Raw genomic sequence first — 144,179 nt, forward strand, 5'->3', positions numbered from 1 at the left:
TATGCTGCATACTTATTTAAGTGAAGCATTTGAACTAATCCAGACAAACATTATGGTGAATTTAGTGGTCTTTGACAACCTTAGAAAGATCTCTAAGTGGTAACTGTGGAGAGCAGCCTTCAGGTTACCACAGAGGAGTGTTCAGCAGCTTGTTTTCACAGTTCCAATCATGTAGTGTAGGTCAAACTAAAAAGAACCACAGTGTGTTTATATAAAAATATATTTATTACACAGTACTTATCTAACACATCGGTATATCTCCTGTCTGGAGATATTACCCAAATACCCAAAAAAAGCACAACATTCAGAAGTCTCAAGGGAGAGGCCAAACCATATATTAAAGAAGTGGAATGCAAACTTCAACTGAAGTTGGGACTGAGATGAGGAGACTCTGACGAGTTGGGGACACGTGGAACCACCCAAGGTAAGAACCCAGGGCCCCACAGATGCTGTGTGCAGAGTGGAAACACAGCTGCATGCTCAATACCACTCAATGGGTAAGTCACAGTTGCAGTTTTAGGAGAAGAGGACCCTTTGCAATGGACCCTGAGGCAACCCTATGGAAGACAGAAGGTTTGAGAGTCACCCCACCATGGATACCCAGAAACCAGGGTACCTACACCTGGGAGGCTAGGTGCATATGTGACTAGTGACGTTGGAACCCACCATAGAGGACTTCAGGAAAGATGCCACTGGAGAAGACTTGGATAGTGTCCAGTGGAATCCAAGGGTGGATTTGGGACGAGGAGAACCTGTAAGCAGAGGGGACAGAGTATATGCCACCCAAAGGTGACCAGGGGGCACGGAAGAGCTATGCTGACCGAGGTCGGATGTTTCAGCATTGGTGACGGTGCTGTTGCCGCTGCAGCTGTGCAGACCAGATGACGCCGAAGAAGCCCAGGAGCCGTCCATGAGCTGTCCCACAAAGGAAGTCGAGAACCAGGGGTTCGGTGACCGGCGGGAGCACCAAGAAGCCTATGCAGCGACAACTGGAGTGGAAGCGATGCAGGAGCAATGTTGGGACCAGCAAGGTCCAAGGGACTCACCACAAGCAGGAGAGTCAGAGCAGGCCCCAAACAAGCAGAGGATGCCACTGGAGCAGAAGAAGACCCTCAAGAGGACCCACAGGCTGGAGGCAAAGAAGTCACAAGAGGACCTCGAGCATCTCATCAAGAAGGAAGGCCCACGGTGCAGAGGATACTGCGAGGATGCTGTACTTGGCAGGAAGAGATCCTGGAGGCTGGAGCTTTGTGTAGCCTGAAGATCTCTGGAGTGCAGAGCCCACAAGCCTTGGCAACAGCAAGTTAATGCAGTGCACAGTGGTTCTGACAAGGCATACTGACTTAAAATTGCAGAGAGGACAGGTCAAGCCTCTCGGGAGTTGCAGAAGCACCACCTGTGTTGCTGACCCTTTCGAAATCTGTGGGATGTCAGGAGCAGCAGACTGGTCAGCTTTGTTACAGTGCCTGCAGTTGCAGTGGAGGGACTCCTTCACTCCAAGGGACATTACTTTGGGTGTCTGTGATACCCACAGAGAGACAAGGAGCAGCAGGAATCTTCCTTGGTTCAGTCTCGGTTCCAGGCAAAGTCCAGCGCAGTCCAGGTGCCCAGACGGTGGAAGATGATGTGGTTCTGGGCGTGAATCTTATCCCATGCTGAATCTGAGGAACCACCCAAAGGTAAGCCCTTAAGTACCCTTGGGAGAGAGTTGGAACGATCCAGGGGTCCATCCCAGAGGAGAGGCTGGACAGAGGAGAAGATACTCCCATGTCCTTTGTCCAGTTTCGCGCCAGAGCCGGAGCCAAGGTCTCCTTGACCTGGCTCAAACTGGGGTATGCAAGGAGGGCACCAAATGTGCCCTTCATAGCAGTCTGGCACTAGCAAGTGCCCCCACCTCAGCCCAATACACTAATGCCTGTCTGGGAGGTGGTCACACCTCCCTCTGTCAGGAAACCTGTTGTCCTACCTTTGCCTGCTCGAGCTTGGCTCAGCAGCAGGAGGGCGGAATCGTGTCTGGGGTCGACAGCAGCACTAGCTTGCTGTCAGACCCTGAAAGGCTGTTAAGGGTTTTACAGTGGGGTAACCCAAGGGAGCCCCCCCAGGACATGGAATCCTGCTTCCAACACTGGGATCGGTGTTGGGGTAGTATTTCAACATGCTTGATATCAAACATGACCAGGTTTGGTTCTGCCACTATAGAATTAGACGTCTTGAAGTCCACTATATGTATCAAAATGGCTGACCACACTTACAAAGCCTGGAGAATTGACGCCGGAGTTCGTAAATGTGTCCTGCTTATGCAGGGGCACCCTCACACTTATAACCTAGCATCTTGCCTTCAGGATTGAAAGGCCTGCCTTAGGGGTGACTTATAGGTTTTAAGTGCAGTGATCTTAGATATAAGGAAACATATATCTGTCATGAGAGGTGCAAGCACCAACTCACACAGGCTGCAATGGCAGGCCTGTAGTAACCGTTTTTAGTGGTCTCGCAGGGGTGGCACACTACATGCTGCAGGCCATGGGAGACCCCTGGTGTACCTATGCCCTGGGTAACTTAGTACCATATACTAGGGACTAACAAGGGTACTTCAGTAGCCAATCGTTGATCTACCAAAGTACTAACCAATGTTCATTTAGGGAGAAAGCACAGTGACTGGGGTCCTGATTAGCAGGATCCCAGTCAGACTAGGTCAAATACAGACTGACACCAAGCAAAAAGTGGGAGTAACCATAAAAGCAGATCCTACTTTCCTACTTACACCGACTGAAAAATCACTTCCAAATTCTCCCATTTTCCTTTCCCTCAGATTCTGTATCAGAATTTGCTGTCTCAGTCTCTGATCCTGCCTCAACAGAGTCCTCCATAAACTGAGTTAGGGTTTGGGCAGCAGTCATCCACCGATACACCGTCTCTGCTGACTGGTTAAAACCTTCCCCAAAACACTGTCTTACGTAGAAGTCAGAAGTATTATTGTAAATCAGGCTGTGAATGTGCACGTCTGTGAGATGTGTGATGCAGTAAATAACCAAAAAAGATTTATCTTTTCAGTGAATCTCTAGGTTCTCCAAATACACTAAAAAAGATGAAAAAAGGCACTGTATTACTTCACCTTGCCACATACCCAATACCACAGCATACGTTTGTCATGGCAACTTTATTGTTGGGGGACGTGCTGGGCCATTGCCAGTAAAAAAGTAATTTCCATGAAGCTACACATTTTGGGGGGATCTCAAGAAGCAGACATTCACATAGTAGCCGCTGCAGCTTTATGCGCAGGCGTGCTCCTTGTGAAAACTCAGTGCCATCACCAGGTTCAATAGAATTACATGGCAGAAGAGCACCAAATTCAATCAGCTCTCCCTATCTGAACAGGTTAAAAACATTACTTCCTCCTGCTTTTTTACTTTAAAAGTCCCTAAAAAGATTTTACCTTTTATCCCCATGGCCCTCACAAAGACAGTTATTACTACATTGATACTGTCTAAAATTGATTATTGTAATGCTCTATTTAGGAGCAAAGAAGAACGTGATACGCAAATTACAGATGCTACAAAATGCGGCGGCATATTTACTTCTTAAAATTCCAAAGTTTAGCCCTGTAAGCCACGCCTTTCGTGACCTGCACTGGCTACCAGTCCAGGAAAGGATTCATTTAAAATCTATGTGCATTCTGCATAAGACTCTGCACGGAGCTCGCTCAGCCTACCTTAACTCACATATCAGGCGCTACACACCACAACGAGAGCTTAGATTTGTAACCGCCTCTCGGCTGGTTCCAAGGATAAAAACATTAAAGTGGGGTGGCAGAAGTTTTCTACATCTGGCCCCAAAACTATGAAACACGATGCCCATTAATCTCAGGAAACAAACCAATTTGTTAATGTTCAGAAAGGCATGCTTTGAAGACATGGCTGTTCGCTCACAAATCTTAGCCGACTAGCCCAGCTTCTTGCACAGAATCTGGACAGCTAGGACTAAGACGCCACAGCAAACACGCTCTTTATAAACGCTATAGTTAGTAATTAGTATTTTAAAAAACCATAGAAATTCATGGAAAAAAACATAGGTTTCAGGGACGTTATAGTTAGTTGGACATTTCACTCGTACAAAACCAGAGAATTTCGGCCGTTATAGTTAGTTGAGCTAACTATAACTCGCGCCCCTATAATGCACTTCTGATGACATCACATATTGCATCACTTGTGACATGGTCAGTGACATCCCTGATGACATCTCAAATAACATCACTGATGACATCATCTGCTTAATATCTGATGCACCACTTCACACACAAATATAACCTTTTCCTACACCCACTCTAAAATACAGACTACCATTCTCAAACCATACACACCAATACCAGTTAACACATACTCACTGATTCATAGGTCTACACACGTAGTCACTCACCAATACAGCCACTGATATATGCAGTCATATACCTATACAGATACTCACACACCACCTCTCATCCATAGAGTTACTCACACAACAAGTCAGCCATCTAAAGACTCAATCACACTGCCATTTGTTCACAAATAAGATTATACACGCACCACCTCACTTATTTATACAGATACTAACACATACTTACTCTTATGCAATCAATGGAACAAGCATACACTCATCCATACAGCCACTCTCCCAATCACTCACTCTAACATATAGTCAGTTATACACTCACATATACTGTCTTTCACATATGTAGGTATTCTCATATACCACCGAGAGATCCATTCACTCACCAGCACAGCCATACACACACTCACTCATACAGCCCCTCACAGACGTACTCATGAACCCATACAGCCACTGAATCACCCACTCACACATCCATGCAAGGAGTCACACACCACCCACCCTCCCACACAGACACTTAGGACCCATACAGGTACTCAGACAACCAATCATTACCCATATAGATACTCCTGTAGCTATTCACCAACCCATGCCGCCACTTACACACCAACTGACTGACTGATACAGACATTTACACAGATTAGCATTCACTAAGACACGTTTAATCACTCACTTATGCCGTCAGTCATGCACCCACTAAATCATCCATTCAGACACTCATTCACCCGTTCATTCTTCAATACACCTTGGCATATGTGTGTATATATATATATATATATTTATATAAAAAATGTGTAACATTTTTAGAAACACTTAGTCACTGGATGATGACATTAGTGATGTCATTTGAGATGTCATGCGTGATGTCACTGACCATGTCATTAGTGATGTAATATGTGACATCAGCAGTGCATTCCGGGGACACAAGTTATAACTAGCTCAACTAACTATAACGGCCAAATTTCTCTGGTTTTGTACGAGTGAAATGTCCATCTAACTATAGCGTCCCTGAAAATGATGTTTTTTTCAGTGAATTTCCAAGGTTTTTTAAATGCTAATTTCTAACTATAACATCCCTGAAACCTATGGTTTTTTCAGTGAATTGCAAAGGTTTTTTAAATACTAATTACTAACTATAATGTAGTAGTAGTGTTTGCAGAGTGTGCAGAAAGGGGGCTGGGCCTCCGAACAGCGCTCCTAAATTCCGCTGCGTAGGACTTACAGGAGGTACTAGGAGGGCTTCTTTGCCCCCCAAAGTTCCTCAGGAATAAAGTGGACTTCATCTCCCAACTCGTAGTGTGCCAGGAGGCTCATTTGCAGAGTGGTGGAAAAAGGGTGGAGTGGCCTCCGAAGACCTCTTAGCAATCCCATTGTGTGGGACTTACTGGAGGTAACAGGGAGTAGATGGCCCCCCAAGGACAACCTTGGGTGCCAACTACCCCTCATATTACCCTCTGTAAGTCCCACACAGCAGGATTGCTAAGTTCTCATAGCATGCCCCCTTTGCCCACCACTCTGCAAACGTACTCCCTGGCACACTCTTGGATGGGGATTGAAGTCCCCTTAGCTGCTGGGGGTCCTTAGGGGACAACTAGCCTACCTGACACCTCCTGTAAGCCCCAGATAGTGGGATTGCCAAGAGGTGGACACAGGCCAAGCCCCCTTTCTACACCACTATGCAAACATGCCTCCTGGCGCACTGCTGCTCGAGGGCTGAAGTCCACAGGACCTCATCGCCCCACCAGCAGTGCGCCAAGAGACTCATTTGCAGAGTGGTGTAAAAAGGGGCGTGTCTTCGGACCACCTCTCAGCAATCCCACTATGTGGGGCTTACTGGAGGTTCCTGGTGGGCTAGTTGGCCCCTAAGGACCCTTAGTATTAAAGGGGGCTTAATCCCCCAATCCAGAGCGTGCGAGGGGGCGTGTTTGCACAGTGTTGCAGGGAGGGGGCGGGGCCTCCGGCTAGATGCAGCTTATGGTATTTTTAGATTATTGTTAGAAGGGCGGCTGTGTGCCCCTCTCTTAATATGTTAAGGTCCTGGGGACCCCATCCCCCATGGCTAGACTCAAAAAACAAAAAAAAAGGGAAGAAAAGGGAAGGGGGCTGTGGGGTCCCCCTCCCAATGCCGATTTTGGCCCCAGGGACCCCACCCCCTGGGACATGGCCTAGTTTATATATCTTTTTTATTTATACAAGAGGGGGGCGTGTGGCTCCCCTTTCCTGTGCACCCCGGGGCCTGGCCAGCCTTTATTTTTAATTTTAGAGGGGGTCACGTGGCCCCCCTCCTGAGGCCAATTATGGCCCTGGGGACCCCATCACCCGGGGGCGGCCTTCCGTAAAAAAAAAATGTAATTAAAAGGAAGGGGGCCAAGTTTCCCCCCTCCCGGGCCACTTCGGGCCCCGGGGAAGCAAACTGCAATGTCCAGGGGGTGGGCACCCCAGGACATTGCTGGAGCCAGCCCTGGGGGGTGGCGGTTCCCAGGGCCAAAGAGGGATCTGGGAGGGGGGCCTCATGGTCCCCCTCCCTTCATGTGCAAAGCCCCAGGGAGGTGGTGGTCTCCGAGGCCCACAACGGACCCCCAAACTTTATGTATTCCCCGGGGAGGTGGTGGTCCCCAGGGCCATTTGGGGGGGCTCGAGCCCCTCCCCACATTTTTTTAAAAATCAGAGCCCCGGGGAGATGGCGGTCCTCAGGGCTGCGTGCTCCCCGCATGTTATCAGCATGGCCCTGGGGATGTGGCGGTCCCAGGGGCTGCGTGGGCCCTGCATTATATTTTTTGATTGCCCCCGGGACCTGGCCCGCCCGGGGGCTGATTAAAACCAAGTGCTGGAGCCTGCGCTTGGTTTTAATCCCCTGACCTAGGGGGTCAGGGTGTTTGTACCCTGTCCCCTTTTCTTTTTTTTCACCTTTTTTCTTGTGACTAGGTTCTACAGAGTCACAAGATGGCTGACAATACTTCTTGGTTTGAAGTGTTGGCAGCCAATAAGAATGAAGCCCGTGATCGGGAGGGTTCGCAGATCCACCGGTCACCAGGTATCGATATTGTTTATTTCTACATTTCTCAGGAACTACTGAACAGATTTACACCATTTAAAGCAAAGAGTGCACTCTGGACCAAGAGCTACCTCTCTGCCAAATTTCGTTCAGCAGTTCAGGCTGTAGCCACGAAAAAAGTTCCTATGGACATTAACATGGAGAATGTGTTTTGAGACACCCTTTTTTCTCGGCCCCTGCTTGACAAATCACCCGAAACTTAGAAGACAGGAGCTATTCGGAGTGGGCCATTAGTTTTGAAAATTTCACGAAGATTCGTCAAACAGCGCCAAAGATGTTGGCAAATCAAAAAACGCTTTTCCTACGGAAACTAGGTCGTAACTATAATTACCTACTGGCAACCACACACATACATACATAAACACAGCTATAATTTGGGTAACAGTTCATGCCCGGCGCTAGTATCTCAGTTACGGGTCCCCACCAGTATTTTTTAAAATCATATCAAACAAACAATATACTGAGATATCAACAGTCACATCCAGTGGCAGCTGGTCCATAGGGGCGCCGGGGCAGTGCCTCACAAAAGAAACTGATCACTGCAGTTCGGGTAACAGGAATGTAAGCAGACGAATTGACAGACTTCACAATTCGTCTGTTTACATTTCCGGGCCGGCCTGTGCTTCACGGGTGAAAGTTCGCATGTCAAGGCACAGCGCACGCAGGCGCGAGCACGAGTCCAGAAGATGGTCTGACTGCACATGTGAGAGAGGAGCGTTGCTCCTCACTCACATTCACAAACCATTAGGTATGCTGCGCATACCTAGTGTAGTGCAGGCGTCTGAAGATAGGCTCCTGCTCGGGAGGTGACGTGTTTTTCGCAAAGTCGCCCCATGCCCTATCAAATGCCAGGATACAGAGTAAATATGGGTCAGCCGCCCGGCCACCTGTCACATCCAGTTTCCTGATTTGGCAGTTAGTATTTCCTGTTGAGCAGCAAAAGAAAAGAGCGTGGAGAGGTTAGTTCCACCACATTGCAGAGGAGGCATGATGTGACGTGGGACCGGCGGGGATGCCTGGTAAGGTTTACTCATTATATTAACCCCTACCCCGAAGCCTTAATTTGAGCTGGTGGTTGTGAGTGTTTGTGTGCTTGAGGTTGTTTGCCATTTGAGAAAGAGTAGCGGACAGTGAAGGTGGGTGACAGACGGGGAATAGGGAGAGTCATTACGGGCCTTTGTAATGTTTGGCATTCAGTGAAATAATGATGATGAGGTTAGAGGAATGGTGCACCTGCGGCGGCTAGTGTCAGGAGTTGTGATTGGCCCACGCTGCACATTGCTAGCTCCTTTAGAAGTGGAGCTGCGGCATTTGCTCCCTCGTGAAATGGATCCAAATATCCGAGTCAGGCCCAAAGCGAGAGATATATGCTTGCTGTGTAACATGCTTACAGTGGCCAGCCCTCTGATGTATGGCATTAAAACTGTCCCTGTGCCCAAGTTAACACGGATGCCAAAACATGGATTGACTTGCAACAATGAATGTTAAAAACGTTGAGAGAATAACTTTCAGCGATTTATTCCCCTTATTTTACATGTTTACTTGATCTTGCATTCCCCACGAGTTAGCTATTTTATAATGTTGTTGTTTATCTGTATTTTATTCTGTGCATGCTTTGAAGCTTGAGCCATGCCAGGTGTTTGAGGGGCTTTGATTGAGCACGCAGGCACGAATGCTAAAGCCAAACAAGGTGCCTGTCAGTGGGTTGGCCTCTCTGCAGAGCACACAGAACAATATTTGTGTATTCCTTTTGCAACTGAAATTCTGTGGAAATGTGTGTGAAGGGGGTACCCGGATGTTAAAATATTTGCAAGACAAAAGTAAGAGAAATTAAAGTGCTTATATTTGAGGGAGTGCAGTGCATGTTGAGGGTAATGAAGTGACAGATGTCAGGAAGGGCATTCGAGGAAGAGTAAAAAGAGGATGCTGAAGAGGAAAGAGAGGGGGTTGAAGATGTGCAGATGGACAAGATACGCAGAGAAAAAGAGGATACATATCTAACATAAAGCACACAAATAATTGAAGGCCAAAACTCCTTCCACAGGCCTCAATGCCATTTAATTCACAGGCCACTATTTCAAAATTTCAGAATTTAAATATTTTCAATGTTAATTATTTATAATTAATCATTGTTGTTACTCATTTATCTTAAACAGCTAACACCCAGTGACAAAGCCAATCATGCTGACAGGCTTTAGGCGTATGTCAGTTGCTGCGCCATTTATCTGGATAAAATGACATCTTAGCGAGAAACCAAAATACCGGTCTGTTGGCACACTATGGGAATCACAGAAATGTGTTTGGCATGTTCCTTTATAGGGAGCACCCACTTTTTTCATCTCACTTAAAGACCTGTCTGCACATATTTCTATATGACTGATTACAGCCAGCAGCTGTCGGTGCTTCCTGAAGTCTGGTTAGAGCATATTTTTCCAAAGTTAATGCTGCATGCAGTGCAAGATACGGGGCAGTTTTTAATATGTTTAATATTTCCAGACTATACGTTGCCACTGCTTAATAAGCCGTGCTTTATCGCTGCATTCATTTGCTTTAAAATGCACCATTTGCCAAATCTTTTTTTAATTTCTTTCTCAGGAGAGGGACTCTGCCTAGACCCCAGGTTTGTCCATTGAACTTGTTCACATCGCTAACTAGTGTTTTCTATTGAAAAGGGTAGAGCCAAAGCAGTCTTGCTGAGTACCCTAGCCCCCTTCAGAAGTCAGGCTTGTTTGGCAACCCAGAAATTCTCTGAAATAATGTATGAGTTTTCTTTTATGAATGCCTAGAAGAACTGAATTTCTAGTCCATTTATCACAGAAACAGTGCTGAAAATCGCACCAAAAAGAGGCCAATTTAAAAAAAGAAATTTGAAGGGGGAGAATCTCCACCCCCCACCCCGGCATCCCCCCCGATTGCCGCCGGGCTCGCTCGCGTTGATTCGTTCTGCATATGCCTCACCACTTTCATATGCCGCCACTGTCACAACCCTCAAATCAACTAAACAGTCAGGAGTTTTGGGGGTGAGGAAATATTTCCCCAGGCCTTCTGGATATTGAAATCTGTTGAATCTCACTCATGTTTTTCTTATTTCCTGAGAGTTTGAAATCTAAGTCTTAAGTTTTGTTTCTTGACACTTTTACTCTCTGCCCAATGTACTCCACAGTACCAAGGGAAATGCCAGTTCAGTGCACTTAAACAGCCAATCAAACCCACATGTAATCTTAAGCAGGCTATGGGTTTCTACCTCACATTCATTATTTTTTTACAGGATGAACCATGGACAGGAAGTGCGGGAGATGTGATGCAGAATGTACTGCAGAAGAGGCTCTTTGTCCAAAATGTCGGTATTCCAATCCTCTGAACACAAATGATGATACTTCAACCCAAACAGGAGATCCAGAGTTTGCAACAAGCTGTAAGTTGTTTGGCAAACATTTGAGGTTCCTACACATTACCTCCTCGTTCATCTTCCTCGTTCCCATCCTTGCTTGTTGAAAAGCTCGAGCTTCAAGACCTGCATCTTTAGCTTTTAATTCCCTTCAATTAAAAATGAGTGTTTCTGTGTACACACAGTCTAAGGATATAGTCTGTCTCTTTTGTTATATCAGCAATTCCATAATGCCCTGCTCCACCATCCCTGTTCCTTTTTAGTTTGTTTCCTGTCCGAGAAAAATATAGTGAATATAAAACAAAATGGTGAGTTACCTTTTAATAATGCTTTTTTTCCTGTAAATGTGCTGCAAACTCTCCTCAAGCCTCATTTGTCAGCTTAACTATATATAGTAAAGCGGCGATCCACTACAGCAGGGCTCCAGGCTCCCCGAAGCTCCAGGGAGTATATCATACTGACATTAAAATATTCACCCAGACGTTTGCAGATCTTTTTAATGAAGAGCATGATTCACTATCAATTTCATGTACTGGTCTTTGGATTGTCAGCATCTCCAAGAGTGTTTGCCCTGAATAAGCCAGTTGCTCCTTTTTTGCGTGAAGAAGTTCTTGACCTGTCAGCCTTAGGATGGTCTTCCCCCAGACATTTTGCCTACTTTTAAAAAAAATTGTTTTTATTAGCATTTGATACAAAGAACAACCTAGAGGCGGAGGCCTCAAAATGATCAACAGAGAATGGGGAGGGAGAAAAAAGAAGGGTGTGGGGGGAGCGGGGGGGAGGGGGAAGTAAAGGAGGGAAGAGGCAGGTCAGCTCATTAGAGGCATCATAGTATCCCAGGATTACAAATAATGAAAGATAGATCTGACAGTCTGTAAGTTAGAGACAGAGCTTAGGGGAGTGTGGGCACCTCCAAAATGTGGAGTTGTGAGTCACTCCACCAATAAGGCTACACATCAGGGGGAGGATCAACCAACCCTCCATAGTGCAGATGTATCTGTAGGGGTACTGCTGCTGCAAGATCCAGGGAGCGGGCTTGGAAAGGCAAGTTCCCTTCTGCCATGGATCGGGAGGGGAGAGGAGTCTCGTAGTCATAAATACGATAGCAGTGGTTCCACAATATCTTTAGGACGAGAGGTCGGCTGCATTAGTTGGCCAGTTGCTTCTGACAGTAGGCTGCATCCTACAGCCAGGACTCGACTTTGGGTGCAGCTCTCCTCCCCCAATGCATAGCAACTCGACTCTTAGCCATAAGCAAGAGCATAGCTGTAAGGCGTTGAATCTCAGAAGGTATGTCTCTGACAAAGCCCAGAAGGCATATCAGCGGGGTTGCATTATGGAGTGGTCAGTAACCTGTTGTCATGTATTGTTCGGCATGTGGCATGGATCTGGTGATAGAGCAAGAAGTCTACTGCTGTGGGACGCGGGGTTCATTCAGAGAAAACAGGGCGGAATTGACTCCTAGGGTAAAGGTTAGCAAATGAACCAATCCAAAGAAGGGGGCCCCCCGGCAGAGGTGAGGTAGAGGAAAACAGGGGGAATGAACCAAAACAATTTCAATAGAAGATTCTCTATCTAATTTCAATATTGTAAATAGTCAATGATATAATAACGCAACAAGGCAGTGCACAAATATAACAGTGAACCACAAAAAAGGATAGAAATATATCCAAAAATTATTTTTATTGGATACATTTGATAGCTAAGGAATCATATCATAATGAATCAAAACATCAGTAGCACATCCCACCCAACACTCAGTCAAATCTCAAGCACACAATCTCAAATATTCCCATTCTCACACAATCCAAATGGATCATTCATACAAGACAAACATAAGAGGGTTCAAACTACTGAAAATAATAATATGCTGAAATCTCATATAAAGTTAGGGTATACAATGATTAAAAAAAGGCACATATGTCAGACAGATACAATCCAAAATGTAGATCACAAATAATTCATAGAATAACATCAATAATTAATCCAACGTGACTGTTAGAGACATGGAATGGATTACATTTTCTAAAGACTCCTGACATTCCAACTATTGGAATCCTGCGCCAACGCGCGTTTCGGTGTTTGCTAGACATTGGGCATCACCTTCCTCAGGGTATCAGAGTCAGAAGCACAGAAGAACAGTGGGATGTGCCTGCAATAGAAATAAATATTAACATAAGGATAATGATACAATTGCTGGATATCAATGTTAGGCAAGATAAAGGGGGTTCACACAGCACTGAAAGTCTTGTTGAAAAACAATGTAGAAATAAATGAAAAAATAAATGAAATGACTGCGGGGAACCTAGCCACAAGGACACTCAATATAATGACAGAAATCTAATATATACAACAATGCAACAACACATGAAGTTAACCTAGTCAGATGAGAAAACATCATCTCACAGATGAAAATAACATACATGTGTTGAAGAGTTAACATCAAGGGGCTGATCTACAGACAACAAATTACAGACTGTGCATGACGATCGGAAACGGGTCCGATATGATCCCATTTAAGTGTAGTCTGGCAGTTGGGGGAAGTATATAGTAACTTGATATGGTGTAAAAAATGCAGACTGTGGCCCAAAGGAGTAAGAATAGAAAAGGCCATTCCAATGAATTGAACGTCTTTATGGCGTCTCGTAGAGCAGCGATCACAGCGAGATGGGACTCCATGCTGTGAATAACAGCAAACAGGGTGCGAAGATTGTGTACTGTGGACCACCCTGGCACAAACCTCTATTGGTCTGGGCGAACTATGTCTGGTAAGATTGAAGAGGCAGTTGGCAATGAGTTTTGTGGATATTTTTGTTGTCTATGTTTCTCATTGACAGTGGCCTATAGGAATCGCACCGATTCGCTGGCTCTTCGGGTTTGACTACCGTACCGATGACTGCCTCACGAAGCTGTGGTGGCAGTTCAGAGAATTTCTGAGAAGCATAGCGAGCAGGCGAGGGATCAGTAGGATGGCATATTCCTTGTAAAAGGAAGTTGCAAGCCCATCTAGGACAGGCGCCATCTCGCCGGGGAGGCTCTGTGACATGTAGCATTTCATCCTCCGTGAAGGGGGAATCCAAGTATAGGCGATGGGCGCAGTCAAGCCAGAGTAATTATATAGTATCCAAATAAGTCTCAAGCTCCTCCGTGCTCGGTAAGGTCGTGGCATTAAAGACTCGAGAGTAGAAGGAGGTCATTGTGTGTAGCAACGTGGTGGGGAATGATTGTCATTCTATTTGATGATCAAGTAGTTCTACTACATAGTCTAAGGCCGCAGAGCATGTTAGACAGTGTTCTACCACGGTGATCTCCCTCGCCATAACGACGTGTCGTCAATTCACGGGTCAAGTAATGGAACTCTCGCCCTGCCTCTTCGTTATAGTTAGTACGTTTTTTGCGAAAAGTTGGTATGGTGGCAGGATCCATAGAGGCATGGCATTCTAGTTCGAGCACTCAGAGGTCACTCTCCAGCATGGCGAGGCAAGTTATGATCGCCTTGAGAACACCGCCTTGCACACTCCTCAGATCACAGCCTTGAAGGCCTCCCATAAAGCCGATGGGGAGGAACTGAACCCTCATTGGTGGAAAAGTGTCAATAATGGTGAGTTTGAAAGACAGTCTCAGCGTGCTGTAGAGAGCAGTCTCCATGTGAATGCCCATGGAGTGCCCGTTGGCGGGGAAAGTTCCAGGATTGCGGAAATGTGGTCCGAGAGTGTACAGGATATGTGTGACACATCATGGGTAGTCAACAAATGATCTAAATCCTACCACATGCCATTTGCCTATGTAACACAGGTGCCCTCCTTACTACACCCGTGCGTGTCCAAATAATTGCAAGGCAATTATCGTTAATTAAGGTGTGCAGCTGTTCAGCCGCGATGGGCTGGGGTTGACAGGGAGCGCCAGAGCGATCCATATTTGGGTCCAGTAACACAATAAAGTCACCCCCCTACATATCACAGCGCCTGGCCGCAAACTAGCAATTTATCGCCATACGTCTGCAAAGAACACCTGGTAGTCAGTATTCGGGCTATAGATGGAGGCCAGTATAACCGGGTGCCGGTGTAGCGAACCAGCTAGGAAGATGCAACGCCCTTCAGTGTCGTATATGGCTTGAGTCAGGTGGCAGGATAGGCCCTTACGTAAAGGTATGGCAGTCCATTGCGCGTAGTAGGAGTTGGGGGATACATGCGGTTCTGCGCACTAGCCCGCCCTGAGGCGGGATGATGTTGAATGAGTGAGTTGGAGTTCTTGAAGAAAACCAATGTCGATATGCTGTCTGGTAAAATAGATGCATACTAATTTGGCCTTCCAGTAGTCTTTCAGACCGCGGACATTCAGAGGCAGGCACTTAGTGGCTGTCATCATAGTGTCTAGGGGGGTAGTGTGGAGCGTGGAGGCTGACCCTGATAGGCCTGGATGCAAATCATGAGGAGGCGAGAACGGGATTCATGCCAGGGAGAATGGTGGAGAGTAGGGAATGTTGGAATACAGTGAGTCACCGGCTGGGGAAGCCTGCTTAGTGCAGAGAGCTGTAGGGAGGACCTCCGAGCCACTGTCATGGGTAGGGGATTGGAGGTTTGTCCTGCCAGGGATGTTAACGAGGAGGATCTGAGAGTGGAGTACAGCGAATCAGTGGCTGAAGTGGAACAGATTGTCAGGTTGCAGGAGGCAAACTATGCCAGGGTGAGATGGGGCCCAAATGGAGAACTGACTGACCGGATCAATATAAATAGAGGTGTTAGACAAGGATGCGTGTTGGCACCGACATTGTTCTCCTTGTATGTAAATGATATACCAGATACCCTCTTGGGCTGCGACCAGGATTCTCCCAAGATGGGTGGTGACTACGTGCCCGCATTGTTATTTGCAGATGATACTATTTTAATATGGCAGACACCAAAAGGATTACAAAATTTACTAGATACCTTTTGGTCTTACTGTGAGACTAAAGGATTGGAGATTAACTTGTCTAAAACTAAGTATATGGCGGTTAATCGTCATAGAACTTTAAAAAAAAACACTGACTGTTAATACAGAAAGGATCGAATATGTGCAAAATTTTAACTATTTAGGCATTGCTTTAGACACTAAACTAGACTGGAAAACTCAAATGGATAAAAGTAAAACAATCCTCACCCAGAATCTAGTTCCGATAGCAAGGCGACACAGGAGTAGCTGCTCCAAAGCTGTGTCTCCAGCATTGGAATTGTATAAATACAAAGCCCAATCGGCCTCTCTTTATGGGGCCGAACTATGAGGTTATGCAGCTAAACACGCCTTTATGATACAAGAGAACATTTTCTTTAGGAAATTACTAGCCATCCCACGGCGTACACCTTTACTCCCAATCATAATGGACTTGGATATCCATCGTACTGATGACCATGCGGCTTTACGATCCCTGCTGTATTGGGTCCGCGTGTGGTCAACAGACAAATTAGTTGATTACAGAGAAGCCTTAAAAGAAATTTTGAAAATAAAAAACACTACGAAGCTGGTATGGCTGAACCATATTGAGGATTGGTTTGTTAAGCTGGGGCTGAGCCACTACTGGGAAGATCCCGAAGGCCTAAATCTGAGTTGTAAAAAGGTGTTAAAAGTAAGATACTGGGCGTTTGCTTTAAACTTAAGACTACATAACCCTGAAATGGGGACCCTAACTTTGAGATATCTTGCTATGAAGACAGAGAGCAGATTTGAATCCTTCATGGATGAGATCTTACCAGGCCTAGCTAAATCGGTGTATTTAAAGTTCCGTTATGGCATATTACAAATCAAAGCAAATACTGCGAGATGGGTATGCAATAAAGGTAACGCAGGGAAGGATGACCTAGTTAGATGTGAACTGTGTAGTAATGGCGCCATAGAGGATGAAGCGCACGTACTATTCTTCTGTTCTGCGTATACACACCCCAGAAGAAAATGGATAAAGCCTATTTGCCGTCTTTTGGGCTTCAGTCGTTTCAGTGAGGCGGAAAGAATTTTTAGAACTGAAACAACACAATCCATTGTTTTTAGTGTAAGCAGATATCTTTTTTCTGTGGAGATAGTACGAAGGAAATGGGGTTTTAAGCGGGAGTGTCCCCTGCTAGACCCTTAGTTGAGTCACCATAAGTATTAGAGGTGGGATGAGGGTCTACGAGTTTGTGTCTGTACTGCCTATAATTTTTATAAATCTAGCTTCTTTCTTTAATAGAAAAAAAAGGAGGAATATCACTCATACAAAGCACGTTTTAATGAACTGCTTTGATTTAGCAGCAGCAGCAGCTTGTACCTGTTGCACCGCCGAACGACGGCGGTGCAACAGGTACAAGGCAGGCTCTGACTAGAAAGGCTGGTCATCCCCTTACCGCTTCTCTCCAGGAAGCACCAGCTGCTAAATCAAAGTGTATGCATGAGAAGGGAATGACCCTTCCACACATAGATAAACACCTTAGGGAGTGTAACACATAGGGCCCGATACACAGAATGAACTTAAGACTCAATCCTAAACTTACTACTTTTGGCATTCACAGAATGCACTTACTACTTTTGGTATTTACAGAATTAACTTACTACTTTTGGTATTCACAGAAGTTAGGATTTTGTCTTAAGTTTGTCTTAAGTCTGTCTTAAGACAAACTTAAGACAAAATCCTAACTTCTGTGAATACCAAAAGTAGTAAATTCATTCTGTAAATACCAAAAGTAGTAAGTGCATTCTGTGAATACCAAAATAGTAGTAAGTTTAGGATTAAGTCTTAAGTTCATTCTGTGAATCGGGCCCAGTGTCTGCATTACACCCCCCACTTTATTTATTTACCACCACAGTCATTTTTAAGGTCCTGAGGAAAGCCAGAATAATTTAAGGCACTGGCTGAAACATGTCGACCAACTGAAGGATGTAAGTGGTAGTAACTCGCCACCGTATAACGTCCTGTAGCCTTAATTTTAACCGCTGACAGTCATTAAAGTCTAATTTACCCTCTGGTACTGGGACCCTCGCCAAGCCGTTTTAACCGACACTTCACCAAACACCCCACACTGCATTTTCGATAACATACCAGCTCTGCTGTAATCAGGCATCGTAGCACACCCGGGACATACTAGGTGTCACTGGGTGGGCCCGATGATGAAGCATGCCACCAACTAGGTTGGTGGGTGAGGGCTTCATGATCACACCTACAAGGTGCCCGTTACATAATAAGCAAGAGTCCTTTAATTAATGGTAATTTTAAGCTAGTCTTCTTTGATTATTACATATAACCCCCGGGGACACGGACTAGCTACCTAGTCCTCTCTCTCCCTCTTGATACGCGCGCGCAACTAGACTTATAACAGTACACAAGAAAATACGATCACTCCTCATCTGAAAGTGCTCAACTGGCTACCATACGAAGCAAGAATAGAGCAAAAGATGCTTGTATCACTCACAAGGCAACACACCACAGAACTACATTACCTAGCTCATAAAATTAAACTATCCTGCGGCACTAGACCTTCGATAGGATCGGAGGATTTTCTAATGAAACCAGCATTATTCCGTGAGAAAAGAACTTACGATAGAGCATTCACAGGAGCAGCACCAAGGATTTGGAATCACTCCCACCGTGTATCAGATGAATCACCTATGCTCCTCGATTCAAGACTAAGTCCTTTCTAATGGGTACATTTCTCCCATAACGTCCAACAGGGACGCCTAAGTCGTTATGGAAAAGGGCAGTCAATACGGCGATCCTAACTCAGATGTTCAATTTAACTATTCGGAGCAGGAATACTACTACCCTGCTAGACACAGAACAAAGAAACTGCTTACCTCTCGATTCAAGATACTGTCATTAACGGAGTTTGAATGGCTAGCCTCTGCTCCTAAAATGAAGTACGACAAGACAATCGTGAATGTAATCTAATGATTTCTATTATTCCTCATTATATTTTTGTGTATGGATAAATATTTGCCAATGTTAACGGAACACATATACATGTTCTTCACATGAATGAATTAGATATCTGCTGATATCCAAGTGGTTGAAATGTAAAGCGCTCTGACACCAAATTCAGGGTCTGCATCACGCTATAGAAAACACTGAATAAAGAAATAAAATAAATAATGGTAAAGTCCTTTTTATCATTACAATTTTGAAAATGCCACTTTTAGAAAGTTGTCATTTTTCTGCCCTTAGCCCCTTGTGCCTGCAGCCTGTTTTGGGTCACATAACTGGCTGTAGCTGACAGACTTTGTGAATTCCTCCCAAACAGTCACACACTAGTGAGATTAGCTGAGCCTCAATGGGCCATTAACTGGCTTGATGGGGAGGATGTGTGTATTAAGCACAGCTCCAGTTTTACCTGGATATGCTGTGCCCTGTCTCCTCACACTAGGCCTAACTACCCTGTATTGTCACTGCAGCCAACTTGTAGGGCAGGGGAGGCAGGAAATGCAGAGAACTTTAACCCCTTCAGTGCTGCGCGAATTTCGCTGCAGTGCTGAAGGGTTTAAAACGCTATTGGCTCATGACGGAAATGTTCCGTCATCAGCACCGGAGCACCGACGCTGATGACGGAACCGTTCCGTCATGAGCATGCAAGGGGTTAAAGAACCTTTAAAGAGACTTCTCCCACCTTATCAGAGAAGGGCACCAGGGTTTAAAATTAGGGCTGTCAGACCCATCTCTGCAGTTCAGTACTGGACCTGTGGAAGGGCTCTCGGGCTGCCTGGTGTGCACTCTACTATACTGCTATGGTACCTGGAAGGACTGCTGTTCTGCCTGGAGCTGGCCTTGAACCCTAAAAAGCCAGCTTTGCTATTGAGCCCTGCATCTTCACCTGCATACAGGACTTCCAGAAGTGACTGTGAGCTGTGTGGCTGGCATCCTGTTAAGAGGGACAGGGACAAAACAGATGCCCACCATCTTGAACTCGCACCTGGACCCAGCCTGAGTGAGTGCTGAACCCCCAAGAGGTCTCCATTCACTCCTGTGATGACAAAGGTGCCCAGATTGCTAATTTCCAAAATGTAGGATTCAGACAAAATTTGGCCAAAAAGTGCTTTGAGAACCAGGAAGAGACCGGTAACAACCTGCACACCTAACTGCCAAAGGTGCATCGCCGATCAGATTGATTGCGCAGCTTCCCCGGCTACGCTCTTCTCCGTAGCAGAAAATCAGTTTCAACGGTCCTTCACTCGGTTGGCGCTTTTTGCTTTTAAACATAATTTTGACCCTTAAACTGTAGAAATTAATAACTCTGGTTTTTCTGATTTGATTTCTGTCGTTTTGGTGTCAATTTATTATAATTTTCTCAATTTTTCAAAATTAGTTTTGAATTTTTATTGTGTTGTGTTTTCACTTTATTACTGTTTGTGTACTGCATACATATTTTCACATTACCTTCAAATTAAGCCTGACTGCTTTTTGTGGCAAGCTACCAAGGACTAATCACAGGTTAATTTAGTGACGTTTTGTGGTTCACCCTTCAAGGGAATGTGGCTGTTACTTGACCAGGGCTCACACTCAAGTCAGCCAACAACCCAATTTCTTACACACATTAATATTGAGTGATCTAATGGTCTGTACTGGAGTAGGTGCTTGGGTAGCAGCTGGAACCAAAACACCAGCCCCTGTTGTCTATAGAGTGTACTGTTATACTAATCTATATATAGAGCTAATTGATTTACTTCCTCTCTTAATTCCTTCGTGCTGAGATTTCCTGCATCTGAATTCGGAGTAGGCCAGTCAGCAAGGGCCAGGTAACTCCTGGATTCCTTAAATGCCCTAATATAACATTCCGCATATATGTAGTAAATACCCACCAAACCATGTTTCATGTTCCTGATATCCTTTCAGGATTTCTATCTTATGCTAAGGTTCATATTCAGCAAGAAGAAAATAAAAATGCCCAATATATGGATGTAGTACCACTAGTACTAGTACCACTCTCAGTACGAAAAATGGTGGCGGTAGCACTTATAACATCTCGCCTGGACTACTGCAATAGCCTATATGCAGGGACCAACAAGACGGTTGTCCACAAGCTACAGATGGTCCAGCATGCAGCAGCCAGATTGGTGTTGAGATGGCATAGGAGGACATCAGCCACAGCAGCTATGGACACCCTCCACTGGCTACCGATCCACAAGAGGGTGCTGTTTAAAGTCCTACTGATCACGTTCAGGGCCTATCACTCACGAGGCCCCTGTTACCTTCAGAGGATGTTTAAACGTTATCCACCCTCGTGTAATCTGAGATCCTCAAACACCAATCTGCTTTCCATCCCCACTTTCAGTCTAAAAACTAGGGGAGGAAAGGCACTGGCGTTCCCGGGCTCAAAGGCTTCGAACAAACTACCCCTGCACCTCCGCCAAACCACCTCCGAATCAGTATTTAGGTATTTAGGAAGTCACTAAAAACTTGGGCCTTCAGACTACCTGATGCACTATGCAAAAGTCTCGTCTGAAAAGTTAGGTCGTCCCAGATGAGTAGCTGCTGCTACTGCTGGCTCTCGCAGCGCCAAGATGCTCCGTGGAGTGATAGACGCGCTTTACAAGAACCACATTACATTTACAGGATCAAACTCCAACAGGCAGTAAAATATTTTAAAGGGGTATGCCATGTGCTTTTATGAAAACAAAATACTTGAAATGACCAATTTGAGCTTATCAGACGGTAGTGTTAAGCACTTGTTATACACACTGAGTCAATAAATGAGACACTCAAGAAGAAAATCAACACCAATTTTAGAAAAATAGCAGGTATTTTTATATTCATGTTAACACCAAGAACTTCGTAACTGGATAAGTACATTTCAATTCATACATTTTTACAGGTAAGTAAAAATGTCACACTAATGCGTTTTAATGCCTAATGCTTTCCTATGGAGAAATAAACAAACTGCATACAGGTATTTGTAAACTAATCTTGGGAGCCCCCTTTTAGACTTAAGGTTCTAGGGGGACAAGGTCCAAAGTACCACCAGCAGTTCGAGTTTAACTGCCCTGAAGTGTCCGAGTGCAGAGGTGCTAGAGGGGATGAAAGCCTGGCGCGCTACACCGTAGGAAAAGAGGGACCAACTCGAGAGCTCCCAACTGGGTTTCAGTTCATGAGGGTCCTAGGAGCAGGGGAGAATCGTCAGTTGTCTTGGACCTGGGCCGGGAATTTCAGGTGTAGAGGGTTTTGGTTGCCTAGTGCACATGCGTGAAAGGAGGCACGTCTGGTTCTCAGTTAGACCTGTAAATGGGGACAGAACAGGACAGCCAGGCCATTCTCTGTTTGCATCTGCGATGCTGAAATCCGTAGTTGGCTGGTCTGTCTGAGGCATTGGGCTCAAACAAGCTTTCGTTGCTGCAAGGTGTCTGGTACTTAGGGTATTGGTGCAGGGTGGCTCTGGTTGGTCCTGGCATCTTCTCACTTGGTGGTGAGACAAAATTGGAGCGCATGGAGCTCGGTGATTTCCTTCTGCGCAGCTGCTGCATCGGTGGACCTGGTGATCAGCAGAACAGTGATCTGGACATTGCAGTCAGTGTCTGCAGGTTTCAGGGAAGTGGCTTCTCCTTCAAGGGTGATGCTGATGGCTTGGTGAAGTGCTAGAGGCCCTCTGAGGCTTTTGGAGGATGTCCAGCTTTAGTAAGAGTCATATTGTCGGGGGAGGACAGGCAGGCAGGGTTTGGCTCCAAAAGTCCAGCAGCAGTCCTCAGTTTTTGCTTCTTCGGCTCCTTTTGGTCCTTCTTATTGTGTCATGGAAATCTAAATTAGCCACCTAAATACTCAATTTAGGGGCGTTAAGGGAGTGAAGGGTTTTATCCAATAGCTAATTAGACTTGGCGTTGCTACACCCTCTATGTGACCACTTCCTGTGGGGAGTAGGCACAACCCTGTCCCAGAACTACTCTTTCCACGAAAAACCTAAATGGTGGAATCCTTCTTTCGTGGAGCACATCAGGCAGCCCACCATAGAAGCGCGACTGCCTGATAGCGCGCCACTCCTCCTTGCATACCTAATTTCCCACCTGTCCTGGCGCAAAATAGGCCTCATAACACAACACCAACAGCTCCTCAAACAAGAGGTACACGCTCTTCTAACAAAAGGAGCTATAGAAACCGTTCAATTGCAACATCAAGGATCAGGAGTTTACTCACTTTACTTCCTAATCCCCAAAAAGGACAGGTCTTTAAGACCAATCCTAGATCTCAGAACGTTAACCTATACATACTGTCAGAAAACTCCCATATGGTTGCCCTTCAACAAGTGCTTCCACTTCTGCAAAAAGGCAACTTTTTGTCCAAACTAGACTTAAAGAACGCACACTTCCATATTCCTGTACATCCAGCACATCACAAATATCTCAGATTTGTGATAGCAGGAAATCACTATCACATCAAAGTATTCCCATTCGGAGTGACTACTGCACCCAGAGTAGGTACAAAGGGGCAGATTTATAAGCCCCTTATGCCACTTTTGCGTCACTTTTCCCATGTTAAAAATGACGCAAAAGTGGTGCAAGGGGCTTGTAAATCTGCCCCAAAATGTCCAGCAGTAGTAGCAGCTCATTGAAGAAGACAACAAATGCATGTCTTACCATATTTGGACGATTGGCTCATCAAAGCAAACACACAGCAAAGGTGTTTACAACACACTCAAGTCACCATAAACCTTCTCCCTCAATTGGGATTTACAGTCAATGCACAAAAATCCCACCTTCATCCCTCACAACTGCAACCATATCTGAGAGCAATGCTAAACACTCACACAGCTCTAGTCTCTTCCAGTGCAGCCTGAATTTCAAAGGGCGGCCCTTCATCGACCCAGTTCCACAAGTCGTACTAACAGCAGATATATCTCTCACAGTTTGGGGTACCCATTTTTCAGCACTTAACGATTCAGGGTTTATGGAATACCAATCACAAAAGTCTCCACATTAATTACTTTGAGCTTCTAGCTGTTTACCTAGCACTAAAGCTTTTCAGCCTCACCTAGTAGGGAAAGTTGTCTTAATCCGGATGGACAAGATGACAGCTATGTACTCTGTACGAAAACAAGGGTGTACACACTCTACAGTTGTCAGGCCTCTCAGACCATTTGGCGTTGGGCAATACATCACAGTTCATCTTCTGGCAGAGCACCTTCCAGGCATGAACAATCAATTTGCCGAACTCAGCAGGATGGGGCAACAAGTTCACGTATTTGAACTTCATCCCCAGGTTCTCCTTCCATACTTCCAAAAAAGGGGGGTTCCACAGATAGATAAATCTCATCACCACAGCAGAGAACTCAAAATGCCCAAACTTCGCCTTCCAGATTCCCACACCATCTATCCAAAGGCAGTGCCCTATTGATGAACTGGTCAAGGATATTTGCTTACGCTTTTCAGCCCCTCCCTCTCCTTCCATTTCTGGTTCGGAAACTCAGGGACATATCTCTCACACTGATTCTAGTCGCTCCCACGTGGGATTATCAACAATGGTTCACCACACTACAAGAACTGTCAGTGGTTCCACACCAAAAGCTGCACATCACTTCCAACTTTCTCACACAGAGCCATGGAGCAATCAGACAACCAAACCCCAAGGAGCTCAATCTAGCGATCTGGCTCATAATGTCATAGAATTTGGATAACTAAACCTACCACCAGATTGTATGACTATTCTTAAAGAAGGAAGAAAACCTATCACTAGAGCACGTTATGCAGCAAAGTGGAAAAGGTTTGTTATATGTTGTAATAGTAACACAATTGATCTGTTAGATGCATCTGTACAAAATATTATTTATTACTTTTTGCCTCTACAGTGAGTTGGCTTAGCCTACACATCTATTCACCTACAGCTTGTGGCAGTAGCTGCATACTTGCAAAACAGAAAACATTTATCCTTATTTATATTTCCAGTAATTAAAGCCTTTATGGAAGGCCTTAAAAGAATAATACTACCTGGGATACCACCTGCACCTGTCTGTAACCTTAACATTGTTCTCACAAGGCTTATGGGTCCACCTTTTGAGCCATTACACAATTGTGAATTACAATTTCTTTCTTGGAAGGTTGCCTTTCCAATTCCTATCACTTCATTAAGGCGTGTTGATGAGCTACAGGCATTAACCTTAGAAGAACCCTTCTTTCAACTTCATAAAGATTGAGTGGTTCTTTGTACAAATTCAAAATTCCTTCCAAAAGTAGTTTCTGCTTTCAAATTAACCAATCAGTTGAGTTTTCTGTGTTCTTCCCTCAACCTGATTCAGTAACAGAAAGAGCTCTACATACACTTGATGTCAACAGAGCACTATTATACTAAGTCGATAGAACAAAAGATTTTCGCAAAACAACTTTTTGTTGCATTTGCTCCACCTCATAAAGAAAATCCTATCTCTAAATCCGGATTTTCTAGACGGATTGTTAAATGTATTCAAACTTGTTTTTAAAGCTAAAAGAACTTTAACTCTCAAATTGGAGCATCTACGGCCTTTTTAGGTAACCTTCCCATAGCGGATATATGCAAAGCAGCTACATGGTGTACACCACACACATTTACCAAACATTATTGTGTGGATGCATTGGCACGTCAACAATCCAATGTAGGACAAGCAGTGCTAAAAACACTTTTTCAAACACTGGTTAGTCACCAAATTGGGAGAATACTGCTATAGTCTACTAGCAACCCGCCCCGACGTTGCCCGGGAATGAATTGCTGCCGGCCAGTAGTATATTGTTTTGTAGGATTTAGTTTTGATAGCATCTCTCATCTGTGACAGGCCTGTGAAACGCTCCAATTCACAGTGCACTGCTGATGCACTTAAGAGTGCGCGTTCAGTAGTCTGTGAACTCGAGTTTCCCTACTTTATTTTTCCTTGCAATATTATATAGCGCAAACTCGACAACATGGCATGAGCACAATTTACATTACAGAAGAACACATTCATTTGTGGTAGGCACGGGGAGACAAAGCGATTTGCCTGGAATCACAGGATGTTGAGCTGATGCCGAGATTCAAACGTAGCTCCCCAGCTCTAAAGTTCGCAATTCTAGAACTTGTGGCGGGAGGTGTGTCTAAAAGTGTGTCGGTGCTGGCCATCAATGAGAGAGACCTGTGCATTTTTCAAATGGGTGGTGAAAAAATATGAGTATGTTGCTGGAGATGTGGGCCGCCGTGCCACCAATGTACTTACCGGGGGAGGTAAACACCCATTATTCCGCAACTTTCTTTCCGCATACCATCACTCCGCATACTTTCATTACGAAAGTACCATGACTCCACAATGCCATTATAAAGCATGGCATTACATTTTATATGCTTTTACCACGCATACATTTACAACGAAATTCGTTGTAAATGCATGAATGGTAAAAGCATGTTTTTTTTAATGTTTGGATGAGGTAAGTATGGGTATAGGGGTATATGCTTTGGGGTACTGAGGTATATGTTTTGGGGTGTTTGGGTATTTTAAGGGTTCAGATATAGTTTTGGGTTATGGGGTACATGGGTTGTTTTAGGGTTTAGGGATAGGTTTGGGTTTTGGTGTACATGGTTATTTTTAGGGTTCAGGGCTAGGTTTGGGTTTTGGGGTACAGGGGTATTGTTAGGGTTCAGGGGTAGGTTTGGGTTTTGGGGTACAGGGGTATTTTAAGGGTTCAGGGCTAGGTTTGGGTTTTGGGGTACATGGGTATTTTAGGGTTCAGGGGTGGTTTTGGGGTACAGTGGTATTTTTAGGGTTGAGGGCTAGGTTTGGGTTTTGGGGTACAGGGGTATTTTTAGGGTTCAGGGCTATGTTTGGGTTTTGGGGTACAGGGGTATTTTAGGGTTCGGGGGTGGTTTTGGGGTACAGTGGACCTTTAGGGTTCAGGGCTAGGTTTGGGTTTTGAGGTACAGGGGTATCTTTAGGGTTTAGGGATAGGTTTGGGTTTTGGGGTACAGGGGTATTTTTAGGGTTCAGGGCTATGTTTGGGTTTTGGGGTACAGGGGTATTTATAAGGTTCAGGGCTAGGTTTGGGTTTTGGGTACAGGGGTATTTTTAGGGTTTAGGGCTAGGTTTGGGTTTTGGGGTACAGGGGTATTTTTAGGGTTCAGGGCTATGTTTGGGTTTTGGGGTACAGGGGTATTTTAGGGTTCAGGGGTGGTTTTGGGGTACAGTGGACCTTTAGGGTTCAGGGCTAGGTTTGGGTTTTGAGGTACAGGGGTATCTTTAGGGTTTAGGGATAGGTTTGGGTTTTGGGGTACAGGGGTATTTTTAGGGTTCAGGGCTATGTTTGGGTTTTGGGGTACAGGGGTATTTTTAGGGTTCAGGGCTATGTTTGGGTTTTGGGGTACAGGGGTATTTATAAGGTTCAGGGCTAGGTTTGGGTTTTGGGTACAGGGGTATTTTTAGGGTTTAGGGATAGGTTTGGGTTTTGGGGTACAGGGTATATTTATAGGGTTAACATGGGTTAGTGTTTAAGGGTGTTGGGGTATTTTAAGGAGTAAGGGTGGGTTATGATTATGGGGTGCAGAGGTATTTAAAGGGAGCAGGGTGGGATTAGCACACGATATGAGACATGGCATGAAGGGTGGAACGTACCACACGCCCCCAGCGTTTGTCACGCCCACAGCACAATGCAGACACGCCCACAAGGAACTACTTTGCTGGCACGGTTCTTTTACCTTTTAAATGTATATGGTGGGCGTCTGCATAGCCTATGTCCTTCTGCTGCAACTGCCCTTTCCAACGCTGTATTGGGTGTTGTGATTGGTGCTGTGGTTCCTGAGATTACCCGCCTCAAAGGTTTGGGCTCTCTCTTTATTATATCAGTATAGATGCAAAGCATGTGCATCTACAGCACACATGCCTCGAACAAATTATGTTACTTACCCTTTGGCATGTAGAGCTTTAGATTTGCATGCGCCCTCCAACCTCCCGGACACCAATGGTTGTTGCATCTATTATTTACATTACATATGCCTGGACATCTCTGTACTACATTTACCTACTCCATTCTCACCCTCCTGCGGGAAAACAATCTAACAATGGTGTCGCTACCCTTCCGCACTATCACCGAAAGGAGGAGTCACCATACCTCGTGGCTTGTAAACTTGCAAACATCCGGGCCCAACATTAGATAGCAGGAGTATGGAAAGCATGGGAATCTACAGCTCTATATACTAAGAACAGATGCTCCCAGGGTAAATAACATGGGGCATATTACCAAGGGATTTATCACCGCTTTTTTGGCTTTAAAAGCCAGAGAAGCGGAGATAAAAATATCGCCCTATCAACAACAGGGTGCTAAGATGCAAAATCGCATGTTAGCAACCTTTTTCACTACGCTTCCCTTTGCATCTCTAATGAGATGCAAAGTGGGCGTTCCAGAGCAAAATAATAGGAGAAATGCCGCTAAGCGACATTTCTCCTATTATCAAGCTTCACGCTAACCCTGTTAGAGACAAAAAAAGCAGCGCTAACCACAGGTAACGCTGATTTTGTACGTCTGCTAATTTTCAGACTTAGCCATGTAACCCAATGGGAGGTGGATTACATGGCTAAATGCACCATGGGCTATCAACAAGGATATCCCTATCCTTGTAGTTTTAGCGCTACATTACCAGTGATAACCTCCCAAAATGCCACTATCGCTGGATTTTTTATCGCCTAGGCGGTTAGCGTTGTTAATAACACGATAACCAGGCGATATTATCCAGTGATAGCGGGCGTTAAAAAAAATAACGCTAAGGGCCCTTAGCGTTAATTTTCCCTGTTCCTTGTTAATATGCCCCATAATCCTTACTATGAATGCCAGTAACATTGGATTATGCCAGTAACATTGGATTGGGGACTGTGTTTTCCCAGAGGGTGAATGGACAGGAGAGGGTAATTGGATTTGCATCCAGAAGATTGCAGGGAGCGAAATGGTCTTATTCCACCATTGAGAAGGAGTCATTGCCATGTTGTTGAGGGATAACCCACTAGAAGAATTACTTGTTGGGATTTGTTGTCCGTATGGATCACAAACCTTTGCTGCACATATTTAAGTGTGGGAAATGATGGGAAGGTGGTGTCTTCAGTAGAACTGTTCAAGACCAGTAGTGCCTGAAAAGCCTGTGTGCACTGCAGAGCGTATTTAGCATACAATGTCAACAACTGAAACATTAATTTTACAATATTTTACCAAATTGACCAGGTCACTCTACTTTAACGTTGTCGCTAAAGTGGAGTGACCTGGTCGATTTGGAGAATCCAGTTAAGCATTACGGGGTGTGGCATGGTTACAACGAATTTTTTACAACGCACTACCATTACATCGCAACTTTTACCACGCAAACCATTACAACGCATTGCGCTGGGGGGCGCTCTAGGATAGGGAATGTATTTAATATACTATCCAACACCTTCCCTGCTATCCACGGGGACTGGAGTTGGAATAGTAAATTAAATAATTCACTATCCAGCGCCTAAAAGCATTATGCGTTGTAATGGACTGCGTGGTAAAAACCGCGTTGTAAAGGCATGCGTGGTAAAAGCATGCGTTGTAGTGACACCAATCCGCATTACGGAATAGGAGTGGAAGGTGGAATACCCATATGAACAGTTGATGGCAAACTGATTTAGGAGAGCTATTCAGGTCTGATCACTTTGAAGAAAAGTCTGTCCATACTGTTCTGGCCCCTGAGGAAGGGACTTTGAGTCGCGAAATGCATACGGCAACGCAAATTCTCAATGTGGAATGTACAGATGAAGATTTTGCATTTAACATAATCAACGAAATGATACTACAATTATAACGTCAAAAATATGATACAGATATTGTATACTCTCATTGATGTTGAAAAACAATTTGTTGTGGAATTATTTTTTTTATAAGGGTATACACAGCATTGCAAAATATTGTAAAATGAATGTTTCAGTTGTTGACATTGTTTGCTAAATACACTCGGCAGTGGACACAGGCTTTTCAGGGACTACTTGTCTTGAACATTTCTACCGCTATCATATAGGGACAAAGGCAGTTCCCCAAACTTGCTTTGCAAGCTCAATTTTATTTCACTTTTAAACTGATTAAGAAGTACAGAAGGTGTGCGCCACTCATATACAATTGTTATAAGGTGGTGTCTTGCCCAGAATAATAAGATGGTTACTGTCCATAATGGATTTCAATTTTGTGATGGGCTATGTGAAGGGAAAGTAAAATGTTGTGATGGATTGCTTGTCTCGAATGCCATTGGATGACAGTTTATAAGTTGGTGAAGGGAAAGGACAGGAGGTTGTTGGTATTTGTGATGTGGGTGAGTTTGCCTGAAGAGGACTAGTGACAAACTGTGGTGGAGGATCAAGTTTATGGTGAATTGCAATGTTTCATAAGTTCTGGTTGGAATTGAGATCCATTCGTACCAAAAAACAGCGTTCACAAGGAACTCATTTTAAATATCAATAACAATTTGTAGCAAATGAAGTAATTGCAGTACTTAATAAAATAGTTTATTAAGTACTGCAATTACTTCATTTGCTACAAATTGTTATTGATATTTAAAATGAGTTCCTTGTGAACGCTGTTTTTTGGTACGAATGTACTTACCCTGTTTGCAAGGACATATGGGTTGCTCTTGTTAGAAATAATAAGGTTGGAATTGAGAAGCTGAAGAAAATGAAAGGATTAAATCATATATTGTGGTCAAGGAGGAGCTGAATATTTGTGGCTTCAAGTGAAGGCCATTTTGGAAGAAGTTTAACCAAAACAGGTTGAGACAGTTTTTCTGGTGGCCATGAATGGTTAGAGAAGTGGAGGAGAAGGTGAAAGGCTGTAGTGCAAGCAGCAATAGTGATACAATCAAGGTATGTAGGGAACCACCTTTGAGTTGTTGGGAATTGCCTAAGAAACCATAGGAACATTTGGCAATGGAATTTATTGGTCTGGTGGAAATAATTGGAAGCTGGAATAGATTTTTGGCTCTCATTGTTGATTAGTATAGTAAGTGGTTTATTGTAAAAAGCAAGGAACATGTAAGCATGGAGTGTGTGATAGGGTTAATTGAAGAGGGAATTCCTAGATTTACTTTACCCAATTTACTTCATTGGCCATGAAGAATTTCTTGTGCAAGATGGGTATTAAACATGAGAAAGTGGCATTGTTTAGACCACAAGCTATTGGGTAGTTAAGAGAGTGAACTATGTTATAATGACAAACATACAGTTGCTGATTTCTAATGGCTTGACTTTGAGGGATGAATTGGGACACAATGATGTGGGCTCATAGTTACTCCTCACTCTGACAGGTGTGCCACCATTTATTGCTCTCAAAGGGAGAAAACCTGCTACCCAGGAGTCACCAATGTATTTGCAGAATAAGAAACAAGTGTGGGTTGATCAGAAGGCCATAAAAACAAGAATGGGAGAAAAGCAAAGGATGAGTGAACAAGATTATGGTCACAGGAAAAGTGTGAAGCATAAGGAAACTTGCGAGGTTGAGATTGGGTGGTAAAAGCAAGAGCAGGAATTTTGAGGAAGGGGGAGGGTGACTATTCTCAACCCCAGAGAGTGATTGATGTGAGGAACAATGTCATTGTGTTAGAAGATGTAAAGGAATGGAGTTTTGGGAGTCTGAGCAAAGTAGTTAGGCGTAATGTAGAAGGGCAAGAGAAGTAATTTCACCGTTCGGCGTGAAGTTTATATAAGAAATATTCTTATTTTTAGTCCGCAAATTCATCCTTAAGACTGTTATGATCTTTTATGTAGAAGTGAGCGTTTGCTACTTTCATGATGGTAATTTGTATGTGTGCCTGTTTTATTTGCATATTTTGAGAGGGGAAATTTGTAGGAATGTTGCCCACCTATCTAAGATGTAATGTAGAATGGGGAGAGGGAGGATTCCAAGGGCTGGCATTTAGATAAACTGTGAACTGCTGAAAGTAAGGGGACTTTATTGAATAAAAGAAGATTGTAGTAATTTACTCAAAGTCCAGTGTAAATTCAGTGTTGTATGGGCTTTAAAATTACATTTATAGATATTTTGACCTTTAAGTTTGCAGAACATGACACAAATGATTGTTTGACACGATTGATTACCAATGCCTAAAATTGTTTGCTCTTACTTCAGTTACTCAAAGCAGGGGGTCACAAACCATGAGCAAAGGATCATAATTCATTGCAAATATAAACGTGAGGGCTGTGTGGTGGCATGGGAGAGCCAATCGGTAGAGTGTAAAATACATATTTTCCACCTGTTACAATGACTGCATTTTGCTGCAGGAGCCTGCACGCCAATGTACCCGATTATCTAACCTAAATGAAGTTTGTCCTGTTCTCTATTTATGGTCTGGGCAACAAATTGACTCTTTTCTGTGCCCTCTCCACGTGCCTTGGAACATTCTTCATATATATCAGGCAGCCAGTGACCAATCCTCCTAACCCAAGAATATTTGTTCTTTGTCCCTATTCTGCATGTGTTTCTGTTAGAGTTCTGCAATTCTGCATTTTCACTTTAATTCAACAACCGAAAATGCCATCTATTTCCCCCCTTTGAAGTTTCCAATAAATCACCACCTCTACGTTAGTAGAAATGAAAGATTGATTTATGCATTATCTAAGTTTATGTTCCTCTTCTTCAGATGTCATGATATCTATAAATGATGTACAGACTGGAGGAGAGACTTTGGGTCGAGACACACAGATGCCTTCTGCTGAAGGTTCACAAAATGCGACTGAAGCCCCAACAGGTACTTTTAATTCTAGCACCATTGGATAGTCTACAAAACTGTTCTTAAGGTCCTGGTTCACATTTCGAAATATCACTTTGGATGCATTTGCATGTAAGAAAAAGAAAACACAATTGCCCTATGCGTTCATTTTTTTGAGGAATTCTTATTTCAATCTCAGTCTAATATTGTCTTTCTTGTTACACATGGTAAGAGTGAGTGTGTTGGCTCATCTTGCCCCAAACCTAACCCTCTTTCCCCCCAACCATAAACTTTACTTTTTACATAAAACTAATTCTAAAGCCAACTGTCCTTAAAACTAACGCTAAACAGAACGGTAACTCTTACACTAAACTTAGAAGTTAGCAGAAATCAGTAGCAGATTCAGGATGTCCACCTTAGATACATTTACCTGAATTTGAATGGAGCTCATAAACATAACTGGGGTTATTCTGAATATCTGGCACCAATCATGCCCTCCAGGACATTTATTGGACACCGCTACTTTATTTTAATGCTAGCCATACCATTTCTCTAACCCTAATGGTACACGCAATGCTAGTCCTTAATCGCATTGGAAGGATTAACAATACCTATCTAAAGCCTTGAAAAAGTCACATCCGTGACGAAACCAGTGTTGGCTGTTATCTTTTCTCCACCGAACACCGCTGTTACAATTGGACTGAGAATACTATTTCTTTAACTAGCATTTTAAAGAGAAGTGTACTAAATTGGAAAATGTGATTCCTCTTTCTCAAGAATAATGGGGGGAGACGAGGAGAGGGTTGGAGAGTCGCGTCCGCCATCTTGGCTGGCTAGCCTAGTCAATATGTAGATTGATAAGGCACAGGAACAGGTAATTCATAGAACAAACCTGAAACAATATGTGCATTTCACAAAGCTTCAAGAGCAGACCTTTGTAAGTTTTCCACCGTTTTTGATCAGACAATTAGCATGTTAAGAGATCTCTGTTAGGTGCAACTCAAACACAGACATGAAGCGTATGCGGACAAATGAGGATTTCAAAATATCTATTCTGCTTGTTACCCTTTTCTTGAAATGCAGTCTCTACTAAGTCTATCCTTTTATGTATACATTGTTGTTATGACTGTGGAAAAATGAAGGAATATGCCACTCTTTGAAACGTACATGGTTTCTTTGTTTCTGTTCAGTAATAATGTGGTACGGAACAATTAGGGACCCCCCTCTGAAAAATATGTAAAAGGTCAGGGAGAAGAGGGGAAATACAACACAACAAGAAAAGAGTCTCCCTGTTGACCTATATTTCTTTTAGATGATTCAGAACAAATTCAGAAACTGGGCTAACTATCAATTTACAACAACATGATACAACAGTTTTCATCTATTTAGATTTATTTTAATTTTATTTTCTTTATCAAAATTATAATTTTTTTCATAAATACTATACATAAAAAACAATACACATTATTGTTATCAAAGAATTATATGATCATACATCAATATTGAATCAAAAAAAAAAAATAATAACCCCAGGTAGAGAGACAGCAAACACCCTATCAACAACCTATCATTCATACACATCTTACACTCCCTTCACACCACACTCATCATTTCATGCATCTGGTAAGTAAATTTAAATGTTGTAGTACATGTATAGAGACCGAATCACCCCACATGGGGTCTCTCCGGCGCTTGTACGAATACCGCTGTGGAACCCTTCCTGGCTTTTCCCTGTGAGGCGCCCACTCCTGGGCACCCCCAAGGTGCATCCAGGCATCCTAGCGCTGTTGGGGCCGTACAAGACAATAGATGGTATAATAGTCTTAGTGACCAAATACACCTACTGCATATAGCAGGATCTGAAAAGCATTGGTTGACACGTTTCGATGGCTTGTAGTGGAATGTGACACCACCTTCCTCAGGACCTGCCAGATATCAGATCAAAGCCGCTTAACCCGGGGAAGGGGGTGGGGCTGAAAGGGTATAGGTACATTAAAAATGCAGCCCACAAAAGGTATTTATATTCTCCCAAAGTTATGTTGATTGGACCAAAATACTGTATATACAGAAAACTGTATTTTAATTTATTTCACTTTGACCACATGTTGAGAAACCATAATCTGTGTCAGTCATGCAGTGCCGATCACCATCACCACAAAACAGTGTACTCATCCAGCCCCCACTTACTAAGGGCTAGTGATGAGTCAACAAAGTACCCCAATGAACCTATCACCTCCACCAATTTGTCATTTTAAAAAATAAGGACAAGGTGCTAACAGCCTTAAATACTGCACCAACAAATAACAGTTATAACCAACTATCCAAAAATCAAGTGCCGTACGTTAGGACAAAGATTTCTGTTTGGAAACATACTACTGATTCTTCTCTACTGACAATTTATTGATATGCTTCGCTGTGTCAAGTGTTTTTTTTTAATTCCTGCATTCTGTCAAAAATAAACAGGAGATAATTCAGAAGATAGTCCCTCAAAATTTCCTGTTTCACTACTTGGTTTCCTCTAGCGAGAACGTACTTCTTACCTCACCACATTCAGTGGGATGTGTGGAAGCTTATAGTGATAAGGAATAAGTTCCAATCATAAAAACTTCAGTCCTATATGGGAAAAAAAGGTATTGCTCTCATTAAGAAGCAAAGTCCATTTACCTCCATGTCGGAGCACGATGGTGCTCTAAGTATGCTGATTAATATGTTTACAGCAATAATACTTTTTATAGCGACATTTATGTGCTTGCTTCTCATAATTGTACATGTCTCGCATTAGTCTTAGGCAGCGTATGTTTTACCGCTGGCCTCTGTATATTTTTCTCAAAGCTGTGAAATACATAATTTATGTCCATTACACATATCCCAGTGATTGGGGTGTAATAAAAACTTTCCAACTATCCTCCAAGACCCACACTATGTCAAATCTACTTCCAATATGTAGCACCTAATGCTTCACACAACACACATAGGAGGTAAATCTAACCATGTTACTATATCGTTGGTATTTTAATACCCCTCACTCCTTGATATAAAGGTGCCTGTATGATATTTATTCGTCCTACCATAAGTGTGCACCAATACTTCAGATCAAGACAGTGCATGCTATTACCTAACACTGTCCTTTCGATTCGCGTATGTTTTATCCAACTGGCCCTTCGACGTTAGATTTAGCTGTAAACTCAACCCCCCGTCCTTACCTTCATTGTGATGACTACCTCTCCAGATCGGTTCCCTCAGTAGGAGCCGAACGCCATGGTTCCGATGGAATAGCCCGCTACAGTGAAAGCGGTGGTATTTAAATACGTCACAGGGGACGCCAAGAAAACAGCGCGCAGCCTAATCACCTCCACATGAGTGGGGAATAGATACTGTTGAGGGACTCGCGTTACCCGTATCATGCCGCCATATTTAAAAGGTAAAGTGTTTTAGTAGAGGAGGTTCTAAAATCGACATAATAAAGGGACTCACATCACCATTAAGGAGCCGCCATCTTAGAGAGGTAAAATATTTTCGAAAGTCAGTGTAACAGCCCATTCACCACAACGGTTCATGTGAACAGCCCCCCACAGCCCACTCCTGTTAAAAAGACACCACTACGGGACTCTGAAGCTGGGCTTACTTTTTCAATGTCAGTACACCCGTCTGCGAATTTCGGCGTTTGCGAATGCACTTTTGCTTGATACAAATGGCCCCAAGACTATTATACCATCTATTGTCTTGTACTTTCCAGACGTATGAAATGATGAGTGTGGTGGGAAGGGAGTGTAAGAGATGTTTATAAAAGATAGGTTGTTGATAGGGTGTTTGCTGTCTCTCTACCTGGGGTTATTTGTTTTTTTTTCTGATTCAATATTGATGTATGATCATATAATTCTTTGATAACAATAATGTGTATAGTTTTTTATGTATAGTATTTATGAAAAAAATGATGAAAACAATTTTGATAAAAGAAATAAAATAAAAATATATCTAAATAGTTGAAAACTGTTGCATCATGTTATTGCTGTAAATTGATAGTTAGCCCAGTTTCTGAATTTGTGCTGAATCATCTAAAAGAAATATAGGTCAAGAGGGAGACTCTTTTCTTGTTGTGCAGTAATATTGTGGTTCCTTCATCATATCGTATTTTGTGTGCAAATGTACATTTTGAAGACACTGGGATCGTTTGTATCTTAACAACGGCAAACAACTCAATAAATATAGCTCACAGAAGAAATTATCAAACCTTTCAGGGTGAATAAGCTCATCATGTAGGTAGAACTAGCAGGCAGGTTATTAATGTTACATGTATGTTAATCTTCTATGTGTGCTCACGCTCTGCTTCACTTCATGTTTACTTTGTCCAAGCCTCACCCTTATGTAGAGGGACCACCTTATTATTCTTCAGTTTTTCTTACACTTGTCTTTCTTATTCAGTTGAACTGTGCTTACTACGGATCTGACTAGATTCTTCACAACATGTACATGTTTTAAGAGAAAGCATGTTTGTTTCAAATACATGAGCTGTGGGTTGACAGTGGATTCAAGCAGGAATTCAACATTCTATGACAGGACAGGAGGCTCCGATTATGCTATCTCATTTCTTTATTAGAAATGCCCAGCAGCCAATAAAGTAAATAAAAACCACAATACCCATGAACACTTGGGTAACGACCATAGAGTCTGCCATATAAAAGGCCATGTAGAGTGTCTCACTTCCTCTTTCTTTGCTGCTCCGTAGCCAGTTAAGTACTTTTGGTCTTACCTTGCATTATATTGATATTGCTTGTATTGACATTGCTTGTTGATTGTCTTGGCGTTTTTCGCTTGCTTTCTATTCGCGCGGTCATCGCTGCGGTGTATTGTATTCTATTTGCTTATAGTTTTTCGGCGTTCGCCGCCTTGCAGCGCTGCGGTGTGTCGGTCGCGTTTCTACCGCTAGTTATGTTTCTGTGAGACCGCGTGTTCCGCCTCTCCTGTGCCCGGGCGCACCGCGCCTGTGTTTGCCTTCCTTTTTCGAAGTGGAGCGGGAGACGGGGTTTTGGGGACTCGCACGCTGCAGCGTGAGCTCCTGTTCAGCGCGTCTGGCATCCGGTGTTCCGCGCATGCGCGGATGACTTTTCCTTATTCCGGCTCACCTCAGGAACACGGAGGTTACAAACAGACGTCTCTTGGCAGCGTCAACGTCCACAGCCAGCGCGTTAACCCCTTCAGACGCCTGCTGCTTGTAAAGAGGCTTTCGGCTGTATAATCATTGAATAGGCTCTGCCTAGAGTGTGTTTTGGTGCACAGCGAGCCCTCCCTCCACATTCAACTGACATTTGGCAGTTTTTTCTGCATCTTTTGGCTTGCTGTAGGGGTTTTTACACTGCCCCTGAATTTTGCCTTTGGCAAATCGAATTTACAGTCATCCAGTGGGCTTTAATTTTCTCACTCAGTGTGAACCATGAGTGCTTCTTATTATGGTGATGACTATTATGCTGAGGAGGACGCCTCTGAGTCCTTAGAATATGATTTGGTGGAGGCTCTTGAGGGTACAGCAAAGCTTTGGTAAGAGCCATAACACCTCTAAAGCGGCATTTAACTCAATATGCGCAGCAGCAGGGATGGGTGCCTGCTTCACGCAACTCCATTAAATTCTGTCAGGTCTATGCCCAATGTGGGCGCGTCTTCTACTGTTTCCCCTGCGGACACGGATGACCAGCATTCTTCCTCCTCCTGATCATGCGGACCCTCCTCCCAAGAAGAAGGTATGCAAGGAGCATTTTGTGGATGCGCCCACACATCCTCCTGTCCTTACATTTGAACCCTCGGACATTGTCCATCCCAACTCCTCGTCCTGGCTCCCGTCCCCTGCCGTGGCGGAATATGTGCAGACTCACATACGCCAACCCTTCGACAAAGATGTACGGGCTCGACTTAGATCCGAATGTCCTCGACCGGATCTGGCTGATCACCTCGCAGACACCCCTGAGGTGGATCCCACGATGCTCACCTACCTTCACAAGTATGCGAAAGATCCAAAGAAGGGTTTGGACCGATCTTGGCGCTCTTGCCAGGATAAGGTTCTGGATTTACTGGGTCCGCTCACTAAGATCCTGGATCTTGGATTTGTGGCCAAGGAGTCTTCAGCGATGGTAGATCCTGATGAACTCATTGAATGGGCTCAGAGGGCAATTTGCCAACTCGGCAATGCGAATTGTGCCCTTTCTAACGAGCACCGTCGCTCGATTCTCCTGAAGCTTGATCCGAAGCTTACTGAACTGTGTACATCGGAATCGGGTCCAGAAGCTCAAGGTCTCCTCTTCGGCCAGCCGTTCTTGAAGGAGCTGACCAAGTTTGTGAACACGTTCAGTGGCCTGGACAAGGCTCAAACTTCGCTTCGACGAGCTTTTCGTCTGGTTTTCAGCAGGGCCGGGAAAAATAGGGGACTCTCGTCCGGCCGTGGTCAATCCACCCAAAGGGGAAACCAGTCCCACAGAGGAACTCCACAAGATTCCGGATATTCCCAAAGATCAAAATTCTATCCTTCCAAAAAAAGACGAGGACAGTACCAGAAAGGTCATATTGGAGGCTCCTATGGTGGATACAACGACTCCAATACATCAGGTGAGCCTCATTCCTGCATGCAGTGTGATTCTTGGGGGCAGGATACAGTTTTTCCTAGGCAATTGGCGATTAATCTCCAGCGATGCTTGGGTGTTAGAGACTGTTCAAGGATACAGAATAGAATTCTATCAACGCCCATATCAGACCCACCCTCCCTCTCCACTTTGCTTTTCCAAGCAGGAACAGGTGTTCATTTCCGCAGAATTGGACTCTCTTCTGTTGAAGGAGGCAATTGTTCCGACCGTGCAACATCCACAGGGGTTCGCCAGCACGGTTTTCCTGGTGGAAAAGAAAGGGGGAGGGTCCCGCTTTGTTCTCACACTAAGGGACTTTAACGGGGGGTAGTTTACAGGCATTTCAAGATGGAGGGCATCCATCTGTTGAGGGATCTTCTGCCGAGCAAGACTGGATGGTTCGTCTGGATCTCAAGGACGCTTACTTGTCGGTCCCGATCTTTCCGCCTCATCGGCGCTTCCTTCAGTTTCAGTGGCTGGGGAAGTGGTGCGAGTACAAGGTTCTCCCGTTCGGCCTGTCGTCAGCACCTTGGTGCTTCACGAAACTTCTGAGGCCAGTCGTGGAATCTTTACGCGCTCGGGGTGTTCGGCTGATTATTTATCTGGACGACATCCTCATTCTAGCAGACTCCCCATTTCGATTAATGACCCATCTGGATTGGGCCATCGATCTCTTGCAATCCCTGGGGTTCCTTGTGAACGTCAAGAAGTCGGTTTTGGTCCTGACACAAGTGATAGACGTCTTGGGTTTCCAGGTCAATTCTCTTACCTGTCAACTTCTGTTACCCACTCAAAAAGTGCGTTATATCAAGAGGGAGTTGACTTCTGTTATTACCAAACCGACTGTGTCGTTGAGGTCGTTGGCACGAGTTGTCGGTCTGTTGGCCTCCTCCATTCAGGCGATCTTCCCGGGCCCTCTGCCTTACAGGGCGTTACAGTGCCTGAAAATCTGTCATCTCCAGAAAGGTCTTGGATACTCCGACCAGATTCCTCTCAGAGGAGGCGAAGTGGGAAATGCAATGGTGGTTGGACCACATGGAGGCTTGGAATGGTCGAGCCCTGTTCGGCACCTCGCCAGAGTTGGTGATCGAATCGGATGCCAGTCAATGGGGTTGGGGAGCCTGGTGCGGCTCCGTCTCGACGGGGGGTCGGTGGTCTGCCTAGGAGCTTTCCCTGCACATCAACTGCCTGGAACTCCTGGCAGGATCATTTGCGATCAGGTGCTTCTCTCCCCTTCAATCCCAGTGCTGTATTCTTCTCCGCATGGACAGACAACGTGTCAGCAGTCCGTTACATCAACAAGCTGGGCGGCACTCACTCGAAGCTTCTGGCGGAGATTGCCAAGGATTTTTGGCACTTTTGTCTGCAGCAGAAGATCACAGTTATTGCAGAATATCTCCCCGGCCGCGACAATTAAGTTGCGGATTGGCACTCCAGACACATGAAAGATTTCAGCGATTGGAGGCTACATCCCCGCGCATTTCGCGCTCTTCTCCGGATTTGGGGTCCGTGTCAAATAGATCTCTTCGCCTCTCGTCTCAATTCTCAGCTCCCACTGTCCTTCAGTTGGAGGCCGGATCCGGAAGCCCTAGCCATGGATGCCTTTCTTCAGCCGTGGCCATCGACTCTGTGTTATGCCTTTCCCCCTTTCATGATGATACCCAGGGTTCTTGCTTACACAAAGCGGTATCAGTCGGAGTTAATCTTGATTGCTCCTCTGTGGCCGGCTGAGGCGTGGTTCCCGGTTCTCCTGGAGATGAGTTGTGCAGTGCCGCTCCTTCTTCCCCAGAAGTGGAATCTCCTGTTAGATCCTCTTCAGAATCCGCATCCCCTGATTCTGTCAGGCTCTCTCCTTCTGCTAGCGTGGCGGATTACGGGGAACGCTGGTCGGTCCCAGGCCTTTCTGCGGACGCTTCCAAATTCATTAGTGACGCCTGGTCTTCCAGCACCCACAAACGCTACAGGGGATCCTGGGAGCGTTGGTGTGACTGGTGTGTTCAACGGCAAGTTGATCCGCGGATGTCTCTGTGATGTTGAATTTTTTGGCCTCCCTGGCTTCGTCTGGTTTGGCCTATCGCACGGTGAACAATTTTCGTTCTGCCATTTCCGCGGGCCATCTCCCGGTGGATGGTAAACCTGTGGGTGAACACCCTCTAGTTTCTAAGTTGCTCAAGGGTATTCGCCTGGCGAATCCTCCGCGTCCTAAATAAGTCTCTTTATGGGACGTGTCGGTCGTACTCCGTTTTCTGGAGGCCTGGCCTATCAATTCCTTACTGTCACGTAAGCAACTGTCAGCCAAATTAACCATGTTGTTGTGCCTGATCTCCTGCAAGCGGGTGTCTGATGTCCGTGCCTTAGATTTAGCCGGTCGTAGTTTTACGCCGGAAGGCGTCACTTTTCAGCTCACTAGGCGTACCAAGACAAATACTGCGGTAGTTACTTACCCTTCCTTTCCTGCTCGTCCCAATCTTTGTGTCGTTCAATGCCTCAAGGATTACGAAGTAAGTACTGCTTCTTTACGTTCCGACATGCAAGGTCAATTATTGATTGCATTGCAAAAGCCTTTTCAACCCGTTGCCCCGGCTACTCTGGCTAGATGGGTACGTTGGCTCATGGCGGAAGCTGGTATTGATGTTTCTGTGTTTGGGGCGCATTCAGCTCGAGGGGCTATGGCTTCTAAGGCTTTCTCAATGGGGGTCACTTTGTTTGACTTATGAAGGCCGCTGATTGGTCTTCTGATTCTGTTTTCAAAACGTTTTACTTTAAACCTATTGCTAATGTTGCTTCTGTAGTGGTGGATCAGCTTTAAACAAGCATAATCGGAGCCTCCTGTCCTGACATAGAATTAAAAATTTGCAAACATACGTGACAAGAATTTTCAATTCTATTAAGGACAAGGAGGCGAGGATTATCCCACCCGTTGTTGTATGCATTTCTTCTTGCTGTACAATTGTCCAATATATGATCATTGTGAACTTTATGCAAATATACTGTTTTTTCTACCCCCCCTTCTTTCTGAGCTCAATTTTGCATGGTATGTGTATTACTGCTCTATGTCTCTTTTCAGGATCTGATCCCAAATGAAGCTGTTTTGGTGATGCCTGGATCTTCTGGCATGCTCTCTCCGGGATTGTGGCTCCTGTATTCTTCGCTTGTTGTGTTCTGGATTTTCCTTGACCGTCCTGGATTGGATATGGTTTTTTCTTTCCTTACTTGACTTTCCATGTTGGATTTTCTGGTTACCTGAACTGTTTCCTCACCAAAGAAAGAGGAAGTGAGACACTCTACATGGCCTTTTATATGGCAGACTCTATGGTTGTTACCCAAGTGTTCATGGGTATTGTGGTTTTTATTTACTTTATTGGCTGCCGGGCATTTCTAATAAAGAAATGAGATAGCATAATCCTCGCCTCTTTGTCCTTAATAGAATTGAAAATTCTTGTCAAGTATGTTTGCAAATTTTGAATTATCTTGTTGGGGATATTGATTCTGAAGTTATTCTTCAGTTGAATTGTGATATGTTTTTGCCAACTTTGCAAAATACGACCCAGTTTTAGAACCCTTAGACCCTTTGGCTAAAAGAACTGGCTGTGCCAGCTTACCAACACACAGGGAATCTGGTAGGCTATAACCCACAGGCCATCTACGAATTGCAGGAGCATGGTGCATTCTGGGGAGCAGTCAGTCCTGTAAGATTATTTGTTGCATTAGTACGTTCCAAAACATCCTTGTCCATGAATGGACATACCTAAGAGATCCACACTATTTATGTATTTCAAAGACTTTATAGAAACTAATGTCCTAGTCTAGTGCAGATAATGTGTATAGATATAACTCCGAAAATAAACACAATAGTGGCAATGAAAACAGTTAATTAGCATATAAAATTTTGAAAGAATTATAACATTGTGATTGTATGTCAGTAAATCATTGCATCAAATAATGTAACCAGTGTTTGTAAACAAGCCCTTCTTTTAGCCCCCAGTTAAGCAGTCTTACCACCAAATGTACATGTTTGAGTGTTTCAGGTGGCCTCTTCTTTGCATGCCTTAGTTATGGCATTGTCAAGTAAGCTCCCCATCTATGAGAAGTCAGTGGCCTTCCCTGGGGATATTTTCAGGTCCACTTGCATGATCTCTCAGGAAGCTGAAGATTCCTTTCTTCCTAATGCATATCTATCCCAGGGTTAAACACACTTATGAAACGTATGGGCTTTGTGATACATTATGTAAACCGCATAGTAATTCTGTTGCACCTTCAGTAAATTCTATGACAGAATATAAATCAAATTTAGAAATATGAATAATTGAACATCAACATACAACAATGCAAATGTTTTACGTTGTACATATTCAATCAATACTTAAAGCAGCACATGTTTATAAATGAAAAATTTGCACTCAGTTATTCAAATATATTGGGGAGTTGCTAGAGAGCCGGCGTGCAAGATGGTTGCATGTATGTGAGGCTCCAGCAGTTTGGGGGCCCCTATCCATCCATGTTCATCGAATACCTGCTTAAAGCCTAGGATGTCATGATTCACTGAACTTTCAGAATTGGTGTTCTTTCCCTGAGCCCAGCTCAACGGGGAGGCGGAAAGTGAGTATGGCGGCGGCTGAGCCCTTGTCGGTCCCCTAAAGCGGTAATAGAGACACAAGCTGAGATCTGCGGTGCTGCTGGACCTACCTGCAAACTGCCCTGTAGCTGTGGTGTTGAGACACTGTAATACTACTACTGCCAGGGAGGGGGCCTGGGGATCTACTCTTGGCGATCCGGGGGCCACTGCGTCCTGAACACAGCTGTGGATAATTGAAAGCCGTGGATCCCCGGACTTGCCTGCGGCATGTCGCCTGACGGACCTCACCTGTGTGGGCTGCAGAGGTGAGACTGGGCGATGATACTTCATGGGCACAGATCTCTCTGCTCCCCTTTCCAGCCAAGGTCGTCCAAAAGGCCATCAGTGCCCAACTTTCCGAGTTCATCGAAGTGAAGCCACATCCTGGACCTCTCCAGATCCAGATTCCAAAGCAATCACAGTACTGAGATGGACGTCCTCACTGCCACAGACAGCATCTGCACCCTCCTCGACCAAGGTGAAACTGCAGCCCTCATCCTCCTGGACCACACGGCCGCCTTTGACACAGTCTCCCACCGCACCCTATAAAAACGACTCTATGACGCCGGCATCCGTGAAAAATACCTGGAATTGATCCGCTACTTCCTCACTTGTCGAACACAGAGTCAGGCTACCACCGTTCCACTCTGAACCCACAGAGATCAGCTGCAGAGTGCCTCAGGGCTCCTCCCTGAGCCCCACTCTCTTCAACATCTACATGGCCCCGCTTGCAGCCATCGTCAGGAACCATGAACTCAACATTGTCTCCTACGTGGATGATACCCAGCTGATCCTGTCCCTCACTAATGAACCCACAGTCACTAAGAACATACACGACGGGATGAAAGCTGTCGCCACCAGGATGAAGGACAGCTGCCTCAAGCTAAACTCAGAGATGACCGAAGTCATCATCCTGGACTCCACTGGCTGGGATGACTCCTGGTGGCCTGCAGATCTTAGAACCCCCCATGCCCACACCCACAGACCATGCACAAAATCTCAGCGTCATCTTCAATCAATCAATCAAGACATTTATAGAGCGCACTACTCACCCGTAGGGTCTCAAGGCGCTGGGAGGGGGGGGGGTGCCGTTACTGCTCGAACAGCCAGGTCTTGAGCTTCTTCCTGAAGGAGAGGTGGTCTTGGGTCATGCGCAGGTCGGACGGGAGTGAGTTCCAGGTCTTGGCAGCCAGGTAGGAGAAGGACCTTCCTCCTGTTGTCGCTCTTCGGATGCGGGGGACGGCGGCGAGGGCGTGGCTGGTTGATCTGAGGAGGCGCGTGGGAGTGTAGAATTTGATCCGGTTGTTGAGGTAGCTCGGGCCTTGGTCGTGTAGGGCTTTGTGCGCGTGGGTGAGGAGGCGGAAGGTGATTCTCTTGTTGACCGGGAGCCAGTGCAGGTCTCTCAAGTGTCCGGAGATGTGGCTGTGTCGGGGGATGTCGAGGATGAGTCTTGCTGAGGCGTTCTGGATCCGCTGGAGTCTTTTCTGGAGCTTGGCGGTGGTTCCGGCGTAGAGGGCGTTGCCGTAGTCCAGTCGGCTGGTGACGAGGGCCTGGGTGACCGTCTTCCTCGTCTCGGTGGGGATCCACCGGAAGATCTTCCGTAGCATGCGCAGGATGTTGAAGCATGACGAGGAGACGGCGTTGACTTGTCTGGTCATGGAGAGGGAGGAGTCCAGGATGAAGCCCAGGTTGCGTGCGTGGTCCGTCGGTTTAGGTGCGGTGCCCAGGGCGGGGGGCCACCAGGAGTCGTCCCAGGCGGAGGGCGAGGATCCCAGGATGAGGACCTCCGTCTTGTCTGAGTTCAGTTTCAGGCGGCTGGTCGACATCCATTCGGCTACCTCTCTCATCCCTTCGTGCAGGTTGGCTCTGGCGGCGTCGGGGTCGTTGGTCAGGGAGAGGATCAGCTGGGTGTCATCGGCGTAGGAGATGATGTTCAGGTTGTGTTGGCGTGCGATGGTCGCGAGGGGGCTCATGTAGACGTTGAAGAGGGTTGGGCTCAGCGAGGATCCTTGGGGTACGCCGCAGATGACTTCGGTGGCCTCTGACTTGTACGGTGGTAGACGGACTCTCTGTGTTCTGCCGTCGAGGAAGGAGGTGATCCATTCCAGTGCCTTGTCCTGGATTCCGATGTTGCCGAGGCGCTGTACTAGGGTGCGGTGGCAGACAGTGTCGAAGGCCGCGGAGAGGTCCAGGAGGATGAGGGCCGCTGTTTCTCCGTTGTCCATCAGAGTTCGTATGTCATCGGTGGCAGCGATGAGGGCGGTCTCGGTGCTGTGGTTCGCTCGGAAGCCAGACTGTGAGGGGTCGAGGGATCCATTCGTTTCGAGGAAGGCGGCCAGTTGTTTGTTTGATCTTGGATCCTAACTCCCCTTGAAGCACCAGATGAACTCCATCTCATCATCCTGCTGCCTCACGCCACACCTGCTCCGAAAGATCTTTAAGTGGATCCCTACCGAGTCTAGAATGACGGTCACCCATGCACTCACCAGCAGCAGATTTGACTATGGCAATGCACTCTATGCCCGTATCACCCAGAAACTCCTCAAGAAACTGCAAAGCATCCGGGAACGCCGCTGACAGTCTCATCCTCAATATCACCCGCAGCAGCCACATCACCAGCCACCTAAGTGACCTCCACTGGCTCCAAGTCAACAAAAGAAACGCCTGCAAGCTCCTCACACATGCCTACAAAGCCCTACACAACGCTAGACCTGCATACTTCAACCCCCGCCTCGTATTCCACGCACCCACCAGAGACCTCTGCTCCGCCCAACTGGCCCTAGCCGCCATCCCCCAAGACCACTGTTGGACTTGGCCCTTTTTGGCAGGTTCACCCATGAACTTTTTTTGCCTTAAGCTCTGACATGGTTTTGGTGGTTTTAGGCCTCTGGGCACTTCAGCACTGTGGCCCAGTGTAAAGTGCGTGTGCGCTCTGAGTTTGTGTGGTGAGATTGGCTTGCCCTCCCATAGGAATGTATGAGGGATATGTGTTTCTATGGTAATTCCTGGTATGAGAGGAGTGCAGGGTCGCGTTTAGTATGTATGAACTCGTGAGGATAAATGCTGCACAATGGTGTGCGCAGATTTATAGTGACTGGTGGAGAAATGCCACTTTTAGAAGTTGGCATTTCTGTGTGCTGTGTGTCTGCCTGTCTGATGTGAATTGCATGTCTGGCTTGTGATTGACAGGAGCTGAGAGATGTGGGTGAGTCCAGGAGAGAGGGTAAGTCAGCCCAGTGGTGAATAGAGAGATCTGCATCTAGATGGGAGGGAGGAGTTGCATCTGGGACTTGAATAGGACTGTGCCCAGGCTGTACAATGCATGGTCCGCCCCCTGTGGTGTGTCTGATCATTGAGCCCCCACCTGATAAAGGGGAGAGTTGCTGGGCAAAACAGAGTGCTTTAAATCCCCCCTAAACCAGTTCGGACTGGTATCCCCAAGCCCTGTGCTGTCTCACAAAGGGAAATCCATACTAATATTATAAAGCGAGAGCCCAAACCTTTGAGGCGGGTAATCTCAGTAACCACAGCAGCAATCACAACACCCAATACAGCGTTGGAAAGGGCAGTTGCAGCAGAAGGACATAGGCTATGCAGACGGCCACCATATATATATTTTTTTATGCAGAGTTTTATATAGCGCAAACTTGACCCGAACTGAATCAGGTATCAGAGAGCTTTACATAGCACCAGTTACGTTACATGAGGACACACATTCATTTTTGTTAGGCACGGGGAGATTAAGTGATTTGCCCAGAATCATAGGATATTTGGCGTAGTTTACCAAGACTCGAACCCAGATCCCCAGGTCCGAGGTTGAGCGCCTTAGCCGTTAGGCCAACTCCTCTATACATTTAAAAGGTAAAAGAACCGTGCCAGCAAAGTAGTCCCTTGTGGGTGTGCCTGCGTTGTGCTGTGGGCGTGGGCTGGGGGCGTGAATAACGCTGGGGGTGTGTGGTACGGCCATCACATCGTGGGCTGTGGGCGTGTGCTGGGGGCGTGACAAACCCTGGGGCCGTGACAAACGCTGGGGGTGTGTGTCCGCCCTTCATGCCATGTGAGTCGTACATACAAGCGCCAATTACGTTGCTGCGCAGCATCAAGGGGCACGCTGGGGGCGTGACACGCTGGGGGCGTGAGAAACGCTGGGGGCGTGTGTCCGGCCTTCATGCCATGTGAACGCAATTGAGCCGCATCAAGGGGCACGCTGGGGGCATGAGAAACGCTGGGGGCGTGTGCTACGTTCCGCCCTTCATGCCATGTGGGTCGTACATTAATCAGAAGATCGTCTGCTGTGGCCGTGTGCTGGGGGCGTGACAAACGCGTTCACCTGGAGGCCTGGTAAGTAACGTTACTGGAGCCTTTCCTGCGCGCTGTTACTGAACTCTCTCATTCAACGAAATTACACGCGCCTGCTACCATCAACCAGGGCTGCATCTGGGCCTCAAGCAGGGGAACACGCAAATAAGCGTGTATGCAGGGACAATTACTGCAGCCTCTCCTACTCGCTGTCACTCAACTCTCTCATTAAACGGATTTACCCGCGGCTGATAACTCTCTCATTCAACGACATTACACGCGCCTGCTAACATCAACCAGGGCTGTAGCCGGGCTCAGGCGGCGGATCACTACACCAATTACACGCGCCTGCTAACATCAACCAGGGCTGCAGTTGGGCCTTCTCCGTCCCTATTCTAATGAAACAAAAAATGTTGTCTACCGTGAGATTTTAAAATAAATTGCCCTTGCCAAATACACACATTACACACATTCTATTTCATACCCGGACAACGTTGGGATGGGCTGCTAGTGTTAGTATAAATATAGGGGCTGTGACCCCATGAAAATGTTCAGTTCTGGAGTGCTGTTCCTGCCGGGGCATGCTGCTGCTGGGGCCCAGGGGGGGCTACCAGGAGGGCTTGCCTCCCTGGGCCCTGCATTACCCTTTTCATCTTTGAGGACATTTTTGCTGGGACTTTCTTTGTTTCCAGGACCTTTTGCTGTCCTCGGCGTCCTCTTAGAGCTCTTGGGGCTCCAGCCGGGATAGCTATGAAACACAGGATTATTCCCTCATATCTGCAAGTGGACACTGCTGCAGATTTTCCCACTAACCAAAAGGAGAAACACTTGATTGTTCCCTCATATTTGCAAGCTGAGATGGCTGCAGATCTAACCAAGTAATCAGGAGAGCTTGCACAAGCCCGCCATTCCTTTTTCTACAGTGGAGTTTCCCCCTTTCTTCCCATCAAGTGCTCTTCCCAGTCCTGATGAAGACCCCACTGCAAGGCTAATATTTTGTCCTGCCCTGAGGGGTCAAAACGTCGACAACATTCAAACACAAACTCTTGCGACACTGCATATAAATAACTTCCGGTCCATCAGAGTTATGTGTACTACTGGGAACATTTGACCAACCACAGGCGGAAACGTCTACACCAAACCATGTTGATGTATATATGTCACGGATACCTTTTCTTGTCCCCTACCCACACGTGACCACTCAGGACCCATCCCTTCCCTCCCACACCAAGAGCACTGTATGATATCGCAGAATTGACACATGAGCAACGTTGTTGCCTCTATCTGTAAAATGCTTTGAATGTAATCGCATCAGATACTCTATCCTACTATAAAACAATTGAAGTGGACACGTGCCACCACAAATTTGTTTGGTGTTTTGCTACTATTATTTATTTTTCACAAAAAACAATTGCTTACTGCCATGACCACACTGTTTTATACTGTACTTATTGACCCAGGTCAGGTAGTATATATGGGTTACCCCCTTTATATCCAATACAGCAAGTAGTGGCCAGCTGCAACATTTAGGTCTGTGCAAATTGCGCACCCTTGACTTCCACTGCACAGGCAGCCGCCCTGACATCATGGACATAGGACATTTGAGCCCCTTTTGAGATGGCCAGTTGGCCAGGGGGACTGGGAGGTTTGTAGGGCGCCAGGCCTTAATGTGATTTATGCATACTATGGTCCTTATTAGGAGACTATGTGCTAAATGTGATTTATGTGGTGCTAGGAAATTTGATTCATGTAGTATGATGTACGTATCCTGTTTTATACCTCTCAATGTGGTTTTTATGATTATGAGGTGGCTTGTTTATGCTAGTGAGATTATGTTTCACTGAGATTATTCCCTAATGTGAGTTATGTTTAGGAGGTTAGGGCCTACAATATTAGACTGTTGAGATTATGGCGCCTAATGTGATACTGTGCAAAATGTGGTTTATGTTACAGGCTGATGCTGAGTACAGTGGTTACCAGTAATTACTGGTTGTGTTCTATGTTTATGATAAATTCTACATTTACTAAGTTCACTTTGTGATGGTTCGGACAGTGGTCCAGTTGGCCCTGTCAGGTGTATATAATCCCTTGTAAATATGACCTAGTGCCAGGTGTCACGATGTATATTATGTGATTACTATTCTAATGTGTTATGAGTATACAAAGGCTATTTTTGATATAACCTTGTGTGGAGTTCCTTTTGTAGTGGGCCTGGGATGTTGTTGCTGTGTGCATGCACAAATGCTTTACACATGGCCTCTGGGGGTAAGCCAGACTGCTCGTGCCAAGCTACCAAGGGGTTGAGCAGGGGTTATCTTTGGCATGTAACTACTTCGCCCTGACTAGAGTGGTGGTGTCTGCCTGGGTTTGGCGCAAGCCTTAGCCAACCAGAAATCCCATTTGTAACAACCACGGTCCGGGCAAGATCCTTTTCCTACCTCACAGAAAAGACCTGGAATACCCTGCCTCTCCACCGAAGACATTAACTGTCACTGCCCCAATTCAGGAAGGACCTCAAGAATAGGCTCTTCGACTGAACCACAGTGCCTGCAGCAGATCAGCATTCCCCTCCCCCACCCCCGGCCTCCCAGCGCTTTGAGACCCTTACGGGTGAGTAGTTGTGCTTTATAAGTCACTTGATTGATTGATATCCTCACCTGTGTGGCGGCACGCCTTGGAGAAGACCAAGAGAGGTGTCAGCACCAACTGGAGCTCTGGGTGGGCCTGTAGCCTGGTGGAGCGAGTTGAGCTGACCATAAAACAGCCCGTGAGCCGGAAAGCAGTCGGTCTGCAGTGGAGGGACTGGCAAATTACAGAAGGAGCCTAACTTGCTGAGGCACTGCTCCATTAGTCAGTGAACATTTTTTTTGGCTTGCACAGTTCCCTGGGACAGCAAGTACATGAGAGCGGCAGCGGGGGGTGTGGCATTGGTGGTGTGCAGCGAGACTCCAGGAGCCAACGCCATATTTTCTCACATCTTCAGCGCTACACTCTACCCGCTAGCGACACAGTTAACTTTGCAGTGGACCTAGGAAAGGCGCGGCACCGCCAAGTGGGTTGTGCGGAGACATGGCCTAGGGCAATACACCTGACCGGGTGCTGGACAGCGGGTCTGGAGAAGGCCTGGCTGGGACCGGTGACATGCTGTCCCGCCACTATGTTCTACCCACCTGTGTCCATCCCACAATGTGAAGCCCCGTGGCGGCATGCACCTACATAGAGTAAAATTATGAGGTGTGCTACTGACAATACATAGTGGAACACCGAGCCAGTGCAATATAGCTACTGGATAGCAAGGCTGACCTGTGTATTGCTTCTATACCGCCCAATGCCTGCCTACACTTAAGAACACCAATGGCGCAAACAGCATATCTAAAGTGACAAGAGGATACGCTATTTTCCTCCCAACCACTCCGCACAACACAGATTTGACCTCTGCAACTAAACCTCACCCATTATGCTCAGTAAGCGAATGTAACCCCCAGGTGAAAACTGTGCAGTGCCTGAGACTTGTGTGATTAGTGCTTGCTGGTCAACACGCATGGCTTGTGCCCTCCACACGGATCTGCACAGACCCTCCCACTGGACCGTGGAAGTGTGGCTGGAATCTACGGTACTGGGAACTTCTGACTGCTGAGGAACTGCAGTTAAATAGGGAACTCAACAGCTCTTGCTGCTGCCAGTGAGACCCATTGGGATTAAGGACATCTCCAAACGTTGTCACCTACTCACTTTTGAGATACTTTCTTTGTTCAAACGTATATTCCAGATTTCGACAGATTAATTTACTATTCTCAACATCTGCAGCCTTTAATAGGTTCTTGGCAAAGGGTAAAATGGGTGTCAGCTACTCAGAAACAGAAAATATGCAGAGTCTTTCCTTTAATGACCATAAACTTTATTCGGCCTGATTTTCTGCACTTGATTTCTCTACTTTTAGAAATAAATTGTCAGTTCATTTATCTGTAGACTACATAATATTTACAGTCCATTTCCTTGAAGAAAATTGTGCGGCAAGAATTCTCCTGGACATTCCCCGCCGAACCTCAGTCAGAGCCCGACTGAGAGACCTCCACTGGCTCCCTGTAAAATCCAGAATCGAGTTCAAGAGCATGTGCATCGCGCACCGCTCCTACTGGGGAACAGGCCCCGTTATCAACTCCCCCCTGGTGGAAGCCTACCTACCTTCTCGTCCACTCAGATCCGCGACCTCCCACCTCGCCTCAGTACCACGCATCAGGAAGGCCAGAAGTGGAGGCCGCATGCTCTCTTATAACTAAGCCAAAATGTGGAACTCCCTTCCCCTCCACATTAGATCTGACCCTAACCATCTCGCTTTCCGCAAACTATTAAAAACCTGGCTTTTCAGTAAAACTTCAATTTAACTCTTCACTCAGCCTCTTCCCCCAAACCCTCCGGCACAACTCATTCTTTTTCTATAGCGCTGGGACGCCCCTGGGTAGCCATCGCGCTTTACAAATCCCCATTCGATTCCATTCCAAGAAACATGACAACTTAATTTTCTTCTACAGCCAGGCACATTATATATATATGCCCTCTCTGTTTGTGTTACTCTACTGCCTCCCTTTGTGCCCTGCTCTCCTTTGTCTGTGTTGATTAGAAGGGTATTTTTGGGTTAAGCACAAATTCGTAGATATATTACAGCACCAGTGAATTGGGGTGTATATGTCTTTTTATTTTCCTCAACATAACATGTATCTACGCCGCCTAACCCCCTGTCCCTTGTGCCCTTTGTCTAAGCACTCCATCTACCCATTTTGGGGAAAGATCCACTATTCATACTCTGGAGTCTCAGTTACCCCTCTGAGAAAGTCCACAGCGTCAAGGGAGCCACTCACAGTTGAGGTTATGGTATGGCCCCCCCTTGCCAAAGCACTCCCTCTCCCCTTGTTGGGGAAGGATCCAATATTCATATTCTGGCGTCTCAGTTACCCCTCTGAGAGAGTCCACAGCATCAAGGGAGCCACTCACAGTTGAGGTTATGGTATGGCCGCCCTTGCCAACGCACTCCCTCTCCCCTTGTTGGGGAAGGACCCAGTAGTTTGGCCTTGGAGTCTCAGAGACCCCTCTGAGAGAGCCTAGTGCGTCAAGGGAACCTCATGTGACGGAGATGTGGGAATGATTCCACTTCCCCTGGGATCACAGCTTACCGGATTTAGGATGCAGCTTTTACTCGTCCTCCGGTTTGTGCCCCCATCACCATCCCCTCCTCTTTCATACTCTGTCTCTTTCCCTCCCCCACCTCTTTCCCTCCTTCATTCTTTGTCTACTTCTCCTGCTCCTACCCGCTCTCCCCTGTATCTCCCCCATGCCTGCTCTTTCCCTTACGTATATGTCCTTATTTTTTTTCTCGACCTAACCTCTAACTATGTAACTATGCTCTGAAACTGTGTAATCTTGTAATGATATAACCTGCAACTATGGTCTGATACTCATGTAAAGCGCTCTGATACCTTCGGGTCTAGCCAGCGCTATATAAAACCTTTCAAATAAATAAACAAAATAAATACCAGAATTGGGAAAGCAGACGGATGGCAGACTAAACTGCAATTCGACTCCCGGAAATCTGCTCGCACTGGGACAGATTATCCAGGACACAAAGCTCCCAAGGAGGGACCGGAAGACACAGAAGATGTGAAATCTCTGCCCATTGCAATGCAACAAAGCATTACCTCACTTGTGAGCAAAGTGGACAGCAGGGGTACCAGAATGGACGCCATCACACACAAACTTGAAAGACAAACCATCCAGATTACGGAAGCAGATTATTGAATATCCGAGTTGGAGGCTGCTGCAACAACCCGGGGTGAACAAATGCTCAACATGGAAAAAGTACTTCACTGAATCTCAGCTAAAAATGAAGACCTAGAAGCCAGGTCTAGGAGGAATAACTTATGTATAGTCTGAATCTCCCCAGACTACCAGTGCAGCTCGAATGAAAGAGTTTGTGGAACACTTACATAATACTATATTTGGAGCAGAGGCATTCTCAAAATTACTCATCGTTGAACGGGCTCTTAGAGCATTGATGGCAAGACCGCCTTCTGGAACTGCCCCCCAACCAATCATTGCTAGACTAATAAACTACCGAGACCGAGACACAACTCTACAACTGGTGTGAGACAAGAGTAATCTACAATTTGAAGGAAATGCAATTACTATATACCCAGGCTTCATGATGGCAGTTCAAGAAGCATGACGTAAAACACAGCCATTAAACAAAAACTATGACTGGCCAACATTCCTTATGCCATGCTCTATTTGGCTAGGCTCCATGTCTCTCACATGGGCAAAGAGCACATCTTCACCAACCCGCAGCAGAAAGGAGAATTTTCGAAGAGGCAGGGAGCACGCGGCTCACCAAGAGATCTGGTGACAACCAGACCCTCATTTCCTCTATGGGAACAGGACTAGCATGATGTACCTACACAAGATTGTCAACCGAGAAGAATGCTCAGCAAATGCTACTTGAATCACCAGACTGATGATGAATGAACAAGATGCCGATAGCTAAGAGCTCTACTTACTATATGAATGATTAACATTAATACTTTAAAAAGGCACACTATCAATCAATCAATCAATCAATCATGCCATTTGTATAGCGCACTACTCACCCGGGAGGGTCTCAAGGCGCTTGGGGGGAGGGGTATGCTACTGCTCGAACAGCCAGGTCTTGAGTTGTTTCCTGAAGGCGAGATGGTCCTGGGTCAGCCGAAGGTGGATGGGGAGGGAGTTCCAAGTCTTGGCAGCCAGGTAAGAGAAGGATCTTCCTCCGGCGGTGGCTCTTCGGATGCGTGGTACGGCTGCGAGGGCGAGGCTGGTGGACCGTAGCTGGCGGGTGGGCGTGTAGAAGGTCAGGCGGTCGTTGAGGTACTTGGGGCCCAGGTCGTGGAGAGACTTGTGTGCGTGGGTGAGGAGCCGGAACGTGATCCTTTTGTTGACGGGGAGCCAGTGCAGGTTCCTCAGGTGGCTGGAGATGTGGCTGCGTAGGGGGACATCCAGGATGAGTCGGGTGGAGGCGTTCTGGATGCGCTGGAGTCTTTTCTGTAGCTTGGCTGTGGTTCCGGCGTAGAGGGCGTTTCCGTAGTCCAGTCGGCTGGTGACGAGTGCCTGGGTGACAGTCTTCCTGGTCTCGGTCGGGATCCAGCGGAAGATCTTGCGAAGCATACGCAGGGTGTTGAAGCACGATGAGGAGACGGCGTTGACTTGTCTGATCATCGAGAGGGAGGGGTCCAGGATGAAGCCCAGGTTGCGTGCGTGGTCGGTTGGCTTGGGTGCGGTGCCCAGGGCTGGGGGCCACCAGGAGTCGTCCCAGGCGGAGGGCGAAGATCCCAGGATGAGGACTTCCGTCTTGTCCGAGTTCAGTTTCAGGCGGCTGTCCTTCATCCACTCGGCGATGTCTTTCATCCCTTCGTGTAGGCAGGTTCTGGCGGTGTCGGGGTCTCTGGTGAGGGAGAGGATCAGCTGGGTGTCGTCGGCGTAAGAGATGATGTTGAGGTTGTGCTGGCGTGCGATGGCTGCGAGAGGTAGATGTTGAAGAGGGTGGGGCTGAGTGAAGATCCTTGCGGGACGCCGCAGATGACTTCGGTGGCCTCGGAGCGAAACGGGGGGAGGCGGACTCTTTGTGTTCTTCCGGCGAGGAACGAGATGATCCACTCCAGTGCCTTCTCTTGGATACCGATGTTGCTGAGGCGCTGGACTAAGGTGCGGTGGCAGACCGTGTCGAACGCAGCGGAGAGGTCCAGGAGGATGAGGGCCACTGTTTCCCCCTTGTCGAGCAGGGTCCGGATGTCGTCGGTGGCTGCGATGAGGGCGGTCTCGGTGCTGTGGTTGGCTCTGAAGCCGGACTGCGAGGGGTAGAGGGATCCGTTCGTCTCAAGGGAGGTGGTCAGCTGTCTGTTGACGATCTTCTCGATGCTATTAAGTCTAAGCTATAGACACACCAATGCTAGTGACTGAGCAGACAACTAGAGCACACAATGCTTTAACCCTCCAAATAACCTCGCCTACACGAGGGGTTTTTGTGAGGGTTTCTGGGTGATTCCCTCGACAGGTTACCCCTAATTTCGAAATTCTGGTATTTCTTTTATTCATTGAAGCCGGATGGGATTGTCATTCGTGGTGGGATTGGGCCGTCGGTGAGGGAGGTGGGATGGATGGGGACTGTTTTATGTATTCACTTGTGCATGTTCACCTATACAATTACTTAGAGAATTAATGAGTCACCACAATATTGCTGATATTGTCCAGCCTCGCTGATGAAACACTGCACTATTACAGATGACTGACACGAGCGTTAGGAGAGAAGAACACAGACACTCTAAAATAAACTGCATCACTTGGAATGTGCGAGGGTTGGGAGGCCCATGAAACCGAAGATATATTGACAAATCTAGATGGCACAACATACATATAGCCCTATTACAAGAGACACACATTGCGGACCTCACGCACAATACTTACACTGAGAGATATGCATCCTACAGGCCATTTGCTACATATTCCTTGTACTCACGTGGCACTGTGTCGCTGGTGTGGAGTGGCATGCGATACGTGGCACATGGCTCCTATAGTGATCCCCAGTGACGCTACACACTGATGGGGGGTCAATTAGCCTCCTTCCCCCTCACTATTGGCAATTGCTATGATCCGAATGTGGACAATCCTTCATTTTATGACAAACTATGTGGATCGATTGTAGATGTCGGGTCAACATATGTGTTGTGGGTGAGGATTTTAATTTTGCCATTGATGCTGGTCTGGACAGGATGTGCGACCCCTATTCGTCTCATGGAGGGTCGACCAGACATGTCCTGGGGGGGATCATTGAGGAGGGAAGGCTGATTGATGCATTGCGACGGAAGCATCCGATAACTAGGGAAGGCACCTACTACTCGGGGGTGTACATTCCAGTTGGTTCAGGTTGGACTACTGTTGATTGCCTCAGGTAATCCAGATGTTGCCAGAAAGATTAGAATAGCCCGAACTGAATTTCACTGTGGAGCTTGAATGCCTCTTTCGCAGCAAATATGATGGAGCAAGGACATATGGGGCCCGATTCACAGAACTAACTTAAGACAAAATCCTAAACTTACTACTGTTGGTATTCACAGAAGTTAGGATTTTGTCTTAAGTTTGTCTTAAGACAGACTTAAGAGAGACTTAAGACAGACTTAAGTTAGGATTTTGACAAAATCCTAACTTTTGTGAATACCAAAAGTAGTAACTTTAGGATTTTGTCTCAAGTTAGTTCTGTGAATCGGGCCCATTGAGAGGGAGAACGTCCACGGTGCGCACTAACATCAACAGTGCTCAAATCTCATTTTGCCAACACTATTCTGGAGATAACAAAGGAAGGAAATGCCCCAGTACAAGACATACCAGATATATTGGAAGTATTTGCTACCCTGTATGGCACGCTCTATAGCTCTTCACTACGGGCAAAGTGGATGTTGACGTCTATCTGGAAGATGCGCCATTGGGGTGGCGGGGCGACACACAAAGGGAACTTCTATTGGCTGACATAGAAGAGGATTAGATTAAAGAAGCTATAATGCTGCTACAATCGGGCTAGGCTACTGGTCCTGACTGCCTCCCTGCCGACATATATAAAACTTATATAGGCATACTTACTCCACTGCTGAAATAAGTATACTATGGAGCTAGGCAGGAGGGAGAACATCCACCCTCTTTGAGAGAGGCCATGATTATTGCTTTAGTTAAATAGACAAAAATATCACACTCTGCAACTGATCTCGCCCACTGTTGCTCATTACTCACGATGCAAAAATACTGACTAAGATACTAGCGCAGAAGCTGAGCCTCCTGATCATGTCACTAGTCCTGCCTGACCAATCATGTTTCATACCTGGGCGATCCACGTCGCAATAATGACAATGTAGCTCCCTTGCAAATTTCTTCAGTGTCTGCGGCGATCAGCAGATCGTCGACATACTGAATCAGAGTTGAACCATCTGGTAGAATAATCGTGTCCAGTTGTGTTTTCAGGGCCTGACTGAATATTGATGGGCTTTCGCAGTAGCCTTGAGGAGCGCACTTGAAGCGGAAGCTTCGTCCTCCTAAATTGAATCCGAAAATATCTCTACTCTCCTCAGCGATCGGGATGCTGAAGAAAGCGTTCTTCAGGTCAATCACCGAGAACCAATTTGCTGAAGCTGGAACCATTGTCAATAAAGCAGTAATGTTGGGGACGACTGGAAACTGTGGGATAACTACCTTGTTCACTTCTCTGAGGTCGATCACGAACCTGTATACAGGCGGTTGTGAAAGATCAGTGCGTTTTAAGACGGGCAAAACCAGACTGTTACAAACATTTCCTGTCGTTTCTTCGATGACGTCTTTATCAATCAGGTCATAAACGATCGTCAGCAACGCTTTTTCGCATTCGCTGGATATTTTGTATTGGGGAATACGTGGCAATCTAACGTTGGCTTTCAATGTTATGACATACGGTGCTATCTCTAAACGACCCACATCATTAGAACCATTAGCCCAAAGTATATCAGGGAGTGATGACAATTCAGTTGGAATATTTTCCTTAGACAAATACATGGGAGAAATGACCTTCTTACCTAGAGTAAGTCGTACTCCCGAGGGAGAACAGTACAAAGTCGCTTATAGCCTCTTTAGCAAATCCAAACCTAACAAATTTTCACCACAACCTGTTGTAAGAATGAGGGGTGCTTCTAATTCGCATCGTCCAACAGAAAGCGATATAGGACTAGAGATCGGGTTTCTAACAGGGGCGCCAGAGAAACCTACTGAGACATTCATTTCGCCAGACAAAGGTGCGCCAGGAAGTTTCGAGTGCATAATAGAACTTTTTGTAGCACCAGTATCCAGCAGAAATGGCTCTGACACACCTGAGGCAATCACCTCGACATAAGGTCCATTCTGATCTACTGGAAGTGAAACAACTCCCTCTCTTTGTCCATGGCTGTCCTAGCAATCATTACCCTCATTTTCGTGTTCGGTGTAATAGTCGTCAGTATAGTACTGAGCTGATTTAGACGACGCATTATTCTGTTGGTCAAAGCTGTTCATGGACTTCGGAGGCGGAAAAGAAATTGTATTCTGAGTGAAATGTCCACGGCCTCTACCTCGAGGGGCATGCTGAACACCTCTTCCCCTTACACCTGACGAACCGTTTAAACGTCGCGCAAGAGCCGGACAATTACCTTTGAAATGACCCTCTTCCTTGCAATACGCACATTGATTCGGGCCATATGTAGGACGCTGATGGGAAAACTCTTTACCTCGTGCGTTTCTCGAATACTGCTGTTGTGGTTGATAATTGGGCTGACTAGCCGTGCGAGGCGGATAGGCCTGCTGGAGGAGAACCTTAGTTTTCAAATCTTTCGTCTTTTTGTCTGCCTTGTCTAGCTCGTCTTTGTGCCTATTCTCATAGTACTGGGCTGTAGCTAGAATCTGTGCTGATGTAGAGACAGCCCAAGCACTCTCCGAATCTTTCAGTTTATTACATAGTTCAGGAAGCATATTATGTACGAACTTATCTACAAACAATCTTTGGCCACCCTCGGTAGCCATATCTTGACCACTATGATCGGTGAAAGTTTCCTCAAATCTCGTGAAAAAGTCAGACACATTCTCATCTTTCTTTTGCTTACACGTGGATAGCTTGTCCCAGTTTACGCGTACTTCAGGCATTATTGTTTTCATGTACGCTATAATCCTACCGGGAAGTTCAGCTATTAATGGCTCAGGTTTAAAACCACCGACTTGTCTAGTATCTGTAGTCGCAATGTTTGCCCACGAGTCACCTAGTTCTTGATCGTGATCCGTATGATGGATTTTGCTCCATAAAGGATGTGGAACAACGTTCCCAAATAACATGTCTACATCCGCTAAATTCATTATACATGAGCTTGCAGTTTGCGATAATTCCTTATAATACCCAGTCGGGTTTTTACGAGGGTCAGGTAGTGACTGCTTGAGTGCTAATACTTCCGATCTTTTCCAGGGGACATGTACCCATACACGCTGGAAATGAGGCAGAACTGGCGGTACTGCATTCGCATCACCTTCCCTCCAAACTGGAGGAACTTCTCTCATGGGGTATTGTCTCGCTCTTTTCCTACTAGACGTACCATATACAGATGATGACCCAGAATTACCACCCGTACTTCTATATGATAATAATATCCCAACTGCTTTTTCGACATCGGGACCTATGATCATACCTTCCCCAAATTTAAATCGTACATTACACAATTCTCGAGCGTTGCTCTCTTGACCATTATCTTCCAAATCCTCACACAGAAAAACACACATCTGTTCGAAAACATATCTTTGCGTCGGCTCATCCCATTGACGGAAGACGTTCATGACAGACTCTACATCATATTTCGCTGTATCCAGAGCCCAATTCCGTGCTAACTTATTCAGTGATTCCCTCTCTTGATAATCAGGCATTTGGCTTCGTAACTGTCTTTGTCCCGTATTAGGGGTCGTTCTAGGCGACCGAAAAAGTGGTGAAGGAATGTTAGTAACAATGCTGGCCGTTTTATGCCAGACGGAAGGCGAAAGCGGAGGAATAACTGGTGGCAGAACAGAGTCACGCAAAGTAGAAACAGAAGCATTCGTAGAACGAGTATCAGAGAAAATAGAAGGTGTGCTAGGCGAAGTTGTAGGAGGAACAGTAGGAGAAGTAGATGTGATTGGTGAGCCTTGAGGAGGCTGCACCAGAGAAATAGAAGCCAGCTGAAGAGCAGCTGGTGAGTGCTGTAAAGGAGCTGGCATAACAGCTACCAGAGGTGCAACTAAAGGTTGCGGAGGTGCTGTAGCATTTTGCGCATAGGGCGGTGGCGAACTTAGCAAATGTGCCATTAACGGATCTTTTTCACACTCTTTTACTGTCTCTTGTTGAAGAGATGGTAAAACAGGATAGCATTTATCTATTGCCATTTTACGTTGCCTGTGCAACTGCTCACTCATTTGATCTTCTTCATTGTCTTTAAATTTTATTGCAGCTTGCATTACTGAAATACCTCTTTCTCTCTTATTCTTCTTTTCTAATTTAATTTCCTTTTGTTTGGCCTCTTTACGCCATAAGCGGAAAGAGTCAAACATCGCCGGTCGGGCTTTCTTCTTGAACAATTTGACCTCTAGGTTATCTAGAATTACTGAGTCAAAACTACCATATTGGGGCCATTTTAAAACACTATCCTTACGGGTGTATTTTATCCACACTTCATTATATGTGATAGGACCTACGCCGTGCTTTATATAGAGCTCATATGTTGGAGTTCCAATCGGAGGAACCGGACAAGAATCCTCTAATCGGGAGTCCTTATTATAACCAAGACAAAACAAGTTTCCAAGTCTGCTAAAACCAGGCATCTTCGCTCACTAGTCTAGCTTCGAACTTCAAAGGATTATCTATTACGATATTTCTCGTAAAAACACGAGTCCTTCGGCTTTGGGGCTTGCAAGTACCAAATCAATTCGTATCTTAAGGATACCAAAAATTAAGAACACACTAAGGACTGGGAGACGCTCCACTTATACTTAACTGAAGTATTTGAAGATCGGTGATGTCGCTAGAAGACTCGTCTATTGTTTCGCTCTACCAAGGATTACTGGGTCCAAAACAAGGCGATAGTCAGGGCAGCAGTCCTTCGTAGCCGTCGGGACGCGGGGAACCTCGCTGCAAAGACCTTCGGAACCACGTCGACATACAGGGGTCGCTGAAGTGGCTGGCCGTCCTTCGGAATTTTCACACGAAGCTCCTCACGAACATCTGGCTTGGACCGTCGCCGCTTGATATCGCCCCGAGTTGGGCGCCAAATGAGGTGCCGGGTTTTTAGGAACCCGGTGGTGCCAGGGGATAACACCCGAAGACCTCTGAGTTCTCCCTTGTTCCGGACCACAGAAACACTGAGTCTTCTAGTCGCAGTCAGAGATCAAGTTTTATTGGTAGCTACCAAGTAACACGTGTCCTAGAAGCACGACAAACACGGGTCATGTATTCTCAGGAGACTGTTCGTGTTCGTTTTTACAGAACCAGCCTTCTCCTTAAATACAAAAAGAATAGCTGCAAGCAAGGATTCTTGAGTTTATGATATGGCTGTAAACATATTTCTACAATAATACAAAGAGCGAAGTCATGTAAGCAAGCCCACATTTTAGATGTCCAGTTCGTGATAGATTACCCAGTCAGACCCGGAACTCCCATCAGATATCGATGAAACACCAATAAAGGAAGGTACCACCCAGTCATAAAACTGGCCATAAACAAGGAGTATGGACAGGTGCATGTTTGTAGAAAGCATGGTCTGTATGTAGTGATTGGCTTGAGGAATGTTATGTGTCGATGTTATCGTATTCGGCCACTGGGCGAGGGGCTGCCCAGACAGGTTTGGCTAAAGGCAATGGAGTCAGTTGGGACAGGTCAGGGGGAAGTCAGGGAAGGTGGACGTGTCCTTTTAGATCAAGCTCGACCTTTAATTGACTTATCATGAGGGCAAGACATAAGATGGATGCAGTTTACAAAATGGAGTCCAAGGGGTCGGGACGGAAACTACGATTTAGGGGTGTTGGCAACCCTCGATTATGATGAAAATGCATAGGAATGATGTCCTAATCATTATCGGTTCGTTGACACCAAATTCGTCAAGGTACGTTGATATTTTGTGACACGGGTATTGGACGTCGATATCGGGATAACAACAGGGTCCAGATTTTCAGAACCACAGCTCCATGTCTCTCACATGGGCAAAGAGCACATCTTCACCAACCCGCAGCAGAAAGGAGAATTTTCGAAGAGGCAGGGAGCACGCGGCTCACCAAGAGATCTGGTGACAACCAGACCCTCATTTCCTCTATGGGAACAGGACTAGCATGATGTACCTACACAAGATTGTCAACCGAGAAGAATGCTCAGCAAATGCTACTTGAATCACCAGACTCTGATGATGAATGAACAAGATGCCGATAGCTAAGAGCTCTACTTACTATATGAATGATTAACATTAATACTTTAAAAGGAACACTATCAATCAATCATGCCATTTGTATAGCGCACTACTCACCCGGGAGGGTCTCAAGGCGCTTGGGGGGAGGGGTATGCTACTGCTCGAACAGCCAGGTCTTGAGTTGTTTCCTGAAGGCGAGATGGTCCTGGGTCAGCCGAAGGTGGATGGGGAGGGAGTTCCAAGTCTTGGCAGCCAGGTAAGAGAAGGATCTTCCTCCGGCGGTGGCTCTTCGGATGCGTGGTACGGCTGCGAGGGCGAGGCTGGTGGACCGTAGCTGGCGGGTGGGCGTGTAGAAGGTCAGGCGGTTGTTGAGGTACTTGGGGCCCAGGTCGTGGAGAGACTTGTGTGCGTGGGTGAGGAGCCGGAACGTGATCCTCTTGTCGACGGGGAGCCTCAGGTGGCTGGAGATGTGGCTGCGTAGGGGGACATCCAGGATGAGTCGGGTGGAGGCGTTCTGGATGCGCTGGAGTCTTTTCTGTAGCTTGGCTGTGGTTCCGGCGTAGAGGGCGTTTCCGTAGTCCAGTCGGCTGGTGACGAGTGCCTGGGTGACAGTCTTCCTGGTCTCGTCGGGATCCAGCGGAAGATCTTGCGAAGCATACGCAGGGTGTTGAAGCACGATGAGGAGACGGCGTTGACTTGTCTGGTCATCGAGAGGGAGGGGTCCAGGATGAAGCCCAGGTTGCGTGCGTGGTCGGTTGGCTTGGGTGCGGTGCCCAGGGCTGGGGGCCACCAGGAGTCGCCCCAGGCGGAGGGCGAAGATCCCAGGATGAGGACTTCCGTCTTGTCCGAGTTCAGTTTCAGGCGGCTGTCCTTCATCCACTCGGCGATGTCTTTCATCCCTTCGTGTAGGCAGGTTCTGGCGGTGTCGGGGTCTCTGGTGATGGAGAGGATCAGCTGGGTGTCGTCGGCGTAAGAGATGATGTTGAGGTTGTGCTGGCGTACGATGGCTGCGAGAGGTAGATGTTGAAGAGGGTGGGGCTGAGTGAAGATCCTTGCGGGACGCCACAGATGACTTCGGTGGCCTCGGAGCGAAACGGGGGAGGCGGACTCTTTGTGTTCTTCCGGCGAGGAACGAGATGATCCACTCCAGTGCCTTCTCTTGGATACCGATGTTGCTGAGGCGCTGGACTAGGGTGCGGTGGCAGACCGTGTCGAACGCAGCGGAGAGGTCCAGGAGGATGAGGGCCACTGTTTCCCCCTTGTCGAGCAGGGTCCGGATGTCGTCGGTGGCTGCGATGAGGGCGGTCTCGGTGCTGTGGTTGGCTCTGAAGCCGGACTGCGAGGGGTCGAGGGATCCGTTCGTCTCAAGGGAGGCGGTCAGCTGTCTGTTGACGATCTTCTCGATGCTATTAAGTCTAAGCTATAGACACACCAATGCTAGTGACTGAGCAGACAACTAGAGCACACAATGCTTTAACCCTCCAAATAACCTCGCCTACACGAGGGGGTTTTGTGAGGCTTTCTGGGTGATTCCCTCGACAGGTTACCCCTAATTTCGAAATTCTGGTATTTCTTTTATTCATTGAAGCCGGATGGGATTGTCATTCGTGGTGGGATTGGGCCGTCGGTGAGGGAGGTGGGATGGATGGGGACTGTTTTATGTATTCACTTGTGCATGTTCACCTATACAATTACTTAGAGAATTAATGAGTCACCACAATATTGCTGATATTGTCCAGCCTCGCTGATGAAACACTGCACTATTACAGATGACTGACACGAGCGTTAGGAGAGAAGAACACAGACACTCTAAAATAAACTGCATCACTTGGAATGTGCGAGGGTTGGGAGGCCCATGAAACCGAAGATATATTGACAAATCTAGATGGCACAACATACATATAGCCCTATTACAAGAGACACACATTGCGGACCTCACGCACAATACTTACACTGAGAGATATGCATCCTACAGGCCATTTGCTACATATTCCTTGTACTCACGTGGCACTGTGTCGCTGGTGTGGAGTGGCATGCGATACGTGGCACATGGCTCCTATAGTGATCCCCAGTGACGCTACACTGATGGGGGGGTCGATTAGCCTCCTTCCCCCTCACTATTGGCAATTGCTATGATCCGAATGTGGACAATCCTTCATTTTATGACAAACTATGTGGATCGATTGTAGATGTCGGGTCAACATATGTGTTGTGGGTGAGGATTTTAATTTTGCCATTGATGCTGATCTGGACAGGATGTGCGACCCCTATTCCTCTCATGGAGGGTCGACCAGACATGTCCTGGGGGGGATCATTGAGGAGGGAAGGCTGATTGATGCATTGCGACGGAAGCACCCGATAACTAGGGAAGGCACCTACTACTCGGGGGTGTACATTCCAGTTGGTTCAGGTTGGACTACTGTTGATTGCCTCAGGTAATCCAGATGTTGCCAGAAAGATTAGAATAGCCCGAACTGAATTTCACAGTGGAGCTTGAATGCCTCTTTCGCAGCAAATATGATGGAGCAAGGACATATGGGGCCCGATTCACAGAACTAACTTAAGACAAAATCCTAAACTTACTACTGTTGGTATTCACAGAAGTTAGGATTTTGTCTTAAGTTTGTCTTAAGACAGACTTAAGAGAGACTTAAGACAGACTTAAGTTAGGATTTTGACAAAATCCTAACTTTTGTGAATACCAAAAGTAGTAACTTTAGGATTTTGTCTCAAGTTAGTTCTGTGAATCGGGCCCATTGAGAGGGAGAACGTCCACGGTGCGCACGAACATCAACAGTGCTCAAATCTCATTTTGCCAACACTATTCTGGAGATAACAAAGGAAGGAAATGCCCCAGTACAAGACATACCAGATATATTGAAAGAATTTGCTACCCTGTATGGCACGCTCTATAGCTCTTCACTACGGGCAAAGTGGATGTTGACGTCTATCTGGAAGATGCGCCATTGGGGTGGCGGGGCGACACACAAAGGGAACTTCTATTGGCTGACATAGAAGAGGATTAGATTAAAGAAGCTATAATGCTGCTACAATCGGGCTAGGCTACTGGTCCTGACTGCCTCCCTGCCGACATATATAAAACTTATATAGGCATACTTACTCCACTGCTGAAATAAGTATACTATGGAGCTAGGCAGGAGGGAGAACATCCACCCTCTTTGAGAGAGGCCATGATTATTGCTTTAGTTAAATAGACAAAAATATCACACTCTGCAACTGATCTCGCCCACTGTTGCTCATTACTCGCGATGCAAAAATACTGACTAAGATACTAGCGCAGAAGCTGAGCCTCCTGATCATGTCACTAGTCCTGCCTGACCAATCATGTTTCATACCTGGGCGATCCACGTCGCATTACTTGCACACCTTATTCACAGTATTGCAAGATATAGACCCAGATTTGTCGGCGTTGCCGGTCTTTCTTGGCACCACCAAAGCTTTTGACACATTGGAATGGGACTACCTTATAGCGGTGCTTTACTGGATGGGGTTCCCCGTAGGGTTTCTAACATGGTCTACCCTCTTATACTCTAAACCATCGGTCAAGGTGAAAATAAATGGCATGTGCTCCACACCCTTCTGTATCACGTGGGGCACGCAACAGGGCTGCCTGTTGTCGCCTTTACTTTTTAATAAATAATAACCCGGTATTTGTAAAGTGCAAACTAATCACCCCTAGGGGTCTCAAGGCGCTAGGGGCCGTCAGGGATATTAAGCGAGCTATTGCCCAGAGTCACATGGTGCTGGGCTGAGCTGCCACTGGTGCCGGGGATCAAATTGTGAGCCTCGTGCTCCGGAGTCAGCCGCCCTGGCCGCTGCACCACACCTCTCCCACATTTTGAGCTGGCGGTTTAGCCACTGGTGGCTAAGCTCCGATAACAATACCGGCAATATGCATCAATATATCCATCGCGTTATCTGTTTATATTATTATATGCAGATAACATCACAATAGATCTTTGCGATCCTCGAGAGAGCCTGAATATTGTCATCTGGGAATTCGTCAGGTTTGGGGGACAATTGGGTATTCAAATCAACTGGGCAAAATAACACATTTTTCCAACATCTGACAACACTCTGAGTTTTCGTCTAGATTACTCACTATGATGGTGTAATTTGGCCTTGAGATACTTGGGCATAGAGGTAACATGAGACAGACACAAACGCCTGCATGCAAACTATGGAAAGACCCTAACCAGCATAACGGACAGTATAACCAGATGGATATCACTACCATTATCACTGGTGGGATGTGTGTCACTTATTAAAAAGGTTATATTACCGACATTCCTATACCCGTCTCTTAATATTCCACACACACTTGGTAGACTCTTCTTTGACATGCTTAGGGTGCAGCTGATCTGCCTGGCTTGGCCTGGTAAGTAGTCCCGCATAAAGTGGGAGATCCTCACGCTACCCTTTGAAGTGGGGGGTGGGCTTTCAAGCCAGAGACATGGTGCTTTATTATCTCTGTGCACAAGCGCAGTATGCAATATATTGGTACAAGCCAGTCCCATACATGCCTCAACTAGCCATAGAACAGGGCTACATGTCCTCTGTCCCAGCCATCGCTTACCTAGGGCCCAACTCAGCCGCTTCTGGCCCCACCAACTCCACTGTTGCCAACAATAATACAGCATAGGACAGACTTGCGAAAAGAGCACATAAATCTTTACTGTCCTAACTTCTCCTTTTACTGGGCTAGCAGACCACCGCCCCAGTTACCCAGGAACAGGTGTGCTGTAAAATGTTGCTCAGGGCTGGCATCACTGTCTGGGGTGAATTATATAAAGAGGGCATATATAAAGATCAAGACATGTTTGCAGATGGGAAGCAATTGCCGCTGGATGTCTTTTTATATCGTAGACTAAGGATTGGGAAAAGGCTTCCATCCCTGACTTCCCATGGGAGCCTCTCACCCATGACACACTACACAATCTATCGACCTCTGATGGGTCCAAACATCTGGTCCCTCCTCTACCGCTCGACGCAGAGGGAGAGGCCGGCATTAGGGGAGGGCTCTAGGAGCATTAGGAACTGGAACTGGCTGTCCCCCTCAATGACGCACAGTGGTATTACTGCTGTCAGTGGACAAGGCACAGAGCATCAAGCAGTAGACTGCACAATAACCCTTATAAATTCCTACACAGACTCTACTAAATGCCTGTGAAACTACACCACAATAACCTCTGCAAATATGACAAGTGGGCAAGGTGCGCTATGGAAGGAGCAGACTTTTTGCACCTTTCGTGGTCTTGCCCTCAAATACAATCTTACTGGAAAGAAGTGGAAAGGGCACTTACACGGATGATCGATCAAGCACTCACACTTACACCGCTTATTGCCATTCTAGGCTTCACAAAAGATGTAGAAAAGGGGTATTGGCTATATGTATCGTTATGCCTCCTATTCGCTAAAAGAAGAGATGCATGTCGATGGGGAAGGGGAAGAGTGCTGAAATTCAAACATTGACTTCGAGACTTAGTATTCTGCTAAGATCAGCTACTAATCTATAGTGAGCTTCTGCTGCCTAGCTCCAAACCCAGAGATATATGGGAACGGTAAGAAAGTAGCATCTGCTTTCATCTTTACCCCCACTTTTTGCCTGGTGGTATGCTGTTTCTGACTAGTCTGACTGGGATCCTGCTAATCAAGAGACCAAGTCTCTGTGCTTTCTCCTCTAAATTGGTTATGGTAAGTACTTGGGTACATCCCAGATTGGCTACTGATGTACCCTTATAAGTCCCTTGTATATGGTACTGAGATACCTAGGGCATAGGTACACCAGAGGTCACCCATGGGCTGAAGCTTGTATTGTGCCACCCATGGGAGACCACTCAAACTCAGGCTGCAAGCCTGCCATTGCAGCCTGTGTAAGCTGGTGCTAGCACCACTTACGAAAGCTATAGGTTTCCCTATATCTGAAGTCACTGCACTCAAAACCCATCAGTCACCCCTAAAGCAGGCCTGTCAATCCTGAAGGTAGGGTGCTCGTTTCTAAGTGTGAGGGTGCCCTTGCATGAGCAGGACACCCCTACAACCTTCGGAGTCCTTTCTGCCGGGTTGTAAGTGCATCAGCCATTACGATATATAGAGTGGTCATGCCCCATTACGCGATGGCTAACCCTAGACTGGCTGTAACGATCTCTGTCATATTTGGTATCAAACATGTATGACTCACCCCCCCACACCGTAGCCGGTGTGGGAGGTATGATTCCATGCACTGCAAATCTCCTCCAGGAGGGCCTGAGTGCTCCTGGTATCAGTCTTCCAGAACCAGACAGCAAGCTAGGGCAGCTGCCGACCAGAGAAACAATTCTGCCCTCCTGCTGCGGAGCCAAGCTTGAGCAGGGGCAGGTAGAACAATAGATATCATGTCACTGGGAGGTGTGACCACCTCCCAGACAGGTTTAGTGTATTGGGGCAGCGTGGGGGGTGCTTGACAGCGCCACTCAGTCTCCTTGAAGGGCACACTTGGTGCCCTCCTTGCATGCTCCCTTTTAAACCAGTTCAGGAAGCCATTGGCTCCAGCTCTGGCACGAACCTGGACAAAGGACATGGGAGCATCCTCCCCACTGTCCAGCCCCTCCTTTGGGAGGGACCCTTGAATCATCCCACCGCTTTCCTTAGGTTACTTAAGGGCTCACCTGTGGGCAGGTCCCTAGATTCGTCGTGGGATTCGATTCAGATCCAACTCGGCGTCAACTTCAACCGTCTGGACTCTCTGACCCCGTTGTGCTGACCGAGTCAAACTGACCGCATCAAACTTCGCTTTGGGAAACCGAGGCTGCACACGGTAAGACTCTGTCTGCTCCTAGTCTCATTATCCTGCAATACCGCTGCATCAATCATGTCCATGCTCCACACAGGTCCCTCACAGGGCCTGTGGAGATCAAAGACATCCAAAGGAATCTCCCTTGGAGTGAAGGAGTCTGTTGTAAATAATGGAGTGGCCTCCTGCCACTCAGCCCACATTCAACTGCCAGACATCCACACAGAACATTCTATCAGGCTCTTGCATCACACATTCTATGCTGGGCAGCAGGGACAAGTATAACACATCTCCCTTCTTTAATTTGACGAACGAGAGATATGAATAGAAATTGCGGAGAGTAAGTGAGATCACAAGTCACATCATGCAATTTCAACATAAATGTAAAATCAGATAAGATTAGCAATTTTAACATCTTCACAAACCAATCACGCAAACTAATAAGTAACATTCACACCACCTTCTCCCTTCCTTAAACAAACATTTCTCTCACAACGAAATAACCAACACACTATCACGCCCACGCATCACATACTCAACCCAGAAACCAAACAAACCGACTGGCCAGGTCAGTAAGAGGCAAAAAGGTCCCAACACACGGCGTAACAGTACAGTGGAACTCCAAGCTCCCTCAAACTCCATGAAAATATCTAAAAGTGGAACTCCAAGTTCCCTCAAACTGTACGAAAATATTCAAAAGTGGAACTCCAAGTTCCCTCAAACACCATGTAAAAATTTTTGGGGGGGAAAGTGGAACTCCAAGTTCCCTCAAACACCATGTAAAAAAATTATTTGAAAGTGGAACTCCAAGTTCACTCAAACTCCATAAAAATGTTTAAAGGTGGAACTCTAAGCTCCCTGAAACTCCATGTAAACATTTAAAAATTGGAACTCCGAGCTCCATTAAACTTCATGAGAATATCTAAATGTGAAAAACGTATCACTCCACAACCCAAAAGTAACAGAGCACATAATGTCCTGTGACATTCCAAATACATAGCTCCCATAACCTTAAAGAATGAGACTATCCAAGGAACAAAAATACAGGGCACTTAGCTCCTACAAACTCATCTCAACCCCCTCCACCACCTTCACAGAACCATTTTGTCATAAGTAAATTAAGCACATTGGCAATAAAAAGTCACAGGAAAATTAAGCAAACAGCAATCATGTAGCTCCGGTGAGCGATGTCTCACCCGAGGTCCTTCCCTCACAGTCATTTAGATGAGAATAAGATTGTACTAGTCAAAACACCAGCTTAGCAAGTTCGTTTTCGAAATCATTTTAAGCTACGTCAATTAACTTGCCGGGCCAGAAGTTCATTGCCGAAGATTTCATCACCTGCAGCACACAAGAAACCTCCTATGTTTCCCAACGATTTTCTACTTTCCTCACTGTCCGGAAGACCGTCAATCCACCGGAGAACATTCAAACTGAGGAAAACTGTACTCGCAGAAGAAAATGGTGGCACGCTGCAGACGCTGCTCCGGGTGGCTCTCCACACGCTGTTGCATGACAACGTGTACCAGCAGCGCATGCGAACGTCATAGAAGACTGTAGCTCGTGAGACAGTGAGTAGCGCGTGTACTCTTTTGAATTTTAAAAGTTAAGACAGCTATTGGAGTTCGACATACACCATTACATTTTAATATGTAGAATAACCATCGGCTCCGATATCGCAACAGAACTGTCCCAAAAGAAATCTTTCTCTGTATCGCTTAACTGCCGCTCGGTCGTACTGTACGCAGTTAACTTTCTCTCCGTGGCACCAAACAGCACAGCACCGCAAATAAAGCACTCACAATGTAAAACAATGTAAAACAACTGCAGCGCCAAACTGCCGCAGTAACACACACGAGTGCTGCTCTCGCTCCCTCTGTTGTGCAGTAATAGCACAGTAGGTCGGGTGTCTGCTGATGTCGCCGGTAGAGGTAGTTGCTGCCGTAATCACTTCCTTAGCATCGGCCAGCACTGTCCACTTTAGTCAGTAGAATCACTCACAACAAGGCAATAGGATCTTCACTGTACCCTGAAATTTTTCCCATTTACAGCGCTTGATTGAAATGACTTAAAACACTGGTTCAAAGAACCCTCGGGCTGATGCAATGTCTTTTGGCACAAAAGCGCTCGATTTTTAGATCTTAAAAACGGTAGTTCAAGGGTCAAACTCTCATGCCACATAACGCAGTACACAGTCTTTAGATGTTAGGCTTAAACTTGCACTATTAAATCTTTGGGCGACCGATTTCGTGGTCACTGGTGGGGTCTCCTAGTGCCAGTAAGCTTAAACACGCACACATATAGAGAGTTTTACCTTTTAAAATCTTCCTTTTCTGTTCTTTACTCTTGAATTTTTTTAAATGTTCTTTTCTGTCCTTTTCTCTTAGATATTCTTTTCTTTTATAAGTTCAACACTCTTGTCTCCTTGTAGGTTCTTTAGTTTACAAATTGTAGATTTCTGCACGCTGTTGGTTCTTCTTTCTGTCACCAAAAATGTTGTAAATAATGCCAGGTAGTCCATATACTTTCTTGTTGCTCCTTTATTCAAGTAAGATGGTAAGTTAGATATATAAAGGGGAAACCCCACCAGGAGTGGCCTCCTGCCACTCAGCCCACATTCAACTGCCAGACATCCACACAGAACATTCTATCAGGCTCTTGCATCACACATTCTATGCTGGGCAGCAGGGACAAGTATAACAGAGTCCTTCCCCTGCAACTGCAGGCACCGCAATGTAGCTGATCGGTTTGCTGATCCTGAGCTCCTAAGGACTTCAATAGGCTCCGTGCCCTCAGACCGAGGCTGTGGCTAGTATTCCTCGCTGGTACTGCTGGAACCAAGTCCCTGTGCACCGTGTCGGCTGGTCATTGCTAAGTCTAGGAGACTCCCTTCTCCAGAGATCTTTGGGTCCTCTCAAGGGACTTCTTTGATCACAGTGTGCTCTCCTGTTTGCTTGGGGCCTGCTCTGACTCACCTTTTCTTGGTGAGTCTCTTGGGCCTTGCTGTTCCTACACTCTGCACCTTTTTGCTTGCCACGTTGTTTGTAGCTGCCAAGGCTTGTTGGTGTTCTCGTCGGACACTGACCCCTCAACTCTCGACATCCAATGTGGGACAGCTCGTGAACAGCTCCTGGTCTTCCACAGCGTCCTGAGTCCCCACAGCTGCAGCTCCAAGGTCGTCAGCTCTCCTGCAACACTACATCGGTGGGCATTCGTCTTCCTGGTCCTCCTGGGTGGCATAGACTCTGTCTCCTCTGCTTGCAGGTACTTTTACATCTTTAATTCACATTTGGGTTCCACCGGACACTTTCACCTTCTTCACCTGCGGCATCTTCCTGAGTCCAAAAGACACACAATTGATGGACGGAATGCAGAACAAATCAAAACATTCACCCCCAGTCAAGAGATCTCGGTTAAATCCATCATTCTTTTTCTCACCATGCCACCCCAGTTTAGAGCTGGCCATATGCAAATCAGTCTTGACCCTGTGCCTCATGGGAGCAGTCCAGTCCAAACTGCCAAGCCAGGTCCTCCCTGAACCAGAAACAAGCATCCTAGGACCAGTTTCGGGGTCCGTCCATCAATTGTGTGTCTTTTGCTTCCTTGCCCTTAGTGCGGCGGGTATGCCCAGATGTGGGTCCCGGGCTCACTGTGCCACTGGAGTCAAGCTATCCTCGCTGATGAGGGGTGAAACCCCAAAACCGGTCCTAGGATGCTTGTTGATTATGACGTATGCTGTTATATTGTGCATTACTTCCGATGCCCTTTGAACTTGACAAAGGCCGTTTCGGCTGAAACCCGTTGTACGTTTTGTTTTATTTTCACTTGGAATAAATTACTGATACTGAATTGGTGTGCCGCCTTATCCTTCCTGCTGGATTGGATATATATATTCACAAGGTCACTGGATTTTTCCCTCGCTCTAAATACAAGGCGTGTAAAAATAGCCTGAGAGATCGCTCGTACAAAATACCTGGGATGAGGGGGTGAAAACAATAAGCACATTTTTAACATGTAACACACCATATTGTGTATACTGTCTTTACTGTCCTTGTACAAAACAGTATATAGGAAGTACTATACACCCCACAAAGAAGAGAATCCTGGAACACGCTTGAGCGATTGAAAATAAAGATTTTTCATACCCTGTGTCAAGACACTTAGCTCTACATCATAACAGCGATAGGAATCTCTTAAAATTCTTGTGTCTAGACCACATCCCTGTAGGCGACCATGGAGGCAATAGGGAACTAAAGCTTAGAAGGCTCGTGTCAAGGTACATAATTAAGATGTAAACAGTAATCCCCGATGGCTTAAACACTGAGGAAGAACTTTCAATTCACTTAGGCTAATGGGTCAATATGAGATTTCAAATATTGAGAATAACTGTACGTGCTCATTGCTGGTCATAACATATGAGAATATGTGTAAATACGTACACATATAATTTTTTGCTTTGTAAACAGGATTATTTGGCGCCCTTAGTTTATATTGAATATAATTAATTGATGTATTAGGTTTGGAAATTGGAATGAATACTATAGTATAGTAAGCCCATTCAGGGCTCAATTATGCAAGAGAATATAAGCCATAACATGCAATAATGAGAATGAATTAATCATGTAAGGGGCTTTAGAGAGCGCGTGATTTATAGTCTAAAAAAATTGCCATAATGAATTATAACCAAGTATAGCTAAATGGTATTACTTTGTGATGGTTATTAATGAGGCATTCAAAGTATTTACATGCGCTGATGAATTTTATTTTGGTAATGAAAATACTTATTTTGAGAATATGAAATCCAAACCGCAATTTAAAGATTTTTGTTCGAGTATAACATGTGTTAAAATGGCGCTCACCTTGTAAATATGCACTTTGAGGAAGTCCTCTTTCTATGCCTTTGACTAGTATGCAGGTAACACTGCTGGCGAGAATGTTTAAATGGCGACTGAGTTAACGTGCACTTTGTACACAGTGGAAAAAGGCGCTCAACGCCGAAACGCGTCCTGTGTTTTGCTTTGAAACTAATGCACTAATGAACCAAAACTAGTGAAAGAATACCAAATCGAGTGCGGCCCGTTCATTACCCTTCACCGGGGATCGAAGCTGGAGCTGAATATATATATATATATATATATATATATATATATTTATTTGTTTATTTTTCTTTTTAGCGACACTACCCAAGATATTCTATCATTTCATATTTCGCAACGGCCCCTTCATCCTTTCAGGTACCCATTGACCTATCCTTCTAACACAAGAATGTTAGTTCTTTGTCACTATTCTTTGTGTGTTTCTGTTAGAGATCTATAATTCTGCATATTCAATTTAATTCAACAAACATAAATTCCATCTAACCCCTCCCCTTGTACTTCCAATAAATCACACCTCCACGTTTCTAGCAATAAAAGATTGATTCATGAATTATCTAAGTTTCTGTTCCTCTTCTTCAGATAATGTCATGAAATCTATGGGGGAACGAAATGATGATGTAAAGACTGTAGGGGAGACTTTGGGTCGAGACACACAGATGATCTGTGCTGAAGGCTCACAAAATACGACTGAAGCCCCAACAGGTACCTTTAATTCTAGCACCATTGGATAGTCTACAAAACTGTTATTGAGGTCCTGGTTCACATTTAGAAAAATCACTTTGGATGCATTTTCATGTAAGAAAAAAAAACACAATTGCCCTCTGCGTCGTTTTATCATCTTCTTTGATTTTCAGTACTAGAAATGTTCGAGGCATGTGGGCTGCTAAATTCATATCTATTGCATAGATCGCCGCTTAGTGTTGGGTCCGGATGATCGCACATTGTTGTCCTGGAAGAGTCTTCGAAGTATCACGAGATAGGTGGCTCCTCCCCTGGACTACAGTGCGCATGGGCATCGACTCCGTCCCCAGATTGTTTTTTTCCGCCATTGGGTTCGGATGTGATTTCGACGTCTCCTGTCGGAATCGATAAAAACAGTTTTTCTGAAGGCCAAAAGGCTTTCTAAACTCGTCTGTATTGTTGGCGCTCGGTCCTCGTGTATACTCCAACTCTTTGAGTCGGTTTACTGAGGAGTCGGGTGACTCTTCGGTCATTGAGGCCCTTCGACGCAGCAAGACCCCGACGAAACTACAATGGAACGAAGTCCGTTCAAAAAGTGTCCCGTGTGCGGTTCGAAGTACCCACGCATCGACGTGCATCCTGTATGCAACAAGTGCCTGTCGCCGGACCACAACGAGACCAACTGTATGGCCTGTTCGAAATTCAGGTCAAAGAAGATGCTCAAGATTCGGCGCGTGGCGCGCCTCGAGGCCCAGCGATCGGCACCGGCACCTGTAGACATCTTCAGCGACCCCGAAGCAGACGAGCAAGAGCTTCAGCTGCAGATCTCGCCTCCATCGGCGGAGGTCGAGGCCGACTACGGAGAACCCGTTGAGGGCCTGGACCTAGAGGAATACGTCGAGGAGGTAGGGGACGACGAGGAAGTTTATGGGGCTGGAGGAGATAGCTCGGAGGAAGAGCTATGCCCCGTACGTACAATAACTAAGGCTCAGGTCACGGGATCGCCACTCGGCCTTACCCACGACCCTCACCCTAAGTCCTCGGCCCCGCCTCCTGGCCCGGCTACGGACATTTCAGCGGAGCCTCCATTACAGAAAACGAAACCGAAACCATCGGCTTCGAAAACAACTAAGATGGCCGACACACCATCGAAACCGAAGACGGCAGAGACCACTTCGAAACCGTCGTCTTCGGAGGCCTCGAAGCCGAAAAAGGCTGTCGAACACGATAAGGCACCCAAAGGAGCCAAGGAGGCCAGCTCGAAGAAGGTCGTCGAGCAAGTGTCGAGTAAGGTGGTGGAGTCGAAGTCGAAGAAGACTGTCGAGACACCTTCACCCAAGACTACCGCGCCAACAGGCAAACGGCCAGTCGAGGGGACATCGGCAAAGGTCGCCGAGCCAAAGTGTGGTACATCGACGCAAAGGGAAAAGACTGCCGATCCAAAGCCAGCGGCGTCGACGCCTCAGGCCAAGACGGGGGACCGGAGCGCTGCTGTCGAGGGTGCGTCCGCGCCCAAACATAAGTCGTCGACGCTCGGATCATCACCTGGGGGTGGATCGAGGTCCTCGGTTGGATCGACGAAGCCGTCCGCTTCTTTTACTAAACAAGTCGCGGACTCCCTGAAGCGGATACGGAACAAGGCGTCGGAGCCGAAAACACCCTCGGTGCCGAAGCCGACTGTTCCAACGAAGAAGACTTCGATGCGATCCTCTATACTCTGCCGCCGAAGGTGGCGCCGAAGGCTTTCGCACCTCGTACGGTGCCCGAGGACTCGGAGGAGCCGCGGCAGACTCAGCTTAGTGGAAGCTTTGGTCGACCACTTTTGCATGAAGATCAGTTGGAGCATTTTATCGACGCCGACACGGGGAGATTAATGCTCTACAAGAGGAAAATTACATCCCAGCCAGTGGAATCCTATGTAATCCCTCTAAAGAAGAAAAGGCCTGCACCAGATACTCCAGAGTTGGTGGAACCTATTCCTCAACAGCCTAGGAGGAGTCCAACACCTTCACCCACTTACTCAGATGGGGATGGGGATGAACAGAATGAAGAGTATAACTTCTCTGCAAATAATGACCCTGATGAGCAGCAGGACTCATGGATAGACACTGGTGACCAGGGTGACCAACAGGTGGTTAGTGACCCACAAGTTTATGGGGTAAAGACTTCTCCTACTGAAGACTCAGCGGCATTTAATGCCTTAATTGAACGGGCGGCTACAAATCACAAGGTGGAAATGCATGCCGACCCTGTGGAAGTTGACTTTTTGTTTGACACGTTCTCTGCATCGGAAAAGACAGTTAAAACACTTCCAATGCTTAAAGGGGTTCTCAAGCATGCCACTGACATTTTCAAAGAACCCACCAGGGCAAGGGTGGTGAACCCACGTATTGCAAAGAAATACAGGCCGGCACCTGGGGACCCTGCTTATGTACGGGGCCAGTTGCCTCTAGACTCTTTGGTCGTCTCCAATGCCCGCAAGAGGGCGAATTCACAGACAACGGGTGAAGCTCCTCCCCCGGACAAAGAGTCAAAAGTGCTGGAGGCAGCGGGCAAAAGGGTGGCAGCGCAGGCAGCAAACATATGGCGCATATCCAACACACAAGCCCTATTGGCTAGATATGATAGGGCGCATTATGACACCCTAGAACAGCTTTTACAATACCTTCCAGACAAGTTCAAAGAAGGAGCTGAAATGTTGATCCAGGAGGGCAAGCTCATTTCTAATGCTGCGATTAAATGTGCGGTTGATGTGGCAGATACAGCAGCAAGGGCGGTGAACACTAGTGTTATGTTGAGGCGTCAGGCATGGCTCCGCATCTCAGGGTTCAAGCCCGAAATCCAAACAACTATCCTCAACCAACCCGTCAATCCAGACAGACTGTTTGGCCCGGAGGTTGACACCACCCTTGAGAAGATTAAAAAAGACACTGAGACGGCGAAGTCCATGGGTGCACTTCAGTCTCAGCAATACAGGGGCAACACTTTTCGTCGCTCAAGTACAAGAGGTGTTACCAGAGGACACTTGGCACAGCAGACAAGTTTCAATAGAGGGGGCGCACAGGCCTCCTACCCCAAACAGAATAGAGGTGGTTACAGAGGAAACAGCGCCAAGGGCAGAGGCAGAGGCAACAATAGTTCCCGTTCCTCTGCTGCCAACAAACAGTGACTCCCTGTCACTGCCCCCCGACCATCCAACACCTGTCGGGGGGGAGACTCCAACAGTTCCTGCCAGTCTGGAGAAACATCACTACAGACAGGTGGGTAAGAGAGCTTATCCAGTTCGGGTATTGTTTGGAGTTAACGTCCACTCCACCCAACATACCCCCAAGACAACGTCCTATGTCGGCAGAGCACTTGCACTTATTGCAGCAGGAGGTTCTTGTAATGCTGCAAAAAGGAGCAATAGAGCTCGTGCCAGTGGAGGAAGAAGGCACAGGGGTTTATTCCCTGTACTTCTTAATCCCAAAGAAGGACGGCTCACTCAGACCCATTCTGGACCTACGCCCCCTCAACCTATATATACTCTCGGAACATTTTCACATGTTGACACTACAACAGGTTCTTCCACTGTTAAACCAAGGAGACTTCCTAGCAACCTTGGACCTCAAGGATGCTTATTTTCACATACCACTCCACCCATCCCACAGAAAGTACCTCAGGTTTACCATACAGAACAGGCATTACCAGTTCAAGGTCCTACCCTTCGGAGTGACCACGGCCCCCAGAGTGTTCACAAAGTGTCTGGCGACCGTGGCGGCGCACCTCAGGAGACAGAACATACATGTCTACCCTTACCTGGACGACTGGCTCGTTCAAGCCGAGTCGGCTCAACAGTGCGCCGCAGACATGTCCCACACTATTCACCTCCTTCACAGTCTGGGGTTCTCGTTAAACTATCCGAAGTCGCACCTCCAGCCAGCCCACGTGCGGCAGTATCTGGGCGCGACCATAAATACTCTGGCTGCCACAGCACAGCCAAACCCAGCGAGGATCGACAACATCCAGTCGCTAATCCAGAGGTTCAGACCCCAACACTCACTCCACGCGAGAGTGTTCATGCAGTTGATAGGCATGATGGCCTCCTGCATCTTCATAGTCCCGCACGCGAGACTGCATATGCGTCCGCTCCAGGAATGTCTGGCACATCAGTGGACGCAGGCTCATGGACAGTTGAAAGACCTAGTGTTGGTAACCGGTCGGGCATACAACTCTCTGCATTGGTGGAATCCACACAACCTTTGCAAGGGCCGACCGTTCCAAGAGCCTGTACCACAGATCATCCTCACGACGGACGCATCTCTCCAGGGTTGGGGGGCTCATGTGCTCCACTACACAGTGCAGGGACTATGGACGACACAGCAAAGGAAGATGCACATCAACTGTCTAGAGTTGATGGCGATCTTCATGGCACTAAAGTCCTTCAAAGTACATTTGTGCAACAAGGTCGTGTTGATCCGGACGGACAACATGACGGCCATGTACTACATCCAGAAGCAGGGGGGTACGCACTCTCCACAGCTGTCTCATCTGGCTCAGAGCATGTGGAAGTGGGCCATTCAGAGGAACATATTCCTCATGGCGGAACACCTTCCGGGCAAGGACAATCAGATGGCGGATCTGCTCAGCAGGTACAGCCATCAAATGCACGAGTGGGAGATACATCCATCAGTACTCCGCCCGTACTTCCAGCAGTGGGGTCATCCAGAGATAGACCTGTTTGCCACAAGGGAAAACGCAAAATGCCAAAGCTTTGCCGCCAGGTTCCCTCACCCACAATCGCAAGGCAATGCTATATGGATGAACTGGTCAGGCAGATTTGCGTACGCTTTTCCCCCAGCGCCTCTCATTCCGCTGGTGGCAAGAAAGCTAAAGCAACACTCGATGACGCTCATCCTGGTTGCTCCAACGTGGGCACGCCAACCATGGTACACCACGTTTCTAGAACTCTCCGTGGTACCGCATCAAAGACTGCGCCTCACACCCAGGCTTTTGACGCAGAACCATGGCGACATTCAGCACCCAGATCCGCAACAGCTCAATCTGGCGATCTGGCTCCTGAAGTCTTAGAGTTTGGCTACCTTAATCTGCCTCCTGAATGCATGGACATCATCAGAGAGGCAAGAAAGCCCACTACCAGAGCTTGCTATGCAGCGAAATGGAAGCGTTTTGTCATCTACTGTACAGAGCATAACATAAATCCGCTAGATGCATCCATTCCAAACATCATTTGCTATTTGTTACATCTTTACAAATGCAATCTAGCGTACGCTTCCATTCGGATACACTTGTCCGCCATAGCAGCTTATCTTCAGAACAGGCAGCACCTCTCTGTTTTCAGGGTGCCTGCCATTAAAGCCTTTCTAGAAGGGCTGAAGCGGGTCATTCCTCCCAGGACCCCACCCGCTCCGGTATGGAATCTCAATGTGGTCCTCACTAGGTTGATGGGTCCACCCTTTGAGCCTCTACATTCATGTGAGATTCAATTCTTGACATGGAAAGTGGCTTTCCTCATTGCCATCACGTCTCTCAGACGTGTTAGTGAGCTACAGGCGCTCACAATACAAGAGCCATTTATTCAAGTTCATTCAAACAGGGTGGTGCTCCGCACTAACCCCAAGTTCCTTCCAAAGGTGGTGTCACAATTTCATGTCAATCAGACAATTGAACTGCCCGCATTCTTTCCAAAGCCTTTTCAGCTCAGCACAAGGGCCACCCCATTTCCAAAGCGGGAATAGCCAGGTGGATCGTTAAATGTATTCAGATTTGTTATCAGAAAGCTAAACGCACTTTAACGGTCCCACCCAGAGCACACTCCACACCCAAGTTAGGAGCCTCCATGGCATTCCTGGGAAACATTCCTTTGGAAGACATTTGTAGAGCAGCCACGTGGTCCACACCACACACGTTTACCAAAAATTACTGCGTAGACGTACATTCCAAACAGCAGGCAGCTGTAGGACAAGCTGTTCTCAAGACTCTGTTTCAGACTTCTGCAGCTGGCACGGGCGGCCGCCGTTAATGGAGGGACTGCTATATATTCTATGCAATAGATATGAATTTAGCAACCCACATGCCTCGAACTGAATATGCTACTTACCAGTATGCATCTGTTCTTGGCATGTAGGGCTGCTAACATTCATATCGCCCACCCTCCTCCCCGGCGCCTGTAGCAGCTGCAGATTGCTTCTTGCATTCAATCATTAGCATGGACATCTTTAACACTGTCATACTCCATCTTTGCCGCAATGGCTAAAAACAATCTGGGGATGGAGTCGATGCCCATGCGCACTGTAGTCCAGGGGAGGAGCCACCTATCTCGTGATACTTCGAAGACTCTTCCAGGACAACAATGTGCGATCATCCGGACCCAACACTAGGCGGCGATCTATGCAATAGATATGAATGTTAGCAGCCCTACATGCCAAGAACAGATGCATACTGGTAAGTAGCATATTCATTTAACTAGCTAGCACCCCGGATTCACAAATTGTCTTTTCCGTAGGAGTTTTTAATGAAACAATACGTTTTTGGAAAGATCTGGGACATTTTTTTAAGGAATTCAAATTGAAATCTCAGTATAATATTGCCTTTCTCTTTTTTCTATATCCTCTCCATGTGACTTAAAATAGTTTTGATATTTTTTTTGGCTACACTGCCTTAGATATTCTAACATTTCATATTTCACAAAAGCCCCTTAAACCTTTCAGGCACCCAGTGACCTAGGGCCAGATGCAGGTAGCCTAATACCGGTCTGTAACGGCCGAAATTAGAGAATTTCGGCCATTACCGACCGGTATTAGGCTTTTCAGATGTAGGAGGCCAAATTGAAGGATTAGGTAATTAAAGGAATTGGTAAATTACTGAATTCTTAAAATACCGATTCGGTAAATTACCGAATCCTTAATGTAGGGAACACTCAAATGAGTGCTTTTCTCATTTCAGGATTCTTTATTTACCACCAACTACAAGTTGGTGGTAAATATCGAAAACCCTAAAAAAAGCAATAATTTGCAATTTTTAACGGTGCCATGTGGCAGATGTGCACCCATGCACTATTCGCGGGTGCAACAGGGTGTCAAAGTGACACCCTGCCACCCTTGAATGTGTTCCCCCTTTTACCTAATCGGTATTTACTGATTCGGTAATTCCCATTAATTCCTATGGGGCTGGAGGCCCTTAGGAATGAATGGGAATTACCGAATCGGTAAATACCGATTCGGTATTTACCGAATCTTACCGATTCTGTAAAATGTACCGAATAAATACCTACATCCCATTTACCGAATCTGAAATACTGAATCGGTAAAATTCGGTATTTTATAATCAGTAAATGGGAATTACCTCCATCTGGCCTCTAGTCTTCTAATCCAAGAATTTTTGTTCTTTGTCACTGTTCTGCATGTGTTTCTGTTAAAGATTTGCAATTCTGTATATTCAATTTAATTCAACAAACAAAAATTCCATCTAACCCCTCCTCTTGTAGTTCCAATAAATCACACCTCTACGTTTCTGGCAATAAATGATTGATTCATGAATTATCTAAGTTTTTGTTCCTCTTCTTCAGATAATGTCATGAAATCTATTGGTGAACGAAATGATGATGTACAGACTGGAGGAGAGACTTTGTGTCGAGATACACAGATGATCTGTGCTGAAGGCTCACAAAATACTACTGAAGCCCCAACAGGTACCTTTAATTCTAGCACCATTGGATAGTCTACAAAACGGTTATTAAGGTCATGGTTCACATTTAGAAAAATCACTTTGGATGCATTTTCATGTAAGAAAAAAAAACACAATTGCCCTCTGCGTCGTTTTATCATCTTCTTTGATTTTCAGTACTGGAAATTTTAACTAGCTAGCACCACAGTTTCACAAATTGTCTTTTCCGTAGGAATTTTCAATGAAACAATACGTTTTTGGAAAGTTCTGGGCCATCTTTTTTTCGGAATGAAAATTTAAATCTCAGTATAATATTGTCTTTCTCTTTTTTCTAGATCCTCTCCATGTGACCTAAAATAGTTTTGATATTTTTTTTGGCTACACTGCCTTAGATATTCTAACATTTCATATTTCACAAAAGCACCTGAAACCTTTCAGGCACCCAGTGACCTAGTCTTCTAATCCAAGAATGTTTGTTCTTTGTCACTATTCTGCATGTGTTTCTGTTAGAGATCTGCAATTCTGCATATTCAATTTAATTCCAGAAACAAAAATTCCATCTAACCGCTCCCCTTGTAGTTCCAATAAATCACACCTCTACGTTTATAGCAATAAATGATTGATTCTTGAATTATCTAAGTTTTTGTTTCTGTTCTTCAGATAATGTCATGAAAACTATGGGTGAACAAAATGATGATGTACAGACTGGAGGAGAGACTTTGGGTCGAGACACACAGATAATCTGTGCTGAAGGCTCACAGAATACGACTGAAGCCCCAACAGGTACCTTTAATTCTAGCACCATTGGATAGTCTACAAAACTGGTATTGAGGTCCTGGTTCACATTTAGAAAAATCACTTTGGATGCATTTTCATGTAAGAAAAAAAAACACAATTGCCCTCTGCGTCGTTTTATCATTTTCTTTGATTTTTCAGTACTAAAAATTTTACCTAGCTAGCACCATAGTTTCACAAATTGTCTTTTCCGTAGGAGTTTTTAATGAAACAATACGTTTTTGGAAAGATCTGGGACATTTTTTAAGGAATTCAAATTTAAGTCTCAGTATAATATTGTCTCTCTCTTTGTTCTATACCCCCTCCATGTTCCTTAAAAGAGTTTTGATATTTGCTTTGGCTACACTGCCTTAGATATTCTAACATTTCATATTTCACAAAAGCCCCTTAAACCTTCCAGGCACCCAGTGACCTAGTCTTCTAATCTAAGAATGTTTGTTCTTTTCACTATTCTGCATGTGTTTCTGTTAGAGATCTGCAATTCTGCATATTCAATTTAATTCAACAAACAAAAATTCCATCTAACCCCTCCCCTTGTAGTTCCAATAAATCACACCTCTACGTTTCTAGCAATAATTGATTGATTCATGAATTATCTAATTTTGTGTTTCTCTTCTTCAGATAATGTCATGAAAACTATGGGTGAACAAAGTGATGATGTACAAACTGGAGGAGAGACTTTGGGTCGAGACACACCGATGATCTGTGCTGAAATCTCACAAAATACGATTGAAGCCCCAACAGGTACCTTTAATTCTAGCACCATTGGATAGTCTACAAAACTGTTATTGAGGTCCTGGTTCACATTTAGAAAAATCACTTTGGATGCATTTTCATGTAAGAAAAAAAAACACAATTGCCCTCTGCGTCGTTTTATCATCTTCTTTGATTTTCAGTACTAGAAGTTTTAACTAGCTAGCACCACCGATTCACAAATTGTCTTTTCCGTAGGAGTTTTTAATGAAACAATACGTTTTTGGAAAGATCTGGGACATTTTTTTAAGGAATTCAAATTGAAATCTCAGTATAATATTGCCTTTCTCTTTTTTCTATATCCTCTCCATGTGACTTAAAATAGTTTTGATATTTTTTTTGGCTACACTGCCTTAGATATTCTAACATTTCATATTTCACAAAAGCCCCTTAAACCTTTCAGGCACCCAGTGACCTAGGGCCAGATGTAGGTAGCCTAATACCGGTCTGTAACGGCCGAAATTAGAGAATTTCGGCCATTACCGACCGGTATTAGGCTTTTCAGATGTAGGAGGCCAAATTGAAGGATTAGGTAATTAAAGGAATTGGTAAATTACTGAATTCTTAAAATACCGATTCGGTAAATTACCGAATCCTTAATGTAGGGAGCACTCAAATGAGTGCTTTTCTCATTTCAGGATTCTTTATTTACCACCAACTACAAGTTGGTGGTAAATATCGAAAACCCTAAAAAAAGCAATAATTTGCAATTTTTAACGGTGCCATGTGGCAGATGTGCACCCATGCACTATTCGCGGGTGCAACAGGGTGTCAAAGTGACACCCTGCCACCCTTGAATGTGTTCCCCCTTTTACCTAATCGGTATTTACTGATTGGGTAATTCCCATTAATTCCTATGGGGCTGGAGGCCCTTAGGAATGAATGGGAATTACCGAATCGGTAAATACCGATTCGGTATTTACCGAATCTTACCGATTCTGTAAAATGTACCGAATAAATACCTACATCCCATTTACCGAATCTGAAATACTGAATCGGTAAAATTCGGTATTTTATAATCAGTAAATGGGAATTACCTCCATCTGGCCTCTAGTCTTCTAATCCAAGAATTTTTGTTCTTTGTCACTGTTCTGCATGTGTTTCTGTTAAAGATTTGCAATTCTGTATATTCAATTTAATTCAACAAACAAAAATTCCATCTAACCCCTCCTCTTGTAGTTCCAATAAATCACACCTCTACGTTTCTGGCAATAAATGATTGATTCATGAATTATCTAAGTTTTTGTTCCTCTTCTTCAGATAATGTCATGAAATCTATTGGTGAACGAAATGATGATGTACAGACTGGAGGAGAGACTTTGTGTCGAGATACACAGATGATCTGTGCTGAAGGCTCACAAAATACTACTGAAGCCCCAACAGGTACCTTTAATTCTAGCACCATTGGATAGTCTACAAAACGGTTATTAAGGTCATGGTTCACATTTAGAAAAATCACTTTGGATGCATTTTCATGTAAGAAAAAAAAACACAATTGCCCTCTGCGTCGTTTTATCATCTTCTTTGATTTTCAGTACTGGAAATTTTAACTAGCTAGCACCACAGTTTCACAAATTGTCTTTTCCGTAGGAATTTTCAATGAAACAATACGTTTTTGGAAAGTTCTGGGCCATCTTTTTTTCGGAATGAAAATTTAAACCTCAGTATAATATTGTCTCTCTCTTTGTTCTATACCCCCTCCATGTTCCTTAAAATAGTTTTGATATTTGCTTTGGCTACACTGCCTTAGATATTCTAACATTTCATATTTCACAAAAGCCCCTTAAACCTTCCAGGCACCCAGTGACCTAGTCTTCTAATCTAAGAATGTTTGTTCTTTTCACTATTCTGCATGTGTTTCTGTTAGAGATCTGCAATTTTGCATATTCAATTTAATTCAACAAACAAAAATTCCATCTAACTCCTCCCCTTGTAGTTCCAATAAATCACACCTCTACGTTTCTAGCAATAATTGATTGATTCATGAATTATCTAATTTTGTGTTTCTCTTCTTCAGATAATGTCATGAAAACTATGGGTGAACAAAGTGATGATGTACAAACTGGAGGAGAGACTTTGGGTCGAGACACACCGATGATCTGTGCTGAAATCTCACAAAATACGATTGAAGCCCCAACAGGTACCTTTAATTCTAGCACCATTGGATAGTCTACAAAACTGTTATTGAGGTCCTGGTTCACATTTAGAAAAATCACTTTGGATGCATTTTCATGTAAGAAAAAAAAACACAATTGCCCTCTGCGTCGTTTTATCATCTTCTTTGATTTTCAGTACTAGAAGTTTTAACTAGCTAGCACCACCGATTCACAAATTGTCTTTTCCGTAGGAGTTTTTAATGAAACAATACGTTTTTGGAAAGATCTGGGACATTTTTTTAAGGAATTCAAATTGAAATCTCAGTATAATATTGCCTTTCTCTTTTTTCTATATCCTCTCCATGTGACTTAAAATAGTTTTGATATTTTTTTTGGCTACACTGCCTTAGATATTCTAACATTTCATATTTCACAAAAGCCCCTTAAACCTTTCAGGCACCCAGTGACCTAGGGCCAGATGTAGGTAGCCTAATACCGGTCTGTAACGGCCGAAATTAGAGAATTTCGGCCATTACCGACCGGTATTAGGCTTTTCAGATGTAGGAGGCCAAATTGAAGGATTAGGTAATTTACTGAATCGGTAATTAAAGGAATTGGTAAATTACTGAATTCTTAAAATACTGATTCAGTAAATTACCGAATCCTTAATGTAGGGAGCACTCAAATGAGTGCTTTTCTCATTTCAGGATTTGTTATTTACCACCAACTACAAGTTGGTGGTAAATATCGAAAACCCTAAAAAAAAGCAATAATTTGCAATTTTTAACAGTGCCATGTGGCAGAAATACATGCCCTTAGGGCATGTATGTGTGCCACATGTGCACCCATGCACTATTCGCGGGTGCAACAGGGTGTCAAAGTGACACCCTGCCACCCTTGAATGTGTTCCCCCTTTTACCTAATCGGTATTTACTGATTCGGTAATTCCCATTCATTCCTATGGGGCTGGAGGCCCTTAGGAATGAATGGGAATTACCGAATCAGTAAATACCGATTCGGTATTTAATACCGATTCGGTATTTACCGAATCTTACCGATTCTGTAAAATGTACCGAATAAATACCTACATTCCATTTACCGAATCTGAAATACTGAATCGGTAAAATTCGGTATTTTAGAATCAGTAAATGGGAATTACCTCCATCTGGCCTCTAGTCTTCTAATCCAAGAATTGTTGTTCTTTGTCACTGTTCTGCATGTGTTTCTGTTAAAGATTTGCAATTCTGCATATTCAATTTAATTCAACAAACAAAAATTCATATTTCACAAAAGCACCTGAAACCTTTCAGGCACCCAGTGACCTAGTCTTCTAATCCAAGAATGTTTGTTCTTTGTCACTATTCTGCATGTGTTTCTGTTAGAGATCTGCAATTCTGCATATTCAATTTAATTCCAGAAACAAAAATTCCATCTAACCGCTCCCCTTGTAGTTCCAATAAATCACACCTCCACGTTTATAGCAATAAATGATTGATTCTTGAATGATCTAAGTTTTTGTTTCTGTTCTTCAGATAATGTCATGAAAACTATGGGTGAACAAAATGATGATGTACAGACTGGAGGAGAGACTTTGGGTCGAGACACACAGATAATCTGTGCTGAAGGCTCACAGAATACGACTGAAGCCCCAACAGGTACCTTTAATTCTAGCACCATTGGATAGTCTACAAAACTGGTATTGAGGTCCTGGTTCACATTTAGAAAAATCACTTTGGATGCATTTTCATGTAAGAAAAAAAAACACAATTGCCCTCTGCGTCGTTTTATCATTTTCTTTGATTTTTCAGTACTAAAAATTTTACCTAGCTAGCACCATAGTTTCACAAATTGTCTTTTCCGTAGGAGTTTTTAATGAAACAATACGTTTTTAGAAAGATCTGGGACATTTTTTAAGGAATTCAAATTTAAGTCTCAGTATAATATTGTCTCTCTCTTTGTTCTATACCCCCTCCATGTTCCTTAAAAGAGTTTTGATATTTGCTTTGGCTACACTGCCTTAGATATTCTAACATTTCATATTTCACAAAAGCCCCTTAAACCTTCCAGGCACCCAGTGACCTAGTCTTCTAATCTAAGAATGTTTGTTCTTTTCACTATTCTGCATGTGTTTCTGTTAGAGATCTGCAATTCTGCATATTCAATTTAATTCAACAAACAAAAATTCCATCTAACCCCTCCCCTTGTAGTTCCAATAAATCACACCTCTACGTTTCTAGCAATAATTGATTGATTCATGAATTATCTAATTTTGTGTTTCTCTTCTTCAGATAATGTCATGAAAACTATGGGTGAACAAAGTGATGATGTACAAACTGGAGGAGAGACTTTGGGTCGAGACACACCGATGATCTGTGCTGAAATCTCACAAAATACGATTGAAGCCCCAACAGGTACCTTTAATTCTAGCACCATTGGATAGTCTACAAAACTGTTATTGAGGTCCTGGTTCACATTTAGAAAAATCACTTTGGATGCATTTTCATGTAAGAAAAAAAACCACAATTGCCCTCTGCGTCGTTTTATCATCTTCTTTGATTTTCAGTACTAGAAGTTTTAACTAGCTAGCACCACCGATTCACAAATTGTCTTTTCCGTAGGAGTTTTTAATGAAACAATACGTTTTTGGAAAGATCTGGGACATTTTTTTAAGGAATTCAAATTGAAATCTCAGTATAATATTGCCTTTCTCTTTTTTCTATATCCTCTCCATGTGACTTAAAATAGTTTTGATATTTTTTTTGGCTACACTGCCTTAGATATTCTAACATTTCATATTTCACAAAAGCCCCTTAAACCTTTCAGGCACCCAGTGACCTAGGGCCAGATGTAGGTAGCCTAATACCGGTCTGTAACGGCCGAAATTAGAGAATTTCGGCCATTACCGACCGGTATTAGGCTTTTCAGATGTAGGAGGCCAAATTGAAGGATTAGGTAATTAAAGGAATTGGTAAATTACTGAATTCTTAAAATACCGATTCGGTAAATTACCGAATCCTTAATGTAGGGAGCACTCAAATGAGTGCTTTTCTCATTTCAGGATTCTTTATTTACCACCAACTACAAGTTGGTGGTAAATATCGAAAACCCTAAAAAAAGCAATAATTTGCAATTTTTAACGGTGCCATGTGGCAGATGTGCACCCATGCACTATTCGCGGGTGCAACAGGGTGTCAAAGTGACACCCTGCCACCCTTGAATGTGTTCCCCCTTTTACCTAATCGGTATTTACTGATTCGGTAATTCCCATTAATTCCTATGGGGCTGGAGGCCCTTAGGAATGAATGGGAATTACCGAATCGGTAAATACCGATTCGGTATTTACCGAATCTTACCGATTCTGTAAAATGTACCGAATAAATACCTACATCCCATTTACCGAATCTGAAATACTGAATCGGTAAAATTCGGTATTTTATAATCAGTAAATGGGAATTACCTCCATCTGGCCTCTAGTCTTCTAATCCAAGAATTTTTGTTCTTTGTCACTGTTCTGCATGTGTTTCTGTTAAAGATTTGCAATTCTGTATATTCAATTTAATTCAACAAACAAAAATTCCATCTAACCCCTCCTCTTGTAGTTCCAATAAATCACACCTCTACGTTTCTGGCAATAAATGATTGATTCATGAATTATCTAAGTTTTTGTTCCCCTTCTTCAGATAATGTCATGAAATCTATTGGTGAACGAAATGATGATGTACAGACTGGAGGAGAGACTTTGTGTCGAGATACACAGATGATCTGTGCTGAAGGCTCACAAAATACTACTGAAGCCCCAACAGGTACCTTTAATTCTAGCACCATTGGATAGTCTACAAAACGGTTATTAAGGTCATGGTTCACATTTAGAAAAATCACTTTGGATGCATTTTCATGTAAGAAAAAAAAACACAATTGCCCTCTGCGTCGTTTTATCATCTTCTTTGATTTTCAGTACTGGAAATTTTAACTAGCTAGCACCACAGTTTCACAAATTGTCTTTTCCGTAGGAATTTTCAATGAAACAATACGTTTTTGGAAAGTTCTGGGCCATCTTTTTTTCGGAATGAAAATTTAAATCTCAGTATAATATTGTCTCTCTCTTTGTTCTATACCCCCTCCATGTTCCTTAAAATAGTTTTGATATTTGCTTTGGCTACACTGCCTTAGATATTCTAACATTTCATATTTCACAAAAGCCCCTTAAACCTTCCAGGCACCCAGTGACCTAGTCTTCTAATCTAAGAATGTTTGTTCTTTTCACTATTCTGCATGTGTTTCTGTTAGAGATCTGCAATTCTGCATATTCAATTTAATTCAACAAACAAAAATTCCATCTAACCCCTCCCCTTGTAGTTCCAATAAATCACACCTCTACGTTTCTAGCAATAATTGATTGATTCATGAATTATCTAATTTTGTGTTTCTCTTCTTCAGATAATGTCATGAAAACTATGGGTGAACAAAGTGATGATGTACAAACTGGAGGAGAGACTTTGGGTCGAGACACACCGATGATCTGTGCTGAAATCTCACAAAATACGATTGAAGCCCCAACAGGTACCTTTAATTCTAGCACCATTGGATAGTCTACAAAACTGTTATTGAGGTCCTGGTTCACATTTAGAAAAATCACTTTGGATGCATTTTCATGTAAGAAAAAAAAACACAATTGCCCTCTGCGTCGTTTTATCATCTTCTTTGATTTTCAGTACTAGAAGTTTTAACTAGCTAGCACCACCGATTCACAAATTGTCTTTTCCGTAGGAGTTTTTAATGAAACAATACGTTTTTGGAAAGATCTGGGACATTTTTTTAAGGAATTCAAATTGAAATCTCAGTATAATATTGCCTTTCTCTTTTTTCTATATCCTCTCCATGTGACTTAAAATAGTTTTGATATTTTTTTTGGCTACACTGCCTTAGATATTCTAACATTTCATATTTCACAAAAGCCCCTTAAACCTTTCAGGCACCCAGTGACCTAGGGCCAGATGTAGGTAGCCTAATACCGGTCTGTAACGGCCGAAATTAGAGAATTTCGGCCATTACCGACCGGTATTAGGCTTTTCAGATGTAGGAGGCCAAATTGAAGGATTAGGTAATTTACTGAATCGGTAATTAAAGGAATTGGTAAATTACTGAATTCTTAAAATACTGATTCAGTAAATTACCGAATCCTTAATGTAGGGAGCACTCAAATGAGTGCTTTTCTCATTTCAGGATTTGTTATTTACCACCAACTACAAGTTGGTGGTAAATATCGAAAACCCTAAAAAAAGCAATAATTTGCAATTTTTAACAGTGCCATGTGGCAGAAATACATGCCCTTAGGGCATGTATGTGTGCCACATGTGCACCCATGCACTATTCGCGGGTGCAACAGGGTGTCAAAGTGACACCCTGCCACCCTTGAATGTGTTCCCCCTTTTACCTAATCGGTATTTACTGATTCGGTAATTCCCATTCATTCCTATGGGGCTGGAGGCCCTTAGGAATGAATGGGAATTACCGAATCAGTAAATACCGATTCGGTATTTAATACCAATTCGGTATTTACCGAATCTTACCGATTCTGTAAAATGTACCGAATAAATACCTACATTCCATTTACCGAATCTGAAATACTGAATCGGTAAAATTCGGTATTTTAGAATCAGTAAATGGGAATTACCTCCATCTGGCCTCTAGTCTTCTAATCCAAGAATTGTTGTTCTTTGTCACTGTTCTGCATGTGTTTCTGTTAAAGATTTGCAATTCTGCATATTCAATTTAATTCAACAAACAAAAATTCATATTTCACAAAAGCACCTGAAACCTTTCAGGCACCCAGTGACCTAGTCTTCTAATCCAAGAATGTTTGTTCTTTGTCACTATTCTGCATGTGTTTCTGTTAGAGATCTGCAATTCTGCATATTCAATTTAATTCCAGAAACAAAAATTCCATCTAACCGCTCCCCTTGTAGTTCCAATAAATCACACCTCCACGTTTATAGCAATAAATGATTGATTCTTGAATGATCTAAGTTTTTGTTTCTGTTCTTCAGATAATGTCATGAAAACTATGGGTGAACAAAATGATGATGTACAGACTGGAGGAGAGACTTTGGGTCGAGACACACAGATAATCTGTGCTGAAGGCTCACAGAATACGACTGAAGCCCCAACAGGTACCTTTAATTCTAGCACCATTGGATAGTCTACAAAACTGGTATTGAGGTCCTGGTTCACATTTAGAAAAATCACTTTGGATGCATTTTCATGTAAGAAAAAAAAACACAATTGCCCTCTGCGTCGTTTTATCATTTTCTTTGATTTTTCAGTACTAAAAATTTTACCTAGCTAGCACCATAGTTTCACAAATTGTCTTTTCCGTAGGAGTTTTTAATGAAACAATACGTTTTTGGAAAGATCTGGGACATTTTTTAAGGAATTCAAATTTAAGTCTCAGTATAATATTGTCTCTCTCTTTGTTCTATACCCCCTCCATGTTCCTTAAAATAGTTTTGATATTTGCTTTGGCTACACTGCCTTAGATATTCTAACATTTCATATTTCACAAAAGCCCCTTAAACCTTCCAGGCACCCAGTGACCTAGTCTTCTAATCTAAGAATGTTTGTTCTTTTCACTATTCTGCATGTGTTTCTGCTAGAGATCTGCAATTCTGCATATTCAATTTAATTCAACAAACAAAAATTCCATCTAACCCCTCCCCTTGTAGTTCCAATAAATCACACCTCTACGTTTCTAGCAATAATTGATTGATTCATGAATTATCTAATTTTGTGTTTCTCTTCTTCAGATAATGTCATGAAAACTATGGGTGAACAAAGTGATGATGTACAAACTGGAGGAGAGACTTTGGGTCGAGACGCACCGATGATCTGTGCTGAAATCTCACAAAATACGATTGAAGCCCCAACAGGTACCTTTAATTGTAGCACCATTGGATAGTCTACAAAACTGTTATTGAGGTCCTGGTTCACATTTAGAAAAATCACTTTGGATGCATTTTCATGTAAGAAAAAAAACCACAATTGCCCTCTGCGTCGTTTTATCATCTTCTTTGATTTTCAGTACTAGAAGTGTTAACTAGCTAGCACCACCGATTCACAAATTGTCTTTTCCGTAGGAGTTTTTAATGAAACAATACGTTTTTGGAAAGATCTGGGACATTTTTTTAAGGAATTCAAATTGAAATCTCAGTATAATATTGCCTTTCTCTTTTTTCTATATCCTCTCCATGTGACTTAAAATAGTTTTGATATTTTTTTGGGCTACACTGCCTTAGATATTCTAACATTTCATATTTCACAAAAGCCCCTTAAACCTTTCAGGCACCCAGTGACCTAGGGCCAGATGTAGGTAGCCTAATACCGGTCTGTAACGGCCGAAATTAGAGAATTTCGGCCATTACCGACCGGTATTAGGCTTTTCAGATGTAGGAGGCCAAATTGAAGGATTAGGTAATTTACTGAATCGGTAATTAAAGGAATTGGTAAATTACTGAATTCTTAAAATACCGATTCGGTAAATTACCGAATCCTTAATGTAGGGAGCACTCAAATGAGTCCTTTTCTCATTTCAGGATTCGTTATTCACCACCAACTACAAGTTGGTGGTAAATATCGAAAACCCTAAAAAAAGCAATAATTTGCAATTTTTAACAGTGCCATGTGGCAGAAATACATGTCCTTAGGGCATGTATGTGTGCCACATGTGCACCCATGCACTATTCGCGGGTGCAACAGGGTGTCAAAGTGACACCCTGCCACCCTTGAATGTGTTCCCCCTTTTACCTAATCGGTATTTACGGATTCTGTAATTCCCATTCATTCCTATGGGGCTGGAGGCCCTTAGGAATGAATGGGAATTACCGAATCGGTAAATACCGATTCGGTATTTACCGAATCTTACCGATTCTGTAAAATGTACCGAATCAATACCTACATCCCATTTACCGAATCTGAAATACTGAATCGGTAAAATTCGGTATTTTAGAATCAGTAAATGGGAATTACCTCCATCTGGCCTCTAGTCTTCTAATCCAAGAATTTTTGTTCTTTGTCACTGTTCTGCATGTGTTTCTGTTAAAGATTTGCAATTCTGCATATTCAATTTAATTCAACAAACAAAAATTCCATCTAACCCCTCCTCTTGTAGTTCCAATAAATCACACCTCTACGTTTCTGGCAATAAATGATTGATTCATGAATTATCTAGGTTTTTGTTCCTCTTCTTCAGATAATGTCATGAAATCTATTGGTGAACGAAATGATGATGTACAGACTGGAGGAGAGACTTTGTGTCGAGATACACAGATGATCTGTGCTGAAGGCTCACAAAATACTACTGAAGCCCCAACAGGTACCTTTAATTCTAGCACCATTGGATAGTCTACAAAACGGTTATTAAGGTCATGGTTCACATTTAGAAAAATCACTTTGGATGCATTTTCATGTAAGAAAGAAAAACACAATTGCCCTCTGCGTCGTTTTATCATCTTCTTTGCTTTTCAGTACTAGAAATTTTAACTAGCTAGCACCACAGTTTCACAAATTGTCTTTTCCGTAGGAATTTTCAATGAAACAATACGTTTTTGGAAAGTTCTGGGCCATCTTTTTTTCGGAATGAAAATTTAAATCTCAGTATAATATTGTCTTTCTCTTTTTTCTAGATCCTCTCCATGTGACCTAAAATAGTTTTGATATTTTTTTTGGCTACACTGCCTTAGATATTCTAACATTTCATATTTCACAAAAGCAGCTGAAACCTTTCAGGCACCCAGTGACCTAGTCTTCTAATCCAAGAATGTTTGTTCTTTGTCACTATTCTGCATGTGTTTCTGTTAGAGATCTGCAATTCTGCATATTCAATTTAATTCCAGAAACAAAAATTCCATCTAACCGCTCCCCTTGTAGTTCCAATAAATCACACCTCTACGTTTATAGCAATAAATGATTAATTCTTGAATTATCTAAGTTTTTGTTTCTGTTCTTCAGATAATGTCATGAAAACTATGGGTGAACAAAATGATGATGTACAGACTGGAGGAGAGACTTTGGGTCGAGACACACAGATAATCTGTGCTGAAGGCTCACAGAATACGACTGAAGCCCCAACAGGTACCTTTAATTCTAGCACCATTGGATAGTCTACAAAACTGGTATTGAGGTCCTGGTTCACATTTAGAAAAATCACTTTGGATGCATTTTCATGTAAGAAAAAAAAACACAATTGCCCTCTGCGTCGTTTTATCATTTTCTTTGATTTTTCAGTACTAAACATTTTACCTAGCTAGCACCATAGTTTCACAAATTGTCTTTTCCGTAGGAGGTTTTAATGAAACAATACGTTTTTGGAAAGATCTGGGACATTTTTTAAGGAATTCAAATTTAAGTCTCAGTATAATATTGTCTCTCTCTTTGTTCTATACCCCCTCCATGTTCCTTAAAATAGTTTTGATATTTGCTTTGGCTACACTGCCTTAGATATTCTAACATTTCATATTTCACAAAAGCCCCTTAAACCTTCCAGGCACCCAGTGACCTAGTCTTCTAATCTAAGAATGTTTGTTCTTTTCACTATTCTGCATGTGTTTCTGTTAGAGATCTGCAACTCTGCATATTCAATTTAATTCAACAAACAAAAATTCCATCTAACCCCTCCCCTTGTAGTGCCAATAAATCACACCTCTACGTTTCTAGCAATAATTGATTGATTCATGAATTATCTAATTTTGTGTTTCTCTTCTTCAGATAATGTCATGAAAACTATGGGTGAACAAAGTGATGATGTACAAACTGGAGGAGAGACTTTGGGTCGAGACACACCGATGATCTGTGCTGAAATCTCACAAAATACGATTGAAGCCCCAACAGGTACCTTTAATTCTAGCACCATTGGATAGTCTACAAAACTGTTATTGAGGTCCTGGTTCACATTTAGAAAAATCACTTTGGATGCATTTTCATGTAAGAAAAAAAAACACAATTGCCCTCTGCATCGTTTTATCATCTTCTTTGATTTTCAGTACTAGAAGTTTTAACTAGCTAGCACCACCGATTCATAAATTGTCTTTTCCGTAGGAGTTTTTAATGAAACAATACGTTTTTGGAAAGATCTGGGACATTTTTTTAAGGAATTCAAATTGAAATCTCAGTATAATATTGCCTTTCTCTTTTTTCTATATCCTCTCCATGTGACTTAAAATAGTTTTGATATTTTTTTGGGCTACACTGCCTTAGATATTCTAACATTTCATATTTCACAAAAGCCCCTTAAACCTTTCAGGCACCCAGTGACCTAGGGCCAGATGTAGGTAGCCTAATACCGGTCTGTAACTGCCGAAATTAGAGAATTTCGGCCATTACCGACCGGTATTAGGCTTTTCAGATGTAGGAGGCCAAATTGAAGGATTAGGTAATTTACTGAATCGGTAATTAAAGGAATTGGTAAATTACTGAATTCTTAAAATACTGATTCAGTAAATTACCGAATCCTTAATGTAGGGAGCACTCAAATGAGTGCTTTTCTCATTTCAGGATTTGTTATTTACCACCAACTACAAGTTGGTGGTAAATATCGAAAACCCTAAAAAAAGCAATAATTTGCAATTTTTAACAGTGCCATGTGGCAGAAATACATGCCCTTAGGGCATGTATGTGTGCCACATGTGCACCCATGCACTATTCGCGGGTGCAACAGGGTGTCAAAGTGACACCCTGCCACCCTTGAATGTGTTCCCCCTTTTACCTAATCGGTATTTACTGATTCGGTAATTCCCATTCATTCCTATGGGGCTGGAGGCCCTTAGGAATGAATGGGAATTACCGAATCGGTAAATACCGATTCGGTATTTAATACCGATTCGGTATTTACCGAATCTTACCGATTCTGTAAAATGTACCGAATAAATACCTACATTCCATTTACCGAATCTGAAATACTGAATCGGTAAAATTCGGTATTTTAGAATCAGTAAATGGGAATTACCTCCATCTGGCCTCTAGTCTTCTAATCCAAGAATTGTTGTTCTTTGTCACTGTTCTGCATGTGTTTCTGTTAAAGATTTGACAATTCTGCATATTCAATTTAATTCAACAAACAAAAATTCATATTTCACAAAAGCACTTGAAACCTTTCAGGCACCCAGTGACCTAGTCTTCTAATCCAAGAATGTTTGTTCTTTGTCACTATTCTGCATGTGTTTCTGTTAGAGATCTGCAATTCTGCATATTCAATTTAATTCCAGAAACAAAAATTCCATCTAACCGCTCCCCTTGTAGTTCCAATAAATCACACCTCCACGTTTATAGCAATAAATGATTGATTCTTGAATTATCTAAGTTTTTGTTTCTGTTCTTCAGATAATGTCATGAAAACTATGGGTGAACAAAATGATGATGTACAGACTGGAGGAGAGACTTTGGGTCGAGACACACAGATAATCTGTGCTGAAGGCTCACAGAATACGACTGAAGCCCCAACAGGTACCTTTAATTCTAGCACCATTGGATAGTCTACAAAACTGGTATTGAGGTCCTGGTTCACATTTAGAAAAATCACTTTGGATGCATTTTCATGTAAGAAAAAAAAACACAATTGCCCTCTGCGTCGTTTTATCATTTTCTTTGATTTTTCAGTACTAAAAATTTTACCTAGCTAGCACCATAGTTTCACAAATTGTCTTTTCCGTAGGAGTTTTTAATGAAACAATACGTTTTTGGAAAGATCTGGGAAATTTTTTAAGGAATTCAAATTTAAGTCTCAGTATAATATTGTCTCTCTCTTTGTTCTATACCCCTCCATGTTCCTTAAAATAGTTTTGATATTTGCTTTGGCTACACTGCCTTAGATATTCTAACATTTCATATTTCACAAAAGCCCCTTAAACCTTCCAGGCACCCAGTGACCTAGTCTTCTAATCTAAGAATGTTTGTTCTTTTCACTATTCTGCATGTGTTTCTGTTAGAGATCTGCAATTCTGCATATTCAATTTAATTCAACAAACAAAAATTCCATCTAACCCCTCCCCTTGTAGTTCCAATAAATCACACCTCTACGTTTCTAGCAATAATTGATTGATTCATGAATTATCTAATTTTGTGTTTCTCTTCTTCAGATAATGTCATGAAAACTATGGGTGAACAAAGTGATGATGTACAAACTGGAGGAGAGACTTTGGGTCAAGACACACCGATGATCTGTGCTGAAATCTCACAAAATACGATTGAAGCCCCAACAGGTACCTTTAATTCTAGCACCATTGGATAGTCTACAAAACTGTTATTGAGGTCCTGGTTCACATTTAGAAAAATCACTTTGGATGCATTTTCATGTAAGAAAAAAAACCACAATTGCCCTCTGCGTCGTTTTATCATCTTCTTTGATTTTCAGTACTAGAAGTTTTAACTAGCTAGCACCACCGATTCACAAATTGTCTTTTCCGTAGGAGTTTTTAATGAAACAATACGTTTTTGGAAAGATCTGGGACATTTTTTTAAGGAATTCAAATTGAAATCTCAGTATAATATTGCCTTTCTCTTTTTTTTATATCCTCTCCATGTGACTTAAAATAGTTTTGATATTTTTTTTGGCTACACTGCCTTAGATATTCTAACATTTCATATTTCACAAAAGCCCCTTAAACCTTTCAGGCACCCAGTGACCTAGGGCCAGATGTAGGTAGCCTAATACCGGTCTGTAACGGTCGAAATTAGAGAATTTCGGCCATTACCGACCGGTATTAGGCTTTTCAGATGTAGGAGGCCAAATTGAAGGATTAGGTAATTTACTGAATCGGTAATTAAAGGAATTGGTAAATTACTGAATTCTTAAAATACCGATTCAGTAAATTACCGAATCCTTAATGTAGGGAGCACTCAAATGAGTGCTTTTCTCATTTCAGGATTCGTTATTCACCACCAACTACAAGTTGGTGGTAAATATCGAAAACCCTAAAAAAAGCAATAATTTGCAATTTTTAACAGTGCCATGTGGCAGAAATACATGCCCTTAGGGCATGTATGTGTGCCACATGTGCACCCATGCACTATTTGCGGGTGCAACAGGGTGTCAAAGTGACACCCTGCCACCCTTGAATGTGTTCCCCCTTTTACCTAATCGGTATTTACGGATTCTGTAATTCCCATTCATTCCTATGGGGCTGGAGGCCCTTAGGAATGAATGGGAATTACCGAATCGGTAAATACCGATTCGGTATTTAACGAATCTTACCGATTCGGTAAAATGTACCGAATCAATACCTACATCCCATTTACCGAATCTGAAATACTGAATCGGTAAAATTCGGTATTTTAGAATCAGTAAATGGGAATTACCTCCATCTGGCCTCTAGTCTTCTAATCCAAGAATTTTTGTTCTTTGTCACTGTTCTGCATGTGTTTCTGTTAAAGATTTGCAATTCTGCATATTCAATTTAATTCAACAAACAAAAATTCCATCTAACCCCTCCTCTTGTAGTTCCAATAAATCACACCTCTACGTTTCTGGCAATAAATGATTGATTCATGAATTATCTAGGTTTTTGTTCCTCTTCTTCAGATAATGTCATGAAATCTATTGGTGAACGAAATGATGATGTACAGACTGGAGGAGAGACTTTGTGTCGAGATACACAGATGATCTGTGCTGAAGGCTCACAAAATACTACTGAAGCCCCAACAGGTACCTTTAATTCTAGCACCATTGGATAGTCTACAAAACTGTTATTGAGGTCCAGGTTCACATTTAGAAAAATCACTTTGAATGCATTTTCATGTAAAAAAAAACAACACATTTGCCCTCTGTGTCGTTTTATCATTTACTTTGATTTTCAGTACTAGAAATTTTTACTAGGTAGCACCACAGTTTCACAAATTGTCTTCTCCATAGGAGTTTTTAATGAAACAATAAGTTGCCCCAGTATTGGAACTTTCATAGATTCCCATGCTTTGTATCATTCCCCGTCGTCGGAATGGGAGTCTCGGTAAATAGAAAAATACCATAGCAGTAGGTACAAAAGAGAAAGATAGGCCTAGGCCTCATCTCATTTTGTAGCATATCCACCTCTTTTTGTAAAAGAGACCAAAAACTTGCAACAGCCAATCAGAACAGCCTCACCCCATAGAACCCTCCTGAGAGAGCCTCAGAGCCTCAGATTTTCTACTGCACGTTGTGCTAAGGGAGTCTCTTCTGGGCTCTGCTCAGTTTTTTTCTACAGCTTTGAATTCAGCTATTTTTCTTCAAGATGTCAGATAAAGAGAAGAAGGCCTTTTTTAAGGCTTGTTCTACCTGTTCTAAGAAAAGCCTATGGCCAGATGTAGCTCACCAAATACCGGTCGGTAACGGCCGATTTCGGCCGTTACCAACCGGTATTCGGTTTGTGACATGTAGGGGGCCTGAAATGTGCCGATTCGGTAAATTTACCGAATCGGTAAATCTACATGTAGGTGGCACTGAAAACAGTGCCACAGGTCCTTTAGAATTCGTTATTTACCATCAAATACAATTTGATGGTAAATAACGAATTCCTGTGTACATGCACATCTGTGCATGTACACCTGTGCCATGTGACACACATACATGCCCTTAGGGCATGTATGTGTGCCACATGGCACACAAGCCAGAATCAGGGGTGCAACAGGGTGTCAAAGTGACACCCTGTCCCCCTTGTCAATTCGGTAATTTTACCGAATCGGTATTTACCGATTCGGTAATTGCCATTGGTTCCTATGGGCCTCAAGGCCCATAGAAATCAATGGCAATTATTACCGAATATTGCCGAATCGTTAATTCATTCGGTAAATATACCTACATAACATTTTCCGATTTGTAAATACCGAATCGGTAAAATTCGGTATTGACCAATCGGTAAATACTAATTACCTACATCGGGCCCTTTATGTGGAGGACAAGCATAAGGATTGTATTTATTTCTTGTACCCAGACCACAAGGCCACTGATTGCAAGATCTGCAGAGCCTTCTCCACCAAGACATTGAGAGACAGGGAAGGAAGACTTTTGACCTGGCTGCAGAAAATGAAGTCACAGAAGGAGGTGATTTCAAGTGATAGCAAGGATTCCTCCTCAGCTTCTTCATCAAGGAGATCTAAGAAGAGGGGTAGGTCTTCCCCTTCAAATTCAACTGAGCCTCCTGCTAAGGCCTCTCAAAAGACCTCGGATAGGTCTAGTAGGCCCAGTCCCCGAAAATCTCCTCACTGAGGTGCAAAGGAGAAAGAGGGATTTGTGTCTGAGGTGGTTCCTACACAGAAGGGGTCTCAAGTGCCTTCTGTTCTCTCTCCACCATCTGGGAAGACAACAAGTTTTAAAAAGCCAGCTTCCCTACCTCAAGAGGGGAAAATAGAGAAGAAAACCTGCTCGTCGACGATGGCATCATCAGGTATGTCGACGACGACTGCTAAATTTCATCAGGCATCGATTACAGTCCCGTCGTCAACAGCGTCGACGACAACAGCTTCGACGACGTCTTCGTTGACAGCTCAAGGTCCCATCTCAGTGTCGTCGACGATATTGATAACCTCAACGTTGACAAAGATGACGCTGACTGTGGTGTCGACGACGACGAAGATGGCATCGACGATGGGGATGACGACGGCTACTATGAAACTGACGACGAGCTCGTCGACGATTTCTCCACCGTCGACGGTGACCCTTTCTCCGACACCGATGCTCTCGTCGACGACAATTCCATCGTTGACGACGACGACTCCGTCGACGGTGCAAAAAGTTAACATTTCAATTAAGAGACGCCAAATTACTCCGGAGATGACATCTCAGCGGAGGATGACCCCTGCCTCCGGCCTTACTCTTGAATGAAGACTACTCAGATGAGGATGATAGTCCTTATGGGGATGCGTACAGTCCATCTCAGCTCTAGGTGAAATACCAGGACTCAGACTCTGATGACTATTATGAAGAAGGACGACAACCTCCTCCCAGGGAGAGAACGCAGGAGCAACCACATCAGGGTATGGTTTCTATGCCCTCCTCCCTAATAAATGACTTCTATCCCAATCCTCTGAATCCATGCAGCTACCTCCTCCACCATTACCACCACCACCCCCTCCTCCATCAGTTTCTGCGGTTCAGCCGCCAGAACAAGAACCCTCGGAAGAGAGGCAGAATATCACCAAGGGTCAAGCTTTTGGTGATGACGATGATGACGATTCTTCAGATGATGGACGGAATGTGACAGAGGTCCCGAATCCAGATAAAGAATGGGACGACTATATTATACCAGATCCCCCTTCACCTTCACCGGATCCGGTAGATACCCCTCCAGCAGACATCGGGGGTTTCCACAACCTCATGGAGAGAGCTTCAAAGAGATTTGGTCTTCCTGTTCCGGTAGTACAATCGGACTGCTTCCTCTATGATTTTAAAGAACCGTATAGGAAATCCATCAGCTCGATTCCCATCATAGAGCACGTATGGAATGAAGGGGTGAAGGTCATGCAGTCTCCAACTACTGTTATTGCTGTCCTACCGCGGCTGGAGAAAAAGTACATGGCCCCTGATGGTAGTCCTGCTTGCCTGGTTGGCCAACCGAAGCCGGACTCCGTGATCTCCCTGGTGGCGCAGAGAAAGTCAAAGAACCCATCGGCCCAGGGAAGGTAGACGCCTGGACAACGTGGGCAAGAGATTCTCTTCTACTTTATTAAGGGTAGGAAAGAGGTCTCACTCACACCTCCCACTAACAATATTCGGTCGAGTCAACTTGGTGAAAATTATGATTTTACCCAAGATAACTTTTTTGTTTGACTCACTACCTCTTTTATTTGAGAAGGAATGGTCCGTTAGGTTACAGAGCGAGATAGGGTCTTTTATCTGGGCGTCAAAAGGGTCCCGCCTATCATGGAAAAAGATTAGGAGAAAACTTTTGAAGGGAGGGTTGGCGGCCCCCGGACTTCCAGATTTACTCATGGGCATTCCTGATGAAGAACTGTAGGATGCTGCTGGCCACTCCGGGGAGTTCAGATATAGGGAAATTGTTGAGTGCGTTGCTTAATATGGAAAACGTGAAGCAACATGGATATATGTATAAATTTGCCGATCAAAAGTTCTTCAAAAAAATTAGATTAAAAGTACTGAAGGATCTAGCGACGGTTTGGTTTAAAATTAGGAGGGCAACAAAACTACCATATTTTAGCTATATGGCACCAATTTGGGACACGCCAGGTGCTCCTCTCTGGTCTAAAGATGTGCTGGCAAAGACATTGAAAACAGATGGACCACAGAGGTGGGGAGAATTGTTTATAGAGGGGGGCTTAGCACCGTGGGCATATTGTGAACAGGAGTGGGGTCACAAATTCTCAAGGTTTAAATATCTACAGATCCAAAGTTGGGCGACCGGCCAGGTTAATTTAATCGGTCAGCACAATGTTTTTGAAGAGAAGCTGGGGACGGAAGGACCAATTAAAAAAGAAGTTGCGTTGTGGTATTGGTCAATTGTGGAGTTGGAGGATGGACCATTTACTTTGCCGGAGACCTTGTGGGAAGAGTGCTTGCCGAGGATTGCGTCAGAAGACCAATGGCAAGTAACTATGTTTACCTTATATAAAGTGGTTAAACCTGCAAACCTAAAGTAAAATCACTTGTTTACCCTCCACAGGGCATATTGGTCCCCCAGAAAACTCTCTAAGTTCAAGGCTGGCGGAATGGTGGCGTGTCCCAAATGTAACAGCTTCAATGAAGATGATATACACATGTTTGTTACGTGCCCGGCGATAAAGATCTTCTGGGAAGCTGTAAGTACATGTCTGTCAGCGGTACTGGGCCAGCAGATTGAGGTAAGCCCCGAACTTGTTATGCTGGGAAGACTAGATTTACAAGGAAAGGGCTTGGATGATAAAGCAAAATTTCTCTTTTATGCTATACTGCTGGCCCGGAGGGAGATATGCAGAAACTGGGTGTCAGCGGACCCTCCGACAGAACAAAAATGGTTAAGAGCACTGAGGGCTATTGCTAAGCTGGATATTGTGGATCGGCAAAAGGAAAGATATAGATTCTGGACTCCTTTTTTGTTATTTATGGGTGAAGGGGGTGAAATTAGGGTAAAGGTGTGTGAAGTCCTATGATTAAGCCTTCTTAGATCTCGGCGGGTATAAGTCTCGAGGAAGACCGGCCAAGGTGGTACACTTCCTCCTAAGAGCTACGAAACCCTTTCATATGAGATGAGCAGCCCCAGGGCGGTATCGCGAAATCAGGGGTGAGAAGAGGGCAAATGAGGCCAAAAATAAATAAATAAATAATAAAAAAAAGAGATTCTCTTCTATGTCCAGCCTCCTGGTTCGAGCCTCCAACGCACTTGCAATTTTGGGACGATATGATCGCCAAATGTGGTGCAATTGATCTCCATTTGTTGACCAGCTACCGGACAGTGCTAAAGCGGATGCAAGGAAGATTCTGGAGGAGGGGGAACGATCTTCCTCAGAGATTATTGACTGCGCCATGGACATCGCTACAACTGCTTTTCGTGCCCTGGCAGTTTCGGCTGTCCTGAGGAGACAAGGTTGGCTTCGGGCTACTTGGTTTCGCCCTGAGGTACAAAATAAGTTTTAGATTTGTCTTATGATGGTGATATGCTTTTTGGTAAGCATATAGATGACGCCATACAAGACATCAAGAAGGACACAGAAACAGCCAGGTCCTTAGGCACGTTGCAATATCGTAAGGTACCTTTCCGAGGGGCAAAAGGAAAACTTTTTCAAACTACAGAGGAGGATACCAACAGCGCTACTCCTCCTATTCGCAGTCTTTACAGGCTTATAGGCCTCAATACTCTCAACGGCAGGGCAAATCGGCGTCTTTCTCTTGCCAGCCGGCAAGATGTCGACAGGGGCGTCAGGGGAGAGATTCTTCTAAACGTTAATAGCGGCCTCTTGGCTCTGTCTACTCTTCCTCCTCCCCCGGTAACATCAGTAGGAGGCAGGATTTCACATTGTCTACGCAGCTGGAAGATCATAACATCAGATTGGTGGGTCCTCAATATCATTCGGTTTGGCCACGCATTGAAATTTCAATACCTCCAACCTTCCATAGCCCCTCGCGCCACCAAAACAAAACATCTACAGCTTCTGCATCTCGAAGCCCATCAAATGTTCATCAAGGGAGCGATAGAGCCTGTACCTCTGTCTCAAAGAGGAGAAGGGTTCTATTCCAGGTTTTTCCTGGTTCGCAAGACGGAGGAGAAGTGGCGCCCAATTTTAGACCTAAGGGAGCTCAACACCTATCTCATAAAGCTATCATTCAGAATGGTATCCCTTCAGGATATTTTACGTCTGCTCAATCCAGGAGATTACATGGCAGCTCTGGCTCTCGAGGACGCATATTTTCACGTACCAATTCATCCAGCTCACAGACGATTCTTACGCTTCACAGTAGCCAGGAGCCACTTTCAATTCAAAGTCCTGGCTTTCGGGCTCAGATCCTCCCCACGGATATTCACAAAGGTTTTAGCCCCGGTGGCGGCGTTTCTCAGAAAGCAATCTCTAGAGGTTTTTCCCTACCTAGACGATTGGTTAATAAAAGCTCCATATTTTCAAGCAACTTCCAGAGCAGTTGAGAGTTGCATTCGACTTTTCGATCAGCTAGGTCTACAACTCAACAGGAGCAAGTCAGTTCTTCGCCCATCCAGGTCGGCCAAATTCCTAGGTTCCATTCTGGATACAAGTTGCAGCAAGGCTTTCCCTTCGCAGGAAAGACAGAAAAGACTCATTCTTTTGGCTCGTCTCTTACAAAAGAAAAGGTCTCTATCTGTCTGTCTCTACAAGTCGCTCCTAGGATCGATTTCATCTTCCATACCCTTAATTCCGCACTGCAGACTACATATGTGCCCGCTGCAGGAGCAGCTAGACAAGCAATGGTGCCAGACAGAAGGCACTTTCAGCGACAAAATAACAGTGACACCATTAATGAGGAAAGCGGCCAATTGGTGGACGATAAGAGACAATATCTCAAAGGGTCTCACTTTCAGGATTGCTCCATCTCCCTCTGACCACGGATGTCTCGCTGGAAGGCTGGGGAGCAGTGTTACAAGATTTACAGGTGAACGGTTATTAGACGCCCGAGCAGCGTGCTTTCCACATCAATCTCCTGGAACTCAAGGCCATTCATTTAGGGTTGCAAGCTTTCCTTCCAAGAATTCCGTATGCCACAGCACTGGTTCGTACGGACAACACGACGGCCATGCATTACGTAAACGAACAAGGCATAACAAGATCTCCAGTTCTTTCAAGGGAAGCCCAAGAAATATGGGAATGGGCAATTTCCACCGAGTTTCTCTCTCAGCAGAACACCTCCCAGGTACACTCAACGCGACAGCGGATACATTGAGTCGTCTGAAATCAATGTGTCACGAGTGGGAGCTGGATCAGGACACACTCAACGATGTCTTCGCCTGTTGGGGCACTCCGTCCGTAGACCTGTTTGCGAGTCCAGACAACAAAAAATGCCAATTCTACGGAAGCAGGGATCACCATCCCGGTTCTCTGGGGAACGCTCTTTCAATAGCCTGGTCAGGCGCATTTGTTTACGCCTTTCCTCCAATTCCACTGATTCCGAGGCTTATAAGGAAACTCAAGACGGAACCTTGCAGAATGATTTTGATCGCACCAGCGTGGCCCCGCCAATTTTGGTTCACAGAGCTTCTCCTGCTCGCTCAGGATCAGCCAATTCATCTACGGCCAATTCCATCACTGTTGACTATGTCCCAGGGCCAATTGCTGCATCAGGACACGAGCTCTCTCCAATTGACAGCGTGGCTCCTGAGCACTGAGAATTCCAGAATTTAGATATCCCTCAGGAGTGTAAAGAAATATTATCTCAAGCCCGTGCACCAAGTACAAATAAGACCTATCGCACGAAATGGAAACGTTTCTGCTTATGGTGCCATCGACAAAATCTCCATCCGTTCTCTTCTGCTCCTCACCAGATATTACCTTACATTCTTTCTCTGGCTAAGTCAGGCCTGGCACGTTCTTCCATCAAAGTACACCTGGCAGCTATCTCTAGATTCAGGCGGACAGCCTCAGGTCCTTCTCTTTGTGTTGTAATTTGGCAGCGATCAGGGTTAGCATCAGCTGAAGTCATCTTGTTTTCCGGCAGCCATCTTGTCTGCCATGTGCTGCCACGTGCTCACCATGTGCTCTGTCCTACCTTTCTGTTGTCTGCTCTTGTACTCTGTCTAGAGACAGGTTATATTTAGCCTCTTCCACTTTGCACATGCTCAGTTGAGCTTGCAGCTGTCCATGCAGCTGTTACTAGTCTGTAAATGTCAGGATGTGTTTACTAGAATTAGCAACTGTTAACTCCTCCCACATATTGACTGTGCATATTCTGTATGACCTTATATGTACCTAAACCCTTCTTCTTGTACTTGTACAGCCTTCTTTTGAGCCCCTGTGTGGGTATAAAAGGACCATGCTCCTTCTGTTCAGTGTGCTACTTCATACATTACCGAAGGGTATTGTGTGAATTTAGTTCCACCTCATGAGGTTAATAAAAGCTTTGTTTTATATTCCAGTTTCCATGCCAACTTCTATCCTATTGGTCTGAGGACTTTGTGCAGAGAAGGGCGAACCCCTAGCACTGGTAGGCTTTGCTGAGGCCCACCACCACATTTGGTCCACGAGAATCGTCAAGCAATTCCTAAAAGGTCTTTTCAGGGTTTTTCCTCCAGTCCGGCCTCCGCCTCCAGTCTGGAAACTCAATTTGGTTCTGACTCATCTCATAAGACCTCCATTTGAACCTATTCACAGAGCGGATCTTAAGTTCCTATCGTGGAAGGTAGCTCTCCTTTTAGCCTTGACGTCAGCTAGGACGGTTGGGGAACTACAAGCTCTGAGCATTATGGAACCTTTTATACAGTTCAATACAGTTCAAAAAAGACTCTAATCCTAAGAACAAATCAGAAATTCATTCCAATGGTCCCTTCGGATTTCCATTTAAACGAACCGGTAGTTCTAAAATCTTTTTTTCCCTCGACCTTCATCTCCAGCAGAAAGGTCTCTACATTCCTTGGATGTCCAAAGATGTTTAAACTTTTATCTAGAATGGACAAAGAGTTTCAGGAAGTCTTCACAGCTCTTCGTTACTTATAGTGCTCTGCGGAAAGGTTTTCCGCTTTCAAAACAAGGCATTTCACGTTGGATTTCCAGTGCAATTCACTATTGTCACCAGGCGGCGGATAAGTCATTAGAAAAACATGTACGAGCTCATTCTACGAGATCAGTCTCATCCTCGGCTGCTCTCTTCCGCTGGGGTTCCTATCAAAGACATTTGTAGGGCTGCTACATGGAGCAGTACCCACACGTTCACAAAGCATTACTGCTTGGACTCTTCCATAAGGAGCGAAGCGGCAGTCGGACAAGCAGTCCTGAGGAATCTTTTCCAATGAGAGGTGAGCTTTCCCTTCTATCCCTCCTACCTATGATTGCACATTTTGTATCGGATAATGGTTTCCTATCTATTGTGGCAAGATATATTTTTGCTTCATATGAACATAAGTATACTAAGGTATGTTGATACTCATGTAACAAAATGTGCACTTATTGCTTACTGCTAGCTACTCTGATACAAAACATGGGAATCTATGAAAGTTCCAATACTGGGGCAATAAAACAAGTTACTTACCTGTAACTTTGGTTCCCCAGTATTGGTAACTTTCATAGATTCCCATGCGTCCACCCTCCTCCCCTGGGAAAGCACAGCCTTTAGCAGGTGTGGTTACTGTTACACATCTGCTACGAAAATCTGAGGCTCTGAGGCTCTCTCAGGAGGGTTCTATGGGGTGAGGCTGTTCTTATTGGCTGTTGCAAGTTTTTGGTCTCTTTTACAAAAGGAGGTGGATATGCTACAAAATGAGATGAGGTCTAGGCCTTTCTTTCTCTTTTGTATCTACTGCTATGGTATTTTTCTATTTACCGAGACTCCCATTCCGACGACAGGGAATGATACAAAGCATGGGAATCTATGAAAGTTACCAATACTGGGGAACCAAAGTTACAGGTAAGTAACTTGTTTTCTTTTTTAAAAGACCCAGGGCATTTTTTGCAGGAATTCAAATTTAAATCTCAGTCTAATATTGTCTTTCTCTCTTTTCTTTACCCTCTCCATGTGCCTTAAAATTGTTTTGATATTTGTTTTGGCTATACTGCCTTAGATATTCTAACATTTCATTTTTCACAAAAGCCCATAAACCTTTCAGGCACCCAGTGACCTATCATTCTAACCCAAGAATCTTTTTTCTTTGTCACTATTCTACATGTGTTTCTGTTGGAGATCTGCAATTCTGCATATTCAATTTAATTCAACAAACAAAAATTCCATCTAACCCCTCCCCTTGCAGTACCAATAAATCACCACCTCTACGTTTCTGGCAATAAATGATTGATTTATGAATTATCTAAGTTTCTGTTCCTCTTCTTCAGATAATGTCATGAAAACTATGGCCGAACGAAATGATGATGTACAGACTGAAAGAGAGACTTTGGGTCGAGACACACAGATGATCTGTGCTGAAGGCTCACAAAATACGACTGAAGCCCCAACAGGTACCTTTAATTCTAGCACCATTGGATAGTCTACAAAACTGTTATTGAAGTCCTAGTTCACATTTAGAGAAATCACTTTGGATGCATTTTCATGTAAGAAAAAAACCCATAATCGCCCTCTGCGTCGTTTTATCATCTTCCTTGGTTTTTCAGTAATAGAAATTTTAACTAGCTAGCACCATTGTTTCACAAATTGTCTTTTCCATGGGAGTTTTTAATGAAACAATACATTTATTGAAAGATCCAGGACATTTGTTTCAGGAATTCAAATTTAAATCTCAGTCTTCGTCTTTCTCTCTTTTCTATACCCTCTCCATGTGCCTTAAATTTTTTTTGATAGATCTGTGCTGAAGGCTCACAAAATAGGACTGAAGCCCCAACAGGTACCTTTAATCCTAGCACCATTGGATAGTCTACAAAACTGTTATTAAGGTTCTGGTTCACATCTTGAAAAATAGCATTGGATGTATTTTTCATATTAGAAAACAATCACAATTGCCCTCTGCGTCCTTTCATCATCTTCTTTATTTGGTAAATACTCAAACCTTCAACTAGCTAGCACCACAGGGGCACACTCCACTTTTTCCATAGAAGTGCTTTGTGAAAAAATAACCCTTTTTTCAAAGGTCTTAGACCTTTCGTTTAGGACTTCTAAGTTACATTTCAGTCTGATATTGCCTTTCTTGTTAAAGATAGAGAGAGTGTGTGGGCTCATCTTGCCCCAAAACTAACCCTCTCCTTTTCTCCCAACTGTCAACCTTACCTTTAGCTTAGCCTTCCTTCTTAAGCCAACTGACACTAATGCTGAGCATAACTGTAGCCCTTATCCTAAACTTGGAACTCAGCATAAATCGGTCGCACATTTTCAGGATGTTCACCTTGGATACATTTACGTGCCTTGTATTTAAATGGAGCTAATAAAGATAGCTATGGTTATTCTGAATATCTGGTACCAATCAGGCCCTCCTGGACCTCTATAGTTTATCCCTGCATTTTTTTAATGCTAACCATACCATTTCACCTACCCTAATGGTAAACTCCATGCTATTTCTTTTTTTGGACCTCTCGCATATATAAACCTATACCATACTCTAACCATTAAAGAAAAAATTATGATGAACTCTTTCCCTGTCTTTCTGCCTCAAAATACTTAGCTGTACTGTTCTCAGATGCTTTTGACTCCAAAGTTTTAGTCATTGTTTATTTTTAATGCAAGTTTTTTTGTCTTTCAACATTTTTAATCTGAGAACCTTACATATGCTGACCAACTTCAGTATGTCATTCCCCCTGTTGTTTTAGGCATGCAATATATGTGTCGCACAGATTTAGCTGTAAGGCAGCATGCTGCCTGCTTGGAAAATCTGCCAACTTGCAAACTAGCTTTCAAGGTTATTGCATGGAATAGTTTTTCAAATGGTGATTAGTCTCTCTGGTAGCACTTTTTTGCCACTTTCATCTTAGTCGATATGTAGATTGACAAGGCACAGGAAAAGGTCATTCATAGAACAAACCTGTAACAATATGTGCATTTCACAAAGCTTCAAGAGCAGACCTTTGTAGGGTTTCTGCCGTTTTTGATCAGACACTTACCATGTTAAGCAATGTTCCCTATAATTTGTTTCCTCTGTGTGTGGCAGTGTAGGGTCTCTGTGTGCTGCAGCCAATGCTATGTACCCCAAGAACCGGACTGCGCATATGGGTGCAGTGACAAATATCAGTGCAATTATCACTCCAAACTTTTGTTTAAAAACTGAAAATACGGTGCATTCCACACATAAAGTGTCACATGATGGCTCTTAAGGCAGGTTTGCAATTTACATACACACCATGACATGAATTGATTACACAGGCAAGTACACATCGGCTTTAGAAAAGCACAGGACTCCAACAGTGGCACCAATATAAGGTTTCACTAAAGAGTCTCAACTAGAGCTCTGTTCATAGGGTGGGGAAATGTCGGGAGCCTATACAAGATCACATAGCTGGGGATACATACATGCATGGACTTGGTAGTCCATGCCCTGCAGGAATTTGCTTTGGCGTTCCATTCCGGTGTCTTTTTTATAGATACCGCAGTGGGTCAGCCGGGCACTTTGAGATCTGCATGGTGCACATTCTTTGCAGCAGGCATATTCACAGAGAGTTATCTTGACATATTTATTATTGCATGAAAATTGCTGGAGTCAAGGAACATTGCAGCAGGTGCTATTAAAACAATAATATACATGCTAACATGGTGTTCTCCCCACCAACTCCCCCCAAAGTCCGCACCCGGTACAGTGGCACCGGTCACACTCCCCTAGAGCCGGCCTTGGACCCGCGGCTGCACCCTATTAAACAAAGAAATGCAGCAAGTCTACCAGGGACATCTTAAGGATTTTGGGGTCCCTGGGCCAAACCTATTTTGAGGGCCCCTATTCAGAACAGGTTTGAATTTATGATTTCATTTCACATCTTTCTTGCTCTCTTAGGCCAGGTCACTGACAGTATACAGGCGCAATTGTCAGAATTCTAAATGTGTTTACATCTAATGTTCGGTGATAGTGATATGTGTTATCAATATTGTAACACATCAGCAGTTCACTAATATTACTGCAAATAATATCTGTGTCACACTCCCATTTCTCATATGTTTTGTCCTATTGTGATCTAAAAGAAACTTTTTTATGGATGTTGCATGAAAAATAAACATTTCTCTGCAGAATGGCTATAATAGACTCTCACATCACCCACCTTAAAAATAAATTAAGGTATAATGGTCTTCAAAAAAATCGGTTTAAGAATTAATCAAGGTCATCACAGCAAGACTATCTGGAGGCTCCTCTTAAAGGCTAGGGCCCTAGGCAAGAACCTACTTAAACCATGCCTTAACTCGTCTTGGAAGTCTCAGCCCTGCCAAGTACCACGCATCAGGCATTAGACTAACGCATTTCAGTGTGGTGGTCTGTATCACTGCACTGTAATGCAAAGTCATACATAATTGCGGGTCCTCAGGAGCGCTAGTAATCATGCACTAATTGATTTTCACTGACTCCTGTGCTTATGTTAACTGACTGAATTTAACTCCTCTGCGCCTATTTGAGTTTTCTACTGACTGCTCCCTCCAAGCAAAACAAAGCTGAGTCAGAATTGGAACTTTCACTAGATGCAGGTGGGGCTAGGCAGTGGGTGTGCATTCACGTGAGCGTGGCAAGAGGGGGCAGAGCCATAGTGGCTGAAGGCTGGAGTAGGCCTGTCGACGCCCTGACCAAGCGGTGCAGAAGCAGCGATAGCCACTCTGTCAAAGGCAACCTGGTGGTAAGTTATGAGTGACTGTGGGGGAATTACAGGGAATGATACTGGATCATGTTCATGCGCGCTGGGCAAGAATGACTTGACAGAATGGTGGAGCCGCCTATCGCCGTTGAGTCAAGTGTGCGACATGCGAGTAAAATGTGTGACTGCTAACCGTGCGCCTCCTTGGCCTGTTACACACAGCGTCTGCTAGGCCTCTTGTGGATTAGAATATTTGCTTATTACGAGAGGGCAAGTCGGTATATAATTGACAGAGCTGAGCCAGACATCCTTGTTGGGTGTATCGTTTCCACATTAAGAAACATACCAGCCGTTTGTACAGTTTTCTTGAGAGTCCGAAGTTTGTCTCTGCACAACTGCTACTGAGCAATAAAATCATGCTTGGGCAGGTGTTTGCCAAGGGAGTCGTTAAGGTGAAGCGACCCATACCAATTGCTGCTCCTCGAGAGAAACCTCACAAAATACGTAGTGCCTCGGTAAGGCATTTCTCTAACTGCCTCAAAATGTACTTTCAATTATTAATAGCACCGTGCCTCCCCCTGGTGCCAGTCCAATTAATTTCAGCATCAGTGAGTGGTGTGCAGTTCTCTGACAGCCTGTGGCTGCAGGGCTGAATTGGTTACATCATTTTATTAACAGTACGATCCGGTTAGCTAAGTTAGTGCCCTTCCAATTTTGGAGGCTTGCTCAGTAGAGCAACTAGGCCCGAACGTCTGGTGGGCGGGGGGTAGAAACACTCGAAGGGAGAGGTTAGATTTACTGTTCCCGCTCCAAAGTAAGTAAAAATTGGGAAGTGTTGGACTTTGTAGAGGTCAGATCGATATCCCTGTCTAACCCTACCACCCATCGCCCTGCTGTCCATTCACACTCCACTTCAACATACTGGGACCCACCGACCATTTTCATGGACCCAACATACCTTCCATCGGTCTGTCTGCCATTGGATTGATGTCCGCTTAAAGAGCCTATCGGGTGCCTCCCCACAGCTGACTGACAGAGGATTACAGGGAGCCCACATCGACCGCTGATCCTTAAGACGACGTCTCCGCACATCTAGCATCAACACGGCATCTTGGGGTTGTGGTTCCTGATGCCAATTCTTCGCCTTGGGCCCCCGCGTAGGCTGACCGCAGGGGGCGACCATCGGAGCTACAAGACGGGATGCCTGGGAACAGGAATTAGGATCAGGAACCCTTCGCCTAGGGCCCCCGCGCCTGCGGCCGCAGGGGCTGACCACCTGAGCTTCGAGACGGGAACCAACAACCAAGACACCGGAGAGTCCCCCGATCGCTGCCCACGTAACGCCTGCTGCCCGCAGGGGGCCGACTCCTGGGAACAGCTTTGGTGCAGGGCGCCTGTCCTCGAGAGCGATCTCCCAGCCACTGGTGGCAGCGGTCCACTGTCTGCCTGACGTTATACTATTGCCTAGTCGTCCCACTGAGCTTGGAGAGCGCACCGTTCAGGGGAGCCTAATTACAGGCCGTGTGCTTCTGCAGCTGGTACGGTCCAGTGCTCGCCCCGGGGAGTCACGCAATGCAGCTGACTCCGAGGGTCTCATATGGTTAGGACTCTATCAAGATTAATAGGACCGCTCACGGCTAAACAGTTCAGGCCGCAATCATTCACCTCTCGGCTGCGTACATTTGCCTTTGAGGGCACGGACACTTTAATTATTATTATTACTGTTTCTGGTCTCTTTCTGCAGCCCTGATGCCGTGGGAGAATTTCTCCATTTTGATTCCCACCTCCGTAGATAACTAACTGCCAGTTAATACAAATTGGTGCCTATATTGTAGCCCTGAGGGGAAGACCACTCAGGGATTGCCCTGAATTTCAAAACCTTGCCCTTAGGACTCGACAAGGAAATAGGACTCTGTTGAGGATTTGGCACTGAAAGCAAAAAAGGACTACAACTACCAGATGAGCCAGTCTCGACCTATTGGTGGCCATCTTGGAAAGGCTTTTTCCATTTATAGTGCCCAATGAAAGACCTGATGGCTCGGGATTAGTACAGGGAATTACTTATTAATCACTCACCCCAGCCAATGTGTGAGTGAACAGAATTCTCCCTTGACTTCACAGTCTCCTCAGTTTGTGCCCATATCCCCCCCACCATGGCTGCCTCTACCATCAGTCCGACTGAAGGCTCACTCTCTCAAGTGGGCCTTAGTGCTTTCAAGATTACTAATCCCCCTACCCTCACAAAGAATGTATAAAAAAAATTCAAACACAACTTAATCAAAATACACCCGGAAACACTTATTTCTGTATGTCTAATGGTAACATCATGTATGACCTAATCTTCTTCATGAACAGAAGAGCCCAATGGAGAAAAACCCTCATATCATTTTTCCTGGTCAAACAGATAAGGAAAACACCTCATGGATTTAGTCTTTCTGTTACTTCCTCTCCTATATTCAGAGTAGATCTCACCACTATCTACAACAACGGGATTGTTCTCACTCAAGCTTCCTATCGAAACCTAGAGCAGTTCGACAAACTCTTTGTGAATATCAAAAGCTCTGTAGCTAACAGTTCAACCTCTGTGCGACAAGATCTAGCACTAGTCACCTCAAGGACTCCCCAAAGTGATGCTCCCATTTCCTCCTCAGATTTACCTCCCTCCTCCCCACCACCCTTCCCTTGCCCCTGCCGGGTTCTGAACTGATCGTACCACACATTTCGCGGCCATTAACCCTATCACCTTTACCAAACGTCTTGCCAACGCATTCTGGAGCACCGCTAATACTCAGTGACCACACCCCCCCAGAACCTCCCATTACCGCCTCTGACTCCTCTAACACACATCGATACCCTCCCCCTCTCCAGATCTCCACACTCAACTTCCTCCCCTTTCCCAACATCCAGACTTGGTGGCACGCCTGGTAGATATTTCCCTCCAGCTGCACCTTCTCTCCCTCAAACTCCACGATTTGAAAACCCTCTCACTTGAATATCTCCCATTGTTAAGCTCCCTACTCTCTCGTCCAAACCTGCCCAGAGCCCCCCCCCCCCCCGGCACCATTGCTAGAGCTCACCTTGACCAACTCTCTTCCCCCACTATCTCTAAAACAGTACCCCTACCTAACGCAGCCTTTCGCCCAAGAAGCTCGTTGACCTGACTTGCGCCCAACGAAATTGACAGCCTTCTCAAGTCTTCCTCGTCCAGCATAGACATCAACATGATTTCGAAGGAAATAATTCACTCCATTCACCCTAACCCGAACAGAGAACCTCATCACAACCTAGGAGTCATAAACAACGACAATCTCACAAGAGTGAACATCATTCAGACTCCTCCCCCCCATACACCGGCACCACTCAAATGCATACTACTCAATTGCAGGTCAGCCAAAAGACTCGCCTCCGATATGTTTGACCTCATACAACATAATGAGATAGCCATCATTATCCTCACAGAAACTTGGTTCAATCCCTCGTCTACTCCTATTCTAGACCTCCTGGTGCCCCCCAACCATGACATAATTCATCTAGACAGAGTTAAGAAGTTGGGAGGTGGCCTTGCTTGTATACATCAGAGTACGCTTGCAGTCTCCCTCTCAGAGTCCTCCTCGCCAGTAACTTGCAAATACCTTTGTCTCAACATTTCTAGTAACAATCATCTGGTTTACAAACTACACACATTCTATCACCCCCCAGGGGACAAACTCCCCTTCATCGAACAATTAATGGAAATCATCTCTGGCAATGTAGATTCTACGCAGTCCCACATCTACCTTGGGGACTGTATCATGCCTCAATTCTTTCTAGAATGATCACAAATTGATTCAACACTGTGACCAGCCTACCCATATTAAAGGGGAAACACTAGACCTCATAATCACCAACTCTTCTATTTCTAGCATCATGGATTCCATGGCTCCTCTCCAACAAAAAAATGCACCTACAAAAATATCCAAACCTTGGTTCAAAGGCAACCAATACTCGGTACGGCACAATCTAAGGGCTATCGAACGTTCCTGGAGATTCACTCCATCCGCGGACCAGCTAAAAATCCGTAGATCAGCAAGAATCTCTTATAACAAACAAATCAATACAGCTAAAGCAGAATATTTCAGATCCCAACTTAACCAAGCTACAAATCGCCCCAAGAAACATTTTGAACTGGTTAAACAACAATCGGTGGAAGCCCCTAACCGATCTGTGTCTGAAGTCAGCCCTCCCTCATGTGATGATCTGGCTGCTTTCTTTACAGAGAAAGCTTGACTCATTAACATTGATCTGGAAACCAGGTGGGCTCTATTGCTACCCAATGGGTCTGCACCCCCCCTGGCCTTACTAGACAAGTTTGAACCGAGTAGCCGGGGTATCAAGAACAGTGCATCCTGGGACACCTTTACCCCCTCAATGAAAGTGATATCAAAAAGGTTCTTCGGAGTATCAACCCATCTAATCACTTCAGTGACCCGTTACCACCCTCCATCTTCAAAGTAATTAAGGATGTCATCTCTCCCATCTGGACAAAGATCGTCAATGCATCCTTGTCACAAGGCACAATCCCAGAATGCCTAAAAGCTGCACAGGTAACACCTATATTTAAAAAAACTACCGCAGACAGAGCTGATCTTAACAACTTCCGCCCTATCTCCAGCATTCCCACACTAGCCAAACTCCTTGAAAAATGAGTCCAGTCACAACTAAGTGTGCACATCGAAAATTTCCATCTCCTGGACCAACACCAATCTGGCTTTCGTAGTGGGCACAGCACTGATTCGGCTCTCACTCACGTGATGGATGACATTTTAATAATGCTTGACCGAAATGAATCCTGCCTCCTTATCTTACTTAACCTTTCCTCTGCATTTGACACTTTCAATGATGACAACCTCCTATATTCATTCTGGAGCATAGGATGGGCCTCTCTGGTCAGGTGCTGCAATGGTTCTCGTCCTTCCTCCAGCACAGATCCCAAAGAGTTAAGGCGAACCACTCTCTCTCCCAGCCATCACCAGTCACCATGGGGGTTCCCCAAGGGTCTTCTTTATCTCCCATTCTCTTCAATCTGTTCCTGGAACCATTAGCTAATGAACTAAAATCCATGGACATTCTCTTCCATATGTATGCAGACGATACCCAAATCTATCTGAAAATCTCCTCCCCGGATAACATCACTTCACTCAACTCCACCCTACTGACTACTCAAAGCAGGTTATCTGAGAACCACCTCCTGCTAAACACCTCCAAAACAGAATTCCTCCTAATTTCTCCCCAAAAAAACACTCCTAAAATCGACCTCTGGATGAACCAACTCACAGCCTTCAACTGCTCCCCCGCATTATTAGCTCAGCTAAATCTCTAGTAATCACCCTGGACAAGCACCTGAACATGAAGACTCATATCAGCAATGTGTGCAAGGGAGCTAACCACCTTCTGAGGACACTCCGGAATCTCAAACCTTTCCTACCTCAAGCAGATTTTAAGCAAGTGGTCCAAGCGCTTGTTTTGCCGAGGCTTGACTATGGCAGTGCTACGCTTTGTGGCCCCCCTCAAATATACCTTGGCCCCACTAAGGGCATCATTGAACGCTGCGGCCAGATTGGTTACGGGCACCAAGCGAAATGCCCACATCTCCCCGGTCTTAAAATCTCTCAACTGGCTGCCCTATAAAGCCAGTATTCAGCTTAAGATTGCCTGCCTAACTCACAAAGCCCTCCACTTCAAAACCCCCAACTATCTAGCGCAAAAGCTAGAACTATCCGGAGGGGGTAGACCGTCTAGGAGTGCTAATACTTTCCTCCTGAAACCTCAGATCTTTCGCAAAAATAGAACATGCCAACGAGCTTTCTCCGGTTCTGCACCAAAAATCTGGAACTCTCTTCCACCGTAAATTCGTAGAATCTCCTCCAAGGTTGCTTTCAAACTGGAAGTAAAAAGATCCTTCATGAATAAGTTCTTACCTTAATATGTTGTGTGACTGTCTGCTCTAATTGCCTTGGACAAAAATCTTGTTTATTGTTATTGGTTTTTTTTTTCCTCTCCTTTTTCTCTTGTTATCTCATTTGCTCCCCTTCTATGTCGATATGTATCAGCGACTAGCCTATTCTTTGCTGACCCCACGTTTGTAAACGGCCTGTTATGTGAGCCCTATTTGACTCAATATCTATGTAGATTCCCCATTTGACTCATGTATTGAACTGTTACCTTCCTTTCCTTGAAACTGTAAAGCGCTCTGATATCCTTCGGGATCAAGTTTGTGCTATATAAAACTTTATAAATAAAATAAATAAATTAGATTTACTGTTTCCACTGTTGCATAAGCAAATGTAGGGAACGTTTTGGAGTTCAAAGGATTTAGATTTACTATTAGCAACTCGTAATTTTTTTATGAAAATATATAAATATCGAGCAAAATACAAAATTAAACATATTTAAAACAAACCATTTATTCATTAATGTTAAATCAAATGAAATTACATTTTATAATATACTTTTCATATGAAAAATATTTAACATTTATTTATTTATAAAGTTTTATTTAGCGCAAACGAGATCCTAGAGGATATCAGTGCGCTTTACATTAGGATGGAAGGAAGGACATGAATGTAATATCTACATCAAGTAGGAGTAAAAACAAGAATGATCGCAAATAACAAGACAATTGCAACATGGAGGGTTATAATAAGCAGGTGTATACGGGCAACGAAGGGGGTCACAGTATGTGGTAAAGAAGAGCAGTATCAAATGATGGTACCATGGTAGCAGGGACAATGTCATCAAGCAGGTGAGCCTAGCCCAATTACGTTAAGAATTTATTTATAAGGAATCTTTTGACTTCCAGTTTGAACACTGTCGTTGAGGAGATTCTGCGTACTTCGGTGGGAGAGAGTTCCATATCTTTTGGGCAGCGCCAGAAAAGGCTCGGTGACAAGTTCTCTTTTTGTTAAGGATGAGTGGTTTCAAGAGGGAAGTAGTGGCATTTCTTGAGGCTCTTACACCACAGGATAGTACAAGTTTTTGCGCAAGGTACCTGGGACTATTGAAGTGGATGGCTTTGTGCTTCAGAACAGCAATCTTTAACTTAATTCGTGCATCATAGGGGAGCCAATTTAGAGATTTTAGCACTGGGGATATGTGCTCATTACGTTTGGTGCCTGTAACCAGTCTAGTCGCATCATTCAGTGATGCCCTTAGTGGAGCCGGGTGTATTTGGGAATGCCACAGGGGGTAGTGCTGCCGTAGTCTAGCCTTGGAAAGGCAAGCGCTTGGACCACCTTCTTGAAATCATTAATTGAAAGGAAAGGTTTGATATTTCTGAGTGTCCTCATCATGTGGTTTGCTCCCTCAAATATATTGCTGATATGATTTTTCATATTCAGGTGCTTGTCCATGGTGACTCCGAGAGATTTGGAGGAAGGAGTCTATGATGAGAGGAGTGCAGTTGAAAGCAGTGAGGTGACTCATCCAAAGGTCTAGCTTGGGGATGTGGTTCAGAGGTGAGATGAGCAAGAATTCCGTTTTAGAGGTGTTGAGCAGAAGATGATTCTCAGTTAACCAGTTTTGAGTAGACGTTAGGGTAGTGTTGAGTGAGATGATTTTTCCGGGGAGGAGAATTTGAAATAGTGCTGCATGTCGTCTGCTTACATATGGAAAAGAATGCCCGTGGTGTTTAGTGAGTTAGCTAATGGTTTCAAAAAAAGGGTGAAGAGGATAGGAGATAAGGCAGACCATTGGGGGTCCCCCACGAGTACTGGAGAGGGCTGGGAGAATGAGTGATTTGCCCTGACTCTTTGATATCTGTGGAGTAGGAAGGACGAGAACCATTGTAGCACCTGATCAGAAAAACCCATCCTGTTTTGCAGAATAGATAGGAGGTTGTCATGATTAACCATGTCGAATGCGGAGGAAATGTCAAGGAGGATCTGGAGGCAGGATTCGTTTTGATCGAGCTTTTTTAAAATGTCATCCATAACGTGAGTGAGAGCCGATTTGGTACTGTGCCCCTCCCAAAAGCCAGATTGATACTGGTCTAGGAGTTGGTAATTCTCTATGTGAGCACAGAGTTGGGATTGTATGCATTTTTCCAGGAGTTTTGGATGTTGAAGATAGGTCGGAAGTTATATAGGTCAGCTTTGTCAGCGTTTTTTTATTTTTTTGTATAGTTGATACCTGAGCTGCTTTTAGGCAGTCGGGGATTGTGCCTTGTGATAGAGAAGTGTTTACAATCCTTGTCCAGGTGGGGATGAGTGCATTCTTGATTTCTTTGAAGATGGCCGGGGGTAATAAGTCACTGAAGTGGTTGGGTGGGTTGATATTCTGAAGGATCTTGTTGATGTCTTTTTCACTAAATGGAGCAAAGGTACCCCTTGACGCATTGTTCTTGGTGTTCGGGGTGGTAGAATTGCGCTTTTCTAAGAGGTCAAGGGGTGATGCTGCCCTGGAGGAGGGCAGTAGAGCCTTCTTAGAGGCGAGGTCAGTGGAGATGACTCTTGATTTCTCAGTGAAGTAAGTTGGAAGTCGGGGGTGGGGCTGAGGTGGCGGACCTACGCTCGGTGTCCAATTCCCCCTGCGGCTGCACCAACATCAGCTCCCCTGAGCCTGGAAGCAATAAAGTGCAGCGACTCCATCGACGCGCACAGGAGCTGCAGCAGTTGTGGGCTGCGGGCCCCGATTTCCCATGGGCGCTACTACATGCGGCCTTTGACACAATTGTTGGCTACAATTGAGATCCACCATTGGAAGTGCAGGCTCCACCCATAGTAGAGACAGATTTGTTTCACCGGGCGCACTGGGTTGTAGTGCCCTTGCCGAGGGATGGTATCGTCAAGCGCTGATTGGTGGCCTAACACAGGGTTGGCCAGCGGCTGCCGCCGCCACAATCAAGAAACCCAACAGGGGTGCCCCCAGGGACCGGCGGGGAATATCCCATTTCCCCCCACGTGCACACTCATCGCACCCACCACAACTAACAATAAAGGGGTGCCACATCTGACACGATCGGCCATCAAACACCCTGTCTGGCCAGATTGAAGTGCCAGCAACAGCGACGACCCAGGCGGTCAGTGGGACTGACGGCACTGGAAAACCGCGTTGGGATGTCCGGGTGCCATGGAACTATCCCTCCGTTGGGTGGGCCGGACACGTACGCACCTATCATGAAGCCCAAGGGTGGTGCGGCACGGCAAGCAAATAAACTGGACAAGTATGCGTCCCGAAGCAGGTTCCCCCAGACGAAGGAGCCCAGGGTGGGCAGACTGGAGACAACAAACCATCCCTCAGCTCAATAATGGCGGCCATCCAGGTAATGGGTAGGGGTGGGTGGACATTTGCATTCCGCCCACAGAATGTGCCGAAATTTGCCCCTTCCGCCTTTTGCAAAGAAGGCAGAAAAACGGGGCAAATTTCCGCACACTCGGGGGCGGAACGGGAGTTGGCCGCCCGCCCGCCCGCCTCCCGCTCGCAATATTAAACAGATTAAATCCTGAAATAAGATTTAAAACACTTACCTTATCGCGGGGACATCTCTTCCTGGTCTATCGCGCCTTCTTCTTGAAACTGCGCATGCGCGAGAGTCTGCGCATGGGCATTTCTGGCGAGGAATGTGCATGCGCAGGCTACCGCGCATATGCAGTTTCAAGAAGGCGCGATAGACCAGGAAGAGATGTCCCCGCGATAAGATAAGTGTTTTAAATCTTATTTCAGGCTTTAATCTGTTTAATATTGCGGGTGGGAGGCGGGCGGGAGGCAGGCGGGTGTCACGTAATGGAAATTTGCGGAGAGGCACGGAAATTGGTTCAATTTCCGTGCCTTTCTGTGAAAGTCCATTACGCGACTTCCGCCCACCCCTAGTGCTGGGAGCTACGCTCGAGACCGAAATCGACAAGGTATCCATCTAAATGAACTTGTTAAGGGCCGACATGAATAAAACAGCGGACAGAGTTAAGGTGAATGAGACAAACGTTCTGGAGCTCCAAACCTCCACTAAAAAACTCTAAGAGCTGGTCCAACAGCTTGTTCAGCAACACCGCCAGATGGCCCTTAAACTCAAGGACCAGGAGGGGCGAGCCCGCTGCAACAACATAAGAGTAGTTAGGGTCCCGGAGGGCTCTGAAGGACCGAGTGTGGAACTCTTCCTCGAGGATTTAATCCTCAGCCACCTTAAACCGAAACGGCTCTCCTCCCTCTTAGAGAGGGCACCTATTCCCGTCAAAAACCTGGAGTGGCTCCCAGAACCATCATCGCAAAAATCCTCAACTACAGGGACCGTGACGCAATCCTGTAAGCAGCCCAAACACAAGGGGACCTACACTATGAAAATACAATGGTTCGCTTCTTCCCGGACTTTATACTTAAAGTGCAACAAGAGCGGCGCTCTTTTGATAGGATTAAGAAGGCGCTACGAGAAAGAGGAATCAAATACATGATGTTCTTCCCCGCAAAGCTTAAAATCATTACAGATGAGAAGTCATTGTTTTTCACGACTCCAGCGGAGGTGCAAAACTGGTTGGCTAAGTTGTCCCTGCGGAGGTCAGCAACTACCGCGGGAGACACCTGGAGAGACACCCGCACCCATTCGCCAGGCTCGGCGGATGGCAGGTCGGACTTAGACAGGCAGAGTTAGCGATCCTGGTGATCAAGGTCCAGCAGCGCGGGGACACTAGGGGTGAACAGAGACTGAACGAACCTATATGTGGTGTTGGACTTATGGATCTGCCCAAGAAAACTGTAACGTATAAAACCTTACTATAAAGGGGTGGAGTGGAGGGTTTGCAATAAGATACTGGCCCTCCAGGGCCAATGGGTTCCCCAACTAACATTTTCCTTGGATGGGTGGGGGAAGGCCCCCGGCGGCCAGAGCTGGTGCTAGCCCGTATTTCCCCACAACTGTTGATCCGTTCCTGGGGCGATAGGCACTCCGCTAGTTGGTGATGTGGGTAGTTTTGAGCCTACATAGCAGGGTAGCAGAGAGGGAGGGTTGGTGTCAGGAGGATACTATTTTCAGTTTCAATATAAAAAGTTCTCGGATGTTGGGGGGAGGTGGGGGGTAATTACTGGTCATGCACAATCAATCTATCTTGGCGGTGTCGCATGTTTCAAGGATATGGCAGGAATCCCGTTTGTAAAAATGAGTACCCAGTGGGATAAGAATCTAAAACTCCTGTGTTGGAACGTCAGTGGGTTGGGAGACATGGTAAAATGAAGCATTGTTCTCCAATACATAAAGCGCCAATCCCCAGATGTCGCCCTACTCCAAGAGATACACCTAATCGGTAATAACTGTAGGGCGTTAAATAGATGGGGATACACAATGGTGGCACATGCCGGATTCACCTCTAGCTCACGAGGAGTGGCATCCTACTTAAACTCACCTTCCTGCTCACCATAAAACATACCTGGACCGATCAATTGGGGCGCTATGCAGTGGTCTCGGGGCAATGGGAGGGACACACCCACACTACTAGCAGTCTGTATTCCACCAGGGCTCCAGACCCAGTCATACAAGGACCATAGGGCCTTCATCATCTCCCTTCCTGAGGGGCAGCTTGTACTGGGTGGGGGCTTCAAAGCGGTTGTGTCGGGCTCACTTGACCGACATCCACCGTGAGACTTCAGTGCAGGGAACAACTGACTCTCAAACTTCCTCGAGGCCTTTGGCCTCACGGATCTCTGGTGAATGCGCCACCTTTGCCTCCAACAATACACATTCTTCTCAGGGTCACATCGCAATTTCTCCAGAATTGATTATATCCTTATGCCGGTAGAACAAAACACGACCACACAAGAAATTCGACATCTGGCAAGGGGCATTTCTGACCATTCCCCTTTGTGAGTCCATCTAACAATTGGTGAAAAAAGGGCAGGCTTTGTAGCCCCCAATAACCTGTGGTATCTCCACAACCCCGAAATCAAAGCTACGCTCATCCGAGCCCTTGACCATTACTTCCAGGACAACTAAGGCACAGTTGAATACCCCACCAACCTCTGGGAGGCATCCAAAATGGTAATTAGGGGCCACACCCTCTCAACCATAGCCGGGTTGCGACAAGAAAAAAATAAAGAGATGACTAGTATAGAACATGACCTCCTTTGCCTTGAGGAGGTGGCGAAAGACGGAATAGATCAGGCTGCGCTTCACAATTTGCAACTTAAGGTGGCTGAATATAAAGCGGTGGCAACTGACGCTGCCAAAACCCTCGCGAGGGACTGGGTTGGGTGCATATACGACCAAGGAGACAAAGCAGGCAAGCTGATCGCTTGGCTGGTCAAGAAAGAGAGTGCGGAAAGACTGGTGCCAGAGTTCAAGAGTAGCACTGGTACGATATTGACAGAACCCCACGACGTAGTGCTTGAGTTTGCTACCCACTTCAAACAAGTGTATCGGAGTAGTTCGGAACTACCGGAGGAGTACACCTCCGAACTTCTTGCAGACATCCAACTTCCTGTCCTCGACGACTCCGATAGGGAAACATTAGATAGTGCACTGACACATTATGAACTTGCCACAGCGATTAGGGATCTCCGGCCTGGGAAAGCCTTGGGCCCCAAGGGGCTGCCCATCGAGCTTTACAAACGTAAGCCCGACAAACTTGCCCCGTTACTTAAGAGCATGTTCCAGGAGTGTAGAGAACTTGGCCTACTCCAGCGGGACCATCGTATCACCACGCTAGTAGCGATACCTAAGGAAGGAAAGCCAAAAGATGAGTGCACCTCCTACAGATCTATTTTCCTACTAAATGCAGAGCCCAAAATACTTGCTAAGCTATTGACAAACTGGCTAAGGCAGGTAATAGACAAGCTGGTCCACCCGACCAATCGGGCTTCATGCCACACCGTAATACAGCGCTCAGTTTGCGTAGACATCATGGAGTATCGGGGCGTCATGCCACTATCCAGGAAGACACAGTAGTGGTCTCGCTGGACGCCACAATGGCGTTCGACACGCTCGAATGGGCATATCTGATGGCAGTCCTCAAAAAGTTGGGCTTCGTCCCCAACTTTATCTGATGGGTGCAGCTCCTCTACGCAGAACCGCTAGCCCAAGTGGTGGTAAACAATAAAATCCCAGAGGTGTTCACTCTTGGCAGAGGGACGCGGCAGGGATGCCCCCTCTCGCCCCTACCTTTCGCCCTGTCCCTCGAGCCGCTAGCGGCCCGGATACGGCGGGATCCTTCGATCAGGGGACTCAAGTTCGCTGAGGGATAGGAGGATCGAATCTCACTTTACGCAGACGACATCCTCCTATGTCTCGCCTCCCCCCGGTAATCAATACGGGTGGTCCTAGATATTTTCACAAATTTCTGAAGAAACTCCGGCTACAGAATTAACTGGGGCAAGTCGCTGTAATATGTCTTGCGTGGAGATTCCCCCCCCCCCCCCCGCCTAGAGACTACCCTATCCTGACAGCAACAGACAGATTCAAATACCTGGGTATTTTCATCACAACTGACGCTAAACTCCGTTATGAGAGTAATCTCCTCCCACTCCTACAGAGGTTCAAACGAGACACTACTATGTGGAAGACGTTGCTATTACCTTTACTGGGGCGAGCAGCGCTTTTTAAAATGATGACATTGCCGCGTTTCCTCTATGCCCTCCAGAACTTGCCAGACCCGGTTCCACCCAGGTACTTTAAAGATATCGAAAGCACCCAAAGAGATCTGCAATGGGACGGTAAACCGCGCATAGCATAACACAAGCTAACGCTCGGTTGTTATGATGGAGGTATAGCACTCTGTAACATTAAAAAATATTATTGGGCGGCACATCTTGTAGCCATCAATCATTGCACCTACCATGGTGGGGATGACCCGGGTTATAGGATGGACAAATGGGTACTCCCAGGTGGTGGCTTCACTAGGGCGCTTTATTCCAAGACTAACAAATATTCACTGACAGGCCCACACAACATTCAGTCCAGTTCTGGCACACGGTTAATCGTAGCCTAGGATTGGCCATAAAACTTACGCTCGCCACTCCACTGTGGGACTCCGAGTGCTTGGGTACACGAGGACGAACCAAGGGCTTTGACAAGTGGGACCTAATTGGGCTATCCCGCATCGGAGATCTATGGGGAACAAACGGGTTGGTCTCATTCACTTCACTCCAACAGACACATGAGCTAGCGGACTCGGAATACTTTAGATACACAAAAGTTAAACACTCCCTCCAATCTAACATCCCGGCAGGGCCCTCCCCTCCAGAGTCTTCTCCTCTAGAAGATAGATTGTTGGATGGGTACTTGCTAGACAAAGCCACCTCCCTCACATACAAAAAGCTCATACATAACACTCCCACTCCAGACCCCTTAATATCATTGAGGGAGAAATGGGGGCAGGATGGCCTCGAGCTGGATGATGAGGAATGGCAGGAGGCACTGTCCTCTCCTAGGGAAGTTGCTATTTCATCCAAACTGAGGCTGGTCCAGTTAAAGATCCTACATCAAGTCTATCTCTCCGGCCCCAGGCTGGTGTTGATGGGCAGGGGTGGGGATAGGGCTATGTAAAAGACATTGTGGCATAGAAGGCTCCTTTTTACAAATCATTTGGGAGGGTTCATTAATTCAAGAGTACTGGAAAAAAGTGCACAAATGTATGAGCGTAGTCTGAAGAGTGGTAGTGCGGCCTGAAGCCAAGAGATGTCTCCTAAATGTCTGGGAGCCCACAGATCTCAACACTAAGGGCAGACTCTGGGCAACTCTTGGTCAGATAGTACCCAAGCGGAACATTGCCCAGCTATGGGGAGCGTCGATACCACCAACGATGAATGCCTGGAAGGCAGATATGGACTGGTGTATGGTAAGGGAGAAGAAGGTATATGTAGCACATGACTGTCCCCGAAAATGGATAATGATCTGTACTAAGTGGAATGTTTATTGTGCCAATATTTGTAAGCCGTATATAAAGGGGGGACTCAGGGGCTTTTTCCTCTCCTATAAGAGTGGGAGGTCCAGCATAAATGCCTAGAGTAAGTATCGGGAGTAAAGGTTATGCTGTTCCTCAAAGATTAAATATCAGAATCAGGGAAACAACTCCAACTTGATCTTGCGGGTTTCAAAGTTGGGAGTCCATACATTGGATTTTTATGCCCTCACACACCCTTTCAGGTGTCATGTTTCATCATTTGGGCTGCTCCTCGTTGGGTCGTCGGTGCAATACTAAACGGGCTGCCTATAGTAGCGGGGCTTTGGCAGAGATCTTTTTCCAATCGCCGTTTGGTGAAGTGGGGGTGAGATATGTGTAGATGTACATGATGAATAAGTGATTTAAAATAGGGCTGGGAGTACCCATGAGATCAAACTTTATTCTTTAGGTCTCCTACCCTAAGTAAAAGCAAATAATAGGGTGCTCCCGTAAGCTTTATGTCTTGGTTGAAGCGTCCCTATTGGTGGATGAAGGTCAACATGTTTCTCGCTCAGTGTCTATTCTACGTACGAGTCTTCAGGACCAAAGGACCAAAACAGTGAAGACTATCTATACTTTACAGTTGGTGACATGGATTCATACTCACATCAACCGTGTATCTACTTATTTAGTGTACTTGTCGGGCCTGGAACTACCCAATTCAGTAGACTAACCAGGCTTCAACATTACCTGGTAGGTCAGACATGAGACTTTCGCGTGTACTAAGAGTTGTGCGAATTCCGCGTAGACTCACGACCTACCCACTCCTACTGGGTTTGTAAGCCCCCAAATGTCCCCACCCTTGATGAACCATTGACACCTTGATATGTATAGATAGTGAATATCTTGTCCTACCATGTGTGCTACTATATGCTATCCCCTAAATGCATTAAGCAAGCATTTTGCTATTCCTTATTAGCGAAAAATAAGGAATCGCTAATAAGGAATAGCAAAATGCTATGCATGAAGAAGTCGCTTAAAAAATAGCGATTTCTTAAAATTCCTTAATTGCGAGTCGCAATTAAGGAATACCTCCCCATTCATTCCTATGGGCCTAAAGGCCCATAGGAATGAATGGGAAGACAATCTCAATTTGCGATTCTCAATTAGAGAATCGCAAATTGAGATTGCAATTTCAAGGGCGCCAGGGTGTCAAAAGGACACCCTGTTGCACCCCTGAAATCTGCATATGGGTACATCATGCACACACACATGCCCTAAGGGCATGTGTGTGTGTAAAATGGAACTTTGAAAAATGCACTTTAGTGCATTTTTCAAAGTTCTTGCAAATTACCATGAAGTTCAACTTCATGGTAATTTGCGCCCACTATTAGCAAAATTGCTAATTTTTTAACTTTTATGCATTGCATTTAAGGAATCTCAATTTGAGATTCCTTAAATGCAATAGCAATTTAAGTAATCGCAATTTTGCGATTTCTTAAATTGCGATTTTTGCATTTGGGATGATGCATCCCAAATGCAAAAATACCGGTCGCAAAGGACCTTTGCGAGCGGATTTTAGCTTGATGCATCTGGGCCTATGTAACTGCCTGACTCGATGAAAATGTGACACTAAAGCAATTATTGACTAACTGTATGCGATGACCTGGCCCTTTTGTTGTTTAATAAAAACAATTAAAAAAAAGAAAGTTGCAAGTTCGTCTCAAGAGGGTGGGCTGCCACCCAGCTCAGAGAGGTTTGGACCTACAACTGATTGCTGTTTGACCAATTCAAAAAGTTTCTCTCGACGGTTAACCGCTTGATCCAGTTGGTGTCTGTAGTAGTTAGCCTTAGCGCTCTTGATTTGTTTGTTGTAGAGGCTTCTAACATCTCTAAGGTGCTTTAGTTGGTCGGAGGAGGGATTTCCGGTCCCGCCCCGGGTATGCCCCAAATTTCATCACATGGAATGTAGCAGGTCTGAAGCCCAAACTGGATGATTTTGATTAGGGGCTATATTTAGCAGATTTTGATCTGTGTCTACTGCAGGAGACTTGGTCTACTGCGGATATCCATGGACAAGGTTACATCTCAATCAGTAATCATGCTCTTGAAACTACAGCTGGCTGGGCAATGGGAGGATTAGTTATATGGTTAAGGATAGCACTTGGTTTCACTGTGAAAAGACTGTCTGTTGACTCCCCCGACATATTAGCCATTACTCTCTCATTCGCAAACAGACCAACTGATTTGGTAATTGCCTTTCTCATAAGCATTCAACACTCTAAAAATCTTGAGAGCATTTCTAGCAGAATAGCCCCCTGCCTATCAGATAATTATTGCAGGTGATTTTAACTAACCCTGGGCGTAGTTCGCGGAGCCGCACTCCGCGGAGCTACGCGAAGACGCACTTGCACTCCGCGAGCTACGCGTAGCTCCGCGGACATGCGTAGTTGCTTGCTAGACCCGTTCGCGCGCCGTTTTTCGTCTTCGGGAGCGCGGTGCGCGTGTTCGGGGCGCCGCCTGCATGCTCGGGATGGGTAGCGCGCTAAGTTACCCAAGAGGTTTGTCCCGCCCGCTTGCGTTCCCTTATTTCCTTTTCCGGGTCACAAGTCACGTGTTCGGGTTGTGCAAGACATGTTCGGGAACTCATCTTCTCGTTCGCACTACAAAAGTGCGTGATCGCGCTAAATATCGCGCGAACCTACCTAAGGGCATCCTCGTGCGTCCTTATGACAAGGTAAGCCATTGCCGCGCACGCGATAATGTTATTTAGCGCGCGAGAACTACACTACGCACCGGATCGCGGAGTAATCGACAGCTACGCGTTCTCCGCGGAACGCGGAGTTGCCGAAACTCCGCAAGCTCCGCGAACGGAGCGTAGTTCTTCGCCCAGGGTTAATTTTAACACATGCTTTGAGCCTTATGTACCATATTTGGAGCTTATTGAGGAGGAAGATCACCTGTGGGGCAAAAGCCCTCTTAACTGTTCCCATACATTAACTAGGGCTGCAGGTTCCCAGGTTATTGATATCATGGCCAGGCTTTTCTTGAGAGCAGGGAATGGGCGACTTCTCTCAGATCAAGCTGCAATGCATAATTTTAGCAGAGGAATCTATAAATCCCATATTTACTATATCTTATTGAACTTAAGAATTTGGCAGGAAGTATCTGATCTTGCTGTCCATGTGCATCAGGACAGCGACCACTGCCCAATCGTACTATTCTGGGATGGTATGGGCATCAGGAGGAGCGGGCACCCAGAAGAGATGGCTACCACAGAACTACTTGTGACCACAAGTAATAAAAGAGCAGTCAAGTGGGAGATTCTGATTAACTCAGAGGATTGGTTAACTAGCCTACATCAACTTAAATTCAAAGAACTGATGACAACACCCTTAAAGAAGCTTCTGCCCAGCCAGGTAGTGGAGGTCCTGACGTGGCACATACTTTGAGAGAACCACTGGGGCAAAAAAGGGTGCCATGCCTGAAAGGATTAACAAATAGTTTGACTACACTTGTAGGCATGCTAGGTGGGCCCGCACTCATGTCCTGAGAAGAAAAGACAGATTATCTATCCCCAGTGCAAGGAATGACTATGCCAATACTATCAAGAAAAGGAAAGCTTCCTGGGAAAAGGAAGTTTGGGAAAATCTGTTGGTTGCGGCTAGGGCAAAAGATAGCAAACGGTTCTGGCAACTGGTATCTAAAAAGGGGCCCTTGGATGCTAGGAGACCAGAGTGCCACATCTCGCCAGATGATTGGGCCAACTACTTTAGGGCCTTCTAACAGACAAGTATACCAGAGGTTGGCAGAATGGGGAGTTTATTGCCTGCCCTAGCAATAGAAAGGGGGGGGGAGTACAGTGAGAACTTCACACTTGAAGCTATGCCCTTCCCTGCTACCAAGGTCCGAGAAACTAATTTCCTGGCTCGCAACTGGAACAGGGTAGACTTAAACGATTTTACCTCTCTTCTTAGCTCATCTGTTCCACCCACCACTGGATCATCTGTCTCTATCGATTCCCAGACACAGAGCCTCACTCATTGGCTTACATCTGCTGCTGATGTAGTAGCACCCCTAAAATTAGTTAGAGTGAGACGATGTCATGACGCCCAGAGGTGGTTTACCGAGGACCTGAGAGTCCTAAAACTTGGCCTCCGCCAGGCAGAACGCCGCTGGCGCCGGGGATACTCCCTCGAGACCAAAGAGATATTTTCCTCCCTGCTCAAAAAATATAAATTAGCCATAGCATCGGCCAAATCTCTCTATTTCTCCAACAGAATTTTGGATTCCTCAAATAAATCTAAGGACATATTCTCAATTGTGGAGGAACTGTCTAACCCGGCGAGAGTCACTATTGCGCCCCTCCCCTCCCAATCCCTGTGCGACTCTTTGAACCAATTCTTTGTGGAAAAAATTGCTAAAATTAAATCCAGTATTTCTGTCCAAGCCCCGCTAGCCCCCTCCCCGCTCACTGACCCCACCAACTATTTCAATTCCCACATCTTAACCCAGATCCCCCCCATCTCGACAGCCAACTTTCTCTCACTCTTGCACAAAGTCTCTTCCGGTTCTCCTCGCGACTGTTGCCCTCCCTCGGCCCTTCGGGAAGCTTTCACTTCCTGCTCTGAACCCCCCCTGGCCCTCTTAAACAACTCTTTGGCCACCGGGGAGGTCCCCTGTTCTTTTAAACAGGTCGAGGTGGTCGCCATCTTGAAAAAACCTTCGGCAGACCCCTCCATCATGAGCAACTATCGCCCCATATCCCTTCTCCCTTTCCTTAGCAAAGTCTTGGAGTCGCATGTAACCCACACCCTCAGCACTTTCGTCGAAGACTCATGCGTCCTGGACTCCCAGCAGGCCGGGTTCAGACCTGCGCACTCTACAGAGGCAGTCATCCTCTCCGTGATGGATGAATTGCGCAGAGGGGCGGACGCCAACATCCGTCAGGCCCTGGTCCTCTTGGATTTATCAGCCGCCTTTGACACAGTCGACCATGGTATTTTGGTCGACCGTGTCAGAGAGGCTGGTATCCATGGTACTGCCCTGGACTGGGTTCAGTCTTTCTTGACTGAACGCCGACAAGCCGTCAGGTTGTCCCAGTTCTCGGCTACCCAGGTCGGGCTGACCTGTGGTGTCCCGCAGGGCTCCTCTTTGTCTCCCCTCCTTTTCAATTTGTACCTGGCCCCTCTACTTTGTTCCCTTCGTGGGTTGAGTGTCACCGCGTTTAACTACGCGGATGACATTCAACTGGTCTTTACCATCGATTCCTCTGATGATTCCATCACTACCTTCCAACATACGCTCTGCTTTATCAGCAGTTGGATGAGCTCAAACCATCTGAAGCTCAACCCCGACAAGACAGAACTGATTCTTGTCGGGGGACCCTCCAATCCTTGGCAGCCTTCCTTTTGGCCTGCAAGTCTGGGTAGCCCTCCTCCCCCAGTTAATTCAGCCAAAAGCCTGGGTGTTCTCATTAGCAACGATCTCTCTATGACACCCCAGATCAGCGCAGTAGTATCCGCCAGCCATTTTCAACTCAGGAAAATCCGAAAAATCTCTCGCCTACTCACCACCGAAGCTCTTACTTTGGCTCTGCTTGCGTTAGTCATTTCGAGGCTTGACTACGCAAATGCACTGTATGTAGGCATCCCTGATTACCAACTGAAGAGATTCCAGTTGATCCAAAATCAAGCTGCTCGCCTGATTTACCACCAACCCAGAGATCAACATGTCCGTCCTCTCCTAAAAAGTCTCCACTGGCTCCCGGTATCTGCTCGCTGTAAGTTTAAGCTAGGCTGCATTATCTCAAAATCCCTTGCAGGCCAAGGTCCTCTTTTTATCTCCTCTCTTCTCCACCCGTATGTTCCTCCTCGTAATCTCCGGTCATCCCAGATGGCCTTGCTATCAGTCCCTAGATTTAAGAGGAAGAAACATGGTGGCCTCAGGTTTTCATTTTTAGCTCCATCTTTCTGGAATTCCCTTCCCCCTTCTCTTAGGTTGTCTTCTTCATACCCCGGGTTCAGATCACTCCTTAAAACCCTCCTCTTCACTGAGTCCTATATTTAGACCCTGTTTCACGTTTTCTTCACTGCTCGCCCAGCATAAGCGCCAAGAAACCTAATGGTGTTAGTCGCGCTCAATAAATTTTTTAACATAACATAACAAGAAATCACTTTGGCTATAATGGTCCAGAAGCCAGGTAAGACACCAGGACTTGACAAAATCCTGCCTGACCTGTACACAAATGACTTGCAGACCTTGGCACACTATATAAATACAGTTTCTAATGCCTTGCTGGCAGGGGGATGTGTCGCCAAAGCCAGGCAGAAACCACCATTCTAGTCAGGGCAAGGGAGTCACACGCCAAGATAACCCCTGCTCACCCCTTTGGTAGCTTGGCACGAGCAGTGAGGCTAAACTCGGAGGCAATGTGTAAAGCATTTGTGCCAGCACACAACAGCAACAACATACTAGGCACACCACAAAAGGAACTCCACACAAGGTTATATAAAAATAACTTCTGTATTGTCAAAATCACATCAGATAAAAATCACACCTGTACATTGTGCCAACTGGCACGGGCAATATTCATAAGGGATTATTTACAAGACAGGGCCACATGGGCCACTGTCAGAATCAACGCTTTTAGAAATAGAAATACTGTCAGAAATTAGAATAAAAGGATATAAAATCACTGTAGCACAAAATAGCAAGAACACATTACACATGATACATCAAACATTCAGAGGTGTAGGGAAGGAAAGACACATGATGCATAAAACATACATTCAGCGGTGTAATAACAAGGCACATGATGCATCAAAAACACATTCAGAGGTGCAGGGAAAGAAAAACACATGATGCATCAACCAACACATTCAGAGGTGTAAAATCGAGGAAGACACATGATGCATTAAAAACATTCAGAGGTGCCAGGAAAGAAAACACAACTCAATAGCGCAAAGACACATGATGCCTAAAACATTCAGAGGTGCAAGGAAAAACCACACAATTGCGCAAAACCTTACATAAGCCACCACCTGTGGCAGTCCCTAGGCCAACTGGCCTTGTTGGGGCTAGGACGCCCTGTAGTCCAAAAGTCAGGGGCCTAAACGGTGCAGGTGCCCACTACTTGCTGGGCACCTGTGAACATCACAAGGGCCTAAATGTTGCAGCTGGCACCAAGTGCTGCGCAGCTGTAGCAGGCCTCACACCAATGTGCCACCTCTGTCCCACACAGGGACTCTCTCTCCCATTGCGCCTAAACGGTGCAGCTGCCCACTAATTGCTGGGCAGCTGGAGACAAAACTGCGACAGGGCTCTCACTAGACCTCAGGGACCAAAACTGCGCCAACTGGGAGCCTTCTAGGCTCTGTACAATAACAATGTCCCCCTCAGCCTCTCTGGGCTCGAGCAAAAGTGGCACCAACGTTGGAGTCCCCCCCCTGGGGACTCTCAATCACTGAATGTCCCCAAGAGCCTCGTGGGCTCTAAACAAATCGCCCCTGCAATGTAGGAGCCTCCCTCGGGGGGCTCGAAACCCCAGTGGTGCCCAGGAGCCTCTTGGGCTCGCCAAATAAATATGCCGCCACAAGCCTCTCGGGGCTCGTCAACAATATGCCCCCTGCGCCCCTCGGGACGCGAGCGAATGGTGGGGCAAGGAAGGAGCGGCCCGCTGCCTTCGGGGCCGCTCTACTAATGAAGAAAGATGCCCCCTTCGTTGGAAGAGCCTAGACAGGCTCTGAAAGCCACTGCGGCCTGGTTGGAGCCCCCCCCCTCTGGGGCACTCAAGAATGGAAAGATGCCTCGGAGCCCTCGAGGACTCTGCCTCTCTGCGAGCTCCCTCCCGCCCCGTCACTCACCGGCTTCTGGAGGCTGGGGCGGCAGGTCCTCCTCAGAGCTGCGGCGGGGCAGGCACGGCACTGTGCCTCGCGCCCCCCTCTCCTTCCTGTGGGCGGTCCGGGGCTCTCCATTGCTGCTGCGGGCCTCTTCTCTCTTCTTCTCCGGGGCTCCCTCAGCACAGGGGAGCCCCGCTACAGGACGCCACACCTCCGGTCTCCCTCCATCGCATGGGAGGGTGTGTAGTCATAATATCGAGTCTTTTATTTCGACTGGACAGAACATCGAGTAAAAAATATCGAATAGACATAATATCGACTAGACATAATATAGACAACAAAAATATCGACTAGAAAAAATTAATATCGAATAGAATGGACATAATATCGAATCAAAAATATAGAATGGACATAATATCGACTAGACATAATATAGCCAACAAAAATATCGAATTTAAGGTAAGTTAATAATAATTTTTATTTTTTGTGTAATATAAGTCTGTAGCGGGTTGTGGGTTTATAGGGGAATAGGGTGGGAAGTAATTTAATTATAATTCATTAAATATGTTAATTTATTTATTGATATTTATTTAGAATTAATTGTTAATTAATTATGAATTGGTAATTAATTAAAATATAATTGGTAATTAATTATAATTGATTAATTGATAAATATTTTAATTTTAGTAATGTATTTTCTGTAGCGGGTTGTGGGTTTATAGGGGAATAGGGTGGGAAGTAATTTAATTATAATTAATTAGATTTTGTAAATTATTTATTGATATTTATTTATAATTAATTGTTAATTATTTATTAATTGGTAATTAATTAAAATATAATTGGTAATTAAATATAATTGATTAATTGATTCATATTTTAATTTTAGTAATTTATTTTCTGTAGCGGGTTGTGGGTTTATAGGGGAATAGGGTGGGAAGTAATTTAATTATAATTATTTAAATTTTTAAAATTATGTATTGATATTTTTTTATAATTAATTGTTAATTATTTATTAATTGGTAATTAATTAAAATATAATTGGTAATTAATTATAATTGATTAATTGATAAATATGTTAATTTTATTAAATTATTTTCTGTAGGGGGTTGTGGTTTTATAGGGGAATAAGGTGGGAAGTAATTTAATTATAATTAATAAATATGTTAATTTATTTATTCTTAATTATTTGGAATTCATTGTTTATTAAATAATAATTGGTAATTAATTAAAATATGATTGGTAAATAATTTTAATTGATTAATTGATAAATATGTTAATTTCATTAATTTATTTTCTGTAGCGGGTTGTGGGTTTATAGGGGAATAGGGTGGGAAATAATTTAATTCTCATTAATTAAATATGTCATTTAATTTATTGGTATTTATTTTCAAATAATTGTTAATAAATTTTTAATAGGTAATTAATTAAAATGTCATTGGTAATTAAAATTAATTGATTAATTTTTAAATTGTAAATACATTTTTTGTTAATAGGTAATTAATTAGTATGAGTAGGCAATTTTTATAATTAAATAATTTTATTTTGTATTTATAAATAAATAAATAATATATTTTATACACAAGTACATTTTTGTATTTATTTGTAATTGGTATTACTATTTATGTTATTTATATCTATTTGTGAAGTATTTACTTTCCCTACTATTGCACTCTCTGAAGTTGGAATAGTAATTTTAACCCTTACGCTATACAACACTTTCCCTACTGTTGCACCCACTGGAGTGGGTATGCAACGTTTACAACGCAACTTATACTATCCACTACCATTACAACGAAACTTTTACAACGCATAAATTTACAAAGCATGTTTTTACAACGCAGATACCTTTACAACGCATACCATTACAACGTAAGTATTGCTAAGTTAAATTTTTTTTTTTAAGTTCAAAAGAATTTTATTTGATAGTAATAAAATGAGAAAATCAGGTGTCAAAACAGAATACAATGGGATACAAATTTAAAGACTTTTAAGCAATAAAAAAGAAATCTGGGTGCAAATTGATAAATGAAGAAGAGATATAGGAAAAATACATGAACATAAAATATGGCAATCACAAAAACGTTGAGAAAATTTGAGAAAATAATACATTGAAGGAGAAATGGAATGTATCGGGCGATTAAGGGGGCTTGGGGACCTCTTGTTGTGGAGGTAGAGGATGAAACAAACGCTTACTGCAAGAGTCCAAATAAAGCGTTACCGGAGTCCATAAGTCCATGCGCTTGACAGCCAAACATGCCGGGAAAACATGAGTGGTATCGAGCCTGTGGTTATGACACACATTAAACCACCATGCTTTGAAAGAAATTTTGGAAAAATCCTTCCAGTTAACTGTTAATTGTTGGAAAGCAGCAGCAAGTAAAAGGTCAACAATTTGGGGTTTCAAGTCAACATCATCCCAGCAAGGGGAAAGGCTACCCATAAAAATATGTGTGTGGGAAAAAGGGATAGAAGTGTGGAATATCACATTAATTTGAGCCCAAACCTGCAACCAAAAACTGCGAACGCAAGTACATAAAAATAACATGTGGAGTAAATCAGCTTGTGGAGATGAGCAAGACCAGCATGTATGAGGAGTAGTAGGAAAGCGTTTGTGCAGGTCAGAAGGTGTGAAGAGGAGTCTGTTATAAATAAAAAATAAAGTCTGAGTGAGTGTTGCAGCCCTTGAAGATTTGCGGAGTTTGGTCCAGATTTTGTCCCAGAAGGGAACTGACCAAGAGACAGACAAATCATGCTCCCAGGACTCCTCGATTTTGGATTTAGGTCTCGGAGTCTCGCTGGCATGAAGGTATTTATAAATAGCGGTAGCTCTTGGTGCAGTGCGTAAGAAGAAGTGGAGTGAGGAGGGGAGAGTGGAAGGGGGAGAAGAAGGGTTAGGTTGAGTGAGGAGATTGTATTTCAGTAAAACCGTGTCTTTAAGGGATTGATATTGGCGTGCAGAGGAGGCGGGCAAGTCATAAAGGATGCGAAGTTCATGAAAAGATAAGAAAGAGGAGTTAGAAAAAAGTTGGGAAATCCATTGCAGACCTCGAGTATGCCAAGATTTCCAGAAAAAGGGTCTGGCCCGGATGAGTAGGGAAGTGTTATGCCATATGGGGGAGGATAGGAAATCAGCAATAGTGGTGGGGGGTGAATGAGAGGAAGAGAGGAGTATTTTTGTGGTAAACTTATGAATCGGAGTAGAAACAGATGTGGGTTTGCGAGAGAAGGAAAGGTATTCGGAAAAAGAGAAGGGAGATAGAAGCAGGCGTTCGAGTTTGGCCCATAATGGACATGGGGTATCAGGATCTTGGAGCCAAAAAGAGGCTTGTCTCAATTGGAACGCCTTGTGATAGGCTGGGAAATCAGGGAAGTTAACCCCACCCTCTGATTTAGGGCGAATTAAGCGTGCCAAGGACATTCGCGGTTTCTTTTTGTTCCAGAGAAAGGAGACTAGAATGGAGTTAATTTGTTTAAAAAATTTGGATGGAATGGGGACCGGAATATTAGAGAGCGTGTATAAGACAATGGGAGATAGCATCATTTTTATAGTGTCTAGGCGGCCCCACCAGGAGAGGTAAAGAGGATGCCATTTGGACGTGAGATCTGTCAACTTTTGAATACATTTGGACATGCACAGGGAAACGGTATCCGGGATGGTGGGGGCAACATGCATTCCGAGGTACTTGATGTGGGAAGGTTTCCATGTGAAGTTGGAGGCGGCAAAATCTGGTTTAAATGTAAATTTGGTTAAAGGGAGGATCTCGCATTTGTCATTATTAAGTTTATAACCAGAGATTTGGGAGTAAGCATGGACTTCGGTAAGAAAAGCAGGAATGGAGAGAGAGGGGTTGGAGACAAATAACAGAATGTCATCCGCATAGGCCGCTAATTTGATGTGGGAATCTGATAATTGGTAACCCTGAATGGAGGGGTTTTGACGAAGCTTGGAGAGGAAGGGTTCCAAAGCCAAGTTAAAAAGAAAGGGGGATAGGGGACATCCTTGACGAACGCCTCTTTTTAGATCAAAAAATGAAGAAATTTGACCATTGGCGCAAACCGCTGCGCGTGGGTTAGAGTAAAGCAGTGAAATTAAGGAGGTGAAAAGAGGACCAAAACCGAACCATTGGAGGGTATGAAACAAGTAAGTCCACTCAACCCTATCGAACGCTTTTTCAGCGTCCAAAGCAATGGCCGCAAGAGGATGAGGTAAAGGGCGAGATTTGGAGAGAATGTTAAATAGGAGTCTGGTGTTGTCAGTGATAAATCGGCCTTTGACAAAGCCGGACTGTTCTTCACCCAATAAATCTGGGAGGAGAAGGTCGAGTCGTACTGCAAGAGATTTTGCGAAAATTTTGTAATCGATATTGACCAGGGAAATCGGCCTGTAATTTTTGCAATATTGAGGATCCTTCCCCTCCTTGGGTATGAGGCAGATATGGGCGTCTGAGAAGGAGCCCGAGGAAGAACCCAAGGAGAGGAAAGTGCCGATAAGAGAGTGGAGCCTGGGTATAAGAAGCTTTGAAAAGTGGAGAAAAAATTCAACTGTGAAGCCGTCAGGCCCAGGAGCTTTGTCTTTTTGGAGTGTTTGAAGTGCTTTAAGTAATTCTTGTTGGGATATATCGTGTTCTAAGTGAGAAAGGTCAAGTGGAAAGTGTGATGGTTTTTGTATAGTGGAAAAAAATGCGTCCAGTGAGTGGGAAGATGGGTGAGTTTCAGAAGAATATAAGGTCTCATAAAAAGTGGAGAATGTAGTGAGAATGTCTGCGTCTGTGTGTTTAAGGTTCAAGTCAGTATCGTAGATAGATTCAATGTTTAGTTTGTTGTGTTTCACCTTCAGATAATTAGCCAGGATTTTGCCAGCTTTGTTTTTGCCCCCATAAAACTTGGCACTAGACTTCAATAATATATAATTATTTTTAAAATGTTATATGTTTGTGTTTTTGGGTAAAGGGGTATTTTTAGGGTTCAGGGTCAGTTTTCAGTTTTTGGGTAAAGGGGTATTTGTTGGGTTCAGGGTCAGTTTTCAGTTTTTGGGTAAAGGGGTATTTTTATGGTTCAGGGTCAGTTTTCAGTTTTTGGGGAAAAGGGGTATTTTTAGGGTTCAGGGTCAGTTTTAAGTTTTTGGGTAAAGGGGTATTTGTTGGGTTCAGGGTCAGTTTTCAGTTTTGGGGTAAAGGGGTATTTTTAGGGTTTAGGGTCAGTTTTCAGTTTTTGGGGTAAAGGGGTATTTTTAGGGTTCAGGGTCAGTTTTCAGTTTTTGGGTAAAGGGATATTTGTAGGGTTCAGGGTCAGTTTTCAATTTCTGGGGTGAAGGGGTATTTTTAGGGTTCAGGGTCAGTTTTCAGTTTTTGGGTAAAGGGGTATTTTTAGGGTTCAGGGTCAGTTTTCAGTTTTTGGGTAAAGGGGTATTTTTAGGGTTCAGGGTCAGTTTTCAGTTTGTGGGGTAAAGGGGTATTTTTAGGGTTCAGGGTCAGTTTTCAATTTCTGGGGTAAAGGGGTATTTTTAGGGTTCAGGGTCAGTTTTCAGTTTTTGGGTAAAGGGGTATTTTTAGGGTTCAGGGTCAGTTTTCAGTTTTTGGGGAAAAGGGGTATTTTTAGGGTTCAGGGTCAGTTTTCAGTTTTTGGGTAAAGGGGTATTTTTAGGGTTCAGGGTCAGTTTTCAGTTTTTGGGTAAAGGGGTATTTTTAGGGTTCAGGGTGAGTTTAGGGTTTTTGGGGTACAGGGGTACTTTGTAAAAATAAAGTAAAATTACATTTAAATTAAATTAATTACATAAAATTAAATTATATTATAATATTTTAAATTAATTTATATTATAAAAAGTATTATATACTTACCAATACTTACGTTGTAATGGTATGCTTTGTAAATGTATATGCGTTGTAAAATCTTGCGTTGTAAATGTATGAGTTGTAAAAGTTTTTGTGTTCTAAAAGTTTTGTTGTAATGGTAGGTGTTGTAAAAGTATGCGTTGTAACGTCATACATCCCTGGAGTGGGAATAGTAATTTTAACCCCTACGCTATCCAGCGCTTTCCCTACTGTTGCACCCACTGGAGTGGGAATAGTAAATTTTACCTCTACGCTATCCAACACTTTTGCTAATGTTGAACTCACTATAGTTGTTACAATAAATTTTAACCATTTTCTATGCTACGCTAAAAATGTTATATATGTTTATTTAATAATATGTTTATATATATATATAAAAACATTTAAATAATTATTTCTAAGTTTATATTAAATATATTTATTACTATATTAGTTTTAACTTAATTTTAAGACATTTAAAAAATCGATATTTTGACAGTCTATATTTTTGTAAGTCGATATTTTGGAGTCGATATTTTGGTACTTACCTGTTTGTAGATAGGGAGTCGATATTTTGTCACTCGATATTTTTTACTCGATATTTGTGTATCTCGATATTTGTGACGTCGATATTATGTCAGTGATCCGCATGGGAGACCGGCAACGAACAACCAAGGCTTCCGCCTACGCCACACAGCTCACGGGCCACGAGGAGGCGGGGTAGGCTCCCGACCTTCTCTCTCCACCACTTCCGGTTGTCTCTGTCGTCCCGCCCCCGGCCTGCCTGACTTCCGGTTCGGGCGCCGGGCGGCGGCAGGGACGATCTCGCTGCAATTTTACGGGGGAAAACGCCGGGTGGGCACCGGCCATGGGAAATAAAGCGCTTCCAAGCACTAAGGAAAATGAGCAGAGCGCTACCAGCGCTATCATCAGAAATAAAGTGCTCCTAAGCGCTATTGTCTCAGTGAAGCGCTCACAGGCGCTAAAGAGAAGAAATACAGCGCTCCCAGCGCTAGAAGGACAATAAAGTGCTCGTTTGCTGTACTTTGTTTCCTGTTGCCGTTTGGGAGGACAAGTTACAACTTGCGGTACCCGCTTCGCGGGTCCCGCTGCGCCGTTGCTGCCACCGGAGCCCAGCAGTCACAGGAACCAGCTGGGCGAGTGAGCGAGAGACAGGGCTGCGAGCGAAGGAACCGGGACTCGCTTTCCCAGGAGTCCCGGCAATCCTCCAGCCTGTCACCTGGCCCGCTCTCCCTGACCGCCCCGCCCAGCTCACCTATTTAAAAATCCCCGCCCTCCATTGCTATTGGGGTCGTTTGCTGTACTTTGTTTCCTGTTGCCGTTTGGGAGGACAAGTTACAACTTGCGGTACCCGCTTCGCGGGTCCCGCTGCGCCGTTGCTGCCACCGGAGCCCAGGAGTCACAGGAACCAGCTGGGCGAGTGAGCGAGAGACAGGGCTGCGAGCGAAGGAACCGGGACTCGCTTTCCCAGGAGTCCCGGCAATCCTACGGCCTGTCACCTGGCCCGCTCTCCCTGACCGCCCCGCCCAGCTCATTCCAGTCTTACGCCCATATAATCCAGCGAATTACGCTGCGCGGGAGCGCGCGGGAGCGCCCGGGGCGAAGCCCGGGCAAAGGGCGGGTCCTCTGAGGCCCTCGTAGGCTAGAGTAGGCCGGGCTGGGCCCACTCTCTAAAATTTACTCCGTGAGTTCCTGTTACAGGTTAGTTAATGGCTACCCTATCTGATGGGGGGACACCTGGGAAGAAGGGTAAACTTCTCAATGGGTCATTAGACAATTATTTCCCCAAGGTACTGTCCGAGGGTGAGAAGGAATTGACCATGGCCGAACGCAGGGCTGAGCGGCGTCGTTCAATCGAAAGTTTGAAAAACAGATCCTTTATTGACTCTGTGCCTGTTTCTTTGTCCACCGAGGGGGACTTAATTGACCTTGGGAGGGAAACCGTTAGCCAAGAAGGCTTCCCACTTCTACTGCGTGACTGCACCTCTTCCCCTGGTATGTCCCTCGACCCTATTGTGATTGACCCTCCCTCCCAGATTCCATGCCACACTGCTGTTCCCCCGAAGCCTAAGACAATGAAATCTAAACAACTAGTGGTTGCCCAGATACACGGTCCACCACCAAATAAAAAAAGAAGGAAATCAAGGGTGGGACAAGGCAAAGTTAAAATTTCCCATTTAGACTTTGGCAAAGGCCCTAAATTACCCTCATCACATGTAAGGGCTACTATGGTGGTTGCAACTACAGTAACACCTGAGGCATCATC

At 44.8% G+C, this 144,179-nt stretch overlaps 1 protein-coding gene and 1 long non-coding RNA gene across 2 annotated transcripts; both read left to right on the forward strand.

Annotated features, from left to right (window-relative positions):
• Positions 1-10,693: 10,693 nt before the first annotated feature.
• On the forward strand, positions 10,694-42,168 carry LOC144783411 (uncharacterized). The gene is made up of 3 exons (XR_013601432.1): positions 10,694-10,832; positions 32,344-32,451; positions 42,088-42,168. It is a non-coding gene; the product is annotated as an uncharacterized LOC144783411 (long non-coding RNA).
• Positions 42,169-43,468: 1,300 nt separating this feature from the next.
• On the forward strand, positions 43,469-98,094 carry LOC144783413 (uncharacterized). The gene is made up of 17 exons (XM_078662401.1): positions 43,469-43,478; positions 75,162-75,284; positions 82,831-82,953; positions 83,589-83,711; positions 84,345-84,467; positions 85,737-85,859; positions 86,494-86,616; positions 88,105-88,227; positions 88,861-88,983; positions 90,253-90,375; positions 91,010-91,132; positions 92,620-92,742; positions 93,376-93,498; positions 94,818-94,940; positions 95,576-95,698; positions 96,332-96,454; positions 97,943-98,094. The coding sequence occupies exons 1-17, from the start codon at positions 43,469-43,471 to the stop codon at positions 98,092-98,094; spliced, it is 2,007 nt and encodes a 668-aa protein (XP_078518527.1).
• Positions 98,095-144,179: the final 46,085 nt, after the last annotated feature.

The sequence above is a fragment of the Lissotriton helveticus genome, chromosome 9, assembly GCF_964261635.1.
Source record: "Lissotriton helveticus chromosome 9, aLisHel1.1, whole genome shotgun sequence".
Classification (NCBI taxonomy): Eukaryota; Metazoa; Chordata; class Amphibia; order Caudata; family Salamandridae; genus Lissotriton; species Lissotriton helveticus.

Excerpts from the sequence above, each read along its gene's own strand:
- LOC144783413 (XM_078662401.1), top strand. Across the intron at positions 84,468-85,736 it reads TACGATTGAAGCCCCAACAG|ATAATGTCATGAAATCTATT; the intron begins GTACCTTTAATT and ends CCTCTTCTTCAG. Across the intron at positions 91,133-92,619 it reads TACGATTGAAGCCCCAACAG|ATAATGTCATGAAAACTATG; the intron begins GTACCTTTAATT and ends TCTGTTCTTCAG.